The sequence below is a fragment of the Triticum urartu genome, chromosome 5 (genome assembly GCF_003073215.2).
Source record: "Triticum urartu cultivar G1812 chromosome 5, Tu2.1, whole genome shotgun sequence".
In the NCBI taxonomy this organism is placed as follows: Eukaryota; Viridiplantae; Streptophyta; class Magnoliopsida; order Poales; family Poaceae; genus Triticum; species Triticum urartu.
The window spans coordinates 606,712,064-606,855,672 of NC_053026.1; the positions used below are offsets into that span (position 1 = coordinate 606,712,064).

Here is a 143,609-nt window from a genome sequence, read left to right on the forward strand (position 1 = left end):
ACCGACACTCTGTGTGTATGTGTAATGTCCCGGGATCGTTCATCAAAGCATAACGGGTCTGTCACCACTTCATCTCGGAGGATGCAGGAACGCTAGTTTGCGGAGGAGTGGCTTTGCAATCGGTTTGGATCGTGAAGACGTACGACTGCTTCTCTATCGTTGTGTCCCGGAACGCATAATGTTCGACAGTCGCTGCTTGCGTAGGGTACGTAGAGCTAGAACACTTCCCATGTCTTCGTGTGCTGCACATAGATGTACAGCCACATGATACTTGCTCGGTGTTCGCGCCTGTTCAGGAAATGTTTTTTGAATTACTACGAAACCTCGACATCACTGGGCACATCAGAAGTAGACCATAGAACAGTGAAACATTCCTGGTGGGCGAGATTAGCACCCCAAAAGAACCCACAAATGGTCATATTCTGCCTGTCCTCATTGGTGCACAGCAAGGGTTGGCTAACACACACACATTTCCCTCTCTCACGAACAGGACCTGGCGAGGGCATTGGTGGCACCAATGTCAGGCACACGGTAGGCTTCTCAAACCCACGGGCCCGGTACAATGCAACCATCCCAAAGGCCCGCCCCCATTTGTGCGGAAAACTGAACCGGATGCGACAACCTTGGTATGTAACAGCGATGCATCACAAGAGAAGTCACGGTAAGCCTCCGCTGAGGATACCTAACGAGCTCCAGGTACATCTCTCTAGACCATGACATGACAATGTGGTCTCTCCTCCCTTCCCGAATAGCGCGGTTTCTTGTGAAGGCAGCCTACATTGATACCAGATAAGCGTTTATTGGGCCTTCATGGGTATGGCAGCAATCACACTCCAGAGCCCTCGGCCGTGCGAGTTCTCACTACATCTGAAGCCAGTCTGCATCGGTTTAGAGAGCGTGCACGCCCAGGGATGCTGATGAAAAAAACCACACCCGTTTCCGCGAAACCCATTCCCGCTGACTCCGAAAACCATCCACGACCGTGGGTATCTCCGTAGACGACCACCGGAGCGGCGCGGCTAGCCAGCCAGCCAATTGGAACTTCCCCCAACGAGAATGGGACAGCACCTTTCTGAGGGGCCGTTGGTCCAGGGTAAACGCGCCACAACAAGTGAACAGGCTCATCCACAAGAGTTCGCGGCTGGAAATCGAGGCACCAATGTTCATATGGGGTGAAATCCGAGGACCTTGTAGCTGGCAGAAATGCTCAGGCTCCAAAGCCGGTGTGCGCCAGCCCTGTGCAACCCAGACACTCGGCTTAGGATTGCCACAGCACCTCTGCCGCGAAGGAATGGACTACTGCGGGGTCAGCCGTCAAAGCATAAAGACAGCCTGAACGAACTCGACAGGGATCCCAACAGTCGAACGTGGTTCTCCGACCACATGTCTACCAGTACATGTAAGAGCCTAGCAGATATCCTCCGCCAAGCTACACATCACCAAGGCATGCGGCCGGCATAACCTTGCCAGGACAAGAGAGGACCTTGAAGCAAGAACCGCAACATGCCACCGCTTGAGCCTACCGGTTCCATGGCCTGAAGTAAAAGACGACGAACCCCCTGAACTCGATGAACAGTTCCGATCTGCCACTCTGTTGCGATGCTCCCGCCTGGCAAAAACCACTAAGAAATCCTCCGTACTATGAAGTCGTGTACTGACACCCGTGCTCCGGATCCACGCCAAAGCCTCGGCGGCAAGCGCCTGGAGAACGGAACTCCGGCGGGACATCATGCCGGGCTCCCCCAACATAAGCCACCGGATCGCATTGTTGCAGTCCAGTGCCTCTCACAGAACTCCGGCCATACGGACAGGCAGACCGACGAAACGCGACGCGGAGCTCTGAGGAACCGAGCTGCTCTCATGGGGCCGACGGGCATACAGGAGGGGGAGAGGGAGAGGTGAGGGCCAGCACCGCGGAGCAGTCACCACGGCCGATGACGGCAGGGGTGCGGGGGGATCCGGGTCGCCCCCTAGTAAGCGCCACAGCCCTCCGAGACGAAGCCTGCTCGTTGCCGGACCACACCCTCGGCTGGCGACCTGGTGCCGCGAGTATCCACCCGTCAGGAGACCTGGGCTCCGCGACCGCTTGCAGTCCTTGGATGTGTGGCCGGCGTGGTGGCCGGCATCTGGAGCAGACCATGTCGTTGGGCAGTCGTGAGCGGAAAGCCCTCTGCGAGGAGCAAAGCGACAATCGCACAAACATTCATCCATCTCCAAGAGGCGAGATCTCCTGCCAGCTGCGTTAGCTTGTTGTTGGTGTGTGGTCAGCGGCCAGATTCGAACGAATTTAATGCGGGGAGCTCTCTCAGCAGTATGCACACGGGCTAACGGCATATAGAGGAAGCGACGACAAAAGGCGTCCAAATGCCCTTCTTGAAAGTGTGGGGGCTGGAACCCAGCCCGCGCCTCCGGGGGCACGACACCATGTATGAAGGATCAGCGCCCACCGAACTGGCGCCAGACGGGATGGATGTCTACTACACAACCTTCTTCTTGTAGACGTTGTTGGGCCTCCAAGTGCAGAGGTTTGTAGGACAGTAGCAAATTTCCCTCAAGTGGATGACCTAAGGTTTATCAATCCGTAGGAGGCGTAGGATGAAGATGGTCTCTCTCAAGCAACCCTGCAACCAAATAACAAAGAGTCTCTTGTGTCCCCAACACACCCAAGACAATGGTAAATTGTATAGGTGCACTAGTTCGGCGAAGAGATGGTGATACAAGTGGTATATGGATAGTAGATAATAGTTTTTGTAATCTGAAAATATAAAAACAGCAAGGTAACTAATGATAAAAGTGAGCGTAAACGGTATTGCAATGCGTGGAAACAAGGCCTAGGGTTCATACTTTCACTAGTGCAAGTTCCTCAACAATAATAACATAATTGGATCACATAACTATCCCTCAACATGCAACAAAGAGTCACTCCAAAGTCACTAATAGCGGAGAACGAACGAAGAGATTATGGTAGGGTACGAAACCACCTCAAAGTTATTCTTTCCAATCAATCCGTTGGGCTATTCCTATAAGTGTCACAAACAGCCCTAGAGTTCGTACTAGAATAACACCTTAAGACAAATCAACCAAAACCCTAATGTCACTTAGATACTCCAATGTCACCTCAAGTATCCGTGGGTATGATTATACGATATGCATCACACAATCTCAGATTCATCTATTTCAACCAACACAAAGGACCTCAAAGAGTGCCCCAAAGTTCTACCGGAGAATCACGACGAAAACGTGTGCCAACCCCTATGCATAGGTTCATGGGCGGAACTCGCAAGTTGATCACCAAAACATACATCAAGTGAATCACGTGATATCCCATTGTCACCACAGATACTCACGGCAAGACATACATCAAGTGTTCTCAAATCTTTAAAGACTCAATCCGATAAGATAACTTCAAAGGGGAAACTCAATTCATTACAAGAGGGTAGAGGGGGAGGAGAAACATAAGATCCAACTATAATAGCAAAGCTCGCGATACATCAAGATCGTGCCAAATCAAGAACACGAGAGAGAGAGAGAGAGATCAAACACATAACTACTGGTACATACCCTCAGCCCCGAGGGAGAACTACTCCCTCCTCGTCATGGAGAGCACCGGGATGATGAATATGGCCACCGAAGAAGGATTGCCCCCTCCGGCAGGGTGCTGGAACGGGTCTAGATTGGTTTTCGATGGCTATGGAGGCTTCTCACGGCGGAACTCCCGATCTAATCTCGTTTTTGGAAGTTTTACGATACGTAGGTATCTATGGGTGCAGGGGGTACGTCGAGGAGCTACGGGGGCCCCATGAGGCAGGGGGCGCGCCCTAGGGGGGGCGCCCCCACCCTCGTGAGCACCTCCCGTATCTCCTGACGTGGAGTCCAAGTCTATCCGGTTGCTTTCGTTCCAAAAATAACTTCTCCAGTTGATTTTGTTCCGTTTCGACTCCGTTTGATATTCCTTTTCTTCGAAACACTGAAATAGGCATAAAACAACAAATCTGGGCTGGGCCTCCGGTTAATAGGTTAGTTCCAAAAATAATATAAAAGTGGAAAATAAAGCCCAATATTTCCCAAAACAGTAGATAATATAGCATGGAGCAATCAAAAATTATAGATACGTTGGAGAAGTATCAAGCATCCCCAAGCTTAATTCCTGCTCGTCCTCGAGTAGGTAAATGATAAAAAGATAATTTTTGATGTGGAATGCTAGTTGGCATAATTTCAATGTAACTCTTCTTACTTGTGATATGAATATTCAGATCCAAAAGATTCAAGACAAAAGTTCATGTTGACATAAAAATAATAATACTTCAAGCATACTAATAAAGCAATTATGTCTTCTCAAAATATCATGGCCAAAGAAAGCTATCCCTACAAAATCATATAGTCTGGTTATGCTCTATCTTCACCACACAAAATATTTAAATCATGCACAACCCCGATGACAAGCCAAGCAATTGTTTCATACTTTTAATGTTCTCAAACTTTTTCAATCTTCACGCAATACATGAGCGTGAGCCATGGACATAGCACTATAGGTGGAATAGAATGGTGGTTGTGGAGAAGACAAAAAGGGAGAAGATAGTCTCACATCGACTAGGCGTATCAACGGGCTATGGAGATGCCCATCAATAGATATCAATGTGAGTGAGTAGGGATTGCCATGCAACGGATGCACTAGAGCTATAAGTATATGAAAGCTCAACAAAAGAAACTGGTGGGTGTGCATCCAACTCCCTTGCTCACGAAGACCTAGGGCATTTTGAGGAAGCCCATCATTGGAATATACAAGCCAAGTTCTATAATGAAAGATTCCCACTAGTATATGAAAGTGACAACATAGGAGACTCTCTATCATGAAGATCATGGTGCTACTTTCAAGCACAAGTGTGGTAAAAGGATAGTAGCATTGTCCCTTCTCTCTTTTTCTCTCATTTTTTATTTTTTTTATTTGGGCCTTTTCTCTTTTTTTATGGCCTCTTTTCTTTCTCTTTTTTTATTTAGGCTTCTTTGGCCTATTTTATTTATTTATTTTTTGTGCGGAGTCTCATCCCGACTTGTGGGGGAATCATAGTCTCCATCATCCTTTCCTCACTGGGACAATGCTCTAATAATGATAATCATCACACTTTTATTTTCTTACAACTCAAGATTTACAACTCGATACTTAAGACAAGATATGACTCTATATGAATGCCTTCGGTGGTGTACCGGGATGTGCAATGATGCATGAGTGACATGTATGAAAGAATTATGAACGGTGGCTTTGCCACAAATACGATGTCAACTACATGATCATGCTAGCAATATGACAATGATGAATGTGTCATAATAAACTGGATGGTGGAAAGTTGCATGGCAATATATCTCAGAATGGCTATGGAAATGCCATAATAGGTAGGTATGGTGGCTGTTTTGAGGAAGGTAAATGGTGGGTTTATGGTACCGGCGAAAGTTGTGCGGTACTAGAGTGGCTAGCAATGGTGGAAGGGTGAGAGTGCGTATAATCCATGGACTCAACATTAGTCATAAAGAACTCACATACTTATTGCAAAAATCTATTAGTTATCGAAACAAAGTACTACGTGCTCCTAGGGGGATAGATTGGTAGGAAAAGACCATCGCTCGTCCCCAACCGCCACTCATAAGGAAGGCAATCAATAAATAAATCATGCTCCGACTTCATCACATAACGGTTCACCATACGTGCATGCTACGGGAATCACAAACTTCAACACAAGTATTTCTCAAATTCACAACTACTCAACTAGCATGACTCTAATATTACCATCCTCATATCTCAAAACAATCATCAAGTATCAAACTTCTCTTAGTATTCAACACACTCATAAGAGAATTTTATTATTAATCTTGTATACCTAGCATATTAGGATTTTAAGCAAATTACCATGCTATTTAAGACTCTCAAAATAATCTAAGTGAAGCATGAGAGTTCATCTATTTCTTAAAAATAAAACCAGCACCGTGCTCTAAAAGATATAAGTGAAGCACTAGAGCAACAACAAACTACTCCGAAGGATATAAGTGAAGATCAATGAGTAGTCGAATAATTATGCAACTATGTGAAGACTCTCTAACATTTAATAATTTCAGATCTTGGTATTTTATTCAAAAAGCAAGCAAAACAAAATAAAATGATATCTAAGAATAGCAAACATCATGTGAAGAAGCAAAAACTTAGGATCAACCGAAACTAACCGATAGTTGTTGAAGAAGAAAGGTGGGATGCCAACCGGGGCATCCCCAAGCTTAGACGCTTGAGACTTCTTGAAATATTATCTTGGGATGCCTTGGGCATCCCCAAGCTTGAGCTTTTGTGTCTCCTTAATTCCTCTCATATCATGGTCTCCCTAAATCTCAAAAGCTTCATCCACACAAAACTCAACAAGGACTCGTGAGATAAGTTAGTATAAACCATTGCAAAAACCTTATCATACTCTACTGTAGCAAATCACTAAAATTATTGTTCAACGTTGCATACTAAATGCCTCTGCATATTTAATAGTCCTATCCTCAAATAGAATCATTAAAGAAGCAAACATATGCAAACAATGCAAACATAACAGCAATCTGCCTAAACAGGATAGTCTGTAAGGAATGCAGCAACATCAATACTTACCTAGCTCCAAAAAATATGAAAGAAAATTCCCACTGTAGTAAATTTATCAGAGATTAATGTGCAAAAGGTTTCAACATTTTATCACATTCTGACTTTTCTAGGGAATTATTGCAACAGCGATAAACTTTCTGTTTTCAAACAGCGACATGTATACTTGTAACATAGGCATAGTAAAGGCTATCAATGCCACTTTTATTGAAATAAAAGATGCAAAAAATTGTTCTAAATAACAGAAAGAAAATCCTAACAAAATAAATTGACGCTCCAAGAAAAACACATATCATGTGGTGAATAAAAATATAGCTCCAAGTAAAGTTACCGATGAACGAAGACGAAAGAGGGGATGCGTTCCGGGGCATCCCCAAGCTTAGGCTCTTGGCTATCCTTTAATATTACCTTGGGGTGCCTTGGGCATCCCCAAGCTTAGGCTCTTGCCACTCCTTATTCCATAGTCCATCGAATCCTTACCCAAAACTTGAAAACTTCACAACACAAAACTTAACAGAAAACTTGTAAGCTCCGTTAGTATAAGAAAATAAATCACCACTTCAAGGTACTGTAATGAACTCATTATTCATTTATATTGGTGTTAAACCTACTTTATTCCAACTTCTCTATGGTTTATAAAATATTTTACTAGCCATAGATTCATCAAAATAAGTAAACAACACATGAAAAACAGAATCTGTCAAAAACAGAACAGTCTGTAGTAATCTGAATCAAACGTATACTTCTGGAACTCATAAAATTCTCAAATAAATTTCTGGACCTGAGGAATTTATCTATTAATCATCTGCAAAAATAATTAACTAAATATCACTCTCCAAATAAAAATGGCATCAATTCTCGTGAGCGCTAAAGTTTCTGTTTTTTACAGCATGATCAACAAGACTTCTCCCAAGTCTTCCCAAAGGTTCTACTTGGCACAAACACTAATTAAAATCATAAAAAACATCTAAACAGGGGCTAGATGAATTATTTATTACTAAAGAGGAACAAAAAGCAAGGAACAAGAATAAAATTGGGTTGCCTCCCAACAAGCGCTATCGTTTAACGCCCCTAGCTAGGCATGATGATTTCAATGATACTCACATAAAGGATAAGAATTGAAACATAAAGAGAGCATCGTGAATAATATTACTAGCACATTTAATTCTAACATAATTCCTATGCATAGGGATTTTGTGAGCAAACAACTTGTGGGAACAAGAATCAACTTGCATAGGAAGGTAGAACAAGGATAACTTGAAAATTTTAAGCACATAGAGAGGAAACTTGATATTATTGCAATTCCTACAAGCATATGTTCCTCCCTCATAATAATTTTCAGTAGTATCATGAATGAATTCAACAATATAACCAGCACATAAATCATTCTTTTCATGATCTACAAGCATAGAAATTTTATTACTCTCCACATAAGCAAAATTCTTCTCATTCGGGATAGTGGGAGTATCATAAGAGACTTGAATACTATAAATTGTTTCCACATTAAAAGAGTAATGTTCAGAAAAGGGGTAACCATAATCATGGCAAGTTTTATAAATATAATCAATACTTTTTATAGCATAAGTATCATCACAATAATCATCATAAGTAGGAGGCATGCTATCATCATTATAAATTTGCATATCAAAACTTGGGAGACTAAAAATATCATCTTCATTAAACGTAGCATCCCCAAGCTTGGGACAAACATTAATTTCAGAAAATATATTCTCAAATATGTCATCCTCATCAAACATAGCATCCCCAAGCTTGGGCCTTTTCGTATCATAAGCATAATCATTTTCATCATCAATAGTATGGATAGCACCAATAGTATAGCAATTATCATATTCTTCCAAGCAAGTGCCAAAAAGATTTTCAAGATCATAAGAAGTATCATTATCTTCCACAATTATATTTTCATGAGGCACAATAGCAATAGGAGCAGCATTATTTGGGGGAGATATCTTTTTACCTCTCTTTCTTTTTCTTTTCTTCTTCTTCACCACATCATGTGTGGGTTCAATCCTCTTTTTGGGGCTCCTTATTAATGAGATTGGTTGAATAGGAGGCTCCTCCTCGTTACCTGATTCATCATAAGAAATAATAGGAGGGTATAGGGAAGCCTCTTCCCTTTCATTAGTATTCTCTTCATCTTCTATTTGTTTTCTTTTCTTTATGTAGTTGGCAATATAAGGATTTTCAATACAATTCACCGCACAATACATATAAATTTCCTCTAGATCAAAACCAAGAAGTTTATAACGAGAAAATTCCGGAAGATAGTTAGTTATATGTTTCATTTCTTCATAGCCCATAAGCAAACTAAGTTCACTATAGTGTGCAAGGGAAATCAAGTCATCACAATTTTTGGACACGATTAGATCATGAAACAATTTGCATCGGATAACTAAATGACCACTTTCATTGCAAAGTCCACAAGTACGACCAAGAAAATTTAAATTTTCAGCACAATCATCTAGCCTTTCTTGCAACAATTTAGTTTCTAAGTACTTATGCCTCATGCAATATCTATCTTCCCTATTTGGTGTGTACTTACAAACCCAATGCACTCCACAAAAATTGACATGTTTATAGGAGACATTTTCATCATAACTAGTGCAATCATCATTAGTATCATGGATATTCAAAGAATTCGTACTAACAACACTGCAATCATGCTCATCATTCAAAGAATTAGTGCCAAACATTTTATAGATTTCTTCTTTAGCACTTGAGCAAAATTATCCTTTCCATCATACTCACGAAAGATATTAAAAAGGTGAAGCGTATGAGACAAACTCAATTCCATCTTTTTGTTAGTTTTCTTTTATAAACTAAACTAGTGATAAAACAAGAAACTAAAAGACTCGATTGCAAGATCTAAAGATATACCTTCAAGCGCTAACCTCCCCGGCAACGGTGCCAGAAAAGAGCTTGATGTCTACTACACAACCTTCTTCTTGTAGACGTTGTTGGGCCTCCAAGTGCAGAGGTTTGTAGGACAGTAGCAAATTTCCCTCAAGTGGATGACCTAAGGTTTATCAATCCGTAGGAGGCGTAGGATGAAGATGGTCTCTCTCAAGCAACCCTGCAACCAAATAACAAAGAGTCTCTTGTGTCCCCAACACACCCAATACAATGGTAAATTGTATAGGTGCACTAGTTCGGTGAAGAGATGGTGATACAAGTGGTATATGGATAGTAGATAATAGTATTTGTAATCTGAATATATAAAAACAGCAAGGTAACTAATGATAAAAGTGAGCGTAAATGGTATTGCAATGCGTGGAAATAAGGCCTAGGGTTCATACTTTCACTAGTGCAAGTTCCCTCAACAATACTAACATAATTGGATCACATAACTATCCCTCAACATGCAACAAAGAGTCACTCCAAAGTCACTAATAGCGGAGAACGAACGAAGAGATTATGGTAGGGTACAAAACCACCTCAAAGTTATTCTTTCCAATCAATCCATTGGGCTATTCCTATAAGTGTCACAAACAGCCCTAGAGTTCGTACTAGAATAACACCTTAAGACACAAATCAACCAAAATCCTAATGTCACCTAGATACTCCATTGTCACCTCAAGTATCCGTGGGTATGATTATACGATAAGTGTCACACAATCTCAGATTCATCTATTCAACCAACACAAAGGACCTCAAAGAGTGCCCCAAAGTTCTACCGGAGAATCACGACGAAAACGTGTGCCAACCCCTATGCATAGGTTCATGGGCGGAACCCGCAAGTTGATCACCAAAACATACATCAAGTGAATCACATGATATCCCATTGTCACCACAGATACTCACGGCAAGACATACATCAAGTGTTCTCAAATCTTTAAAGACTCAATCCGATAAGATAACTTCAAAGGGGAAACTCAATTCATTACAAGAGGGTAGAGGGGGAGGAGAAACATAAGATCCAACTATAATAGCAAAGCTCGCGATACATCAAGATCGTGCCAAATCAAGAACACGAGAGAGAGAGAGATCAAACACATAGCTACTGGTACATACCCTCAGCCCCGAGGGAGAACTACTCCCTCCTCGTCATGGAGAGCACCGGGATGATGAAGATGGCCACCGGAGAAGGATTTCCCCCTCCGGCAGGGTGCCGGAACGGGTCTAGATGAAGGAAATATGCCCTAGAGGCAATAATAATTTTATTATTTTATTTCCTTAATCATGATAAATGTTTATTATTCATGCTAGAATTGTATTATCCGGAAACATAATACTTGTGTGAATACATAGACAAACTAAACGTCACTAGTATGCCTCTACTTGACTAGCTCATTAATCAAAGATGGTTATGTTTCCTAACCATAGACATGTGTTGTCATTTGATTAACGGGATCACATTATTAGGAGAATGATGTGATTGACATGACCCATTCCATTAGCTTAGCACCCGATCGTTTAGTATGTTGCTATTGCTTTCTTCATGACTTATACATGTTCCTATGACTATGAGATTATGCAACTCCCGTTTGCCGGAGGAACACTTTGTGTGCTACCAAACGTCACAATGTAACTGGGTGATTATAAAGGAGCTCCTACAGGTGTCTCCAAAGGTACATGTTGGGTTGGCGTATTTCGAGATTAGGATTTGTCACTCCGATTGTCGAAGAGGTATCTCTGGGCCCTCTCGGTAATGCACATCACATAAGCCTTGCAAGCATTTCAACTAATGAGTTAGTTGCGAGATGATGTATTACGAAACGAGTAAAGAGACTTGCCGGTAATGAGATTGAACTAGGTATTGAGATACCGACGATCGAATCTCGGGCAAGTAAAATACCGATGACAAAGGGAACAACGTATGTTGTTATGCGGTCTGACCGATAAAGATCTTCGTAGAATATGTAGGAGCCAATATGAGCATCCAGGTTCCGCTATTGGTTATTGACCGGAGACGTGTCTCGGTCATGTCTACATTGTTCTCGAACCCGTAGGGTCCGCACGCTTAAGGTTTCGATGACAGTTATATTATGAGTTTATGAGTTTTGATGTACCGAAGTTAGTTCGGAGTCCCGGATGTGATCACGGACATAACGAGGAGTCTCGAAATAGTCGAGACATAAAGATTGATATATTAGACGGCTATATTCGGACACCGGAAGTGTTCCGGGTGATTTCGGAGCAAACCGGAGAGCCGGAGGGTTACCGGAACCCTACCGGGAGAAGTAATGGGCCATATGGGCCTTAGTGGAGAGAGAGAGAGGGACAGCCAGGGTGGGCCGCGCGCCTCCTCCCACTGGTCCAAATTGGACTAGGAGAGGGGGGCGGCGCCCCCCTTTCCTTCTCCCTCCCCACTTCCTTCCCCCTCCTAGTAGGAGTCCTACTCCTACTAGGAGGAGGACTCCTCCTGGCGCGCCAATAGGGGCCGGCCGGCCTCCTCCCCTTGCTCCTTTATATACGGGGGCAGGGGGCACCCCTAGACACAAGTTGATCCACGTGATCATATTCTTAGCCGCGTGTGGTGCCCCCTTCCACCATAATCCTCGATAATATTGTAGCGGTGCTTAGGCGAAGCCCTGCGACGGTAGTACATCAAGATCGTCACCACGCCGTCGTGCTGACGGAACTCTACCCCGACACTTTGCTGGATCGGAGTCCGGGGATCGTCATCGAGCTGAACGTGTGCTAAAACTCGGAGGTGTCGTAGTTTCGGTGCTTGATCGGTCGGGCCGTGAAGATGTACGACTACATCAACCACGTTGTGCTAACGCTTCCGCTGTTGGTCTACAAGGGTACGTAGATCACACTCTCCCCTCTCGTTTCTATGCATCACCATGATCTTGCGTGTGCGTAGGAAAATTTTGAAATTACTACGTTCCCCAACAGTGGCATCCGAGCCTAGGTTTTATGTGTTGATGTTATATGCACGAGTAGAACACAAGTGAGTTGTGGGCGATATAAGTCATACTGCTTACCAGCATGTCATACTTTGGTTCGGCGGTATTGTTGGACGAAGCGGCCCAGACCGACATTACGCGTACGCTTACGCGAGACCGGTTCTCCCGACGTGCTTTGCACAAAGGTGGCTAACGGGTGACAGTTTCTCCAACTTTAGTTGAACCGAGTGTGGCTACGCCCGGTCCTTGAGAAGGTTAAAACAGCACCAACTTGACAAACTATCGTTGTGGTTTTGATGCGTAGGTAAGATTGGTTCTTGCTTAAGCCCGTAGCAGCCACGTAAAACTTGCAACAACAAAGTAGAGGACGTCTAACTTGTTTTTGCAGGGCATGTTGTGATGTGATATGGTCAAGACATGATGCTAAATTTTATTGTATGAGATGATCATGTTTTGTAACCAAGTTATCGGCAACTGGCAGGAGCCATATGGTTGTCGCTTTATTGTATGCAATGCAATTGCGCTGTAATGCTTTACTTTATCACTAAGCGGTAGCGATAGTCGTGGAAGCATAAGATTGGCGAGACGACAACGATGCTACGATGGTGATCAAGGTGTCGCGCCGGTGACGATGGTGATCACGACGGTGCTTCGAAGATGGAGATCACAAGCACAAGATGATGATGGCCATATCATATCACTTATATTGATTGCATGTGATGTTTATCTTTTATGCATCTTATCTTGCTTTGATTGACGGTAGCATTTTAAGATGATCTCTCACTAATTATCAAGAAGTGTTCTCCCTGAGTATGCACCGTTGCGAAAGTTCTTCGTGCTGAGACACCACGTGATGATCGGGTGTGATAGGCTCTACGTTCAAATACAACGGGTGCAAAACAGTTGCACACGCAGAATACTCAGGTTATACTTGACGAGACAAGCATATACAGATATGGCCTCGGAACACGGAGACTGAAAGGTCGAGCGTGAATCATATAGTAGATATGATCAACATAGCGATGTTCACCAATGAAACTACTCCATCTCACGTGATGATCGGACATGGTTTAGTTGATTTGGATCACGTAATCACTTAGAGGATTAGAGGGATGTATATCTAAGTGGGAGTTCTTCAGTAATATGATTAATTGAACCTAAATTTATCATGAACTTAGTACCTAATAGTATCTTGCTTGTTTATGTTTGATTGTAGATAGATGGCCCGTGCTGATGTTCCGTTGAATTTTAATGCGTTCCTTGAGAAAGAAAAGTTGAAAGATGATGGTAGCAATTACACGGACTGGGTCCGTAACTTGAGGATTATCCTCATTGCTGCACAAAAGAATTACATCCTGGAAGCACCGCTGGGTGCCAGGCCTGCTGCTAGAGCAACACCAGATGTTATGAACGTCTGGCAAAGCAAAGCTGATGACTACTCGATAGTTCAGTGTGCCATGCTTTACGGCTTAGAATCGGGACTTCAACGACGTTTTGAACGTCATGGAGCATATGAGATGTTCCAGGAGTTGAAGTTAATATTTCAAGCAAATGCCCGGATTGAGAGATATGAAGTCTCCAATAAGTTCTATAGCTGCAAGATGGAGGAGAACAGTTCTGTCAGTGAGCATATACTCAAAATGTCTGGGTATAATAATCACCTGATTCAATTGGGAGTTAATCTTCTAGATGATTGCGTCATTGACAGAATTCTCCAATCACTGCCACCAAGCTACAAGAGCTTCGTGATGAACTATAATATGCAAGGGATGAATAAGACTATTCCTGAGCTCTTCGCAATGCTGAAAGCTGCGGAGGTAGAAATCAAGAAGGAGCATCAAGTGTTGATGGTCAACAAGACCACTAGTTTCAAGAAAAAGGGCAAAGGAAAGAAGAAGGGGAACTTCAAAAGAACAACAAGCAAGTTGCTACTCAAGAGAAGAAACCCAAACCTGGACCTAAGCCTGAAACTGAGTGCTTCTACTGCAAGCAGACTGGTCACTGGAAGCAGAACTGCCCCAAGTATTTGGCGGATAAGAAGGATGGCAAGGTGAACAAAGGTATATGTGATATACATGTTATTGATGTGTACCTTACTAATGCTCGCAGTAGCACCTGGGTATTTGATACAGGTTCTGTTGCTAACATTTGCAACTCGAAACAGGGACTACGGATTAAGCGAAGATTGGCTAAGGACGAGGTGACGATGCGCGTGGGAAATGGTTCCAAAGTCGATGTGATCGCAGTCGGCACGCTACCTCTACATCTACCTTCGGGATTAGTATTAGACCTAAATAATTGTTATTTGGTGCCAGCGTTAAGCATGAACATTATATCTGGATCTTGTTTGATGCGAGACGGTTATTCATTTAAATCAGAGAATAATGGTTGTTCTATTTCTATGAGTAATATCTTTTATGGTCATGCACCCTTAAAGAGTGGTCTATTCTTATTAAATCTCGATAGTAGTGACACACATATTCATAATGTTGAAACCAAAAGATGCAGAGTTGATAATGATAGTGCAACTTATTTGTGGCACTGCCGTTTGGGTCATATCGGTGTAAAGCGCATGAAGAAACTCCATACTGATGGGCTTTTGGAACCACTTGATTATGAATCACTTGGTACTTGCGAACCGTGCCTTATGGGTAAGATGACAAAAACACCATTCTCTGGTACTATGGAGAGAGCAACAGATTTGTTGGAAATCATACATACAGATGTATGTGGTCCGATGAATGTTGAGGCTCGTGGCGGATATCGTTATTTTCTCACCTTCACAGATGACTTAAGCAGATATGGGTATATCTACTTAATGAAACATAAGTCTGAAACATTTGAAAAGTTCAAAGAATTTCAAAGTGAAGTTGAAAATCATCGTAACAAGAAAATAAAATTCCTGCGATCTGATCGTGGAGGAGAATATTTGAGTTACGAGTTTGGTGTACATTTGAAACAATGCGGAATAGTTTCGCAACTCACGCCACCCGGAACACCACAGCGTAATGGTGTGTCCGAACGTCGTAATCGTACTTTACTAGATATGGTGCGATCTATGATGTCTCTTACTGATTTACCGCTATCATTTTGGGGTTATGCTCTAGAGACGGCCGCATTCACGTTAAATAGGGCACCATCAAAATCCGTTGAGACGACGCCTTATGAACTATGGTTTGGCAAGAAACCAAAGTTGTCGTTTGTGAAATTTTGGGGTTGCGATGCTTATGTGAAAAAGCTTCAACCTGATAAGCTCGAACCCAAATCGGAGAAATGTGTCTTCATAGGATATCCAAAGGAAACTATTGGATACACCTTCTATCATAGATCCGAAGGAAAAAATTTTGTTGCTAAATTCGGAAACTTTCTAGAGAAGGAGTTTCTCTCGAAAGAAGTGAGTGGGAGGAAAGTAGAACTTGATGAGGTAACTGTACCTGCTCCATTATTGGAAAGTAGTACATCACAGAAACCAGTTTCTGTGACACCTACACCAATTAGTGAGGAAGCTAATGATGATGATCATGAAGCTTCAGAACAAGATACTACTGAACCTCGTAGATCAACCAGAGTAAGATCCGCACCAGAGTGGTATGGTAATCCTGTTCTGGAAGTCATGCTACAAGATCATGATGAACCTACAAACTATGGAGAAGCGATGGTGAGCCCAGATTCCGCAAAATGGCTTGAAGCCATGAAATCTGAGATGGGATCCATGTATGAGAACAAAGTATGGACTTTGGTTGACTTGCCCAATGATCGGCAAGCAATTGAGAATAAATGGATCTTTAAGAAGAAGACTGACACTGACGGTAATGTTACTGTCTACAAAGCTCGACTTGTCGCAAAAGGTTTTCGACAAGTTCAAGGGATTGACTACGATGAGACCTTCTCACCCGTAGCGATGCTTAAGTCTGTCTGAATCATGTTAGCAATTGCCGCATTTTATGATTATGAAATTTGGCAGATGGATGTCAAAACTGCATTCCTAAATGGATTTCTGCAAGAAGAGTTGTATATGATGCAACCGGAAGGTTTTGTCGATCCAAAGGGAGCTAACAAAGTGTGCAAGCTCCAGCGATCCATTTACGGACTGGTGCAAGCCTCTCGGAGTTGGAATAAACGCTTTGATAGTGTGATCAAAGCATTTGGTTTTGTATAGACTTTTGGAGAAGCCTGTATTTACAAGAAAGTGAGTGGGAGCTCTGTAGCATTTCTGATATTATATGTAGATGACATATTACTAATCGGAAATGATATAGAATTTCTGGATAGCATAAAGGGATACTTGAATAAGAGTTTTTCAATGAAAGACCTCGGTGAAGCTGCTTACATATTGGGCATTAAGATCTATAGAGACAGATCAAGACGCTTAATTCGACTTTCACAAAGCACATACCTTGACAAAGTTTTGAAAAAGTTCAAAATGGATCAAGCAAAGAAAGGATTCTTGCCTGTATTACAAGGTGTGAAATTGAGTAAGACTCAATGCCCGACCAATGCAGAAGATAGAGAGAAAATGAAAGATGTTCCCTATGCTTCAGCCATAGGCTCTATCATGTATGCAATGCTGTGTACCAGACCTGATGTGTGTCTTGCTATAAGTCTAGCAGGCAGGTACCAAAGTAATCCAGGAGTGGATCACTGGACAGCGGTCAAGAACATCCTGAAATACCTGAAAAGGACTAAGGATATGTTTCTCATATATGGAGGTGACAAAGAGCTCATCGTAAATGGTTACATTGATGCAAGCTTTGACACTGATTCGGACGATTCTAAATCGCAAACCGGATATGTGTTTACATTAAACGGTGGAGCTGTCAGTTGGTGCAGTTCTAAACAAAGCGTTGTGGCAGGATCTACATGTGAAGCGGAGTACATAGCTGCTTCGGAAGCAGCAAACGAAGGAGTCTGGATGAAGGAGTTCATATCCGATCTAGGAGTCATACCTGGTGCATCGGGTCCAATGAAAATCTTTTGTGACAATACTGGTGCAATTGCCTTGGCAAAGGAATCCAGATTTCACAAGAGAACCAAGCACATCAAGAGACGCTTCAATTCCATCCGGGATCTAGTCCAGATGGGAGACATAGAGATTTGCAAGATACATACGGATCTGAATGTAGCAGACCCGTTAACTAAGCCTCTTCCACGAGCAAAACATGATCAGCACCAAAGCTCCATGGGTGTTAGAATCATTACTGTGTAATCTAGATTATTGACTCTAGTGCAAGTGGGAGACTGAAGGAAATATGCCCTAGAGGCAATAATAATTTATTATTTATTTCCTTATATCATGATAAAAGTTTATTATTCATGCTAGAATTGTATTATCCGGAAACATAATACATGTGTGAATACATAGACAAACAGAGTGTCACTAGTATGCCTCTACTTGACTAGCTCGTTAATCAAAGATGGTTATGTTTCCTAACCATGAACAAAGAGTTGTTATTTGATTAACGGGATCACATCATTAGGTGAATGATTTGATTGACATGACCCATTCCATTAGCTTAGCACCCGATCGTTTAGTATGTTGCTATTGCTTTCTTCATGACTTATACATGTTCCTATGACTATGAGATTATGCAACTCCCGTTTTCCGGAGGAACACTTTGTGTGCTACCAAACGTCACAACGTAACTGGGTGATTATAAAGGAGCTCCACAGGTGTCTCCAAAGGTACATGTTGGGTTGGCGTATTTCGAGATTAGGATTTGTCACTCCGATTGTCGAAGAGGTATCTCTGGGCCCTCTCGGTAATGCACATCACATAAGCCTTGCAAGCATTTCAACTAATGAGTTAGTTGCGAGATGATGTATTACGAAATGAGTAAAGAGACTTGCCGGTAACGAGATTGAACTAGGTATTGAGATACCGACGATCGAATCTCGGGCAAGTAGAATACCGATGACAAAGGGAACAACGTATGTTGTTATGCGGTCTGACCGATAAAGATCTTCGTAGAATATGTAGGAGCCAATATGAGCATCCAGGTTCCGCTATTGGTTATTGACCGGAGACATGTCTCGGTCATGTCTACATTGTTCTCGAACCCGTAGGGTCCACACGCTTAAGGTTTCGATGACAGTTATATTATGAGTTTATGAGTTTTGATGTACCGAAGTTAGTTCGGAGTCCCGGATGTGATCACGGACATAACGAGGAGTCTCGAAATAGTCGAGACATAAATATTGATATATTAGACGGCTATATTCGGACACCGGAAGTGTTCCGGGTGATTTCGGAGAAAACCGAGAGCCGGAGGGTTACCGGAACCCTACCGGGAGAAGTAATGGGCCATATGGGCCTTAGTGGAGAGAGAGAGGGGCAGCTAGGGTGGGCCGCACGCCTCCTCCCCCCTGGTCCAAATTGGACTAGGAGAGGGGGGGGGGCGGCGCCCCCCTTTCCTTCTCCCTCCCCACTTCCTTCCCCCTCCTAGTAGGAGTCCTACTCCTACTAGGAGGAGGACTCCTCCTGGTGCGCCAATAGGGGCCGGCCGGCCTCCTCCCCTTGCTCCTTTATATACGGGGGCAGGGGGCACCCCTAGACACAAGTTGATCCACGTGATCATATTCTTAGCCGTGTGCGGTGCCCCCTTCCACCATAATCCTCGATAATATTGTAGCGGTGCTTAGGCGAAGCCCTGCGACGGTAGTACATCAAGATCGTCACCACGCCATCGTGCTGACGGAACTCTACCCCGACACTTTGCTGGATCGGAGTCCGGGGATCGTCATCGAGCTGAACGTGTGCTAAAACTCGGAGGTGCCGTAGTTTCGGTGCTTGATCGGTCGGGCCGTGAAGACGTACGACCACATCAACCGCGTTGTGCTAACGCTTCCGCTGTCGGTCTACAAGGCTAGGTAGATCACACTCTCCCCTCTCGTTGCTATGCATCACCATGATCTTGCGTGTGCGTAGGAAAATTTTGAAATTACTACGTTCCCCAACAGTAGATCGGTTTTCGGTGGCTACGGAGGCTTCTGGCAGCGGAACTCCCGATCTAATCTCGTTTTTGGAAGTTTTACAATACGTAGGTATATATGGGTGCAGGGGGTACGTCGGAGGAGCTACGGGGGCCCCACGAGGCAGGGGGGCGCGCCCTAGGGGGGCGCCCCCCACCCTCGTGAGCACCTCCCGTATCTCCTGACGTGGAGTCCAAGTCTATCCGGTGGCTTTCGTTCCAAAAATAACTTCTCCAATTGATTTCATTCCGTTTCGACTCCGTTTGATATTCCTTTTCTTCGAAACACTGAAATAGGCATAAAACAACAAATCTGAGCTGGGCCTCCGGTTAATAGGTTAGTCCCAAAAATAATATAAAAGTGGAAAATAAAGCCCAATATTGCCCAAAACAGTAGATAATATAGCATGGAGCAATCAAAAATTATAGATACGTTGGAGACGTATCAGGGGCCGGCGCCTCCGACCCCTCAGAGGACAACGAGATACCAAGCCCAGATACGACCGGACGCTCGCCAGAGAGGCGGAAGGAGGAGGTGACCGAGTGATACGTCTCCAACGTGTCTATAATTTTTTATTGCTCCATGCTATATTATCTACTGTTTTGGACATTATTGGGCTTTATTATCCACTTTTATATTATTTTTGGGACTAAAATATTAACCGGAAGCCCAGCCCAGAATTGTTGTTTTTTGTTGGTTTTAGGGTTTTGAAGAAAAGGAATATCAAACGAAGTCCAAACGAAATGAAACCTTCGGGAACATGATTTTCTCAACGAACAAGACCCGGGAGACTTGGACCCTACGTCAAGACACAAAAGAGGAGGCCACGAGGTAGGGGGCACGCCTACCCCCCAGGCGCGCCCTCCACCCTCGTGGGCCCCCTGTTGCTCCACCGACGTACTCCTTCCTCCTATATATACCTACGTACCCCAAATGATCAGATACGGAGCCAAAAACCTAATTTCACCGCCGCAACTTTCTGTATCCACGAGATCCCATCTTAGGGCCCGTTCCGGAGCTCCGTCGGAGGGGGCATCGATCATGGAGGGCTTCTACATCAACACCATAGCCTATCCGATGAAGTGTGAGTAGTTCACCTCAGACCTACGGGTCCATAGTTATTAGCTAGATGGCTTCTTCTCTCTTTTTGGATCTCAATACAATGTTCTCCCCCTCTCTTGTGGAGAACTATTCGATGTAATCTTCTTTTTGCGGTGTGTTTGTTGAGACCGATGAATTGTGGGTTTATGATCAAGTTTATCTATGAACAATATTTGAATCTCCTCTAAATTATTTTATGTATGATTGGTTATCTTTGCAAGTCTCTTCGAATTATCAGTTTGGTTTGGCCTACTAGATTGATCTTTCTTGCAATGGGAGAAGTGCTTAGCTTTGGGTTCAATCTTGCGGTGTCCTTTCCCAGTGACAGTAGGGGCAGCAAGTCACGTATTGTATTGTTGCCATCGAGGATAACAAGATGGCGTTTTCATCATATTGCATGTCTATCCTCTACATCATGTCATCTTGCTTAAGGCGTTACTCTGTTTTTAACTTAATACTCTAGATGCATGCTGGATAGCGGTCGATGAGTGGAGTAATAGTAGTAGATGCAGGCCGGAGTCGGTCTACTTGTCTCGGACGTGATGCCTATATACATGATCATACCTAGATATTCTCATAACTATGCTCAATTCTGTCAATTGCTCAATAGTAATTTGTTCACCCACTGTAGAATACTTAGGGCCAGTTCTTTTGGCGGCTTAACAAATAAGCCGCCTCCTCCCTAGCTTTTGTCATAAGCCCCCTCCCTTATTTATTGGGGCTTCTGAACTAGTTATGGGATTACTAATCTAGAAGCCTGCATGAATTTTGGGAGCGGCTTATTTTTTAAGCTGGGGAGAGGCAGCTTATTTTTTAAGCCGCCCAAAAGAACTGGCCCTTATGCTCTCGAGAGAAGCCACTAGTGAAACCTATGGCCCCCGGGTCTATCTTCATCATATTAATCTCATACTACTTAGTTATTTCCTTTGCTTTTTTACTTTGACTTTATTTTACTTTGCATCTTTATCCCAAAAATATCAAAAATATTATCTTATCATATCTATCAGATCTCACTCTCGTAAGTGGCCGTGTAGGGATTGACAACCCCTATTCGCGTTGGTTGCGAGGATTATTTGTTTTGTGCAGGTACGTGGGACTCGCGCGTAGCCTCCTACTGGATTGATACCTTGGTTCTCAAAAACTGAGGGAAATACTTACGCTACTTTGCTGCATCATCCCTTCCTCTTTGGGGAAAACCAACGCAGTGCTCAAGAGGTAGCGCCGAGCGTGGGCTGGAAGCCATGGGGAAGCAGAGCGGGAAGCACGGTGAGATGTGGGCATCGAGGACGGGGTGTCCAGCGACGGGAGGGGCGCAAAGTCGGAGCGGCCGACTGCGGGGAGGGTGGACGCTGCCGCCGGAGTGGCGAGCGGCGGGGAGGGAGGACGCCGCCGGAGAGGCGAGCGGCGGGGAGGGGGAGGGCTCAAACTCTCTCTCTCTCTCAAAGGTCCTAATAATGCATCCAACACTAAGTTATCGATGTTAACAAATGGAAGAGCCAAGTCATACAAATCCGAAGACGCATGACGGTAATATCACCCTTCCGCACATGCACAAACTGTCTAGTCACTTACACACACTTGCATACAAAAAAGTCGATTTGTTAAGGTTAACCTGTGTGTTGATTGTATGTTGAGCCCCACATCTCACAACACACTCTATTAAGCAAACCAAGAAAAATCTTTTATCTTTCCTACTTTTAAAGATTTGAAGTGGTGGTGAGTTCACCCATTACATGTCGGATCATTTGCACCTAATAAGAATCGCGTCTTATTTGCACCTGAATAAGAATCGAGCCATGGACTTCACCCGCAGGCCACACCGCCACAACCCCCCTCTTCCGGCCCATTCTTTGCCATCTATCCAACTTCTAAAGATTTGAGGTGGACGTGCTGCTCTCGATCGCTAGCAAAGGAGGTCGAGAGGCGTTGCACCATCGCCTCAAGGGATTTCTCCCCCACCCCCAAGGTGTGGATTGTTTCCCGTGAAAATGACGCGGACCGGGGAGGAAAACCCGTGGCGGGCGAGGGACCAAATGCGCCATGGGTTTTCCACGGGCTGGCATGTCTCATGGATTGGGTGACCTGGTCTTCGACGGGGATCCCTTAGTCAAACAAGGAAGCCCACGCTGAAGTAGCTCAGGCTCAAGTTCGCGATGCTTTGAATGTCACTAGCTCGGTGTTTGAGGAAAAATACCTTGGCTGCCGACCCCGAAGGGCCGTATGTCCAAGGGCAAGTTCCAAAATCTACAAGCAAGGTTGACAAAACGCCTCATCCAGTGGGGTGACGGTCTGCTAGCTCAACCGGGCCGCGAGGTGTTAATCAAATCAGTAGCACAGTCCTTACCTACTTATATTATGGGTGTTTTCAAACTCCCATATTCGGTTTGTGACGACCTTACAAGAATGGTGAGGAATTTTTATTGGGGATCAGCGGATGGTAAGCGTAAAGTGCATTGGAAAGGGTGGGATCATCTACTCCAACCCAAAGACAGAGGTGGTGTTGGCTTTCGGGATTTCCGGATGTTTAATCAAGCTTTGCTAGCTCGTCAAGCATGGCGATTACTAACAAAACCGGAGAGCATGTGTGCCCAGGTGCTTAAAGCGAAGTATTATCCTTATGGCAAGTTGGAGGATACGGTTTTCACAGGTAATGCATCCTCATCTTGGCAAGCTATCAGCCATGGTCTTGATATGTTGAAAAAAGGGTTGATATGGAGGGTGGGAAATGGAAGGAGCATCCGGATTTGGAGGGACAATTGGATACCAAGGCCGTTTTCGTACAAACCTATTTCCCTACAGGGCCGATGCCGCATTCGTTTTGTTTCTGACCTTCTTAATCCCAATGGGTCTTAGAAGGTAGATTTACTGCAGCAGCATTTTTTGAATGCAGATGTGATTGAGATAATGAAAATACGGGCGTCTCATAGGTTGGACGAGGACGTGATCACTTGGGGGCCGAGTAAAAATGGAATTTTTTCAGCCAAGTCAGCTTATCAGTTTGCTTTTCATGAAGTTCATGGTGCAAATTTGGCTTCTAGCAGTACTTCGAGCTCTGGGGGGAGAAGCTGCTGGAAACTTATTTGGAAGAGTAATGTGCCGCCGACGATCCGTAATTTTGCTTGGCGAATGGCGACGGATGCCCTCCCAACATGGAAGAACAAGAACAAAATTGGTTTGGAAACGATAAGTGGCTGCCCGGTGTGTGGAACGGAGGTAGAAGATAATTTCCACCCGTTCTTAAGGTGCCAACGAGGCAGGGATTTGTACAGAGAAATGTCTAAGGTATGGAAACTGCCAGCAATGGATTCCTTCGTGAACACTGGTAAGGAATGGCTCCTTCATGTGCTCGACCAGTTATGTGATATTGATCGTACTAAAGTGTTGCTCATCTTCTGGAGGAGTTGGTATGTGCATAATGAAATTGTACATCACAAGCCAGCGCTGGTCATGGAGTCCTTGGTGAGTTTTTTGAGGAGATATCTGGATGAATTAATTGACATCAAGTTAAATTCGGAGATGGATCCAACGAAAGGAGAGGGATATATATCTTTTGATCAGCATGTTGGGGCGGCGATCACACCACAACAAGCAATATCTCAAGCTAGATGGGTACCGCCTGCTAATGGCTGGATCAAATTGAATGCTGATGGCTCGTTTGTAGCAAGCGATGATGCTGGTGCTGGTATGATTCTTCGAGACAATGAGGGCAAGATCATCTTCTCGACATATAGATCATTATTTTCTTGCAGAGATCCACTAGAAGCTGAGCTATGTGGGATCATGGAAGGATTATCACTTGCCATACAAAGGTCTAATTTGCCTGTTGCAATTGAATCTGATTCAAGTATGGCAGTATCCTTGATATCTTCTATTACTTATGTACCCGTGCCTAAAACAAAGCTAGTGATAGTTTAGCTAGCTTTGCTCGAGTTGAGGGGCAAACTATGACTTGGCTAGGGTCTGGGCGAGAGGAAGTCTTGGGTATTGGGTATTTCCCTTGATGATTGTAAGGACATTGTCATTTGAGTAATACAAGTGTTCCCGCAAAAAAAGGAAGCCCACGCTGACTTTGTTGCTGTTTGATTTTTTTTTTAAGAACATGCTGCTTTTTTTTTGAGAAGGAAGAACATGCTGCTGTGATGATGATGAGTGATGTAAGCTCGAATCGGGCCTTCCTGTTAGCCTTCTGGGCCAGGCCGACACAAGCCTAGTAGGAGAATTGGAAATTGGGCCAGGATGGGCTTTGCGGAGAATTTCTAGCTGGTCCGACGCAACAGTACGGAAAGCGAATAAATGCCCTTCTCCTCCTGGCTCCGCACTTCCACCTCCGCTCCTCGCTTTATTCCACGGGGGCGCCGGAGAGGAGGCGGCGAGGCGAGGCGAGGCGGAAACCACCACACCCACACAGTGAAGAGACTCCGCCTCCGCCTCCACCTCCGCCTCCGCAGCCATGGCCTCCGCAGCCATGGCCGCCGCAGCCGTCGCCACCGCCGAGCCCAAGACCAAGTACGATCGCCAGCTCAGGTAACGCGTCGGCGCCCTCCTCCCCACCCTCGGCCGCATCTCCGCGTGACTGGCGGAATTATGCTCTCCTCTCGGGCCCGGTTTCCGTAGGGGCGGTGTGTGGTCTAGGGTTTTATGCTTCCGCTGTGATTCGGCCAGCGGGCGGCCTGAGCTGCCCGAGGGAAGCGGGTGCCCTGCTTCTAGATTCGAAGGCCGCGGGCCTTGCATTGCAGACGGGGTGGCTGTTGCTGTTCCGGATTTTGGAAGCGCTGCTTGGGTTCTGATTGGAGCGAGTGTTTGGCTGCTGGTTCAGACGGCACTACTTGTTATGTTTATGATGATGTTCAGAACTTCAGATGAGTCGTGCTTACATGGGTGGTTCGAGTTCCTGTGCATATGCTAGTACAATAACATGTTGACTGTCCACTACATTTGTAGCTCTTTTGAACTGCATCCTGGCAATTGCTTGTGACCCAGTTGCAGGCAAAGCTAAGGTGTTAAACTGTTAGTCTGAACATTGTCAGCACATCACAACTGTTAGTTCTAACCTGCCCCCTTGTTTAATCTGCACGGAATTTTGAAATCGAGCTATTTGGAACCAGCAATTCAGCTTATCCAAACCTAATTATCCATGACATCAGGATAGCAACAACATTTACTGATACAAATCTTTGGTGCTCATCAGTGCAAACCAAAACCATAATTCATGACAGTATTTAGTTGATAGATTTAATATGACCCACATTATATTGTATGGCCTTCTGCCCTTCACTTTTTCTCAATAATGTCTTACAATAGATGTTCATTATTATCTGCTCAAGTTTCTCCCTACAAAAGCTTATGATGAACGAACATGTACATATATTGAAAGCTACATGGTCTTGTAAATATGAAGTACAGGATATGGGGTGATCAAGGACAGGCTGCACTTGAGAAGGCTAGCATATGCTTGCTTAACTGTGGCCCTACCGGAACTGAAGCGCTGAAGAACCTTGTGCTTGGAGGAATAGGGAGTGTTACTGTTGTTGATGGCTCCAAAGTCGAACCGTCGGACCTGGGAAACAATTTTTTGTGTAATGCGAATATGCGATGCTGTTCCTTCTGTTCCTTAAATTCATTTCCATAAAAGTGATACTCCCTCCGTTCCTAAATATTTGTCTTTTTAGAGATTTCAAATGGACTACCACATACGGATGTATATAGACATATTTTAGAGTGTAGATTCACTCATTTTGCTTCGTATGTAGTCACTTGTTGAAATCTCTAGAAAGACAAATATTTAGGAACGGAGGGAGTAGAATTCATATTTACTGAGTGCTCTGTATTTCTGTTCAGTGGATGAAGAGTGCTTGGGTCATTCAAGAGCAAAATCTATCTGTTCTTTCTTACAAGAGCTCAATGATGCTGTGAAAGCCAAATATGTCGAGGAGTCTCCAGCGACAATGATAGATACAAATCCTTCCTTCTTTTCCCAGTTCACTGTTGTCATTGCTACACAGGTATGTGTTTTGATATACTCTTAACATAAGCTGCAAACACAGCGATTCATTTGCTGATGCTTTCTGTATAGTTTTAGCTGAATGAACACTTGTGTTTTTTTTAAGCCAAAAAATTGAAGTGATGAAAATCTTGGATTGTAGATTAGACGGTTTGTACGGTCAGGGTTATGCATGAGATGTATATAACTGAATAACCTATGTAGCTTATTTTCTATTACAAATAGTTGTACGGTGGGAAAGAAGTGAATACTTTTGTATATTTAATAGTAAAGCATTTTTAAGCTGGGAAATATATGGATCATGGTGGGTGACTACCTGAAATGCCTATTTCATATTAGAGAATTAGATGATTTGAGCCTGTGACCACAGATGTTAAGCAGTGTTTTCAACCTGCCATGGTAAAAGTTGCAACAAGTCTTTTGTTTTTTGAGGAAATAAATTGAAGTTAGATAAATAAATATATTTATCCTCTCACATTGAATCTCACATGTTTGGAAAGCAATGCTACATTTATTTGCAACTTGATTAAGAAAAAAAAGTTGGTCAAACAACCAAATATATATTTGGAAGCTGTTCGACCAAACAGGGTTACCATATTCCAGTGTCAGATAAGTGTCCGCTTAAGGTGAATTGGCATGACACTTTATCTAGTTATATGCAATATGTTACCATAATCCAGTGTCAGTCTGTCAGATAAGACTTAAAGTGACCGCTTAAGGCGAATTGGCATGACACTTTATCTACTTATGCAAATATGTGAGTGAACTTCTCATAACATAGTGGTCTCAAGAAAATTGTTACTAGTAAATCTCCCGACCCATATAGTTACTGGAATTTTCATTTGCGCCAAAATTTCATTGCACTATGCCCAATGCAAAATAAATAAATAAATAAATGCAGGCTTCTGAGTTAGCATTAAATTAACATTTCTCTTAATGTTCCCTTAAGGATCTACTAACTGCTGTGTGCATAAGAAAATATATGTTGTGATCCACATACTACATATTTGGCCGTGTTTGCAATTGATTATTTATTGAATAGACTGATGATTCAAATGTTTGGTATGTTGTTGTTAGTGGCAAACCTGTTTTCAGTTTACTTCTCCTGTACTTTTGTGAATGTAGATGGAAGAAGAGTTTCCTAGTTTGCCGTTGAAGTCTTTTAGCCAATTTCTAGCAAAACTCTATATGCAGTGTTCCACTCTCAAACTAACTCACTAATACCAAAGTTTTCACTACTGCAGCTTCCTGAGAGTTCTTTATTGAAATTAGATAGTATCTGCGGAAGCGCAAATATTGTTTTGGTTGCTGCGCGTTCATATGGTTTAACTGGCCTTGTCAGGGTCAGCATCAAGGTACTTAAGCAGGACTACTTCATACATGAGCCTTAGTTTGTATGACTTGTTAACGTTGTTTGGTAGTTAATTATGCTCTGGGAGTCTAACCATCTTGGGAGAGTCCTGGGCCAAATCATTTTGAGAAAGTTGACCTTTTTCCTTGTGATTTGTTATTATAGGAGCACTGTGTTATAGAATCAAAACCAGACCACTTCTTGGATGATTTACGATTGCACAATCCCTGGACTGAACTCAAGCAGTAAGAATGTATTCATATCTTGATTGTTCACAGAACAAGTTGCATGATAATTATTTCATTCTCAACGAAATATTTGCTGCCGACTTGCTATTGGCTTTCAGATTTGCAAAGTCAATTGATATATGCGACAAGGATGCTGTTGTGCACAAGCATACTCCATACATTGTTATCCTTGTGGGGCTTGCAGAAAAATGGGCAGATGCGCATGATGGGCAGTTACCTTCGACCAGGCAAGAGAAAAGGGAATTTAAGGTACATGTTTTTTGTTTTGTTTTGCTGGCCGAACAATTGAAAATATTTCTAGGAGTTTCTGATTATTGACAAAAGCTACTGTTTTTGGCAGGACCTAATTCGAGCCCATATGCTTAACGTAGATGAAGACAATTACAAAGAAGCAGTAGAATCTTCATACAAAGTCTCGGTAACTCCAGGAATCAGTGAGTTGATTTATATAATTGCTTTCGTGAATGTAACTTTAACATGATTCACAGCTTACTTTTCTTAGTACCATATGACAAAACTACTTGAATCACTGTGACGCTACCGAACTGTGGTCTACATATATAATTAGTGTGACCTATGTGCCCCCACAACCTGTTCATACTAAGCATTTACATACAGTTTGCATTCGGATTAGTAATGGTATAGGCCTCTTCCAGCCCATCGGTTGTGTTAAAGTATACTTGTGTATGGTTGATCTGTATAGGAATGTTATCACCCACTGAATATTGTTGTGATTCGGTTAGGATCTCCCTTGGTCTCCAAGGCTTGTAACCCTATATAATTTTAACATATTGGTTGGCGCCCTAGGTGTGGCGTTTTGGCCTAAACACAATCGTTTACTTGTTATCAATTTCCAAACCACGACTCTCCATTCGATCTCCACCACACCATCGCCATGTCCACCGCACCAGGGACCAGCCCTTCCCTTGCCACCCATACCCTCCCCGCCATGATCAACTCCACCATCCGCGCTCTCATCTCCGTCCCCATGCCCGCTTCTGCCTCACCGGCGGTGAACGTGGCTAGCGTTTGCACCCACGTGCTAGTCACCCTCGACCTCCACACCTCCAACTTCTCAAAGTCGTGAATGTTGATCCGTATTCTCCTCTGCAAGTATGCCTCCTTCCCCACGTCAACACCACCACCGTTGACGCTGACCGCACCCCAGATTGGACTCATGAGGACTACATTGTCAAATCATGGCTCTATGGCTGCATCTTCAATGAGATCCTCGACATCATCATGGCGGAGGACCAGACGACTCAAGAGGCATGGACGCTCATCACCAATCTCTTCCTTGACAACCAGATGACACGTGTCGTCTAACTCGAGGCGGAATTTTGCGGCCTTTTGCAAGGTGAGCTCCTTGTCACCGTGCACTGCCACCGCCTCAAGGCTCTCTGGACGCCCTCGGGGACGCCAGCACTCTCGTCTCGGATCAAACGCTCGTCCTCAACTGTCTCCGCGGCCCCAACACTCGCTTCTCTGACATCACCACCATCGTCACCATGCAAAACCCGCTCCTGTCCTTCGCGCATACGCGCTCCCTCACCTTGCGTGAGACCCAGCTCGCCAACTCCACAGAAACCAAACCGCTCTCTACGGCTGCGCCCCCTCCCATGGCTCCGGCAACTCTAGCAACAACCGCGGCTTGGACCACGGTGACGGGAACCGGAGTTACAACAACTACGATGGTGGTCACCATGGTGACAACCGCAACGGCGGCGGTAACTGGTGCAAGAAGAATGCTGGCAGCAACCAGCTCCGGCGGAGGAAGTTCCGGAGGCAACCGGAATGGCGATGACGATGGCAACACCTAATGTGGAGCTTCTCATACGGTCGGTCCATGGGTGTGTTTCAACCCATACACGGGCTAGGCCAAGCAACCTCAGGTGCCCCCGACGATGCGACCCAAGAGCGGGGTCGGCCTGCTTGGCCCCCGGCGCTGGCGATGCCCCTTGCCCAGGCGTTCACCTCGCTCGCTCCTCTGTATGGTCAAGCCCTTGGCACCAACCCGCCACCGACTCCCGGCTACAATGGCGCCTCAACTTGGGATTGCTCTGCTCTCATGGCAGCCCTAAGCAACGCAACCACTCCATCAACTGTCGGTGAGTGGGCCATGACCGCGGAGCCACTGCACACATGGCTTCTGACCTCAGTATGCTCCACAATCTTGTTCCTGCCTTTCCTTTCTCCCTTGTCACTGTGGGTAGGTTCCATGCCGCCCATCTCTCATATCGGCCATGCATCCATACCTACTTCCGCTCGCACTCTCTTTCTTAACAAAGTTTTTCTTGTTCCTTGTATTGGCAAAAATCATCTTTCTTTTCATCGTTCCACTATATTGTTCAATAGAGTTTGACCCCTTTGGCTTTTCTGTCAAGGACCTTCGCACCAAGGCCGTGATCCTTCACTGCAATAGTCATGCAGATCTCTACATCTTCCCATCTTCGATCATCAATCACCACGCCCATGGACTCCTCACCACCACCTCCACCGACCTTTGGCATCGTTGGTTAGGTCACCCGGGTCGTGACACTATGTCACAACTACATAAGCAGTCTTTTATTCCATGTAATGTAATAAAGTAGCCTCACATGTTTACCATGCTTGTCAACTTGGTAAACATGTGTGATTGCCTTTTGCTAGGTCTACATCAAAAAGTGTTAAACGTTTAAATTAGTGCATTGTGATCTTTAGACTTCTCTTATCTTAAGTAACCTCGATTTAAAATATTATCTCATTATTGTTGATGATTTTCCTGTTAGGGAAATATGCAACTTGATATTACTAGGAGGCCAAAGGCATCATATATACATGTACAAGAGAATGCCAAGAGGCTAGAATACAAAAGGCCAAAGGCCAACATCAATATAACTCTAACACCCCCCCTCAAACTCATGGTGGATCTACAACACTGAGTTTAGAGAGGTGAAATCCATGCTGCGCTCTAGTCTGGGCCTTCGTGAAGAAGTCTGCTAGCTGTAACTCGGAAGGCACATGCTGAAGACCAATAACATGATCCTGCACAGCAGCGCGCACATAAAAGGCATCAACACCGATATGCTTGGTAAGCTCATGCTTTACCGGGTCCCGCGCAATACTGATAGCACCTGTACTGTCTGACAAGAGGGTGGTAGGTGTAGTAACAGAAACACCAAAATCCTCCAGTAACCATCGTAACCAAGTCACCTCTGTCGTCAGAAGAGCCATAGCTCGCAACTCGGCCTCTGCACTCGAATGAGAAACTGCAGTTTGTTTCTTCGTCTTCCAGGCAATAAGAGAACCACCAAGAAAAACACAGTAAGCAGAAAGTGAAATACGGTCCGAAGGATCACTAGCCCACGTAGCATCCAAATAGGCCCGGGGCTGTAACGAGCTGGAACGGGGGAAAAAGAGACGACGAGAGATCGTGCCACGAAGATAGCGTAGAACACGAAGAAGGTGACTATAGTGAACTGAAGTGGGAGCAGAAACAAACTGACTCAGAATATGGACAGGATACGAGATATCCGGACATGTGACAACAAGATAGACAAGACTCCCAACAAGATGACGATAACGCGTCGGATTGGACAAGGGCTCCCCATCAGAAGCACGAAGGTGAAGATTGAGCTCCATGGGAGTCTCAACAGTGCGCTCATCACTAAGAGCCGCACGAGTAAGAAGATCTTGGATATACTTTTCTTGGGAAATATAAAAGCCATCAGAGGTGGATGAAACCTCAATCCCAAGAAAGTAACGAAGAGGACCAAGATCAGACATAAGGAACTGCTCACTGAGGCGGGCCTTGACAAAGGCAATGTACTCAGAATCGTCGCCAGTGATGATCATGTCATCAACATATAGAAGAAGAAGAGTCCTACCACGAGCAGAAAGGTGGACAAACAACGCTGGATCATGAGCACTGGGCAAAAAACCAGCGGCAGTCACCACAGAGGCGAAGCGCTCAAACCAAGCACAGGGGGCTTGCTTAAGGCCATAAAGAGAGCGGCGAAGACGACAAACCATGCCATCAGGAACAAAATACCCAGGTGGCGGCTGCATATAAACCTCCTCACGCAACTCACCATTTAGAAAGGCATTCTTCACATCAAGCTGAGACACAAACCAATGGCGAACAGAGGCCACGGCAAGAAGTGTACGGACAGTGGTCATATGGGCCACGGGAGCAAAAGTCTCATCATAATCGTGACCGTGCTCTTGCTGAAAGCCACGAGCCACAAGGCGAGCTTTATAACGCTCAAGAGAACCATCAGAGCGGGTCTTTATCTTATAGACCCACTTACAAGTGATGGGACGAACACCAGGAGGAAGAGAAACCAGATCCCACGTGCCGGTGCGCTCAAGAGCAACAATCTCCTCTGCCATCGCAAACTGCCATTCAGGATGCACAATAGCATCTCGATAAGAAGTCGGCTCAAGAACAGTCGAAAGACCATAGCGAGAAGGAGAATATCGGTCAGGGGGTGGACAAGGACGAGAACGAAGACCATAAGTCGGCTGAGAGGAGGAAGACGACACACCAGAAGTAGAGGGCACATCAGTAGACTCATCCACAATACGTGGACGTCGAGTATAATGAAAAGGAAAGGAGGGAAGAGGTGGAATCACTGAAGACGGAGACGGGGAATGTATCGTCGAAGGTGGAGAAGGGGAAGGTATCGGTGATGAAGGTGGAGAAGGTGAAGGTATTGATGATGAAGGTGAAGAGTCATCTGACGAGAAGAAATCATAGGAGAGGACGGTGTCGAATCTGGAACCACGGGACGAGGAGTAGGAATACTGGGCACAGAGGGAGGTGTATCCGGAAACGTAAGAAAAGAGATATCCTTTGTGGAAAAGGTCGGGGAGGATGGACGCAGGTAGAAGGGACGAGACTCATCAAAGGTCACATCCCGAGAAATACGCATCCGACGACCGATGGGATCCCAACACCGATAGCCCTTATGCTCATCACTGTATCCGAGAAATACACACTCAACGGACTGAGCGGTCAGTTTGGTGCGTTCACGAGGGGCAAGTAAAACATAGCAAAGACAACCAAACAAGCGAAGCGCCGAATAATCAGGAGAGCGACCAAAAAGACACTCGAGAGGAATGCCACCCTGTAGAGCAACAGATGGCTGAATGTTAATAAGATACGTGGAAGCGGTAACAGCCTCAGCCCAGAAGTGAGGCGGAAGAGAGGCGGCGATCATCATCGCACACGCTGTCTCAAGAAGGTGACGATGCTTGCGCTCAGCCACACCATTCTGAGCATGAGCACCAGGGCAAGAGAACTGAGGAAGAGTACCTTGCTCAGCAAGGAATCCTCGCAGCGCATGGGAGATATACTCACCAGCTGAATCTGCGCGAAAAACACGAATAGGGGTGGAAAACTGGGTTTGAACCATGACAACAATTTTTTTGTATATAGATAAGACCTCACTACGAGAAGACATGAAATAGATCCAAGTGTACCGCGAAAAATCATCTATAAAGATAATATAGTAGCGGTGACCCCCTTTTGAAGCAAAGGGAGCCGGACCCCAAACATCAAAGTGAACGAGGTCAAAAGGGCGCTCCGACACCGACTCACTGTGAGGATAGGGTAGCTGAATCTGCTTACCTAGCCTACAACCCAGACAATCCAACGAAGCGTTACCGGAGACAGACCCCAGAACATCGCGATGAACCAAAGACGAGAGGCGAGAACCACATAAATGGCCAAGACGATGATGCCACTGCTGAAAAGAGCTGGTAGATGCAGCAACTGGGGCTACGAGACTGGCAGCGGGGGCAGCGGAAGGAAGACGTAGCCAGTCAAGCTCCCAGAGACCATCAGAGCGTCGAGGGCCAGCACCAAGTAGAGCGCCCGTGCGACGATCCTGGACGGAACACAAATCAAAGTCGAGGATGACCCTACAATTAGAGTCAACAATCTGACCACCAGATATGAGCTGCATGGTAAGTCGAGGAACATGAGCGACAGAGGGAACATGAAATGAAGAAGTGCTAAGAGTGCCTCGACTAGCTACAGGGAGGGGAGTGCCATCAGCCGTAAGAACACGAACAAGATACTCAACAGGTCGAACAGAGGTCAAAGTGGAAGAATCATAGGTCATATGAAAAGATGCTCCAGTATCAAGAATCCATGGGGATGTACCTGAATGAGTAGAAGGTGGTTTCTCAGTGCCAGAAGAGTCAGTCACAGAACCTGCAGAACTTGTCGGTGAAGAATCCCAAGTAGCAAGCAGAGACTGCAACTGCGCAATCTCACGAGGAGACAGGGACATGGCGGAAGTGGTCGAGGTAGAGCTGTATGTGGAAGCCACTGGGGGAGCCGACATGGAGCGATCACTGTCGTGCGCGGAAGCGGCGAGAGTCGACGCAGAGCGATCACCGCCGCGCGCGGAAGCTGCGATAGGAGTCGATGTAGAGCGGTCACCGCCGCGCGCCGAAGCCGCGAGACGAGTCGACGTAGAGCGGTCACCGCCGCATGCGAAAACCGCGATAGGAGTCGACGAAGAGCAGTCACCGCCACACGCGGAAGCCGCGAGACGAGTCGACGAAGAGCGGTCACCGCCGCGAGCGGAAGCCGCGAGACGAGTCGATGTAGAGCGGTCACCGCCGCACGCGGAAGCCGCGATAGAAGTCGACGAAGAGCGACCAACACAACCAGCAGAAGACGCCATAGGTGACAACGTCACAGATGGACGAGCACCAAGTACCGATCGACGATGTATGTGCGAGACGGGGTCAATATAGGGAACACTGTCGAAAATCACCGAATAGGGAGGGCAAAAGACCAGTCCACACGAGAGCATTTTTTTTCTCTTCTTTTCTTTTCTTTTTTTTAGGGACAAGCAGCACAACTCTCAGTCGACAACCGAAAGAAGTAAGCCGAACAGGATAGGCCAATCACGGCCTCACGGCGGCCCACCAGCAGCCCAAATCAAGCTGATCGATCTCAGTCACGGGCGTGGAGGTACGCACGCAGATTGGTCACCCGAGACCAATGCAGTCCACGCACTTGGCGAGCGGAAGAGATGTCGGGGATCAGATGGAGAGGCAGGGCGGCTCGATCCGGCAGGGGGTAGCAGGTCCAGCCGGAGACTAGGCGGCATCAAGCGAAGACCTGCAGGACGGATGGCCAAATCCTCACGCGGCTGCAGCGGGCCTTTACGGGATAGGAGCAGCCGAACGAAGGAATCGGGGCAGATCGGGAGTCCCCTGGCGGCAACTGGATCGAGACGGGCCACAGGGAAGGGGTGAGCGACGCCGAAAGCAACGACGAGCGCGAGATGGATGGAAAGCACCAGTTGCTTGTGCGAAAAAAAACCTAGAGCTCTAATACCATGTTAGGGAAATATGCAACTTGATATTACTAGGAGGCCAAAGGCATCATATATACATGTACAAGAGAATGCCAAGAGGCTAGAATACAAAAGGCCAAAGGCCAACATCAATATAACTCTAACATTTCCCACTACATGTGGACGTTTCCTTTATGTTGAAAATCCGTCGCCGCTGCCTATGCTCGTACACAAACGCGTCGTTGTCGCCATGCCGGCCGATAACGTGACCGAGTTTCTCAACTCCATGATCACTTCTTTGTTCACCTCCCATGGCATTCAATTTCGCCTTTCATGCCATACACCTCCGCGTAGAACAGCAAGCCCGAACGAGCCATCCGCACACTTAACGTCACACACACACACACACACACACACTTCTCTTTCAGTCATCCCTGCCACCCTTGTATTGTGTCGAAGCCTTGGCAACAACCACTCACCTCGTCAACATCCGTCCCTCCCAACCAATCGAGTTCGCCATGCCCTACATTCGTCTATACAACACCCTGCCCAACTACGGTGCCCTACATGTCTTTCGCTGCTTATGCTACACAAACTAATCCGCCATCGCCAAACATAAATCGCACCTCGCTCTTTTGCTTGCGTTTTCTTGGCTACCCTAGTAACCACAAAGGATACCATTGCCTTGATCCTGAAACACGCCAGGTCATCATCTCCCGCCATGTCGTCTTTGACAAAACCATGTTTCCCTTCTCACACTCACTTGACCGGCCACCTAACACCCTCGCCGCGCTCGATTTCCTCATCGACCTCGCTGCAACGCAAGACCTGCTAGCACCCACTCTGCCTGTTATGCATAGGCATCCGCCACCCGCTATGCATGGCGGCCCTTGCCTTCGCTCGCGTCGTCACCGCAGACGCCACACAGCCTTGTTGGGCCTCACTCTGCCCCATCGTATCCCATTCCTTCTCCCGGTCCTTCGACCCCTCCAGGATTGCCAATCACCCCCGTCTCGCCTACAACACCGAACTCCCCTCCTTTCAGTTCAAGTGAACCATTGCCACCAGTCGTTATTCATCGGCCACCCTCTCCCTCTAATACTCGGACCATGGCCACTTCTGCAAAAAAGGCCCCTTCTAGCCCGTCGATCATTTGAACCTAATGGCCTCCCATTCCACTCCCTCTATTCCTAAAACACACCGGGGTGCTCTGAATGACCCATATTGGCACCATGCCATGCACGATGAGTTTCAGGCCCTTGTTACCGACGAGACATGGTTACTTGTTCCACGTCCTCCTTGTGCTCATATTGTTTCATGGAACTGGATCTTCAAGCACAAATTCCACTTCAATGGCAGCCTTGCTGGCTACAAGGCTAGGTGGGTGGTGCGCGGCTATTCTCAACAGCCGGGCATCAATTTCAACGTGACGTTCAGTCATGGCGTTAAGCCAGCCACGATATGCATCATCTTCAGCCTCGCGGTCTCGCGGGCATGGCTGATCCACCAGCTCGACGTCAAGAATGCCTTCCTACATGGCAATCTTGACGAGGAGGTCGACTCTCAGTAGTCGCCTGGTTTTGTCGACGTTTGGTGCCCCGACTACGCCGCCTGCACAAGTCGCTCTATGGGCTTAAGCAAGCGCCACACACATGGTACCATCGGTTTGCCCTCTTAGCACACAACCTCGGTTTTGTTGCATCAAAATCGGATGTCTCCTTGTTCATATACAAGCGTGGCCAAGACCTTGCCTACAAGCTCTTGTACGTGGATGATATTATCATCACCACCTCCAATGCGTGTGGCGCTCATAAGATCACAATGCACTCATTGAAACGGTTTGACACTTTTTGAAGTTGACCCAGCAAAAGACAAGCGCATGTGTTTACCAAGTTGACAAGTGTGGCAAACATGCGAGGCTGCTTTATTACTTGGAATAAATGACTGCTTATGTAGTTGTCACGTAGCGTCACGACCCGGTTAACCTAACCGACGATGCCAAAATTCGGTGGAGGTGGTGGTGAGGAGTATATGGGCGTGTTGATGACCGAAGACGTAGAGATCTCCATAACTATTGCGGCGAAGGATCACAACCTTGGTGTGAAGGTCCTTGATAGAAAAACCAAAAGGGTCAAACTTTATTGAACAAAGGTTATGAAGAGTGAAACGATGAATAGAAAGAAGATTTTTAACAATATGAGGAACAAGTAAAACTTTGTTAAGTAAGAGAGTGGAGCGGAAGTAGATATGGATGCATGGCCAGTATGAGAGATGGGCAGCGTGGAACTGATGGCCATGATGAAGGAAGGAGGGAGAGGCGGGAACAAAATTGTGGAGCATATACCGGGGTAGGAGGCCATGTGTGAAGTGGCTTCGTTGTCCATGACCCACTCATCGACGGTTGATGGAGTGGCCACATTGTTCAGGGCCGCCATGAGCGTGGAGCAGTTCCAAGTCGAGGCGCCATTGTAGCTAGGAGTCAATGGCTGGTTGGTGCCAAAGGCTTGACCATGCAGAGGGGCGAGCGAGGTGAACGCCTAGGCACAGGGGGCATCGCCGGGGCCGTGGGCCAAGCAGGCCAAGTCGCATCGCTGGGGGCGCCTGAGGCTCCTGGGCTTGGCCCGTGTATGGGTTGAAACACACCCATCGACCGACCATAGGAGCGCTGCGGCGGGTGTTGTCATCGCCGCCGCTGTTTCGGTTGCCGTCGGAACTTCCTCCGTTGGAGCTGCTGTCGGCGTTCTTCTTGCGCCAATTACTGCCGCCGTTGCGGTTGCCACCATGGTGACCACCGCCGTAGTTGTTGCCGCTCCGGTTCCCGTCGCCACGCTTCAGGACGCGGTTGTTGCTGGAGTTGCCGGAGTCGTAGGAGGGGGCGCCGCCGTAGAGAGTGGTTTGGTTTCCCACCGCCTTGGAGTTGGTGAGCTGGTTCTCACGTAAGGTGAGGAGGGAGTGCACATGCGCGAAGGACGGGAGCGGGTTTTGCATTGTGACGATGGTGGTGATGTAGGGTTGAGGCCGCATAGATAGTTGAGGACGAGCGTCTGATCCGAGACGAGAGTGCGGACGTAGCCGAGGGCATCCCGAGAGAGCCTTGAGGCGGTGGCAGTACGCGGTGACAGAGAGGTAACCTTGCACAAGCCCGCGAAATTCCCCCTCGAGGTAGACGACACATGTCATCTGGTTGTTGAGGAAGAGGTTGGTGATGAGCATCCACGCCTCTTGAGCCGTCTGGTCCTCAACCATGATGATGTCGAGGATCTCATCGGAGATGGAGCTATAGAGCCATGACCAGATGATGTAGTCCTTGCGAGTCCAATTTAGGGTTTGGTCGGCCTCGATGGCGGTGGTGTTGATGTGGGGAAGGTCATACTTGTCAAGGAGAACACGGATCAACATCCGCCACTTTGAGAAGTTGGAGGTGTGGAGGTCGAGGGTGATAGGCACGTGGGTGGGACACTAGCCACATTCGCCGCTGGTGAGGCAGAATCGGGCATGGGGGGCGGAGATGAGTGCGCTGGTGGTGGAGTTGATCGTGGCGGGGAGGGTAGGGGTGGCGAAGGAAGGGTTGGTCCCTGACGCGATGGATATGCCGGCGGCGTGGTGGAGATTGAAGGGAGGATCATGGTTTGGAAACTAATATCAAGTAAACGATTGTGTTTAGGCCAAAATACCACACCTAGGGGCGCCATCGTATTAACATTGTATAGGGTTACAAGCCTTGGAGACCAAGGGACATCCTAACCAAGTCACAAAATATTCGGTAGGTGATAACATTCCTATACAAAACTATACTTTAACAGTGTCACATAATTACTTAATCATAACATGAAATGGTTTGTGGATTTACCTAGTTATCTACTTCAGGCCTTCTTAAAGCAAAGCAGTGGGAGATGTGCCCACATCGGTTTCTTTTGAAGAATAAGAACTTATCTGCTTCAGGCTTTGTTCTAGATATTGTGTGATTGCTTGGTATTAGTGATTTGAGATGGTTGGTCGAAGGTAACCTGCTTTGTTATAGTGTATTTGAGTACTATCTGACTGTCCTGTAAAAATTAACAATATTGTCACCTGGTGTTTCTTGTCAGTTTGAACTGTATATGAATACCGACTCACTTGCTGTTCTCTATCCTGTCTGTACAAAGGCGTGGGTGTCAACTGTATATGAACACCGACTCACTTGGCTGTTCTCTATCCTGTCAGTACCCATCTGATGGTAGCACGCTAGATGTCACTTAAATAATGTTAGTCATGTGCCATCTGAAATGATTTATTACATTAATTGTTGGAAAAAAACTGTCTTCATGATTTACTCTGAATAGTATTATTTCCGGATGATATGTGTTCTGTTATTTATTTGATACAGGAAACACAGCTATGCAGAATTGAAAATTCTGACCCATGACCGTTTCTGCTAGGTAATGAAATCCGTCAGATAATTGATGATAACTCCTCTGAAGTCAATTCTTCTTCTTCAGATTTTTGGGTTTTAGTGTCTGCTTTGAAGGTATCTTCATTATGATTTGCAGCATAGTAGATATGATAGGCCGTGCTACTTTAATACTCTGTTATATGAAATAGCAGCCGTTCTTGATACTCCTTGATGTTGTTGACACAAGTTCAGAGAACTGTTTTTTTTGTGTGTGTGTGTGTGTGTGTGTGTGTGAACTGTAAGAGTTCAGAGAACTGTTTTTTTTGTGTGTGTGTGTGTGAAGTGTAAGCATCAGATGACAGGTAGTTTATAACTTGTTTTTTATTGGGTAAAGCCAAGCTAAAGCCATGTATGAGTTGTGTTATACTGAGAGGACTCATTTAGTAGAGCAATAAGCCTATATGCGTGAAATGTGGGGAGCTGTTTAAAAAATTGAATGTGAAGTGATGAACTATTCACATACTACTGTTACCTGCTGAATCATTTCACGCATCTTTCATTTCTCTTTCTTACCATGGTTTCCATTTCTTAAGTTGCATTGCCTTCTTTCCATTTTACAGGAATTTATCCCAAATGAGGGCAATGGTGAGCTACCTCTCGAGGGAACAATACCTGATATGACATCACTTACCGAGTCAGTTTCTTGCGACACTATCATCCCTCAGGTTCAAGTTTGTTGGCATGACTGTTTCTTTTATTGCATGAATTTTATTAAGTATTTGCTTTCTGACCAATGCAGGTATTATGTAAGCCTACAAAAGATTTACCAAGCTAAAGCTGAATCCGATTGTCTTGCCATGGAGCATCGTGTGAAGAGTATTTTGAAGCGAATTGGTAGAGATCCTGAATCTATTTCAAGAGCATATATCAAAACATTTTGCAAAAACACTAGAAAACTCAAAGTAAGATGCTTTCTTCAGGGGCATATATATTCGCAACTTCTTTTTAGTGATTGCTATCAGTATATCTTATTGCATGATTCCCGTATGATTGTGATAGATAATTCAGTTTGGTGATGGATAAACCTTATTTTAATTTATTTTCCATGCAAATGATGTGTCAATTACTGCTCACTCATTTGAGAGTAAAATGCACAAGACATTTAAGTCTTTTATTGGCAATGCAACTCTTCTGATTTAAATTTCTTGTTGCAAGTGCTGACTGTCGGCAAGTTTTAATCAGTTTAGATTGGTGCATACTAAATACATGAATGTTGTAGAAGATGCTCAAAAAGCCAACCATTCTTATGGGGCTCTGTTATTTATCTTGATATTGCTTGCTACTGGTTTTATCTTAAATGTTGGTTTGCAAATTTTTAGAGTTTGCTGGTATGCAATTCTTTGTAGCTCAAGTATGAAAGTTGTTTTTCTGAAATTCTGCTAATTCTTTCGGGTTTCTTTGAGCCACCTGACAGCGGATGTGCTCGTGTCCACCTAATAAAGGGAAATCTTAGTGAGATGACTTCGAGGCTAGCCTTGTAAGGATAGTTTTTCATTTCGGAAGAGACAATACAACCTGTCATCTGCACTTACATATTAGCCAACTCAAATGCCAATATCCATTTCTGAGCCTGGGCTCATATGCACCAGGTGAACAGAGGTAATCCCGTTTCGTAGCTGTACATGTAGACGAAAAATCTGTCCAGCCTATTCGGATCCGTGAGGCTTCGCCTAAACACCCAAGTCATGCTCTTTCAGTTTTGCTTATTTGAGTGATCATGTAAGTTTTTAATAATAAATTTGCAGCTTACTGCATATGTGGGGGACTTTTTGTGATGATATTTCAATATGGTTTCTTTGGCAGAAGAATCTGCTCTTTCCCCTCGTGTCTTTTGCGTTAACTATATGTGCTCATTGTTGAGTGGTTTCTGTTCTCTAGGTCTGTAGATACCGCAGTATGGAGGAGGAGTTTAGCTCTCCAGTCCTATCTGAAGTTCAAAAGTACTTCGCCGACGAAGACAGTTGGTCAGCATCTATTACTCTTATGTCCCCGTTTCATCTCTTCATATGTAATAAACACAGGAAATTATTATACATGTTCCACATTCCATGCTATTTATTACTCCATATTCTGTAACATTGTTAGTGTAGCGACCTGACCCGAATGGATCACGTCTACTGTGCTATGGTGTCATCCCTAGATCAGTAATGCTGACACCACACAGTACATCGAGGTTTTATAGCAGAGTTGCAATCACACACTTATTACATCGATGGCTCAAAAAGAATTACAATGAATATGGCTTAAGGCCATATAATAAAGATAACAGCGGAAGACTTGGAAGATAAATGGGTCCATCAACTCCAGCGGCATCACTGAGTATAGAACCACGACCTAAAATGCAATTTTTTGAAAACGCGCATTTTTCCCTATCCAAATAAAATGCAAATAAACACCGGAAAGCAAAATTGATCTATTTATTATATCTTCATTTTTCCTAAATTTGGGAAAGTCATATTATTCCCTCTCTCATATATTTTGACACCGGAAAAATTATTGAAGATAAAATAAATAAATCAAATGATCCTATTTTCAAAATTCGAGAGAACTCTCAAATATGAAAATAACGAAATCTCCAACTCTCTCCGAGGGTCCTTGAGTTGCGTGAAATTTCTAGGATCAACCAAAATGCAAGAAAATATGATATGCATATGATCTAGTGTATAACATTCCAAATTGAAAATTTGGGGATGTTACAAACCTACCCCCCTTAAGATGAATCTCGCCCTCGAGATTTGGGTTGGCTAGAAAATAGGTGAGGGTGGTCTTTGAGCAAATCTTCTTCTCTCTCCCAGGTGGCTTCATCTTCTGAGTGGTGGTTCCACTGAACTTTGCAAAACTTGATAACCTTGCTGCGAGTAACTCTACTGGCAACATCGAGAATCTTGACTGGCTTCTCCTCATATATTAGGTCATCCTTTAACTGAATCGCTTCTAATGGCACTGTATCTCTTAGCGGTACCTCCGCCATCTCGGCGTGACATTTCTTCAGCTGAGAAACATGGAATACATCATGAACTCCTGACAGTCCTTCTGGTAGTTCCAACTTATAAGCGACTTCTCCCATACATTTCACGATCTTAAACGGTCCAACGAAACGCGGTGCTAACTTTCCCTTAACTCCAAAGCGCTTAACTCCTCGAAGTGGGGATACTCGAAGGTAAATTCTGTCTCCGGTTTCGTAAACTGTCTCCTTGCGTTTAGAATCTGCATAGCTCTTCTGCCTGGACTGGGCTACCTTGAGCCTATCGCGAATCAACTTAACCTTCTGTTCAGACTCCTTAATCAAATCTGGTCCAAAGAATTGACGGTCTCCAATTCGTTCCATGATAACGGTGTCCTGCACCTCCTTCCGTATAAAGCTTCAAAAGGGGCCATCTTCAAACTGGTTTGGTAACTGTTGTTATAAGAAAACTTCGCATACGGTAAGTTTTCGTCCCAACTTGATCCATAATCTAGTGCACAAGCTCTCAGCATATCTTCCAAAATCTGATTGACTCTCTCGGTCTGTCCATCTGTTTGCGGATGAAAAGCTGTGCTGAACTCTAGTCTGGTTCCTAAAGTTTCATGCAACTGATTCCAAAACTTTGTGGTAAATTGGGTTCCTCTATCTGATACGATACTCCTCGGAACTCCATGCAAACAAACGATTCTAGTCATGTATATCTTTGCCAACTTAGCACTGGTGTAAGTGGTCTTAACTGGAATGAAATGTGCTACCTTCGTCAAACGATCAACTACTACCCATACTGAGTCATATCCGGCCTTTGTCCTGGGTAGTCCTGTGATAAAATCCATGCCTATCTTATCCCACTTCCATTCGGGTATCGGCAGTGGTTGTAACAATCCTGCTGGCTTTTGATGCTCTGCCTTTACTCTCTGACATACATCACAAACTGCTACATGTGCTGCAATATCCTTCTTCATTCCGGTCCACCAGAATGTTTCCTTTAAATCCAAATACATCTTGGTATTCCCTGGGTGAATCGAATATGGTGAATCATGTGCCTCCTGCAAAATCAACTTCCTGATCTCCGGGTCATTGGGCACATAAACACGGTCCTCAAACCATAAGGTATCGTGCTCATCCTCACGAAATCCCTTTGCTTTTCCTTTGCTAAGTTTCTCCTTTATAGCAGCAATCTCCTTGTCAGATTTCTGAGCCTCTCTGATCTTATCCATCAATGTTGACTGAATCTCCAATGTAGCTACCTTCGTTTTCTGCTAATTCCTTTGGTATTTTCCCCGTCACTAGGGTATTGACATGGCTCTTACGGCTCAATGCGTCAGCTACTACATTAGCCTTTCCGGGATGGTAATGCAATCTCATGTCATAATCCTTGATGAGCTCCAACCATCTCCTCTGTCGGAGGTTCAACTCCTTCTGAGTGAAAATGTACTTCAAACTCTTATGATCCGTGTACACCTCACAATGATTTCCAATGAGGAAATGTCTCCACGTCTTCAATGCATGCACTACGGCTGCTAACTCCAAATCATGCGTGGCATAATTCAACTCATGAGGCTTCAGTTGTCGTGATGCATACGAAACAACTCTCCCTTCCTGCATAAGCACTGCTCCAAGTCCTCGACGTGAAGCGTCGCAATACACCTCATAATCCTTGGTCTGATCTGGCAAAATCAATACCGGTGAGGTAATCAAACGTTTCTTTAACTCCTGGAAACTAACCTCACACTCCTCAGTCCATTTGAACTTAGTATCCTTCTTCAACAACTTCGTCATAGGCTTCGCAATTTTTGAGAAATTCTCAATAAATCTCCGGTAGTATCCTGCGAGTCCAAGAAAACTCCGGATCTCTCCAACTGTTGTTGGTGCTTCCCATTCAGTTACGGTCTCAACTTTGGTGGGGTCAACTGCTATACCTTCTTCGGATATAACGTGTCCGAGGAATCCAACTTCCTTCAACCAAAACTCACATTTGCTGAATTTGGCATATAACTGATGTTTCCTTAATTTCTCCAAAACCAAACGCAAATGTTCCTTATGCTCCTCTTCATTCTTTGAATAAACTAGGATGTCATCAATGAACACTACGACGAACTTATCCAAAAACTCCATAAACACTTTGTTCATCAGGTTCATAAAATAGGCAGGTGCGTTAATCAATCCAAATGACATAACGGTATACTCATACAGTCCATATCTTGTGGTGAATGCTGTCTTAGGTATGTCCTGCTCTTGAATCTTCAACTGATAGTACCGTGATCGCAAATCGATCTTGGAAAACACTTTAGTTCCTTGCAATCGATCAAACAGATCATTAATCATTGGCAGTGGGTACTTGTTCTTGATGGTTACTTCATTCAATCCCCGATAATCTACAACCATCCTTAATGATCCATCCTTCTTTTCCACTAGAAGTACGGGTGATCCCCAAGGTGAAGAACTTGGGCGAATGTAACCTTTATCCAATAACTCCTTAATCTGATTCTTAATTTCCACCAAATCCTTTACTGGCATCCGGTACGGTCGCTTCGATATTGGGCCTGTACCTGGCAATAACTCAATCAAAAACTCAATGTCTCTATCCGGTGGCATGCCTGGTAATTCCTCAGGAAATACATCAGGAAAATCCTTTACCACTGGTACTTCCTCCTGCACAACTCCTGATAAGCAATTCACTTGTGTCCTGTTTGGCACATGCCGGGATACATACTTGATCCTTCTTCCTTCTGGTGTGGTAAGCAAAATTGTCTTACTGGCGCAATCGATGTTTCCTCCATACATCGACAGCCAATCCATACCAAGAATCACATCCAGACCTTGGGATTCCAGAATAATTAAATCCGTTGGGAATACATGCCTTCCTATACTCAATGGTACTTGAAAACATCCTTGTCTGGCCATGTATTCTGCTCCTGGCGAGCTTACTAGCATAGGTGTTTTAAGAATCCTAGTGGGCAGGCTATACTTTTCCACAAATCCCCTTGATATGTATGAATGCGATGCACCAGTATCAAAAAGAACGAGTGCAGTAAATGACTTAACCAAAAACTTACCGATTACTACATCGGGCTGATCTTCAATCTCCTCCACATTAACGTGGTTCACCTGTCCCCTATTGAAAGGGTTCGGCTTCTTCCCAGAGCTTCCATTGCCATTTCCATTCTGGCCTTCAGGACATTCATTGGCATAATGTCCGGTCTTCGAACACTTGAAACAGGTGACTTGACTCAGGTCTCTCTTGGTTGGGGTTGATGGGGTTGTTCGGTTCTGGCCGTTGCTTACTCCATTCCCATTACCATTCTTGTGCCCATTATGGTTGTGCGAGCTACCTCCTCCATGGGTGTGCTGAAACTTAAATCCCGGTTTAGGGGTAAAACGGGGCTTCTGCTGGGCTCCAGAGTTATACTTCCCCTGTCCATACTTCCTCTTACGGTTCTCAATCTGCTGTTGCTTCCCTTCAATCATGATGGCACGATCTACCAACTCCTGGTAGTTGTTGAAACTTGCTACCATCAACTGCATGCTTAGTTCATCATTCAATCCTTCCAGAAACTTCTCCTGCTTGGCTGCATCCGTAGCAACGTCATCTGGGGCATAACGGGCTAGCTTACTAAACTCTTCCACATACTGGCCAACAGTCCTTCCTCCTTGGCGTAAGTTGCGAAACTCACGCTTCTTTATGGCCATAGCTCCTGCTGAAACATGGGCAGTGCGGAAAGCTTGCTGAAACTGATCCCATGTGACAGTGTCAACTGGGTAAGTGGCTGTGAAATTCTCCCACCATGCTGCCGCGGGTCCGTCAAGCTGGTGTGCGGCAAACTTCACTTTCTCACCATCCGTGCATCCTGCAGTGGTCAACTCCCTTCCTATCTTGCGGAGCCAATCGTCTGCTACTATCGGCTCGGTGCTACTAGAAAACACTGGCGGATTCAGCCTAAGGAAACGGGCTAAGTGGTCAACAGGTGGTGGTGGTGGTGGGTTGTTGTTGTTGTTCTGCTGATTCTGAACTAACATCTGCATCAATTGATTCTGCTGCTGGATCAACTGAGTGAGCTTCGGTGGAAATCCATTGTCACGTCTCGGAGGCATCTGAGGGTTTAGAAAAGACGAGAATTAAGAATAGAGGGGGTCTAAAGGGAAAACACTACCCATATGCACATGAGGCAAAAGCACACAATTCACTTCAATCAATCAAACAAGGGCTTACAAACGGTCTAACTATCGCAAAAGTGCTCGACTATAATGTGTTTACATGGGGGAATACTACTACTATCTGGTGGTCATCTAGAAATTTGAACCGGTGGAAGACTCCATGATATCTACTCCAGCTTCGTCGTCAAAGTCGGGTTCACTTGGATCCGAATCGGTGTCGTCGATGATGATGTAGTTGTCCGGACATGCGACGTACTCGTCTTCCTCCTGGGATGCTAACTTGCTCTTGAGTTCTTCAATCTCCTGCTTAAGATCGCAATTGTGCCTTGCTAGAGCTACGATCTCGTCCATGTAGTCCTTGCGTGTAGACTTTAGTTCTCCTTCTAGCTCGATGATCCTTGCCTTCGCATTCTTCAACTCTATCATGTCATTTCACATCTGGTTCTCGTGGCGTCGAATGTGCTGGTTTAACTCCTGGATGAAAGATGCAATGGATCTATCCTTCTTGGTGCTGACTAACTCCCATTGTTCATCACAGCGTCCGCAAATCTGGTAGATAGTGTCCTTGAGGTCTTCTTGATAAACTTCTCCAATGCGTCCTATGGTGATATGAGCTGCCATGCTCCTTCCTAGACTCCAGGTTGGTGCATTGAAAACACTATCTATGGGCTTCGTGATTGGCGCGAATGTTCTTCCCGGAACGTGAGCTTGAATCTTCCAGCGCTCCTCTTCAGGCAGAGTGGCGTTGAAGGTTCCCGTGAAGCTTGGTAATCCAATGTTCAGGTACTTGGTGACTTCCTTCGGGTGAAATCCAAAAGGTGTGCCTTCATCCGGTTGAGCGTACTTAATCTTCGCGTGCGTCATCCTAATAGAGTAGAAAAGATGAGGAGTTAGAAAATGAGAAGAGAAGGGTGATCTATGGCTTTAACTTAGTGGTCGTGTCCTACAGTCAGCGTGTGCTCTGATACCATCTCTGTAGCGACCTGACCCGAATGGATCACGTCTACTGTGCTATGGTGTCATCCCTCGATCAGTAATGCTGACACCACACAGTACATCGAGGGTTTTATAGCAGAGTTGCAATCACACACTTATTACATCGATGGCTCAAAAAGAATTACAATGAATATGGCTTAAGGCCATATAATAAAGATAACAGCGGAAGACTTGGAAGATAAATGGGTCCATCAACTCCAGCGGCATCACTGAGTATAGAACCACGACCTAAAATGCAATTTTTTGAAAACGCGCATTTTTCCCTATCCAAATAAAATGCAAATAAACACCGGAAAGCAAAATTGATCTATTTATTATATCTTCATTTTTCCTAAATTTTGGGAAAGTCATATTATTCCCTCTCTCATATATTTTGACACCGGAAAAATTATTGAAGATAAAATAAATAAATCAAATGATCCTATTTTCAAAATTCGAGAGAACTCTCAAATATGAAAATAACGAAATCTCCAACTCTCTCCGAGGGTCCTTGAGTTGCGTGAAATTTCTAGGATCAACCAAAATGCAAGAAAATATGATATGCATATGATCTAGTGTATAACATTCCAAATTGAAAATTTGGGATGTTACAGTTAGTTATCTTTTTGACAAATAATATGTCAATCTAGAACTAGCCAATTCATAATGCTGTAGAATTAGCATTTTTTTCAAGGCAATAAAGTATTTTTTTGTGGAGCTACTGTAATACGCGGACCTTGTGTTTATCTAGCGTAGCGGCATGAGTTTATTTCTTGTTAAAAGTAAATGTTCTTTCAGCACGCCATATTGCAAAATGCATTGCAAGTTTTGTGCACACATGGGTATATGTCTCATGATCATGCGCTTTGAATTGTGTGTGACTTTATGTTGGAGTTGTTAGCCTCTGGTTTATTTGCATTCCTTTTGTATTTTCTAAATCAGTTAGCTTCTCTAATAACAAGCAATTTTATTGATGCAGCTACGCAATGAACTTCTATGTTCTGCTACGTGCTGTTGACCGGGTTGCTGCCAGCTATAGCAGATTACCTGGAATATTCGACAGGTACATGAGAAAAATGTGCATTCACTTATGGTGATAATTATGATATCGTGCTTTTAATGTTGATCCTGTTTTTATAATACTGATAAAGCATTGGGTCCACTAGTGAGATTGTTGAGGATGTTCCTAGGCTGAAGGCGGCTGCTGTCTCGGTGCTGAGTGACATGGGTTTGAAGGGAGCATCCTTGTCTGAAGACCTGGTTACTGAAGTGTGCCGGTTTGCGGGTGCAGAGATTCACCCTGTCGCTGCCTTTATTGGCGGAGTGGCCTCCCAGGAAGTAATCAAGGTAGGGTATCCTTTCTTTGCTGAAATTTATCAACCAGGAGCATGTTGGTAGTATCTTGTGTGTGCCCGCGTGTTCCTTACTAATCGTGCTGTATCCACACCCCTTCTCCAGCTGGTGACCAAGCAGTTTGTGCCGCTGAATGGGACATTCATATTCAACGGAATCGATCTCAAATCTCAAGTCTTGGCCTTGTAACATGGCTTGTTATCTTCTAGAGCATTTTGGAACTGTCATCCAATTGGTTACACTTGAGTAGAACTGGAAGATTCTGCGTCACGGCCTTGGTGCAGTGAGATCATTCTGTCCATTTACTGGGATTTGGACTGGACTAAATTCCGTGCTGAGGTAGTGGTTTATGTGCTGGTTGGGAATCAGCTCGATATGAGTTTATGAAGCCATTTCCCCTCTCTTGTGCTGGTATGAACACCTCTACCGACCTGTTGGCAGTGGAATGTGAATTGGTGCCTATGTGAAGACTACCATGTCTTCGCGGCGAAGCAAATCTTGCTTACATCTTTGTGCCCAACATATACTTTGAAATAGTTTATTGTAAACAAAGCTTACGGTTGAGGCAGAGTCTGTTGATGATGAAACTGGCTAGTGCGTCACACTGGCATTGCGATTGATGACGCATGTTTCTTGTTGGGCAATGCAGTGTTGGACAAGGAAACAGTCCGCCTATCGACGGCCTAAAGCAAGATGCAGGTTACAGTCTGCCTACCGGCGACCAAGCATGCAGATTGCAGTGCACAAGTAGCACAAAGCAAATGTATTATGTGCACAAGTAGCACAGAGCAAATGGATTACGAGCTGCTTCAGTCGTTTAGTTACGTTACGTCTGCCTATTCATTCAGTTGTTTGGTTACTTTTTCATGGTGCAGTTGTTTAATTAGTACTCCCTCCGTCCGGAAATACTTGTCATCAAAATGGATAAAAAGGGATGTATCTAGACGTATTTTAGTTCTAGATACATCTCTTTTTATCCATTTTGATGACAAGTATTTTCGTATCCATTTTAATGACAAGTATTTTCGGACAGAGGGAGTACCAGTACTAGTACTTGGTAAAGGCATTTGCGCTGGGCTCGGTAGAGCACGTAAGCACCGACGTCGCCTCGCATGCATCTAGACTACAGGAGTATCTATTGGTCTACGTGCAGCCTCTGTCAGCACATGGGCAGATAGTGTTGCAATATGACAGTTAATTAAGCTCACTGTTTTACCCGAGTAATGCCTCCGGCAGTAACGTAATGCTGTACTCTCGATTGACCGATGGTGGCACCGCCGTGCCGCGTAATTTGGCCACTGCATGCAGAGTTTGTATCCTAGCACTCTGCCGTGTCCGTGTGCTCCTGAAATAAAGTGTGTGTACCCGCAAAAAAAGGAGTGTCCTTAGCGTATTCTCTATACCCTACCCTGGGAGCGAGCACAAGGTTTGCACACGCTTCTTAATTAGTCGGTGCAAGTTAAATCAAGCGAGCTTCTCTGTGAGTCTTGTTGGCTAAGACACTCTTGCTTGATGACCAATCTAAGCACCTCCAATCCAATCATGTGCTCAGGAGACTCGAAATAGTACAATGGTTGCGTGAGACGAGCGGAAATTGCCTGGCGCGCCGCTCTCGATCGCGAGTCAGTATGTGCAACAGCGTCGCAATTTCTTGCAGGGGACGACCATGAAGCGGTCCGCCGCCGGCCTATCGAAACCAAAAACTGGAAGCAGGACGCATGCATGTTAGTCACCAAGCACTAGCTACGAAGCAAGATGCATTCGGTTTGGGATTTTGTAGTGGATCTACAGCATGTGCGCAAGCTAACGTAACCGATTACGTGCTGCTTCGGTTGTCTAGTCTAATCACTCGTTCTTCGTGGACGAACTTGTTTAATCAGTGGTACTTGGGGGAGAGAAGCCAGGCATGTGTAGCGAGGAGAGGTTCCATATCCATGGGAGGGAGCGCGTATGCACCGACGTCGATCGCCGCACACGGCGCACCGCCCTGGCCAGAAGCGATGTATCTGTCGATGTACTTCTAATTCTAGATAGTCTCTGTCAACAGATGGGCAGTGAACGGACGGTGTTTCCGCAGCGGCCAATAAAAAAAAGAGAATTCTAGTTAACGGTTCCAATTTATTTTGAATTTTGCAGCTTGTGAATAGAAATCCACTTTTTCTTTTTTTTCATCTCAATAGAAAGAAATGGGAAGTTTTATTGTAAGAGACAGCTATGTCCAGATGTTCTCGGAGCAATTGTCGGCATGGGATGTTATGGATTCATCGTCCACTGATCGATGATGACACCGGCCGTACTCTGCCGTCTCTCCCAATAAATAATTGTAGTAGTAGTAGTAGTATTACCATCCCGTGTGACTAGAAAGTGTAATTTCACACTTCCCCTGTAAAGATACTTGTCGTCTAACCAATCCAAAACGTTAAACCTGGATATATATGCATGGGTCAGGACTCTGCGTCTATGACCAGTTTGGATGCATGCATGCCCAGGACGTCGGCATGTCGACATTAGCTTTTACGCGGCCAATGACAAGCTTAACCGCGTCAACTGTCCAGACTCAGGCATATAGTTTGAATAGAGACGTCATTCATGTAATTATTGGATCATGCACAACGAAACTTGTCCGAACCTGTCTAGCATATATCTATCCAAGAAGTAAGTAAAGTGTTCTCACTGCACACACTTGGGACACAAAATCAGTGGCGGCGCCAGCGCGAAAATGATGTACACAGGACGTCATCTTGCATTCATGCATGATGCAACGTAGCTAGTACTGCTTTTATTTTCTCTGTTGCAAACGTTCTTTGACGCGACAACTGTGCATGTTTTTTCTTAAAAATTACGTTTAGACGTATCATATTTTTATAGATGGCAGAAATAAATTACAAGAAGATTACACTCATTGCGAATAATAAGTGTAGTGCAAACTCCACACCAAGGCCCCCGAAGAGGCGAAGACAAGCCACCACAAACATTACAACCACAACACATGATGCCTACCCTATACCGAAAGACAAAGCCACGTCTCTACCAAGACCGGACGCCACGAAGACAACACACCACCAAGACTTTCCTAATCAACGCACCGTTCACCCATGAATGCCTAAAAGAAGATAGCGAGTAGGTGGCGGGACTTGGTTGGTCTTAAGCAAGGCATCATCTTGGGACACCAATGATGGGCGTACATGGCGCCCCTAAAGCTTCATCTAGGGCAGCAACGAGGACCGAAGGACCGCAAAAGGACCTTCCCACCGAGTCTCCATTAACAATGTTCCCAACAAAGGTACAACGTCAAGAACGTCATCATCGCTGATTCAAAAGCGAACCTAGGCTTTCGCCTGGAGACAACAACCACCAACACCAATGCGAGGGGGGGAGATGCCGACACCACCTCGGTGACGCCTCCAAAGAAGGGAAAGACACCCACGGGCGCCGGCACCGCCGGAACCGACCAAAGAGGGGGAGAACCTTCGCCCGTAACATCGCACATCTCCAACCCCGCCCATTGGATTGGGGCAACACCGTCCAAGTTGGATCAAATCGATGCCACCGCAGCACCTCGTCGTTGTAGCAGAACGCCGCGGTCCATCACCAATCCGCACAACAAGAGGACGCAGACCAACTCCCACCTCCAGCACAACCGAGAGCCCGCAGACACGAGCCATCAATCTCCAGCCGCACCTTCCCGGCCACCGCCACCGCCGGCGGCTGTCGCGCAACCTCCAGGCAGACAACCACACCACTATCCAGTGTATATGTACGTACGTAGCACCAGGGCGTCCGCACCAACACGACGGGGCCGTATGTGTACATAATGAGTCAATGCCGTGGCCGCTGCCGACGAGCTAAAACGGAACCACCGCGGCCAGCCGGGAAGTTTCATTGAATCATTGCTAAAGAGATTCATGACATCATTGCATTCGCAGGAGCTGCCGGGATGGTCGAATTAACAAAAATCGTTTTCTTAATTTCGAGTGACCAACGAATGAACGACGATCCAGACCGAGCAAAATTTCCAATAACCGAAACTCTAACAAGCTAGCTATAGCTATGAATTCGTAATACAAGATCGACCAACGAACCTATATATGTACACGTCCATTCACGCATTAGGAAACAAAACAAAGCGTATCTGCTTTCCAGCCTAGACGAACAGCTCGAGCAAGACCGGGGGCTGGTCGGCGGCGGCATGATGCCCCGCCACATCCTGATCCGGCAGCAGCGCGACCCCGCGATCGTCGGCGCCGCGCGGTGCCATCTGCTCACGGTGCCGCCTCATGTGCCCCCCGAGCGCCTGGCCCGTCTCGAAGCCGAGTCCGCAGATGTGGCACTCGTGTTGTTTCTCCTCACGCCTTTTCCGTTCCTTGATGGCTCTGGCGACGCCGACGCCGAGCTCCAGCCCGTGGCGGCCGCGGAGGTGGCTGGTCCGGTGCCCGCCCAACGCCTGGAACGACGGGAAGGCCCGCCCGCAAGTCTTGCACACGAACTCCCCCTCCCCCGACGTCGCCACCACGGCACCCCGCTTGCGCTTGGCCTGCGCACCGGCACCCGAATCGGCCGACGTTACGGAAGACGTCGAGGAGTCCGGGCTCAGCGACAACGCCAACGACACGGTTGGCTCCTCCTCCCTCCCGCGCTTCATCCCAGCTCCCATGGATTCACTTGTGGATTTTGATCCCTCGATTTCCCGTCCTTCGTAGGCTTCCACAGCTTAGCTTGGTGTCGTGCGAGAGATGCCCCCGCAAAGAAAGAAGAAGAAGCGAGGAGAAGGAATGTTGATCGGCCGGGGCGGCGTAGTTATATATAGGTTTACGACGCGGTAGCTTGGGTGCCAAGTTGGTGGGGTCTGGCAGACGAACCGCCATTTTGTTTGCTTCGGCTGAGAAGCAACCGAGATACATCATCAATCTACTCCACACTAAGTAAACTAGTACTAGGATGTTAGTATTTGTGATGACACCGCACGGCGTAATTTAGAACTTACCGAGTGCGCAGCTTGGATTCCATATTAAGTAAGTAAACCAAATGCTCCATCACCCGTATGCCCCTTAAAAACAAGTGCTTGTAATTACCTTGCCGCGTGAGTACATGGTTTGCATACAACTTGCCTGTAAAAATACCCAATATCTAATCAGTCCAAAACTGCTAGTTCAGATACATACATGCATGCATTGTGAAGACTCGCCCGTAGCGAATCAATCTGTGGTTGAGATGGTTAGGTGGACAGTGGTATCCCCAACCCATCAAGGTTCAAATCCTGGTGCTCGCATTATTCTTGGATTTATTTCAGGATTTCCGGTGATGCGTTTTCAGTGGGAGGAGATGTTCCCGTCGACGACGAGTTGCCTACGGTGACTTCGTAAATCTCAAGATGATGTGCCGGCTCAATCTTTCGGAGGTGCTCATAGGGATAGGGTGTGCGTGTGTGCGTTCATAGGGATGAGTATATGAGCGCTTGTGTATGTACCGATGCTCAAAAAAAGAAGACCATCATCGTTAGTTTTTTTTTCTTCTTCAAAAAACGTCAACATGTGGTGTCAGTTTTCAGAAAACACTGACCGCTCAGTAAGTGCATATTGGCACAGTTTCTGATGGATGATGCCCACTGTAAGTGTTGACCTGGCAAACAAAGCATGACGCTGTTGACCTGTCCGTTAAACTAAAAGAAGGGGTCACCGGTCAACGTCTCATGCGCCTCATGACACGGCATGGGTGCTACTGCCACCGGGCAAAGGAGAGGGAGGCGAGGCAGGTCAACGGTGAGCAGCACCGCTCCAGCTCCGGCGAGCATCGGGGCACCAGATCCCGCCTGAATCCATGGTGCGCCGCCGGCGGCCGCTTCATCTTCCCAGACCGCCGCCGGGATCTGGCAAAGCCAGACAACCGCTGCTCAACCGCCGGTGCCAGAAGCTTCGCCTACAACCATGGTGAGCAGGAGGAAGCGACCGACATCGTGGGCGTGAAGCAGGCGACTGATCTGGAGGCACAGAGGAGGGCAGAGCGAGTCGTGCTCGGGCGGACAAGCGTGCGCGGAAGGAACAGGTGGAAGCCCAGATCGAGTTGGGACTAGCGTCAACATGGGACGATGAAGATCCTAGCTGGCTCGACGCCTTTACGTCGTCGGACTACGCCACCGAGGAGGACGAGGAGTAATTTATTTTAGCATCGTTTTATCTATTTTTATTTAGCATCGTATGAACTGGCTTTTGGTTCGGGGAACTATGCTATGAAATTTGAACTATGTCTTGTTTCATATATTTTTTCTATGTGTTGTTCAAAAAAGTTTCAAGCGCCGGCTGACCGCGCGCTGGATTTTACCGTGCCTGGTGAAGCGCTATAGCGGCGCGCTAAATTCTGCAGCTCCTAATAAAGCAACCACCCACCTACGTGCAGTAAAACGCTAGTTCCGGGCTGCAAATTTTTTTTTAGCGCGCTGTTGAAGATGCTCTTACTGGCAGTGAAATGTGAATTGATGCCCATGTGACAAATACAAGTCTTGTTGGCTAAGAAAATCTTGATGAACAGCTACTGCACCTCCGATTGTATCATGTGCATCGAAGCATCACTGTGCCCAACACACAGTCCGTCAATGGGACTGAGAGGAAATTGCCTAGCACGTCGCTTTCGCAATGTGCAGTGCACCTGACGATGTCTGCATGTAGTATGTGCAACAGCGTCGCGGTTTCTTGCAGGGTTACGTTGACGTGGACCAGGAAGCGGTCAGCCTCGCGGAAGCAGCACCAGGAAGATTCTGGTTGGGTTTTTGTGATGGATCGGCGTTGCGTGGGCACAAGATAACGAAACCGACTATGGCGCTGCTTTCGTTCAATCACTTTTTGTTAGCGGAGTGGTGTAAGTACATACTCCCGCCGTCACAAAATAAATGTCTCAAGTTTGTACAAAGTTGTATTAAAGTTGACACACTTATTTTAAGACGGAACGAGTACTATTTAGTGTACTTGGAAAAGTTCCCTTTCCCAGAGAGCGAGAGCAAGTAATCACCGACGTACGTCGCCGCACATGCATGATGCACACGCCACATAGGACATAGAGCTTTGTATCTGCCCGTCTATTTGGCTAGTCCGTTGTGAGGCTGTCCTTAGTGGGCAATATCATAAGTTAGCATCATATGCATATGGTAGTATGTCATGACTACAAGTACTACACCGGGCTCAAGTACCAGTGAAGCAGCTGAAGCAGGCCAGTCCAAGAGGAAGAAACAGCCCAATCTCCACTTCCACCTTGAGACCCAGGACATGTAATATAGGGCCGTGCGGCCAACGTGTGGGGGGTATCGATGAACTATTGGATGTATCGCTTTCCCCCTTCCCATTCTCCTCCTCTGAACCTTAGTTGGTATCCATGAGCTATTGGATGTATCACTTTCCCCTTCTCCTCCTCTGACCCTAGTTCTTCCTCGTCCCTACCCCAATTCCTCTGATCTACCCCAGATCCTTCCTTTGTATCGGAACGTTGTACTAGATTGAGAAGAGGAACGCAGCATATGGTATCAAATTTGCCGGATTACCTCGAAAAACCCACACCCACATACACCACGCGTCAGCAGCTGCAATCCTTGGATATGGAGTAGAAGGTGGAGGAGTTGGCGGCGGTGCTCAAGTCGATTAATCTTGCTTATCCTTATCAATTAACTAGTGGGAACTATATAAAGTTCAGTTATAAGTTGGTGGCTAAGGAGTGATAAAATGCAACTCGTAACTAATTTGGAAATAGAGGAGGAAACCTTTGATGGGACTAAGAAACCTACCATACCCAAATTCTCTTTCGTAACAACTAGATAGCATGTTCTCTTGATGTGTTTTGACTTGGGTCTCCTCCTACCTTGGTAAGCGAGACCCCATCTAACTACTTTACGTTTCATCATATCACAATTGCGGGGAGGAGCAACGACTTTAAAGAGCTCAGAAGGTGGTTCAGAGAAAGAAGAGTTTTCGTGATTGGATAAATCAAATGCATTGGATATTCCGTGGTACAAGAATAGAATTGTGCAACCTTCATGTATGATTTTCATCGACAAACTTCTACCATGCTAACCTCAACACCGTACTTGCGGCCATCAAGGTTTCGAAGCTTCAAAAACTTGTTGTGGTGCCAAGGGCGACAGAGATGTTTTCCCGATAGTCAGAGATGTTTTCAAGGGAATCTGCAACTTGCCATCAGTTGGCCCATGCTTAACGTACAGCCACAGTATACCATTCGTCATGTTTGCTTATTCTCACCATTATTTAACATCAGTACAGACGCAAACGGTCATACATACCTGCATACACTCATCCCTACGAACGCACACACGCACACACGCATACTCTATCCGTATGAGCACCTTCAAGAGACTGAGTCGGCATGTCATCTTGAAATTTACGAAATCGCCGTAGGAGCCTAGTCGTCGACGGAAACGTCTCCTTCCACTGAAAGCGCATCGCCGGAAATCCTGAAATAAATCCAAAAATAATGCGAGCATCAGGACTTGAACTTTAGTGGGCTGGAGATATCATTGTCTCTAACCATCCAACCATGGGTTGGTTCGCTTGCTTACTTTCATTTGGCCAGCTGCATGCGAAACATGCATGCCCACTAATGTATACATGTACGTACACGTCCACACCAACACGATACGGCCATATGCAGGTACGTAATCAGTCAATGCCGTGGCCATTACGTACGACATGTACTAGGAGTCTAGGAAGCAGCAGCTGATATAGCTCGCCGCTCTCTCGATCGATCTAAAATCTATAGTAAAACTTAACCACCCTGCCGGCCGGGGAGTTTGCATTCGCAGGAGCGGGATGGTCGAATGAACAAAATTATTATCTTTAGCTTTTTTTTTTAAAACGTGGTCCCTTAGAGATCGATTCTTTGTTTCGAGTGACCAATGAATGAACGATGCAGACCAAGCAAAATTCCAATAACCGAAACTCTAACAAGCTAGTACTAGCTATGAATTAGTAATTACAAGATCGGCCAATAACCTATATGAGTATTTACAGAGTCAATTACACTGGTGGTGCTAGAACTTGGCGTAAACAGTCACTTTAGTGCTAGAACTTGCGGCATACATTAAAATGGTGCAAAAACTTGGCTTGAGCGTGCAAATACGGTGCAAATCTCGTTTGTATACTCCGGCGAAGCTGACGAGGCATGACAGCATGGCATAGGGCCTGCTGTTAGTGACTATGGTGAAGATTGGGCGTGTGGTGTTCTCTTTAAAAAAAACTCAATTTTTTTATTTTTTCTCACGTAAAGGCCCCTGTGAGGTGTACAACAACTGCATGTATGGCATTGGGTGGTCCCACCTGTCAGCCCACATCACAAATTTTATTAAAACAACATAAAAACATTAAAGCTTGCACAATTTTATATACAACATGAATATTTTATTAAAAGAACTTGTACATTTTTTAACTGATATGATAATTTTTAAATACACATATTTCCTAAAATTACTTTTATATTTTATTTAATATGAAAAAACTTTTTAATTATACAATTAATTCGTAATTTAATTTCATTGATTTTTAAAAATTAATAGATGAGCAATGTTTTAGTCTAATATATTTATTTATATGTATATTATTTATAATTACAATTTACATTTCTTTACAACTTTCGGAAAGTGAAAAAAAAACATAAACTGTAGCCCAGGAGCACGTTCTGTTATAGACATAGTCTGTAGCAATTATATTTACACATGTGAGTACATAGTTGGAGTGGCACGCCCCCCTAATTGTTTTAGTTGGGTAGCCGGCTTGAAACACCATGCGCGTAACCCTTTTTATGATTAAGATTCTATCGTTATATAACTTAATTCAAATATATAAAACGTATGCCCCTATGTCGTGATGTGAGCTCTTGACTGATGGTTAGCTGCGCGTTATGTTTAGACTGAGGTTACTGGTACGAATCCCTCGGCTGCATATTTTTCATTCTAATAAAATTTGTGATGTTTTGCTGACAAGTGGGACCCACCGGATGCAATACATCTGACAGGGGCCTTTTGTGAGAAAAAAATAATAAAAAACCGAGATTTTTTTGGAAGTCACTGACAGCGGGCCCTATGCCACGCTGTCATGCCTTGTCAGCATCGCAGCTGTATGCAAACGAGATTTGCACCGTATTTGCACGTTCGAGCCAAGTTTTTGCACCACTTTAATGTATGCTGCAAGTTTTAGCACTAAAGTAACCGTTTGCGACAAGTTCTAGCACCACCGGTGTAATTGACTCGTATTTACATGTCTATTCACGCACGCATTATATAAGGAAAGAAAACGTATGTATCTTCCTTCTTTCCAGCTCTGCCTAGACAAACAGCTCGAGCAAGACCGGCGGCTGGTCGTCGGCGGCCGAGGTCTGGTGCCCCGCCTCCTGATCCGGCAGCACCGCAACCCTCCGGTCGTTTGCGCCGCTAAGTGCCATCTCCTCGCGGTGCCGCCTCATGTGTCCCCCCAGCGCCTGGCCCATCTCAAACCCGAGCCCGCAGATGTGGCATTCGTGCCGCTGCTTCTTCCGTTCCTTGATTGCCCTGGCGACGCCGACGCCGAGCTCCAGCCCGTGGCCGCCGCGGAGATGGCTGGTCCGGTGCCCGCCCAGCGCGTGGAACGATGCGAAGGCCCGGCCGCATGTCTTGCACACGAACTCCCCCTCTCCCGACGTCGCCACCACGGCGCCCTTCCTGCGCTTGGCCAGCGCACCGCCGCCCGAGTCGGAAGACGCCGAGTCTGTGCTGAGGGACAGCGCTAGCGACACGGTTGGCTCCTCCTCCCTCGCATGCTTCATCCCAGCTCCCATGGAGTCGTTTGTGGACTTTGATCCCTCGATTTCCCGTCCTTCTTAGGCTCCCACAGCTAAACTTGCTGTCCTGTGAGAGAAGACGCGAGAAGGAATGTTGATCGGCGGGGCGGCCTAGTTATATATATAGGTTTACGGCGCGGTAGCTTGGGTGCTTGGCATGCTTGGAATTACACCTTGCCGCGTGAGTACATGGTTTGCGTACTTGCCTGGAAAAACTACTCAATATCTAATCAGTCCGAAACTGCTAGCTTCAGAGGGTGTTTGTTTCCAGAGACTTATTGGTCTAGGGACTTAAATAAGTCCTTATAAGTCCCATCTAAACCAAACAGGAGGGACTTATAGGGACTTAAAGTGGGCATTTGGGACTTATGGGATAAGACTCTCAAGGAAGGACTTATAGTTGTAATATGGCCTTATAGAGACTTATAAGTCTCGAGAACCAAACATATAGGGACTTTTTAGAAACTTGGGACTTATAAGTTGAGATTAAAAAAAGTCCTACGACTTGCCTCAGATATATATACATGCATGCATGGTGAAGACTTGGTCGTTAACCTGAAGGTTCGTTCGATGCCCAGGACATGGACTTCATGCCTCTCCAATTGATTGGCTTCAGTTTGAATAGGAATAACCGTGTCAATTATTGCACCTTGTCTTTATCCAAACCTGCATAATGCATGGACGAAACTTGTGCGAATCAGCTGGCCAGTACTATCCAATAACCAACTTGGAGCAACGTCGCTTGGGACATGAGGTAAGCCAGATTAGCACATGTAGGTCAGGTGACGCGCCCGTACTGCATGCAAGGGGCCGGCTTCCAGAGCGAAGAAACAAAAGCTAAACCCTTGGACAGATCGGTCAGCATCATTTTGGTCTGGGTTTGGAGGCCATCTTGGGGTCACGATTGCATAAGCACGTACCGTTTACATCCATCAATGGATCCTTCCCGGCCATAAGCATCGTACCGTTTACACGTTGGAAGCTCGGCGGTGGTCAAATGCGTGCGTGCTTAACTGCCACTAGAACTACCGCTTGGCGAGCTGCGAAATACGAGTGTTACGCGTCCACACGTGACACGGCCGATGGGTGCTTAAGCGCGCGACTTCCAGAGAACAAGTAAACACAAACCACCACATGGTCACGATTGCATACCACGCGATGCGTGCATGCGCGACTACATGTGGGAGCTCGATCGACCCAGCACATATGAATCCACACAAACCTGTCTTTGGTCATTGGTCAACTCTTAACCGCCACGAGTCAACAACCCTATCGTCTAGAAAGCAAGTGGATACCTCTAAGAAAAATGTATGAATACCTCTACCGCTCACACTTGCTGGCAGTAGGTGACAAACGCAAGTCTTGTTGGCCAAGACAATCTTGCTTGATGACCGATTAATCTACTTAAGCACCTCAGATTCGATCATGCGCGTCGATCGAAGCATCTCTGTCGCCCACACACACTTAAAAAGTTAAAATATCTTCTTAATCTTGATCGAAGCTTATGCTTTGGAGACGGAGTCCGTCAATGGAACGAGAGGAAATTGCCTAGCACGTCACTCTCGAGATGTGTAATGCACCTAACCTGACGGTGTATGTGCAACAACGTCGCAGTTTCTTGCGGGGCTGCACCAGGGAGCAGTCTGCGTATGGCCGACCAACCTTGCAGAAGTAGCACTGGGATTTGGGTTGGGATTTTGTAATGGATCTGCATGCATGTGCACAAAGCTACACGAGACTGATTAGGTGCTGCTTTGGACGTTTAATCACTTTTTCTTAAGGAAAACTCTTCGGGACGGCACGCCGGCCGAATTTTCGGCCGGTCTGGAGGGCCACGTCAACGGAAACACCCCCCACACAAGACGTGTGTAGGTGGGCCTCACACAACTGCCCCGAATCTTATTCTTATCCTTTCTTCTACCTTCAGCCCCATCTCTCTCCGCGCCGTGCTTCTTCTTCCTTTCCGCCGCGCTGCCTTCGGCCGGTGGGTGCTGCCGTCCGTGTGCTCCGCCGAGCTGGGGGACTGCCCGACTACTCGCCGAGTTAGGGGACTGCCTGACTACTACCGACCGGCGCCCGCTGTCATGAAAAAGGGTTGCAGCAAATTACATCGCCGGTCGTATCAAAGAATGAAGACGGTTGCAGCAAAACATCGTCAGAGTCGTCATCTGTCGCAGTTAAGACACGAAGCTTGAAGCTTTTTTTAATACCGGTTGTAGCTTTTGTAACCGCTGGTTGCAACTTTTTGTTCTCATCCATGGCTTTCGGCTCTATGGTTGAAGCTTTTTTTTATCGCCGGATGAAGCTTTTTTCATCGCGATATGAAGCTTTTTTGGTCACTGGTTGCTACTTTCCGGCCGGCGGGTAAGCTGCTATAGTCAATTGGTCTTTCATCTTTTTTGCTACCATCGTTTTCGCGTTTGCTGGAAGCATCACATTTTTTTGCTACCACCGTTGTTATTGGATGTGAACCACGGGGCGTCGTCGCCATTGATTCTGCAGGGGCGAGGGAGAGGTGAGGGGATGGGCAGCATAGGTGGGCAGCGGAGCTGCAACCAACAGCTCAAAAGGCGACGGGCGACAGCGGCGATGGGCGACGGCGAGGCAATTCGGCGGGAGGCGACCGGCGAAGACGCGGGAGGCGACCGGCTTCGAGGTTCGTCGTTTGCTCGTTTACGGCGAGCGCCGGCGGCGCCGCTGCTCTGTTTCCCGCGGGCCTCGTCAGATTTGGTTTTGGAAAAAAAAACAGAAGCCCCAATCCAACGGCAACACTTGTCGCATCGGGTGGCTGGGGCTAGACCGGCGGAACTGTTCAGCCGCCTATCACTGCCCTTTTTTTAATGGTGTGTGGTGTAATTAGTACTTGGAAAAGGTTCTTTTCTTCATGGAGGGAGAGCACGTAAGCACCGACGTACGTCGCGGTACATGCACGACGCACACCTCTCAGATAGGACCTGAAGCTTTGTATCTACCCGTCTACTTGGCTACTCAGCTGATGGACAGATAGTAAATGGATTTCGATGACACCGTACATACAGTACCGCGTAACTTACCCAGTAAACTGAGTGCTGCACCAAATAGTATTGTATACCGTGTGAGTGCTACTCTGCGCACTAGCTTCTCCACCAGTAATGGTACTTATCCAGTGAATCCAAAACCGTTAGATTTACACATATGCACGGGTCAAGTCGCTTCGTCTTTGATCAGATTGGATGCCGAGGGCACGGACATGACCGGCAGATTCATCTTTTCGATGCCAGTTTGGACACTAGTGTCCACTATCCATACTTGAGAGATAGTTGGACAGAGATATACTTCTTGTACTTATCCGATCATACATGAAATTTGTCCGAACCTGCAGTCCAGCATATATCTAAGAATTAACTAACTAGTAGTACACGCGTTGTCACTGCTCACTTGGGGCACAAGTAGACTACTCGGAACATGTACTCCAGGTCAGATGCAGTGAACGAAACTGAAGTGGAAGGTCCATCAGCATCTGGTTCTGGCCCCAGTCAAGGCGTAAGCAAATAGCTCAATAATCTACTCCCTCCATTTCATAATATAAAAACGTTTTTAATATGAAATATTTTTAATACTGCGTTTTTGACACCACATTAGTGTCAAAAAGCACAGAAAGAGTAATTGCTTGTGGGCGTTGCATGGGCATGGAGGTCAGAGAAGTCCTATTGGCCGGCACCGCTAGGGTATACCTCGCCTCCATGCATGTTTTAACAGGCACAGATGGGAAGTTTGTAATATGTGTGTGTCCGAACGAACAGTAAACGTGTTCAAACAAGCGGCCTTCGATCGTGCTAACTAGTCAGTATCAGCTATGGAAATATAGGTGACCCGTGTGGCGCAGCAAATGGAACACTGCCGGCCTGGAGCATCGATACGCCACATACACCGATCATATTCGTCGAACCGCAATCTGATGATTGATCGATAAGAACATTTTGAGATCAAATTGTTGAATGAAGAAACGGATTTTCCTCGGGACCGTCTATGCATCAATTAACTGAAAAAAACTGCATCAGTCACTTTGATCCAGGGCCCTTAAATCTTCATCCAACGGTCGAGAACATATCACATCACTGTTCATCTTCTACCTCCGGCCATTCTTCCTCCCTGCCCCGCCCTCCCCTCTACCTCCCCCACCGCCATGTTGGCCGCCGCCCCGGCCATCCCTCTAAGCTCCACCTCACCCAAAAACAATTCCGACGATCCCCTGCACCCCACCCCCTAAGATAGATAATGGGGTCATGGCTCCGCCCTAAGATAGATAGTGGGGTTCTCTTCTCCGGCGAGGTCCGGCGTGAAGGAACGAAGGAACGAAGGAAAGAGGTGACTGGCGCGAGGAAGAATTTCAGGTACCTGACGAATAGCAAAACAGATTTTCCTCTGAGTCGCCAACGAAATTGATGAATCCCGTCCAAAGGCGTATATGGTTCAAAAACTGAAAGATCCATAGCAAAATTCACCAATGTTCAAAAACGCTAACAATCTCTACCTGTGCGTAGTATATACTCTCTCAGTTCCTAAATATAAGACTTTTTAGGGATTTCAAATGCGGATTACATACGAAGCGAAATGTGTGAATCTACACTCTAAAATACATCCACATACATATATAGCATGTATTAAAATCTCTACAAAGTCTTATATTTATTTAGAAACGGAGGGACCAGTATAGTATGAATTTCGTGTTTACAAGATCGAACAGCGAACCTGTATATCTCATTCGAATCAAACACATTTACAAGTGCACCACGCATCAATGAAGAAACGAAAACGTATCGTCTTCCTTCTTTCCAGCAAGCTACCTAGACAAACAGCTTGAGCAAGACAGGCGGCTGGTTGGCAGTGGCCTGCTGCCCCGTCACCACCTGACCCGGCAGTAGCGCGACGCTGCGCCACACCCACTGGTCGTCGTCGTCGCCGCCGCCGCGCAGAGCCATCTCCTCGCGGTGACGCCTCATGTGTCCCCCGAGCGCCTGGCCCGTCTCGAACCCCATGCCGCAGATACTGCACTCGTGCTGCTTGTTCTCCCGTCTTCTCCGTTCTCTGATGGCCCTGGCGATGCCGACGCCGAGCTCCAGCTCGTGGCGGCCCCGAAGGTGGCTCGTCCGGTGCCCGCCGAGCGCCTGGAAGGACGCGAAGGCACGGCCGCACGTATTGCACACGAACTCCCCCTCACCCGAAGTCGCCACCATGGCGCCCCTCTCGCGTCGCCGTGCTTTCTTTGCCGGTGACCCGGCCGAGTCCGCTGACGTTGTGGACGACGTTGATGAGTCCGTGGTCAGTGCCAGCGCCAGAGACAATACCTCCTTGTTCCTCGTGCGCTTCATCCCCGCTCCCATGGTGTTTGATCCTCCGATTTCTTGTCCTTTGTATAGACTTCGCTAGCTTGGTTGTGGAGTTGATATGGCATATGGGTGGCTCACGTTATATAGGTACGTGGGTGTGGAGTTGCTAGGGGCTGGCAAACTAAACGCATCTAGCTTGCTGCAACTGGAAAGCTACCAAATAAAATAGTGTATAACAATGTATTCTACTCCTAAAGTAAACTATAGTACGTACTACTCGCTGATGATGGTACCGCACCGCGTAATTTATATACCGAGTGTGCAGCTTGGATCCTATCTCAACTAAACAAATAAGGTCTCAACCGTGTCCCCCTAAAAAGGTTACTAGTTACATAAGTATGTACCTTGCCGCGTGAGTACAATGTTTAGTTTGCGCACTTGCCAGTAATAAAGATACTAATCAGTTCAAAACTTTTAGATTCAGATATGTACGGGGAAGGATGTTCTCTTGGTCTTTTTCACCAAAGTTGGATGCCAATATATGGACATGTCGACAACTTAACTAAGTAACCGTGTTATGAGAGGCAATCAGGCAAGCACAACCGTATCAACACGGCCGAGAGACTCGAGAGATATAGTCCAAAGAGACATCGTCTTCCTGTACTTTCTTTATAGTTCACATCGTGCCCCGAGACATAGACGAAATTTGTCCGAACCAGCGTTCCAGTATCTAAGAAGGAGCAACAACACTTGGGACACACGTAAACTAGCACATAGAATCAGTACGTACAAACATTTTTTCTCCATTGTAACCCCCCGCTCCCTTCTCCTCCTTCCACCCCGCTGCCGCCGGAGGAAGCCGCCGGGTAAATCCAGATCGGTGGACGGCGGTGACGAGCTCTCGTCCTCTTCCGTTGAGGGACCTCCGGCCTAGCGCAAGGTGCGGCCCTAGATGGCATTGCGTTTGGCGGAGATTGGAATCGGGACGGCGGTTCCGGGACTTTTCGGTGGTGGCTTCGCTGCTGTGAGGGCTGGCCAGCGGCAACCTATGGATCTAAGCAGCGGCGGCCGCGGCGACATGTACAACGGTGGTTGAAGAATCAAAACAGAGATGTCATCCATGGCGGCGGCGGTCACTTGTAGTTCAACTCTTCCCTGATTTGAAACAGAACACTACAAATCAGGATAGTGTGTGGCCATGGGTGTAGTTCGACAACTGAAAGGATTCATTTTCCCAAGCTTGTCATCGGCTAATGGAAAGGACGGCATGGGCCTGCTGGAGGGGCCCTTGACATGGGTTTCGGCAGTGCTTGGCAGTCGCGTCGTCGCCTGTCAGCAAGCTCATATGAGCACAGCTTTGGTCGCGTTGATCAACCGTGCGCGTGAGCAATGGTTGGGAAGCCCAACAATCAGGCTGAAGACATTATGAGATGTTATGTTCCATTGTCCTCGTGCACGAGATGCATATTCGTTGCCAAGTGGTCTGGGCGGCATTATCAAAGACAAAAGGAATGAAGGTGGTGGTCAAACGGATGCGACAAAACATCATGCCTGCATTTTGAGGTGCTAATTCAGTACCAGGACTTGAGTTTCAGGGTGAAAACCCTTGGTGTGACCTTCGTTGGTCATACCTGGCAATAACGGTGTTTCGACATCGTTACCTTGTTAAAGACATTGCATGTAATTTTGCCTAGTTCTACTCACAGGGTGAAAACTCAGGATTTAGTCTTTGATTGAATCCGGAAACGGTGACATTTGTGTGTCCTTATCTTCCTGAAGACGTTGCTTTTGGAGAACCTTCTCGCAGCCTGTGTGTTGTCACGGAAGTGGTTGATGTTACTGTTGGTTACTGCATGCCTTAGATCTTAGTTTTTTCTTTTTTTTTTCTTTCTTCATTTGTTCTTGTTTTATTTTTTGGCTGTGTGCATCCTCGATGCCTCGACTTGATTGCGGCATTGTGTTGTTGCAGAGGTCGGGTGTACTTGATATCGTTTTGATATTAATATATTACTCCCTCCGTTCTAAAATAGATGACCCAACTTTATACTAACTCTAGTACAAATTTAGTATAAAGTTGAGTCATCTATTTTGAAACAGAAGGAGTACCTTTTATCGAAAAAATACAATGGTGACGCCACCGCGCGCTCGTGGATCTAATTTATTCGCACTTGCTAGCTAGTTGAAGTGGTAGTAGTTAACACGGCAAGTTTTGCTGCGAGGGGGCTGCGCGGGCGCGCGACCGGCTTCCAAAAGCACTGGGCAACAAGTAAACCAAAATCAAATCCTCAGGCTGATTATCGGTCAGCATTTCTCAGCTTGCAGCCTTGAGATCACGTTTAGGTAGACCGTCCTAGTACTACCTTACAATGAACCCATACATCCATTTCATGGCGTATGTTTGGGTGGGAGACACGGCATGCATGCATGAAAGTATACTTATGCGATGCGTGAAAATTGCCTTTGGTCAATGCTTAACCGCCACTAGAACTACTAACTGGCTAGCGACGAATCAAAGTCACCTGAGAGTCTGTTTCTTAGGAAGAGCTTCCTCACATTAATTTTCATGGTCAGCTTGATCGCTCTACGACAGGCCAACAACTTCGCTAGCTCCGGACCGGTAACTAGAGGGGAAAAAATGGCAAGCTCCCTCCAAGAAGCTTCCATGGTGGTCCCCGAGAACCACACCTCCGCTGCCTTAGACATTGCTCCATTGCCGTTAGCTTTCACCCAGGCGGTGGCCAGTGCTGAATCGTTGACGTGCATGCTATCTACTCCGTATTATGGTTTGCCGGCCAGTGCTGAATCGTTGACATGCATGCTATCTCCTCCGTATTATGGTTTGCCGTTGTCAAGCCTACCCACCAGCCTTGAATTAAGCATCATGTGGCGCATCTAACACTTACTCACGCTTTGTGAAGAAAGAATAAAGCTGAATTTATCTAGGGGACATGCTCTAGGTCTAGGGTGTGTTTCATACACAGGTGTGACTGAGGTTTCTCGATGAGTCGATGTAAATCCTTACATACTCGAAAGGAGATTATATCATGCATAGATGCTTCCTAAAATTATATCATTCATCCCTTGTCTCTCTGCTCCGGGCACCATGTTCACGCCTACTTGCGTTCGTGTCATGTGTTGTATCCCTATGTACTCATTCTATTCATTCTATCAATGAAAAGATACACAAGCTTTGCGTATTCGCGAAAAAATTATATCATGCATAGAGGAACCTTACAAATAAGCTCTAGCAAATTGCAGGGTTGATGATGGTTATTGATCACAACTGAAAGTACTCCTAAGTAGAAATCCCACACAAGAGGCTCCACATCTAGTACAAGAAAGTCACCATCACTCCATATTACTAGGTCCCACGCCAGGTCGCAAAAGGTTGAAAAATCCAAGAAAACTACTCTCCACGATGTTCCCAACACTTCCGAGTTCCAGCCATTCGATCATGCGCACGAAACGAACGCTCCGCGCAACCTCGAGTCCGGCACTAACACGGTGCTGGGCAAGAATAACAATGATACTCGGAGTACTGCATAAATGACAACCATTTTTTGTGTGTGCAGCCTCTAGCTCTCGGAGCCGCAACTACTCTTACGTAAGCACATACGGCTCATGGGTGCGTTGTGAATGCACTTTATGTGGGAGAGCATTTGCATTTGGTGGTTCAGTCAATGCTTAACCCCCATAACGACATTGTTAATTGATCTGAAGAGATGTGGACGGGTCTGAAAAGCGAGAATAAAGAAACTGAGTCAAGCTACGAGGGCTGGACCAGAACAAGCTTGCATTGCCAAATGGTCAAGTACGCGTGCACCGGACGTGGTGAAGGAGAGACGTGGACGATGCACTGGGGCGAATGGAACAACTAGGCGAGCTAGCACGCCACGGACAAGCGGTAAGTCCATTTTTGAAGGGAAACGTTTTTAACTAATCAATAAGATTTTTTAACATATACGAATCATAAAGATCAATTTATCCCCTAACTTCAATATTGGTGATAACATAAACCTCAAACTCTCGATCCAGTTTAAACTACCCGCTTGACCCTGCTAGAAACTGGTTTTAACATACGTGGCATAATTTGACAAAGTTAACTACCTTGTCAACATTGCGAATTGCCTTCCGCTTCCTTCTAATCCAACTTCAATGAGGTCACGACTGTGGAGGTGGTGGCGACCAGCTTGGACCCCAAACCCAGAGCTCGAGGAGGAGGACGACAAGCTGATGGAGGACAACATCATCCTCTCCACTCCATCAAGACTTACCGCGGGGAATAACGGGCCACCAAGGAGAGGCGCACGATGAAGGAGTCTGAGGTCTCATATAGCATGGAACAACTAGCTACCGATGAGCGTCGCACATTCATGGGGATCCAAGGTTGCCTATCGTCACAAGCTCCTCTATCCCGAGCACTGCATTGCCTACGACGATGAGTAGAAAAACTTGCAGGACGACATTGTCGTCGATGAGGAGGATGTTGCGGCAGTAGGGGGAACGCAACAACGACAACGAAGAGTTACCAAAGATGGGGGACAACGTCCAACGACATCATCATCATATCCATTGACTCTGACATTGAGGCATAGGTTATGGTAAGCTAAGCTAAGCTTCTTTGTTTATACTTAGCAAGTGTTATATTTTATTTGTGTTTTATATAGGAGATCTTTAATTTGAGCTATGTTGAGTAGCTCAATTTATGGTAATTAATCGTTTGTGTTAGCTGTGTCGCATAATGAGTAGTTCAATTTAAGAAGTTGTGAGCTTCGGTTAATGCAACAATGGAGTTAATTATAAAGTTTACATTAATGATCAAGTGGAATGTTCATATGGATGCATAAAGCGGGAGGAAGTGAATTCAAGTGTCTTTACATGATTCTTTTTTGGCGATCAATTAGAAACCACCCTCTCATTACCCGGTGTTTTGGGGATTTAAGTTTTGGGTTGGCTTTCTGGGGTTTGGCCTTTGTGGTTCGATTAAAGATGCTCTTAAAGAAAACTTTAGTTCGAAGGTGGTATGGCCGGTGCGGCCTAGTTATATATAGATTGTGTGTGTGTACCGACCACGCGTTTGCTTGGTGGAGCTTAATTTCATTGCGTGGGTGGCAAGTTGGTGAGGCTGGCAAACTAACCGCCATTTCCTTTGCTGCCGCTGAAAAGTCAGGATGGAAATGGGCCGGGTCGGCCCGCCGGGTCGCTGACCCGGCCCGAAAAGTCGAGGCCAATGGGCCGTGTGGATCGGCCTCGAACCATAGTTGGGTCAGTGGAGCCGGCACCGACTGACCCAATGGGTCAGCAGGGTCGACCCACCTCCAAGGCGTGAGTTAGCAGCTAGTTACTCGGGCATGTGTGTTGTTGCAGTGGAGTCGTTAGTTAGTGCCCGCGTGCGTAGCTAGCTAATTCCTTTGAATGTGTAACGTGCATGCATGTAGGATCTGCTGGCAAGCCCGCGTCGTGCATGCGGACATGGCCGGGCCGGGCGGATCACAGTGCGCGCAGCAGGCGCGTGTGAGCACGGCCTTGCGTATGCATGCACCCGTAGCTTCAACATATCTGATTGCCTTTTTTTTAATTGACATATCTGATTTATTTATTTATAGTAAAAACTGACATATCTGATTATCTGTGATACAAGATAAGAAGCAGAATTTGGGCCGACCCAAGATACCCATTGGGCCAGCAAGGCCACTGGTTTTTTGAAAATGGGTCGACCGGCCTCATAAATTGGCCTTGAGACCATGAGGGCCAGGTCCAAGGCCAGGGCCGGGTCGGCCCGTTCCCATCCTGACTGAAAAGCAAGCTGTAATACAGCAATCTCCTCCACACCAAGTAAGGCCCCTCCCAATGCTTCACCTTGCTAAGCCTTCCACGTAGCTAAAAAATCTGATCTGGCAAGTTATTTAAGAGGAGAGAGATGAGTGTGGTGACTCCAGAAAGAAACAATGCTAAGTACGTGAACCTAGACAAGACATTTAAAGGAAGGAAGCCCATCAATACATGAAGAGCTTTACTTGCTAAATCATTAAATGAAGCAAGCTTAGCAACCATAAGCTAAGCACCTATACATAGGAGAGTATAGTTGCTAAGCTATTTAATGTGCTTAGCACCTCATCTAAGCACCCATGCATGCATTTGGAGCAGCCTAAGGCCCTGTTTGGTTCGGCTGTGGATTTCTATAAGCAGCTGTGAAAAATCTGCTGTGGAAAAACAGTTGTGGAAAATCTGATGTGAAAAAGATGTAGGTCATTTGGCAAACCAGCTGATACAGCTTTTTCAGATTTTGGCCCGTAGCGGAATCAGATTTTGGAAAGCACGTCCTGAGCTGCTTCTGCTTTTGGTTTAGATTTTGGCAGCGGATTTCTAAAACCGGATTCTGTTGGGTTCGTCCTTTGATTCAAATTCTGCTGCACGGTAATGAAATCCGTCGATAAAAACTGAACCAAACAGAGCCTAAACCATGTACGTACATAGTCGTATTGAATTGAACTATTGATGATGACATGACACCGCACCGCCTAATTTACTTGCCGAGTGCGCAGTTTGGATCATATCGTAAGTGGAGTATAAACTAAGTGGTCGCTCACCGTGTGCTCCTAAAATCTACCAGTAATTACCTTGCCGCGTGAGTACATGCATGTTTTGCGTACTTGCCTGTGAAAATACTGGGTATCTTCTAATCAATCCAAAACTGCTAGGTTCGGATATGCATGCATGGTGAAGACTTGGTCGTCAACCTGCAGGTTCGATGCCCAGTTCATGGACGGGGGCTGCAAGATTAGTTGCTCCTAATTAATTGGTTGACTTCTGTTTGGACAGGCACCACCGTGTCAACTGTCGAGACTCGCGGCAGACGTCGCCTCCGCAGTTTTTCTTTATCCAAACCTGCCTATGGCACGGACCAAACTTGTCCGAGCCAGCAGGCCAGTACTCCTAGAAGTAGGTCTACAGCTGGAGGACGCCCCGGGCACACCCCTGGACAATGCTAAACGGCCCCTCAAAAGTCCTGTTGGACAACTATACTCCTCATATCAAAACCCTTAAATCCATACAAATTCGTGTACATGGATCATTTAGCACAAATTTATCACCAATTCAACAACTCGACAATTGAAATGATCCACAATTCAAACATGTCAAAATGAAATTCAACGTCCGGTCCACGTCCAGCCAACATGATGAATCACTCACGCGGGGCGGTCGGCTGCAGCGGAGGGGACACATCCACATCGACGTCCATGACCACCTTTGGCCACAACTTCCTTCACCGCCGCTTCCCTCTTGCGCTGGCGGGCACGCCGCTCCCTCCGGGCCTCATTTTGCACCGTACAACTGACCGCCACGAATCGAACAAAAAAGGACTCAACCGAGGCATGATCCATGCCATTATTGTGGGACGGGATACTCGGCGACGACATCTTCCATGACGGATGAGGGCGGCACAGATAGGGGAGCAAGGGAGGAGCACAACAACGGTTCGTACGTGGGTAATGGAGGGCGTGCGAGGGAGGAAGGTGGTCGATTTGGTGGCTTGCTTTGATAAAATTTGGGATGGGCCCAGTTTGTCTAATCCAACGTGGCGGACACGTCGGCGTCCTAAATATAATGGATGCTAGTTAGCCCGAATAAATAGAGTCGGTTTGTGAGAGCTGGCTGAATCACGATTTTGTACCCGGTCACTGACCAGGCCGACTAATCCTCCGTACAGAGGCCCTTTGAGGAGCCCACCTGTAAGGGCATCTCCAGCCGTTGGCCCCCCAGGAGGGGCAAAAAATCGCTCCCTGGGGGCGCACCGGCGCTAAACCGCGCACTGGGGGCGTGATGCCCCCCAGTCGCGGCCCCCCACGGGTTTTTAAAATGTTCAAATTCGGCGCAAACACAACGCAAACACAGGCGAGTTCGTTCAAATTTAAACATATTTTACAAAAAAAAAGAAAAAAAACTACCGCGGGCTACCCCCGCCGTCTCCCTCGCCGCCCGCCTCGCCGCCCGCCCACGCGGTTCTACATGCCGAGGAGGCTGTAGAACCGCGTGTAGTCACCGCCGTCGTCGTCGTCGTCGCCCCCGCCTACGCCTCCGCCGACCCTGCTGCATCCCTCCCCCGGTTGGCGCGGCGGGTTGGACGGTCCGGGGGCATCGTCGTCGTCGCTATCGAGGACGATGACACCGTCCCCGTCCTCGCGCCCACGTTTGCGGGCGGCGATCTCCTCCAGGGCCCGGCGCTGCCGGACCATCTCCTCGCGCACGTAGTCGTCGCGCGACCACCACATGGCGTCCTCGTTGGAGAAGCCGCGCCGGGTTATCTCCTCGTACTCCGAGGGGAGGCTGGACTCCACCTTGGGCTCGACGAGGGCGCCGGAACTGCGGGTACGCGCGCTGACAGGCGTGTCCTGGGGCTCCGGCTTGACGGGGCGGAGGTGGAGGCAGGGAGAGCCGCCGGAGCTGCGGGTACGCGCGCTGATAGGCGTGTCCTGGGGCTCCGGCTTGACGGGGCGGAGGTGGAGGCAGGGAGAGCCACCGGACGAGGAGGAGGACGCCCCGGTCTCCATGCGCCTCGGCGTCCAGGAGCTTCCCCGACGGCGTGAGAAGGCCGGGGGAGCGGGATACTCGAGGCGCGGCGTGTTGCCGCCCTCGATGTACTCGAGGACGGCCTCCAACGTGCGGCCGGGCACGCCCCACCACCGGCGCCGGCCATCGGAGTTGAGCCTGCCGGAGGGCACGACGCCGTTGGTGGCCTCGAGCTGCTCGGCGTGACGGCGGCGGAAGTAGGGCTCCCAGAGCGGGCTGTCGGGGACGTACCGTGGCCCCTCCCTCGCCGCCCGCGGCAGGGACGCGCGGATGCGTGCGATCTCCGCACGCCGCGTCGCCCCGGTGGGTGGTGGTGGCACCGGCACGCCGCCGGCGCTGATCCTCCAAGCCCCGGGCACCCGCATGTCCGGCGGGACCGGGTACTCGGCCTCGAAAAGGAGGCGAGCCTCGTCCTTGTGCAGATGACGGCGCCCGAATCCGTTCGCCGCCGCGTCGTCGCCTGAGAAACGCTCGGCCATGCTTTCTCAACTGGTGACGGCGAGAGGAGGAAAGGGGGAGAAATGAGCGCGTCATCGGTGGATGACCGGGGTGAGTCTCTCCGGCACGCTTGCAGTCGGCTTTTATAGGCGGAGGCGCCGCGTGGTAGGCTTGACCGGCGCGTTACGCGTGGCGGCCGAGGGACGCGCCGCCCAGCCTTCACTGCGCCGCCCGTGAGGCATCAATAGAGGCTGACCGGCGCGGCAGCGCGCGGCAGCTTTGGCATTGATTCGCCGCGGGAAATGAGGTGATGAGGATGACGAAGGGGCGAGAAGAGGGTAGAGTCGCTGACGCGGCGGGCCCGCGGCTCTTCGCGCCAAAAACGATTCGCCCGGCGCCCCTGAGCGACCCCCAGCGCGCCGGGTTCGGGTTGGATCCGCTGGCGCCAATTTTGGCCCGAGCCGGCGAAAACTGGGCTCTTGGGGGCGTGATTGGGCCGATTTTTTGACGCTGACGGACGAAAAAGACGCTTGGAGGGCCTTCTTGAGGGCGCGGCTGGAGATGCCCTAAGATGCTCTAACCAAGAGCAACGTCGCTCAAGACATTAAGTAGCTACAGTACTATACCTGCATGGTGACATCAGGGCAGATCTACAAATGCGTTCGGATCCAATAGTACGAGTGGTAGGTAATGCGCGGAGTTAATCCACCTCCCTCCGGTACTTTTACTCCGTGTATTAGATTTGTTCAAGTCAAACTTTGTAAAGTTCAACAATTTTTTTTAAAAATATATGAACATCTACAATACCAAATATATATAATCTGATACTACATTCCATCATGAATTTGATGATATTGATTTGATATTGCGAATGTTGATGCTTTCTGTTTATAAATTTAGTCAAACTAGAGATACCTTGTCTTTTGACTAAACTTATATGCAGACTAAAAAAGACTGGATGGAGTATTGCAAGAGGACTGCGTGGCCGGCTTCCACACCATTGAGCAAGTGAACTTAAACCAAATCCTCGGGCAGCAGATTAATCAACATTTGGTCTCAGTTTGGAGCTTTGAGGTTGAGGATCACGATTGCGTAAGCACGTATACCCTTACAACGAACGAATCCCATGCCTCGATCGATTGGTTACGTACGTCTGCAAGCGTGGTAAAGGGCATGTTTGAAGCTCGCAATTTGGTCAATGCATGCATGCTTAATGGCCACTAGCACTACCACTTGGCCAGCTGCATACACCAACCACTTAACCGCCACGAGTCAACAACCCCATGCATGTTCCCATCGTCTAGAAATCGAATACCTCGAAGAAAAGTGTATGAATACCTCTACCGTTCACACTTCCTGGCAGTGGAATGTGAGTTGGTGCCCAAGTGACAAATACAAGTCTTGTTGCCTAAGAAAATCTTGCTTGATGACCAATTAATCTAAGCACCTCAGATTTAATCGAATCATCTCTATACTATATGGCCAAAACACACTTAAAATAGTATTGAATCTTTGATCGAAGCTTATGCCTTCGAGACAGAGTCCATTAATGGGACGAGCTAGCGGAAATTGCCTAGCACATCGTTCTCACGCGGCGATGTGCAATGTGCAACAGCATCGCAATTTCTTGCAGGGGTTGACCAGGAACCGGTCTGCCGCTATCGGCAACCAACCTCGCAAGAAGTAGCACTAGGAATGAAAGATACATGGATCGACGTGCATGTGCACAAGCTAACGAAACCGATTGCGCGCTGCTTTAGTTTAATCACTTTTTGTCAGTGGAGTGACGGAGTACTGCTTGGAAATAGATCATTTTTCCTTGAAAGAGAGGGAGAACACGTAAGCACGGATGCACGTCGCCGCACATGCACGATGATGCACACCTCTACGTGTACAACATGAAGCTTCGAATCTGCCCGTCTACTTGGCTAGTCCCTACCGTGTGAGTGCAACTCTGCACCCTTGTCGACCAGTAAAGGTACTTATCCAATCAGTCCAAAACCGAGACTTAGATATGCACGGGTCAAGTCTCTTCGTCTTCGACCAACAGGTTTGGATGCCCCAGGACATGGACATGCCAACAGGTTCATCTTTGCGCTCCCAGTTTGGACAAGTTTAGCCGTGCCAACTAGTGTCCACTGTCCATACTCGAGAGAGACTTGGACAGAGACATGCATCCTTTTTGTACATATCCGATCACGCACCAAAATTGTCCGATCCTGAACTAGTAGTACACGCGTTCTCACTGCTCACCTGGGGCACAAGTAGATTACTCGTAACATATATGTACTCCAGGTGACATGCAGTGTTGCTGCCATGACATCACTAGTACTGCATGGGCTCATCTCAGGTTCAGCGTTCAATTTAAGTATTGTGGCGGCCGGGCTAGCTAGATTCCCGGCCCCAGCGTTCAATCTACCTCTCCCCAGTCATGTTGGTCGCCGTCCTGGCCATCCCTCTAGATTCTACCTCACCGCAAAACAACTGTAGTGATCCCCTGCAGCCCACCCTCGAAGATAGACAGTGGGGCCATGGCTCCGTCCTAAGATAGATAATGGGGTTCTCTTTTTCAACGAGGTCACTGACGTGAGGAAAAATTTCAGGTACCTGACAAATAGCAAAACACATTTTCCTCCAAGTCACCAATGAAATTGATGAATCCCGTCCAAAGGCTTATACGGTTCAAATAATGAAAGATCCTTAGAAAATTCATCAATCCTTCGGAAACGCTAACAATCTCTACTTGTGCATAGTATATACTCTCTCCGTTTTTAAATATAAGGCTCTTTAGAGATTACAAATGCGGACTATATATGAACCGGAATGAGTGAATCTACATACATCCATATGTAGCCCATATTAAAATCTTTAAAAGGTCAAAATCGAACAGTGAACCTATATCCCATTCCAATCAAACACATTTATAAGTGCTCCACGCATCATTAAAGAAACAAAAGCGTATCGTCTTTCTTCTTTCCAGCTAGCTACCTAGACGAACAGCTTGAGCAAGACGGGCGGCTGGTTGGCAGTGGCCTGGTGCCCCGTCACCACCTGACCCGGCTGTAGCGCGACGCCGCGCCACACCAACTGGTCGTCGTCGTCACCGCGGCCGCGCAGAGCCATCTCCTCGCGGTGACGCCTCATGTGACCCCCGAGCGCTTGGCCCATCTCGAACCCCATGCCGCAGATGCTGCACTCGTGCTGCTTGTTCTCCCGTCTTCTCCGCTCGCTGATGGCCCTGGCGATGCCGACGCCGAGGTCCAGCTCGTGGCGGCCCCGAAGGTGGCTCGTGCGGTGCCCGCCGAGCGCCTGGAACGAGGCGAAGGCTCGGCCGCACGTCTTGCACACGAACTCCCCCTCACCCGACGTCGCCAGCACGGCGCCCCTCGTGCGTCTCCGTGCTTTCTTGGCCGGTGACCCGGCTGAGTCAGCTGAAGTCGTGGACGACGTCGATGAGTCCGTGCTCAGTGCCAGCGCCAGCGACAATACCTCTTCGTTCCTTGCTCGCTTCATCCCCGCTCCCATGGAGTTTGATCCTCCAATTTCCTGTCCTTCGCAGACTTCGAGCTTGCTTGGTTGTCGTGTGAGTGAGAGAATGGAGAATGAAGGTGTTGATATGGCATATGGGTGGCTCACGTTATATGTAGGTAGGTGGGTGTGGAGTTGCTTGGGGCTGGCAAACTAAACGCATCTAGCTTGCTGCAACTGGAAAGCTACCAATTAAAATACAACAATGTATTCTACCTTAAGTAATCTATACGTACGTAGTACTACTTACTGATGATGGTACCGCACCGCGTAATTTATGTACCAGTGCGCAGCTTGGATCCTATCTCAATTAAGTAAACTAACAAGGTCTCAACCGTGTGTCCCTAAAGAGGTTACTAGTATAGTATACACCTTGCCGCGTGAGTACAATGTTTACTTTGCGCACTTGCCAGTAAAGAGTACTAATCAGTCCAAAACTGTTAGATTCATCTATGCATGGGTGAAGATGTACTGTTGGTCTTTTTCATCAGGTTGGATGCCAATATATGGACATGTCGATAACTGACTTAATAACTAAGTAATCTCCTTGTGAGAGGCAAGCACAACCGTGTCAACACGGTCAAGACTCGAGAGATATAGTCGGAAAGAGACATCGTCTTCGTGCTTCTCTTTATAATACACATGGTTCCCAGGACATAGGGAAACTTGTCCGAACCAGCGTTCCAGTATCTAAGAAGGAGCAACAACATTTGGGACACAAGTAGATGCATGGTGACATCACCGCGCTCTCATGAATCTAATCTATTCGGGCTTGCAAGGTGCAGCTAGTTGAAGTGGTAGTAGTAGTAATTAACGCGGCAAGTTGTGCTGCGAGGGGGATGCGCGGCCGTCTTCCAGAGCGCTCAACAATAAGTAAACTACTAGCCTAACCCGCGCGGTGGCACGCCGCGCTTGGTCATTACTTGCGAATGTATGTAGTCCATTGCATAATCGTCTATTTTTTAATTGAAGCAAGTCAAAACGGTATATAGAAACATTTGAGACACAAAAGATGCAAATTTATTAAAATCTTGCAAATGGATGGGTACAAAGAGAGCAATTAAAAGTGGCACATTCATCAAACAAACTAATTATTCAAACTATATACAGTCCATTCTACGTAGTGGACTATATATAGAGACACAAACACAACGTGTAAGTAAGTTAAAAGCAATCTCCGATGGATTACATCGTAAGTTAAAAGCAATCTCCGATAGATTACATCATCCTCGTATATCCTCCTGCAGGATTGGTGTCCGTGATAAAGTGGTACAGATATTTTGCAAATGCTTGTACACGTCCAACAGGAGGATGCGCGCCTGTGTACGTGATAACAGGATCATCGCTGTCTGGGCGCTGAGGGTACTACGTGTTTGTCTTAAAAGTGGTAATATATCAAACAAGTTGTTGCATATTTTTGCTAGGATTATTGTTTGTCTTGTAAGCTTGTTTTGCTGTGTAGCTACTTGCTGACGGGCCATATTGAACTGCCATTGCTTTGTTTGTGCTCTGCAAAAAGTTTTTTCCTTTGTAACTTCAAGAGCATAGTAATTATGATCATTGACGGAAATATTATAATCTGCACAAATACATTCTAAAGCCATTTCAGCCACTTTTTCTTTTACTCCATCTTCTGTATTTGCTGGTTCTCCTTCGTATGTTATGGATGATTCTCTGAAACTATCCTTTTGAAAATCTTCTAAAGCCATTTCAGCTGCTCTTTCTTTTGCTTCTTGTTAATCTTCTGTTTAGTCCACAGCTTACCACTTTTATTCCTAACCCACTGACTTGGAAAATCAAGGTATGTTAAAGACCTAGCAGACACATGCTTTTGGTGGCAGCAAACCATTCAGTAAGCATAGTTTTAGCAGCCGAAGGATCATCCAAAACATTTCCTAGGTTATCAGTCTCGGCAAATATGACCCTGTTCATATTAGGTATATGCACAACCAATCTCTCGACGGAAGGTTGATGACCATGAATATTATATGCAAACAGTCTCCAAAAAGCCTCACAAGCAGAAAGATACTAGCCATATGTTGAACAATTATAACAACACTACAACAAGTTACATAAATTTAACTAAATCTATCTGCGAACGTACATTTGATGTACTGGTCAATCTCGTTTCTGCCAGTAGGAGAAGGCACAGTAAAAACACTGCTAGGTTTATCTTGGGCGTAGAAACGCATATGAACCACATCATGACCCTTTGTAAGATATTTAAACAGGTATTTCAATAAATTTGTCCTGTTACACCACTCCACATTCATGAGGGCGTCAAACCTCTTCAACAATTTCATGTTGTATGGAACAACCCATTGATTTCCCAAATAAAGTAAGTCCTTCTGTCTGAGCACATAAAGCCCGTTATCAGAACGATGGTAAACCGGACAGCCAACACGATCAACCATTGTATCATCACTAAATGGCTTTGGAAAGCACTTGGAACAACAATCATTCTTCATGCAAGCACACTTATTATTGTACACCCATTGCATCAGATATGCCCCGATAAGATTCAGAATGAAGTTTATCTTGTTTATGGAAATGGTACTCCAACCGATCAGCCTCTACACAAGAATATGCATTAACGGCAATCTGCTAGCTCAAACAACTGCAACTTATATAAGGATTAATTTCACCTTCACGATAGTGAGCATAGTATTTGTAGTACTCCAACATAGTAATCTGACCACGGGTGACATCCCCATCCTCCAAATCACGGTCAACATTGTCGCTATCCAAGTGTCCACAGCTAACACAGTTGCATTGGGAAACAATCAAATGTTCATTACCATCAACATATCTAATACCACGATGATAACTCTTATCACAATATGGAAATAGTATAGGATATTGCAAAGCCATAAGATTGCAATTCAGTGAAGATACATGCTTCAATGAACCAGAACGTGTTTCTGCAACCACATCAAAATTTCTACATTCAGGCGTCAAGTCACCAACAATGAGCGCGGCAACCTCAGAAGCAGTAGGACCAGAAAAACGCGTACCATGAGCACCACCGTCATCACCAAAAAAACGAATGGACACCTTAGAAACACCAGGGGTGCAGACTCTATCGAGCAATTCTGAACGTGTCCACCAAACGATGATGTGTATTCGGCATATTTATCAGGGCGGCGACAATTTCAGGATAAAAAAAAGCCCCACATTTCCGGCAGCACAAATCCGGTCCACCATAATACGAACGCCCCCTAAAAGTAGCTGCAAAACAGAACACCGAGTCGGCAACACAAATGGAAAGCAGCACGGACACATAAACCATAAATTATATATACTCACCCTTAAGCAGTTGGATGTAATCTTTAGAAAACGGAGGTTGCATCCCACGTACTGGAAATAGAAAGAAAAAACATAAGACCACATGCATCAGCGTCCGGAGAAGAATAAGAACAACGACAAAAAAAAAAACACCTCTTTTCCGGCCCGACCAGTACGATCACACCAAAGTCCGCTTACGGCGAGCACACACAACACGAGAGTGCTCTGTAACAGGAGTAGGCATCACTCAAATGAAAAACACGTACGCAAATTAGAACCAATCCTAAAAGAACACCACAAAACCCAAGAGAAGCACATGCATATTTAGAAAATTGGACTTACCAAGAGAAGTAGGCCGACCAAAGGTACCGGCGGCACATAAGGGCACCACTCTTGGACGGCAAAGGGAAGTCATAGCACCAACCAAGGAGCCATAAAGATGAACACCAGCAGGAAAACCAGAAACACAAATACTCGATCCGTCAACCACTTCGACAGGCGAAGTGTCTGCAAGCAACCATTAGATGGACCACATTAGATCCTACCAATAAGCACAACACCAAACGGCTAGATGGAACAACACCACAGGCATGAAATAAGTAAACTAAGCAAGAAAGAAAGAAATAAAAAACAACTAGGTCGCACGCTGGCCGGCCAAACAGCCGGGACAGACCCAGCGACCGCTGAAGAAGAGCCCGCACTAACGGCAGACAACAATCAAACCAACAAGAAGAAACACAGCAAAGCAGCCAGAGGCACATACAGGCACTCCCATGCACGCAGCAAGAATCGAGAGCACTCACCAATGGTACAATCCACAGGCCGGTTCCCTAATGAAATCTCCCGACGGCGACTATCAACGTCCACATTAACATCTCGCCGCGAATCTAATCGGTGCACACCTACAGCATGAAGTAACCAATCAAGAAGACGGCAACCTAGACGAAGTAGCACAAAATCTGTACAGAGAAAACTGCAACGACAAAAAGGCAAAAAAGCTCTCCAGTCCGGGAAGAACGAAACGGCCGGTGAGCCCCGGACCGGACACGGCATCCCGAATCAGCCAGCCGGCCACGCGCACCAGCGTTTGCCGGCGACGGAAAATCCGGCGAAGAAAGACGGCCAGCAGCACGGCGGACACGGGCAATAACAGCGGCTCGAATACCAGGAGAGCGGCCCCGACGACGGCAGCCGGACCGAGCAGCAGCGGAAGCAACCATCACCGGAGAAACCGCACAGCTGATTAGAGAAGGAAAAGCGCAGGCAAGAGCACACGGAATGAGCGAGGGAGGCAGGGAAAGACCAGTATTTATAGGGAGCACCAGAAGGGAAGAAACCAAATTGAAAACGTCCAGGCAAACCGGCGAGAAAGGCCTAGAAAAACCTACCGAAGCCGGCAACCGCCGTCGATAGGAATCGAGAAAATGCAAGCGGCAACCGACAACAGATCAGCATACGTGGCAGGGAAACAAAAAGGGCAAACAGCGGCGCATGCAGAACTGCCCAAAACAGGACGTGACCAAATTGATCTCCACAAAGGCGGGACATGCACGCAATCAGAAACTGGAAGGGGCCACAGCATGCAACCAATCCACAACGACGGCGCATTATTTTACGATTTCCTACGGCAATCGCTCCGCGCACCCGGCCGCGCGCACCGCTGCATCCCCCACTATTACACGCGTCGGGCATCCATTGGGCGAATTTTTATGATAGGAAAAAGTCAAAAAAACCTGGTAAACTAAACCTGGCCAGGTTTAGTATATGTATAATAATCAAATCCCGAGGCAGATCGGTCGCATTTCTCATCTTGGAGTCTTGAGATCATGTTTAGGTAAAGCCTACTACTACACCTTACAATGAACCCATATACATCCATTCCATGGTGCATGTTTGCGTGGGAGACACGTCATGCATACGACCGGCCGAACGATGTTCTAGAACCTAAACAAAAGTTTACTGGCCCGTGCATGTTCTCACTAGCGCGTAGCTCACTCAAATTTGGGACACAGAAGCGAAATCAAACAGGCTAAACCACACTAGGTACATCGATCGTGACATCACGTATCGGCATGGCTCGTAAAACTGCTCCCCGCGCACTAGTCTAGCCAGATTAGATGCTAATAACGTGTTTCGTGGACGTTTTGGATATGCACCAGTAATCCAGAGGATTGAAACTTTGCGGGTTGTTGATGATCGTTATCTCTACTATTAATCTCTATTATTAAAGGAGGATCGAACATCGTGATGCTTCGACCTTCTTCGATGGTTCAACCTCGACTCCCTGCCTCGTTCGAGCCTCGCTCTCCTCGTACGTGAAAAAAGACCTCCTCGCACGAAAGAAAAAACAAAAGAAAATAAATCAACCCACGTACGCACGTCGTCTCACCTCCAGGCCCCCACTTCCCCTTCCTCAATTCCATCGCTCTCGATCTCGTGGCTCTATCCCCGTCGCTGACCTCCTCCTGCGTACAACAGCTTCAAGCTGCAGCACACTGCAACCATATCATCTCTAGATTCGAGCGGTGGATCGTGCCCTTGCCATATTGTTTCTTCTTCATCGCCCCCATGAGGAGCTCCACGCAGGGAGGTGATGAGCAGGAGTGACGCGTCTACGGCAACGATGAATGACAGCCCAGGTAACGCGATCTCCCTATCCTCACTCCACCTCATCTTCTCCCAGCAGCCGTTACTGCTGCACACCCACGTTATCCTCTCCCATGGCAGGGGCCGGCGAGTGGCAACAGACGGCGGGGTCTGGCTGGTGGCGCAACCCCATCTTCTTCCTATAGCCTCTACTGCCACACCCCCATGTTCTCCTCTCCCATGGCAGGGGCCGGCGAGTGGCGACAGATAGCAGGAGACTGGCTGGTGGCGCAACAGACGGCGGGACACCGGCATATGATGCAACGGATGGGGGGAGGCAGTGGGGCCGTGGGAGGAGCAGCTAGCTAGAGGAGGTAGCCAGTGGAAAACTGGCAAACCGCCAGCAGCATACAGGGGGCCAGCGTCTCTCACACCTCTCGCTTTCACCATCTGATTGGTACTCTTTTGGTAAATAATGACCCCATCGTGGATCCCTCTGTCCCATCCAATATTTTCAGAGTTTCATGTGGATCATATTTGCACTAGAGCAGTGGTTGTGTTAGAAAACCAAAATTTACTTGCCATGTTGCATTTGTGATCTAAATTAGTTTTCGAGAAGGTGAAATACTCGCATCCGTAGACCACAACAACATTTTTCGCATGTGTATTTCTTTAAAAATGCACTGCTTGGCGAATACTTTGTATATTTTGTGGAGTAATCTTCATTGGGAAAACAAATATGCACGATATAGACCTTGGGTCACCTGAAGCTATCAAAACACACATGAGTTTATTGGTTGTATTAAAATTTAATTCATATTTTCATCTATGTTCACCTGGTGGAGTACTACCAGGTTAATTTTTTGTCTCTCATTTTTTAAACATGAAGGTCCAACAACATGTAGGTGATTCTTTTGCCTTGCCTAAAGTTTTATGAAGGAAAGGAGGAACTCAGCTGAGATTCTATAGAGCTTGATAATGCATCAGAGTTCTGGGAGATGCGTATAAACATTATGCTCTAGCACATTATGATTGGAAAATGGAAAATGAATTTCGAGTTTGCAGTCATCCTATGTTGTTAATCCAGTCTTCTTATTTTCTGATGTTAGCCACTTTATCTTCACTTCTTTTTTCAGGAAAGTATGAAATCCATATCCAATTGATAGATATACTGGTGGTTCTTCATATTGCTACCTCGCCTTAATATTTATAAAAGGAAAAGGGGAACTATACTGTTTGATACTGCTATTGCTAAGATCCATGTATTGTAGTAGCTTCAGTGTTGCCGCCTCTTTTTCTGCTACATGTGTAAATGCAGAGAGTTCAGAATACAAGAGATGTTTTTTGAGAAAAAAAGTTCAAAGATCTTTGTTATTTGGGCTTCAAAATGTTTGAGAGAAAAATACCTTAGTTTAAATATGTATTAAATAATACACAACACTTCCAGTAATCTTCTAATTCAAGGACAATTGCAGAAGTTTGCTTGGTGAAGGTCTTGGATCACTTGGCATCACAGACTCAGAGAGCCCAAGGATCTTTAAAAGCAACCTGATTCATCTTTGAGGCACATAATTAAGATGTGTAAGGGTAATTTCTTAGTTTTCATATGATCGCGATGCAGAGGCTAGGAGCACTATCTCTTTCATTATCTACAAAAAAGGTACATATTATTCCATATCTTTTTATGTCATGTAGCTTTGGGTGTTTCCGGTTGATTTCTACTTTGTTATATGATCGTAAGTGATATTAAGCTACTAGAACTAGGGTCTGATAGCGTCTTTTGGTCAATGTTGTAGGTAGATCACAAGTATATGTATTGCTTCATTTAATTAAAACTGAGCAGGTCTCTGCCCTTTTCAAATAATAAATAAATAAATATTATTTCCTCATGTTTCGAATGTAGCTCCAAACTTTCTCTTTTTTGGTTTTCGAAGGACAAGACACATCTCAGATCAGTGAGTTGCTTTGCACAATTTATTTTATTGAACTATGCAGTTTGCAACTGGGGATCTTTGATTCCTCATCATTGTTCTAGAAATGGAAAATGATACATTAAAACTTTCAATTTCGTAATGCAATACAGCATATGTCCTACAAACTAGATTTTTTTTTGCCTCTGTCACATCCTGCATATTTATTTCAGGTTATGCTAGCTAGCATAAGTTGGAACACAAAAAAATGTGGATCAGTTTCAATCGTGCAGACATAGCCTATGCTTGATCAGCTCACCTTTGTCCAAACATAGGTATGCTCTTAACAAGATAAATTTGATCTTAATTTCTATTAATAAAGTTTCTTACTGTTCCCGACAATACAGTGAGAATAATTTTGCAAGAAGAGATGTCTGAAGCAAATAAAGTGCCTCAGAAGAAAAGTAACATCCCTTGCAAAATAGTAGGGACTGAGTTCTTCCATCTCATAATTCTGGGTTTTGCATAGTTAACTAATATAGTAATTTCCCTTGCTTTCTGCATAGTTAACTACAGCAGGGACGACACTGCCATCTAGGAGTATATGACCAAAACAAATTGGTGGTATAATCCCTTAGCATGTTGTACTTCTCCCCGTGAAAGGCTGTCCTGTATGTCAAAGTATGTGTATCTAGCATGATTGGTGTGATACGAATCTTGATAGTAGACCCACAAATTGGCCATGTTATATCTTTCTGATTATTTTGTTTTGTTTGCAAGGGAAAACTTATATTATGCAAATCTTGTTTGAAGAATGGGTGTGGCATAAAACATGTAATATGCTTGCTTTTTAGAAATCAAATGTATGCTAACTTGAACTCTACACTAGAGGGTACATACATAGCAAAGAAGATTCACGATCCTGGTTCTATGTAAATTGTTGTTATCTACGAGCGGCCAGAAAATGATGATGCAGTTACACCTGCCAGTAGAGGTGTCTCGCTATAATTAGGTATGCTAACTAGGGAAAACTATATAATTCTGTTTTACGTTGTTGTTTGAGTCTTCTATTTGTGTTCAAAGTGATAGCAGAGCTAAGGGCAAGCGAAAGGAAGAAGACAATGCCTTGTATTCTTGTGGGGGATCGGAATGTCACCAACGAAACGGTCATGCTTCATTAACACTGACGAGCATGACGATTGTTCGAGAAAGCAAGTAGTTGAAAATGGAATGTGGGGCGTGTGAGGTCTATCATTTAATTTAATTTAATTGCGAACATCAGTGGAGTGTCATGATGAAACAAATGGTGTGACTTGAAGTGCAAACTTAATTATTCCACATGTCGAGAAAATCAAAATTAGTGATCCACAACAACACATGGATATATATATAGCTAGCCCTACCCTTACTCTTTTATGGCCTAATTGATGGGGGTGAGCGTCGATGTGACATGGCATCTGGTGTTCACCTCATAAATGTGGAGGCTGCACAACCCCAACCTGATATAGGAGGAGACGATAACGAGTGGATGGTGCTAAGCGACCGTGACAAGAGGAGATGATGTCGGACAGAGGTGATCATGATGAAACGGTCATTGGCGGTAGCATGTAAAGAAGAAGACAGCAAGAGTGGATAGTATGTAAGGGGAGGGAGGCAGTGCGTGACTCAAGGACATGACGACGGATTCATCACATCTGCAGAAAGGAGAAGAAGTGGTTCGGTGTGCTCACATAGAGAAAAAGGTATATGTCTGTCCCGTGGCAACGCACGGGCACTCAACTAGTTTGGGTAATGGCTGAATGGAGAGTTGTCTTGTGTCCGGCGTGTTTGTCTGCTTCGGCTAGAGTTTTAGTTTGTAATGTCTTGTGGTGATTGCGCAGGATAGTTGAGCCGAATTTTTTAGTTGTTAACCTATGAATGATGATACATGAGGTAGGCCATTGTATGGGATCATCTTAGTTTATTTTTGCCCGAGGCTAGAACTAGTGGTTATATTATAAATTTTTGTTTTGCTGAGTTTTAGTTATGTCTCATTCACATGTATTACCGTCCGATTAGAAGGCACTGTGATTCGTGTTGTTTCTTGTTGATAGGTTTGTCCAGCGAAATGCATGTTTCATGATGATGTCAAGTGAATGAGACATAATTATGTCTTAGATAGTCCATTGTTTCCGGGGGAAACCTCGGATCTAGAGGAGGCTACTATTGACGGCGGCGCCCGTGGGCGTCATAGCCCTCGTTGGAGGCGTTGAGGGGCCTCGTGGATCGGATGATGGCAACATCTTCGTCGTCACCCCCATGGTGGCATCATCTTTGGAGACATTCATCGGATGGACGGACATATGGACGACTTGGTGGTTGGTCGTCGGTAGGTGGTGGAGCGGTGCTTCATCCTACACATCGATGGCAGTGGATCTCGGCGGCATGGCACAGTGGAGACTCAGCATCCGATGGGTGGCGATGGACTCGCGCAGGAGAATGACGCTGTCTGGCGTCATGGTGGCGTCGATGGCACAGAGGTCTGGCAAGGTCGATGCGTTAGTATCTAATCTAAGGATGGATAGACGGATGAAGGAGGTGACGGCCCTTGCAGCGTGCACATGTGATGCCCACTGAAAGTGTGCCGGACCGGTGTGTAACACAGTCCAAGTATTATGGCTTGGATGGGGCATCAGACATTAGATGTTAGGTGTTGGTGTGATGTCTGTTTGGTATTAGGCTCGGACATTCGGCACCCCTTCGTCGCGGGGATAGAAGTAGCGACCAATGTTGCCAAGATGGTGGCTTTAGGCTTATTGATGTATTACCTTGTAAGGGCTTTATGAATAATTAATAAAATGGTTGCATGCATCGGCCAGATGCAGACGTCGGGGGTACATCCTCCTTTTAAAAAAAAGATAGATTAGTTCTAGGTGCCCCCTATAAATTTCATGTTGCAAAAAAAATCAGAGTTTTTTTAGCTCATCATTTTTTCTGAAAACATGGATAATATTTTTGGTTAGGTCACATAATTCAAATTACTATATTTTTGTAAACGTGTTTTATGAATAATATTCTTTATATTCTTAGATATTTTGTAGAACTGTCGCTGGTTTTCAAATAATTATGTGATATTTTCTGGATCATAATATTAACATTGTGTGAATTATTGTCTTATAAGGCTAGTTTCTCAATGTAATAATAAAATCATAGGAACACCCCGTAATTGAAACCAAAATATATCATCCGGACTTTTTGTGAATTTAAGTCTCAAACTAGAGTATGCCAAAATAATATTCTAACATTTCAATCTCTTCATATTTTGCGAACTAGGCAACACATAACTGTTCATCTGTTATGGTTTGCCATTGTCAAGCCTACCGACCAGCCGTGAATTAAGCATCATGTGGCACATCTAACATTCACTCACGCTCTGTGAAGTAAGAATAAAGTGCAAAAGAGATATGCTCTTGCTCTAGGGTGTGTTTCATAGACACGCGTGAGTGACGTTTCTGGATGTAAATCCTTGCATGCTCAAAAAAGAGATTATACCATGCGTAGGGGAACCATACAATAAGCGCTGGCAAATGACAGGATTGATGGTGGTTATTTATCATGACTGAACATGGGCCGCCTTGGATTCTCCTTTCCGCCATAAAAGAGGAGGTGGCTCACTGGATCACCGAAGGCGCAAAAAAGTTGAAATCCATCATACCAGAGAGTAATTCACCAGTAACCGCGGGGTGTGTTGTAACACAAAAAACACAAAAAACTCTATTCTCCTTACTCATAATAGATAAGGTAAATCTTTTGCCCTCTGTTTAAAAAAATGTAAATAGAAATCCTACACGAGGCCCCACATCTAATATAAGAAAGTCACCCTCACCTCCATATATTATTAGGTGCCGCGCCAGGGTCGCAAAAAGGTTGAAAAATCCTAGACAACTACTCCCTTCATTTCTAAATATTAGTTTTTTTAACATTTCAAATAGACTACAATATACGAATGTATGTAGACATATTTTAGAGTGTAGATTCACTTATTTTGCTCTGTATGTAGTCACTTGTTAAAATCTCTAAAAAGACTTATTTTTGAGAATGGATGGAGTAGTAGATATCTATAACAGACTCTCCATAAAATTTCATGACTCTTCCAAGTTACAGGCTTACAGCCATCCGATCATCTTCTATATTTAAATAGCTAGCCTCCACTAACTATTTCTCTCAATATGCAAGCATGCCACATCATTGCACAACATGCATGAGAAAAGGCCCACCCCCACTATCATATGTCTCTCAACATGCAAGCATGCCACTTCATCATGACATGCATGAAAAAAAGACTTATCTCAACATGTAACATACATAAGGGTTTTCATTCTATTATGCTATATACATTTAATAAACATTTTACAACTATATAGTAATCAAGCACAATAAATTATACTATGTATTTTTATTGTTAGCTTTTTATATTATTACTTCAAATATTCATGTTTCATACAACGAGTCACATTGAAATATGTTGCAAAATATTCCCGCAACAACGTGCGGGGTATCATCTAGTTCGCACAAAACTCACGCTCCGCGCAACCTCGAGTGCGCTCCTAACATGAGGGGTGGAGCTGCACCAGAATAAGAAAGATACTGAATAAATGGTAACCTTTTTTTCTTTTTGCGGCCTGCCGCAACTACTCTTACGTAAGCGCATACGGCTGACGGCTGCGCAGCGAGTGCACTCCTACCGTTCATCATGTGTGAGAGCATTTGCATTTGGTGGTTCGGTCAATGCTTAACCGCCATAACCACATTGTTTAATTGGGCCGAAGAAATGTGGACGGGTCTGAAAAGCAAGAATAAAGAAACTGGGTCCTGCTACATTGCTATATGGAACAAAACTACGGGAGCTGGACCAGAACAAGCTTTGCGTTGCCGAATGGTCAAGTACGCGTGCACCGGACGGGGTGAAGGAGAGACGTGGGCCGTGCGCTGCGACGTATAGAAACAACTAGTGGCATAAATGATAAAAACCCTACAAACAACTAGGATGATCTAGCACGGCGCGCTAAGTCCATTTTTTCAGGAAAACGTCTTTAACTATCATAAACATTTTTTTGGAACATATCAGTATATCACTAATCATAAAGGTTGGGTAATTTACCCCCTAACTTCAATATCAGTAAGAACATAAAACCTCAAACTCTGGATGCCGTTTAAACTAACCCCTTCCCCGCAGAAAACGGTTTCCACGTACGTGGCATAATTTGCCTAAGTTAATTACCTTGTCAGCATCGTGACTCGCCTTCTGATTGCTTCTAATACAACTTCGATGAGGTCACGGTCGTGGAGGTGGTGGCGACCAGCTCGGACTCCAACCGAGAGCTCGAGGAGGAGGACGACAAGCTGATGGATGACAACATCATCCTCTCAACTCCATCGAGACTTACCGCGTGGAATGACGCACCACCGAGGAGCGGCGCACCATGGAGGAATATAAGGCCTCCTACAACATGGAACAACTCGTTGCCGAGGAGCCTTGCACATACATGGGGGTCCAAGGCTGTCACGAACTCCTCTATCGTAAGGGTGCACGACAACAAATGGAACAACCTGCAAGATGACATTGTCGTCGTCAAGAAGGAGGCCGCGACAGTAGTGGAGAAGCCAGCAACGATAACGAGGGGTTACCAAAGGCAGGGGCCAACATCAAATGATGTCATCGTCATATCCTCTGACTCTGACTCGAGGCATAGGGCTATGACGGAGAAGCTTATGCTATGCTAAGCTAAGTTTCTCTGTTTATACATAGCAAGTGTTATATATTTTTAGTCTTTTAGGAGACCTTCTACTACTTGATCTACATTAACCTAGCTCAAATTATGGTGATTAATTGTTTGTGTTAGCTATGTTGCTTAATGAGTAGCTCAAATTAAGAAGTTGTGAGCTTCGGTTAACGCGGTGATGAATTTAATTATAAAGTCTACATGAGTGATCAAGTGGAGTGTTCAGATGGATGCATAACATGGGTGGAACCGTGGAAGTGAATTCAAGAGTTTACATGCATGATTCATTTTTTGGCGATGGATTAGAAACCACCCTCTCATTACCTAGTCTTTTGGGGGATTTAAGTTTTGGGTTTGGGTTTTGGTAAAAACATCATGTAAGCATTGTATAAGACAGCAAAAGTACAACAAGTAATCTACCATAAAAAAAGTGTCCCCTTTATGGTCTCTTGAAGTTTAACCTCCTCATGAATAGATCATCCGGCCCACACCTACTCCAACAAGATTCATTCATAGTGCACCATGTTTCGGGACTGCAGCTAATAAACTAGGGGCACATACCGGGCAAGATAATAAATTGAGCGCTGCTACGCAGACGACGATGCACGGACGATTTGTGCATGACGCTGCACATCAGGTCGTCCATCCATATCATCGGAGTCCAGTGGACGGCTGGATGTGGCATCGTCCAACTGTCGTACGATCGATCCATCGTCTGCACAGCCTTTTCGTAATAAATTTACGATCGGATCAATTGCAAATGTGCGAATCAACCTGTCGTGGGATGCTTAGGAGGACAGTGGTATCGTCAGCCTCGCCGGGTTTCAAGTCCTGGTGCTCGCATTTATTATGAATTTATTTCAGGATTTCTGACGACATGTGTTCAGTGGGAGGAGACGTTATGTCAACTGCGATGCGACTATGATGACTTCGTCAAATCTCAAGATGATATGTCGACTCGGTCTCTCGAAAGTGCTCATATAGGGATAGTGTGTGCGTGTATACGTTTATAGGGGTGAATGTATGCACATATATATGAGCGCTTGCGCCTGTCTTGTGTTCAAAAGAAAAAAGAATGAATTGAGAATTTCAGTTGAAACAATGTAAACGAACGAATCCACTTATATAATCTCTGAAAAAGTCACACTTCTATATGTACACGTATAAAGTAATGAACCAACCAATAGTTAACACCTAACCACTACAAGTGTGCACGCATACGCATGCCGGAAACTCTGCACTAGAAGTCTAAAACTACTGAAATCGGTCTAGATAAAGAGCTCGAGCAGAACGGGCAGCGCCTGCGCCACCTCCTCGCGGTGCCGGCGCATGTGGCCGCCGAGCGCCTGCCCCGTCTCAAACCCATGGCCGCAGATGTGGCACCGGTGCGCCTGCTTCTGATCTGTAGCAGTAGCACTCTTGGGCTTGACGGAGCAGTACTGATCGCCGGTGGTGAGGGCGAGCGCGAGCCCGTGGCGGCCGCGCAGGTGGCTGGTCCGGTGGCCGCCGAGCGCCTGGAACGACGGGAACGAGCGGCCGCACGTCTTGCACACGAACTCATCCCCGCCGGCGCGGCGCATCTTCTTGCTGCGGTCAGCGACAGCGCCGAGGCAGAGCGAGAGGGCGAGGGTCACGGCATGCTGGTCGGCTGCCTCAGCTCTCTGCTGCTTCGTCATTGCGAGTCGAATAAGAGGGATCTGTGGGAAACGATCGACTACGTACTGGGGGCACACAGGATGGGTTCAAAGGAAACCTGAAGCTGTTGGATGCCTCTGGTGTCCGGTGTGCGCATGGTTGGTGTTTATATAGTGGAGTCTTGAGGGGGCAGGTCGCGTGTGCCCCACGTCGGGGTCGACGTCGCCACCGGCCGGCGACTCGGCTGTCCATATCGTTTCGCTTGGCTAGTCCTAGTAGCAGTAGGGGGAGCTGGGAGCGTTTAGGACGCGCAGTTTGACGTGTACGTACGTGTGCGCTGGCCTCATCCATCCATACGGCTGTTGGACGGAAGGGCCCACGAAACGGCATGGAAGAAGCTAGCAGCTCACGGCGTCATATATTACGAGTAGAAAATAGACGAAGCCCCCAACCGGCTAAGGTCAAGAGTCAAGAGTCAAGGGAGAAAGTCTCGCTCCCCAAGAATAAAAAGCGCTTCGCGAACAGACTGCAGACAAACAGACGGTGGGTCCAACCTTACCAGATTCGACTTACTTAACTTGGTTGATCAGTCGTGTTGTCCACTGACAGTGGCATGGCATGGTTCGTACGCAGGTTTGTTCGCCACACGCTCTCTCGGATACCTCCGAGAGCAAGTCCGGTCGCAAGGTTATGGAGCGGCAGCGAGCGCGTCTTAGACGAAATAATCGACACATAGGTACACAAAGTAAATGGACATAGATGTTAGAAATAAGAACAGTGATATTTGGAAACCGTGTGACAGATTGCAAAAGTACCAACTCATCTCCCACCTTGCGATCCCACGTCCTCCTGAATAGTCCGTCTCCTTCGATCCCGCGTCCTTCCCGATTTTCTGGGCTGCTCCTGATCCATGCACAAAAATAGGTAAAAGAAACGGCGACCTCCTACCCTTCGATCCCACGTCCACCCCATGTTTTTCCCTGGAAAGAGTAAAAATTAAAATAATGGATTGGCAGGGGATCGAACACACGACCCACATAGTAAATTTAGCTAGAGCATCCAGTTGGGCTACTCAGCTCTACTGATTACAAACAATTTACACACTAATTGTATCTTATGGAGACAAGATTGAACAAAAAAAGTCAGTAACTTAAAATTCAAACCGGCAGCCCCACTAGTTTGGGTATTAGGACTATGCACCCTAGTTCCATATATTTTTCTACATGTTTCACACCGGTTCACATAGTTCACAAACCCGAGCGTCCCTTTCCCTCCTTTTCAGATGCAAAATACCATGGTGCCTGCATCTTTATCATGTATGAGGTTCATCTTTTATCATGCTAATTACATAGAAGTTACCGAGGTATGTTTCTGGTCAAATATTACCGTGGTGTTTGTACTTAAGTTAATAGGTATGCGGTTCGTATATTACCATGCTATTTAGATACAAGTTTTCGTCGTATATTTTTCAACAACTCCTTCCCCCTCCCCACAGTAAAAAATGTTTTCGCAATGGTTGTACTTAAGTTATCAGGTATGGATTTGGTTTATTACCATACAGTTTACATAGAAATTATCGAGGATATGTTTTTCAACAACTTTTCTTCCTTGGTCAAATTTACCATGGCATTTGTACATACGTTATCAGGTATACGGTTCATATTTTACCGTGCTATTTTCGTACAAGTTACCGGGGGTATGGCTTTCAACAACTTTTCCCCCTTTGGTCAAATATACCTAGGTGTTTGTATGTAAGTTATTGTCCATGTTGTCCGTATATTAGCATGCTATTTTACATAAGTTAACAGGGGTATGTTTTTCAAATAACTTTGTTCGTTTGGTATCCAGTGGCATCTTGAACACCTGCAAGTGGAGCGCTGAATTTGTTTGAGCCGCATACAGATATGTGTACGATAGTGCCATTCCAGCAACAATGCTCAACTTCCCCGTCTGGGTATCATTGTACTTGAACAACCGCGTCTAGACTTGGGCAAGATGGTTCACCCATGGCCGCTCGCGAGCCCTCTAGCACTTCCGTCGTCAACCTTCCGTCGTCTCGAACCCTTCTCGGTGCATGTGGCTGCGACCATCCTCGAGCACCCCCGTCGCATCATGAGGGCGCGGATCCGGACGTACCGCAGTGGCTGTGGTGGATCTAGCCGCCGGCTGACCTGGATGCTCGATTTGGGGCCTCAGATAGGATGATAGGGTGAGGGAATAGGAGGTGGAGATGCTAGGGGTAGCGTCGGAGCACGGGGCAAGACGGTGAGGTCGCTGGCGTAAGCGATAGCTGTTGGTTTGGGATTGGGGAGTAAGTCGAAAGAGAGGATGAAGAAAGGGCGCGGCTGGGTTTCCCCCATGAATCGAGTGGGGGTGGAGGAGGCAGCGAACATCGTGTGGATCTAGCGATCGGGATCGAAGGGCAGTCAGGTCGTTTGGCAGTTTTGTCAAAACGATCTGGTGTGCCAAATAGATATTTCATAGAAGTTATTAGGGGATATGTTTTTCAACAAAATTTTACCTTCTTGGTTGAAGTTACCGTGATTTTTGTATGTAACTTATCGGGTATACGGTTTGTAAATTATCGTGTTATTTTCACATATGTTATCCGGTGGTTATATTTTTCAACAATTATTTACATCATTGGTTAAAGTTATCGGGGTATTTGTGTGCAAGTTATTGGGTATGCGGGACATATATTACCATACTATTTACACGTAAGTTAGCCGGGGCATGTACTTCAATAACTTTTTTCCCCGGATCAAAAAGATACCAAGGTGTTTGTATGTAAGTTATCGGGTATGCGATGTTTATATTACCAAATTATTTACACAAAATATCGGAGGCACATTTTTAACACCACTTTATTGGGTCAAAGTTTTCGATGTTTGTACATAATTTATCAAGTCTGTGAAGCATAAATTACCATGATATGAGCTTAAGTTAGAGAGGTTATTCCCCGCAAAAAAAAGTTAGCGAGGTTATGCTTTTCAGTAACTCTTTCCTGGAGTCAGTGTTACCACCAGACTGATGTGTAAGTTATCAGGTGTGCATTACGTACGTTACCACACTATTTATCCAAAAAATGACGGTGGATATGTTTTCAACAACTCTTTTTTCTGGGTCAAAATCGTCCAAAGTTATCAATGTTTGTACATAATTTATCAAGTCTGTGAGGCATAAAATTACCATGATATAGGCATAAGTTAGCGAGGTTATTCCCCGCAAAAATAAGTTAGCGAGTTATACTTTTCAGCAAGTCTTTCCTCAAGTCAAAGTTACCATGAAATTTGTGTGTAAGTTATCAGGTGTATGTGTATATATATTACCACACTATTTATTCAAAAAAATTGTTACCACAGTAATTGTCAACAGTTTTTTTCTAGAGGCCAAAATGATCCTCATTACCTACTGTTCTTTTTACCACCCACAAACTGCTCAACACAAGTATGGCAAAAAAAATCAGAGATACAAAAAAATTGGGCAAAACTAGGGATTGATCCCTGGTAGCCTGGGTTATGATTCATAGCACTAGCCACTTGGTAGTAGTTAGTTTAATGTTGTCATATCAGCGCGAGGTTTTTTATAGGCAGACAGGCATCAGGCTTTACTTGGTCTGTAGCCATGGCTGCTGCTCACGACGGAGCTTCACCCTGAATTACCAGGCTTTTCTTTGGCGTTTTGGGGGTGCGCGGGGGTGCGGATGAGCACATGCATGGTGCAGCGGGGCGCAGCCTTGCGTGCCTGCTGTGTGTGCACCGGCCGAGCACCCATGCTCGAGCTTAAGCTCATGCATGGCGGCATGCGCTCGGGTGCATACGACCAGGGTGAGCGGGAGGAGGAACGGCGGTTCTCACCACACTCGAATGCGAGATCGACTTGGACAGAGATAGACGAGGAAGCCGGTGAGGAGACACTGATTGCCGGAAACGGCTCCACCGAGGAGAAAACGACAATGGCGTGGTCAGTCCCAAGGTCCTGTGGACAAGTGTAACACCCTCGATGCGACTATAGCTCCCACGTGTCGAGGCACGACTTAGAGACATAATCACATTGAAGACATATGTCGCAAGTTAGGCAATCTTCACAACATCCCATGTAATATGATAATAAAAAGGGAGATAACATAGTTGGCTTACACTCGCCACGTCAATCAAGTACATAAATAACATTACATCACCCAAACACTCATGGCCCGACTACGGCGCCAAAATAAAAGAGAACCCAACATGCGACACGGTCCCAATCACCCCCAACTGGGCACCACTACTGATCATCGGGAAAGGAAACATAGTATCGTTGAGAGTCTTCGTCGAACTCCCACTTGAGCTCATACGCGTCTCCTGGAGCGGAATCATCAGGCCCTGCATCTGGTGTAATAGTAATCTGTGAGCCACGGGGACTCAGCAATCTCGCACCCTCGCGATCAAGACTATTCAAGCTTATAGGAATGGCAAGGTAAAATATGAGTGGAGCTGCAGCAAGCGACTAGCAAGTATGGTGGCTAACTTATTCGCAAAAGAGAGCGAGAAGAGGAGGCAAAGCACGAGCGAGAAACTAGAGAACAACCTGCGCAAACATTACTCCAACACCGTGTCCACTTCCCGGACTCCGCCGAGAAGAGGCCATCACGGTAACACACTCAGTTGATTCATTTTAATTAATTAAGGTTCAAGTTATCTACAACCGGACATTAACAAATTCCCATCTGCCCATAACCGCGGGCACGGCTTTCAAAAGTTCAATCCCTGCAGGGGAGTCCCAACTTAGCCCATGACAAGCTCTCACGGTCAACGAAGGAATAGACCTCCTCCCAAGACGTTCCGATCAGACTCGGTATCTCGGTTACTCAAGACAACTCCGACAATGGTAAAACAAGTCCAGCAACACCGCCCGCTGTGCCGACAAATCCCGATAGGAGCTGCACATATCTCGTTCTCAGGGCACACTCAGATGAGCGCTCCATACAACTAAAACCAAACCTCGAGTTTCCCCGAGGGGGCGCTGCACAGGACTCTAGTTTGGACCAACACTCAGAGGAGCACTGGCCCGGGGGGGTTTAAATAAGATGACCCGCGGGCTCCGGAAACCCGAGGGAAAAAGAGGCTAGGTGGCAAATGGTAAGACCAAGGTTGGGCATTGCTGGAAAAGCTTTAATCAAGGCGAACTATCAAGGGGTTCCCATTATAACCCAACCGCGTAAGGAACGCAAAATTCGGGAACATAACACCGATATGACGGAAACTAGGGCGGCAAGAGTGGAACAAAACACTAGGCGAGAGGCCGAGCCTTCCACCCTTTACCAAGTATATAGATGCATTAAGATAGCAAGATAATATAATGATATCCCAACATGTAAATAAAAGATGTTCCAACAAGGAACGGCCTCTGATCTTCACCTGCAACTAGCAACGCTATAAGAGGGGCTGAGCAAAGCGGTAACATAGCCAATCAACGGTTTGCTAGGACAATGGTGGGTTAGAGGTTTGACATGGCAATTTAGGAGGCTTGCAAGCAAGTGGTAGGCATCGTAGTAATGGCATAGAAAAAGAGCGAGCAAACTAGCATAGCAAAGATAGTAGTGATTTCGAGGGTATGATCATCTTGCCTGCACAGTTGTCAGAGTTGACTGGATCCTCAAGAGCAAACTCAACGGGCTCCTCGTTAGCGAACTCGTCTCCCGGCTCTACCCAAACAAGACAAACAAGCAACAAGGACACAATCAACCACGTGCAAACTCAAACAACACGATGCAAAGATGATATGCTATGCGGGATGCGATGCGGGATGCAAAATGCAAGATATGGCAGGAAATGCATGAACCTGGCCTCAACTTGGAAATCCAAGTATGCCACTGGAAAGATGAGATGAAATCGCTTGAAAACGATATAAAGAACGCCGGAATCGGAGTCACGGTTTGGAAATGGCAAGTGATTCAAAAATGACACCGGTCTGCGATTGACAGCAAGTAGGCATCTAAATGCAACGAGATGAACATGCTACAGCACCCAAACATGACAACAAAATACATGGCAGGGATGCCCAAAAGATGCTTAACAAAATCTAGCACTGAGCTACGGCCAATTCATCCATTAATAGGTTCAAACAAGCATGGCAAAAATGCAAATGGTAAAACAGATCTCAGACTTAGTGAAATTAACACTTGTCTGGAATTTCAGATCATATAGCCCTCTTCGGAGCAACAAAATAACATGCTACAGGATCTGAACATGATAAAGAAAGACATGGCATGGAGCTACTCAACAAGCTTAACAAAAGTCCCTTAGTGACCTTGAGACAAAAGGGATCACAAAATATACTAACAAGCACACGAACATAGCAAAAACATAATCAGTTTCAGACTTGGTGAAAACTGGGACATGCTGAAACATAACTCACGAAGGCATGTTCACGAGCTCAATGCACTCACCACGGTGCAAGTCATGGTAAGACAAGCATACACCCATAAAGAAGGTACAAAATACAAGCTATACATGGCAAGAACAATGGCATAGCATGCACGGATCAACTACAATGACATCGGCAAAATCGCAAACGAGTTGGCGATCTTCCCAGATTCGCAACGAAGCAAAAGTAGAGCTCGATTGACTCAAGCTAGGGTGCTCCATAATTGCAAGTAAAGACATGGATGGATAGAGCATAACAAGATTAACAAAACTCCTTTAATGATTATCCTCAAAAGAGGCACGGATCACTAGGAAACAGCAAGAACATATGGCATCATGAACTAAATAATCCCAGACTTAGTGAAAACTACTAAGTCCCGGAAAACAGATTTACCGGGTGCCTCACTTTGCAAGCTTGCACAAGTCACCACACACATCCTAAAAATGCATGGGTTGCACCTCTGGAAAGATAACAAGATGCTTAACAAAACATATGAGGACTCACAGGCATATCATGCACACAATAATCATGGCAAAAATGACAAAAGTCTAAGATGAACTAGCAGATCTGACAATTTACTCACGAAGCCTCCTTCTAACAGCATTTCGGGCATCAAGATGCACTCAAATGAAAATGATGCAATGGAATGAAATGATGTACTCATCGAGACAAACATATGGATATACTATATCTCCAAATCGGAGCTACGGATGCGGAGATATCACAGGTCAAAGTATGCATAAAAATTAGGGTTCGGGGGACAAAAGTCAACCGGGGGATCCTCAGATCCAGATCTGGACGGCGCGGAAATCGAGGTCGTCGGATTTCCTGTTCACCGCCGGAGAAGTGGAGGCGGCCGGCGAGGTCGGGGTGGGATCCGGCCGGAGAAGTGGAGGCGGTGGCCGGAGCTCGGGGAACGAGGCGGCGGCGGCGGCCGGTGGCGGCGAGGGGCGGCCGCGGTGGTGCGGTGCGGCGGCGCCGGCCACCGGAGATGGCGCACGGCGGCGGGGCGGCCGGGCTCGATGAAGACGGCGGCGGCTCGCGGTAGGAGGCGGCGCAGGCGGCTCGGGCCCTCGGGGGCTCTCCCCGGGCCGAGCGGGCCGCGGCGGGAGGCAGACGGCGGCGGCCACGTGGCGGCGAGCCACTGGCTGCGGGCGGCGGCGGGAGAGATCCGGACGTTGTCCGGCTCGTCCGGACACGTCCGGTGCGGCGAGGAGAGGATTTTTTTTAGGGTTTGAGGAGGGGGATCTGCGAATTTTTTGGAGGGGGGTGTATATATAGGCATAGGGGGAGCTAGGAGAGTCCAAATGAGGTGCGGTTTTCGGCCACGCGATCGTGATCGAACGATCTAGATGATGGAGCAGAGTTTGGTGGGTTTTGGGCCAAATTGGAGGGGCGTTGGGCTGCAACAAACACGAGGCCTTTTCGGTCCCTCGGTTAACCGTTGGAGTATCAAACGAAGTCCAAATGATACGAAACTTGACAGGCGGTCTACCGGTAGTAAACCAAGGCCTCTTGGCAAGTCTTGGTCCAATCCGGAAATGTTTAACCCCACACACGAAAGAAAGTTAGAAATGACCACCGGAGGAGAACGAAGCGCCGGAATGCAAAACAGACAACGGGGAAAATGCTCGAATGCATGAGACGAACACGTATGCAAATGCAATGCACATGATGACATGATATGAGATGCATGGCAACGAGAACAACACACGGAGACAAACACCCGAACCCGAGGAAATAAATACAACTTAACGCCGGAAATGGTAAGAGTTGGAGTACAAATAGGGAAAGTTACATCCGGGGTGTTACAACAGGCTGTTGCGCAGGAGGACGACGGACGTCGCAGCGGAGCTTCCCGTTGACGAGGTGGAGGACGAAAAGGACCACAACGGCGAAGCGAAATTAGCCCCGCGGGTCAAAGCCCAGGCCAATCAAGCCCGCAGTCGAGCAACTGCCCCCGCGCATATCGCCAGTAGTCGCACGATCCCGATCGAAGCACCCCGAGGTCGTGTGGTAGTTTTGCAATCTGCCACATAATTGCCATATACATATTTCGTAGAAATAATAGGCCTAGCCCATAAATAATTTATGAAATTTCAAACTAGGCACATGCATAATGGCAAGTGATGGTTTTAAAGTTTAATAAGACCCCGAAAGATGAGAAACTATGAGACCTCTTTATAATGGGTTCACTACACCACAGTTAGTTACATGTGAAGGAGAGAAACGGAAGACATGCAATTGCTTGCTCGCCTGACCGGGCTCGGTGGACAAATTAGGTTTTTGAGAAGCGTTGTACGCGACTGCTCAAGTTCGTCATCGTGGGTCGTCTTCCATTTAAGTCAGGTGGTGCTACTCATCGTCGTCTTCAACGCCATCAGCAACAGATCGTCGCCAACATCGTCATGAAAAATGTCGCTCGTGCAGCATCTAACGAACAGTACGTCCATCGTGATCTGTTCATGTCCCTACCTGTAGTTGTAGTTACATGTGTGATACTGTTATGCTGGTTTTCCTATTCATTTAGTATGCTAGATTGTTGCATGCTATTTTTTATACTAGTCATGAATTAGTTTCTAGAATTAATCATAAATTCGCCTAATTTTTCAGCAATTCAAAAACCTAATTGTCTGCAAATTCCTGGGTTAACTATGACTGGATTCGATGATGCACTAAGGCCTGACAATTTTACCGGTGCGCACTTTAAGAGGTGGCAATTGAAATCGACACTCTGGCTTGCTGCTATGAAAGTTTTCCACGTTGGTGCTGGTATGCCAGATGGAACATCCGAACAAGATCAGAGAATGTTTCAGGAAGCCAATACTATGTTTGTGGGATGCATTCTGAATGTTCTTATTGACCGTCACTGCGATGCGTATATGCATATACAAGATGGAAAGACACTGTGGGACGCGTTGAATGCTAAATTGGGTGCAACAGATGCAGGCAGTGAACTGTACATCATGGAGAGTTTTCACGACAACAAGATGGTGAATAACTATTCTGTGGTTGAACAAGCTCATGAGATACAATGCATTGTGAAGGACGGGAACTCCAAGTGTGTTCTACTCGATAAATTCGTTGGTTGGGTGCATGATTGCAAATTTGCCTCATTCATGGAGGAATTCCGCCACTACTCTGAAACATAAGAGACATTGGATATAAGTTGAAAAATCTGATTGCATATCTTGATGTCGAAGAGAAGCTCGGGTTAAATACACTGCTGAGAAAGGAGGCGTGGTTCAGCCTACCGTCAATATGGTGCAGAGGTACCTACAGAATAAGAACAAAGGGAAGAACAAGTAGGTTTTCAATAAGCCTGTCAAGACTACTACCTTCAAGAAGAAGACGAAGCTGAATAAGGCTAAGCTAGAGTGTGACGCATGTGAAAAGCCCAAACACTTTTCCAAGAAATGCCCAGAACATGCAGACCCATAGGGAAAACGAGCTCCAAGACCGTCAACATGGTGATCGGTAGCAATACCGATGGGTAGGGTAATTTACCTATTGTTCTTTTAGTATTTCAACCATCTTCTTATTCGGGTGCTAACGTTCATATGTGTGTGCTGACATATCTTTATTCACTTCTTATCAGGTTGCATAGGATTCTTCGGTCATAATGGGGAATGGGTCACATGCTTCTCTTTGTGGCATTGGCACAGTGGATCTAAAGTTTACTTCAGAGAAAATCATAAAGTAATTGTATCAAGATATGGACAATTTAGCACGAGTCTTTCACCAAACACTTGCCGGGCGTGGTGACCCCCATGGACGGCATCCGCAGGCGGATAGAACCTGCGCGGTGGACAGACGTGAGGTATACAATGACGGCAGCGGGGAGGGAGCAAAGCGGATGCAGAGGAAGGGAATGGGATGGACACGCGGGTCCGAGTGTTGTTTTGGGTGGGTTGGATGTGTCCGGATCCTATGTGGCGGAGGTCTGGCTCCTGCAAAGCCCCCTAGTTTGCTTCTGGTTTGCGGAAAAACAGACAGGCGAACTGGTAAACTTGGTTTGAGGGTCCGGACAACTTGATTTAGACGTTTGCGGGTGATTTAAGGGTCTGCTTTGAAGATGTTCTCAATAATAAGAAGCGAGAGGACAACAAGAAGCACCGTAATGGTTGTTGCGATGAGAAGAAAGAGGAATCCCATATCTCTCCAAACATGCCTTTTCCCTGCTTTATATATAAAGCAGCACATTGAAGTACAAAGCTGGTCGATACAATGTGTTGAGGAACGCCTCTTACAGAACATATCTACAAATATAACAGGAAGCAAAGAACTATCCTAACACGTTGCCGAGGCCCGACCAAATATGCCTAAGCTCCACGACAGAGCCCCAGGACGGTGTGGACGTCAAGCGTCACCGCTGCCGAGCGCAACCAGAAATACAACTAGGTTTTCACTCGGAGCTTTGGTACAAGGATGAGTTTGACGACGAGGTCTTCAGGAACAAAGCGGCGTCAACGGGCGTCGCGGGCGCTGGTGCCAAAGTGCAAAGCTTTCCCTCAGAAACTTGCCTGCACCACCAGGAGGCCCCCTGAACACCACTACGATGAAGGCCAACCTAGTCACACCAGATTTGGGCATCATCACTTCTAAAGAAAGAGGACACGCCAGAACCTCCGCTACTACACCCCTGGTCTCCCTCACAACTAAGGCCTTGTACAATGGGAGGTGCTTAGAGACATGCTTAGAAAAATAAACCGGGTTTTTCTGAAGCACCGGTGTCTATTTCTACAGGAGAGACGCTTAGTTAAGCGTCTATTCTGTACAAATAGGCACTGGTGCTTAAAGAAAGCCTGATTTATTTCTCTAAGCACCTCCCCTAACCATCTCCCGTTGTACAAGGCCTAAGAGGTGAAGCCACCACCGATCTGGTGGGCGGGGGGGGGATTAGAGGAAGGGGAGACCTCCGGTGGCATAGGTTTGGCCCTCCTAGTCGCTCCCGCGCGGGAGCAACGTGGAAGGGGGTGTGTTTTTTTTTCTTGTTTGCTTTCCCCTTATGACCTTCAAGAGGAATCCCTTATGCTTAAGGTAGCTGGCGGATTCAACTGCGGTATCTGGCAGCAAAAAGGTATGATGGGAGATAAGGCTTCCGGATGATGAGTAAATGGCCATTAAAAATAAATTATGGTTTTCCTATTTCATATATGACCATCAAACTACTTTCTCCGTCTCAAAATGTAAGATCATTTTTTACACTATGATAGTGTCAAAAATGGTTTTACATTTTGGGACGAAGGACAGAGGGACTACTATTTATAAGTCACTCGTTAATGTAAGCCAGTAAATGAATCTGCTAATCACTGTATAAGATTGTAAAAAACATTTATATTTCTTGAAGTTTATCCTCATCGTGAATAGATCATTCCACACCACTCCAACAAGATTCATTCATACTGCATCCCGTTTCAGCACGACCATGTGGCCCTGTGGGCGCGCGATACAACATAAACGAACGAACTAATGTATATAATCACCGAAGAAGTCATCATACTTATATGCATATATACACATATAAAGGAATGAAGGAACCAATAATCAACACCTACGGCTACGAGTGTGCACGCATATGCATGTCAGGAACTCTGCACTAGAACTACTGAGATGAGTCTAGACAAAGAGCTCGAGCAGAACGGGCGGCGCCTGCGCCGCCTCGTCACGGTGCCGGCGCATGTGGCCGCCGAGCGCCTGCCCCGTCTCGAACCCTTGGCCGCAGATGTGGCACCGGTGCTCAGACTTGTGATCGGCTGTACTCTTGGGCTTGACGGAGTAGTAGTGATCGCCGGTGGTGAGGGCGAGCGCGAGCCCGTGGCGGCCGCGGAGGTGGCTGGTCCGGTGGCCGCCGAGCGCCTGGAACGACGGGAACGAGCGGCCGCACGTCTTGCACACGAACTGATCCCCACCGGCTGCGGCGGCAGCGCGGCGCATCTTCTTGTTGAGGCCGGCGACGGCGCCGAGGGAGAGCGAGAGGGAGAGTGACACGGCCTGGTGTGCTGCAGCTCGCTGGTGCTTCGTCATGGACGTGCGTACAAGTGAAGAACAGGGAACCTGTGGAGCTGAGGAAACTGTAGCCTGTGGGATGCGATCGACCACTGGAAGCGGGAAGGAGCTAGCTAGGCACGACTGGGTTTAGATTTCAGAAGGTTGTTGAGTTGTGGAGCATGTCTGCTTGGTTGGGCATTTATATACGGGAGGGAGGAGGGAGGGGCAGGCAGACGAGTAGCTGGGTCGGTCGCTAGCAGCCCAGGTGGTCTCACGTGCACGATCCGTCAGGGTTCCGGTGTTGGCGTCGCGATCGGCGGGCGACTCGGCTATCTATACGGAGTACTCCCTCGGTTTGAAAATAATTGTCATCAAAATAAATATATTTAGAACTAAAATACATTTAAATATATCCTTTTTTATTCATCTTGATAACATGTATTTTCGGACGAAGGAAGTACGTGCGTGTGCGCTGCGCTGGCTTCATTAATTCATTCATACCGCCGGCGGCCCGCGAAACGGCACGGAAGCTAAGCTCACGGTGACGGTGTCATTTAAAAAAAAAACAGACGAAGCTCACAAGAAGGGTCCACCAAAGTTAAAAAAACAGATGAAGCTTCTTGTCGAGGCCGGCGCCTGTGTGTGAATGGATGAGTGGATCAAGCGCTGGTTTAGGGAATACGCGTCCATCTCACAGGTCAAGAGTCAAGAGAGAAAGTCTTGGTCCCGAAGAATAAAAAGCGCTTGGCGAACCAGACTCTATCCAGACAAACAAACGGTGGGTCCAAGCTTACCAGATTCGGCTTACTTAACATGGTTGGTCCGTCGGTCGTCTTCTCCAAGTATACAATGGCTTCGCTCGTACTCACAGAGAGCTGCCCATTCATTCCAGGAACGCGCGAGCGCGTGTGCCACGCTGTCTGGAGGATTTCATTATTAGTACACTCGTATAAGAAATTTTTAGGATGGGTATACCACTGTTAGAAAAAAGGCCTATAGTCCCAGTTCGTAAGGGCCTTTAGTCCCGGTTCCGGAACCGAGACTAAAGTGTCGGTACTAATACCTCCCCCCTTTAGTTCCGGTTCAATCCAGAACCGGGACTAAAGGCCCTCCACGTGGGCAGTGCGCAGAGCCCAGTCAGGAGACCCTTTGGTCCCGATTGGTGGCACCAACCGGAACCAATAGGCATCCACGCGTCAGCACTTCTGTGGCTGGGGTTTTTGTTTTTTTTAAAAGGGAGGGGGGTTGGGGGTTTTCGGGGGTTAATTTAGGTGTTTCATATATTGTGTTAGCTAGTTATAATTAATAGAGAAAAGTGTCCTCTGTTATGTCCGTGCTTGGTCGACGCTACGTACTATACATACGTATATAGAGAGGACTAGACACGCTAGCTAGTTAGTAAGCAAACGAAGGAAAAAGAAGATCGTCATGAACATATATGCATATATACAGAGAGAAGTGATATCGAGCACCTCTCCTTCTCCGAGAGATTGGTCGAACAACAAGTTCTCGTATATCTATCTGACACTACCAGCTACATATATACAATAATTATCTCTTACAAATATAATCATACGGACTCAGGGTCCACATAGAATTCTCCGTCTTCAGGGATCACGTGGTCAATGAAGAATGCCGCCAATTCCTCTTGAATTGCTCGCATGAGAGCTGGTGCTAGGAGTTCATCCCGCTTCCGAAACATCTAATTTGAAGAAGGAGGTCAATACATATATATATATATATATATATATATATATATAAATGAATGAATGAAACTCAACACAAATGATGGTAATAAAATAAAATTGTGAATGTTGTTATTTACATACTTCATATTGTTCGTTAGAGTACCCGCCCCGCTCACAGGTCGTGTGGCGGATGGACTCGCAGATGTAGTATCCACAGAAATCATTCCCTTGTTCCTGCCACAACCACTTTACAAGAAATAGAGGTCAATCAAACTGATAAGCAAGAATGCTAAATGTTATTGATGAAATTAGCGCTTGAATCATTAGGAGATGCGCGGAACATGCTACTATAGTACTTACTTTCGGGTGTCTAAATTCCAGCTCCTTCGGCAGTCCCGGAACTGTTTTGGTGAATTTTCTCCAAACCCTGCCGGACAAAGAAAACAATTACTTGATATCAGGAAATGAATAAAGTTGCTGATATGGTGGATAATGATCGATTTAACTTACTTCTTGAGGATTTCAGTCATGTCCGCATACTCCTTGGGATCTTTTCGTTTAGAGTCCAAGACGGTTACTACTCCCTGCTCAAGCTTAATCTCTAGAAGAATATAGTGGAAACTGCACATACATGCATAACTCATGAATTACATTACTATAACCTTGACTAATATATAAGGAAAACCGAATACGCACAAGACAGTAACACTCACCTGAAGTTGTAAGGAAAGAGTATTATATCTTTGTTTTGATTTATTACGAACGATCGTAGCAAGTTGGCCTCGGTAGCTGCGGCATGAAGTTTAACCTGAGTTGCATCTATGAGATATGTGTTAATGAACCCAATATCACCGACTTGTCTTTTCTTCAATTCGGCGATCTTCAATCTGCATAATATAGTGAGGATGATTATAAATACATGCAATGAAAGAGCTAAGCTATATAGAGAAACTTAATGACAGAAGTAGTACTACTTACAGACAGTAGTAGGCGACCGTTGTTTTATCGAGGGCCAATTGATTGAAAAACTGAAAGAACTCAAATGGAACAGGAAACAGATTAATTCCAACGAGGTCATGCTCCTTTTTACATTTCACATACAAAGTACTCCTCCCCCCAGAGTCTCTGCAGATTTTCAAGTACCAATCATGCAATCTTCGCATCATCGTTGATAGAGATCTTTCATCTTTGACGAGAGGCTTCCCGTACTCGTATCTTTGTATTTGCACCTCCATGAGTTCATAATGTACTTCGTCGGGCAGGTAATCTGCAAGATTGCTATAACCGGGCACCATCCTCGGATCATTATCGACGTTGTGGCTAGGCACCTTGAGCGGGGGGCACGATTGCTTCGCTTGTTCGCCGAGCTGGGCAATTTGTTTCCCAGCTCGTCGTTCTTTCAGCCTTTGATCACTGACAGTACTTCCCGACCGCTCCGCTTCGGCAAATTCCTTTCCAATAATGCGGTCATAGTTTCCTCTCGGCGGATCAGACTTCGGTGGTTTTGTCAGGGAAGCCAGAGTGCGCTTCACTTTCACCCGATCTACCTTCTCCTCCGGAGGTGGATGTTTCTTTGCTTTCACCCCTTCAAAGAAGTTCCTCACTTCTTCTCGCGCGATCTCGGCGTTCTCCTCCAGGGTCCTCTCATATGGTAACTTCTCTGGAGTCTTCAGAGAAGGACCGAATCTGTATGTCCTCCCGCCTCTGGTTGTACTGCTAGACGCCGACCGAGCAGACGGAGCGGTTGTCTTCTTTACTTGCTTAAGCGGCGGAGGAGAAGGACTACGACGCGCCGGAGCAGCTGGAGCGGCGGCAGGTCTCTTTCGCCCTTGCTGACGAGGCGGAGAAGGAGAAGGCTGGCTGCTCGGGCGCGTCGGCGCAGGCGGACAAGGAGGCGGAGTGCCGCCACGCGCCGAAGAAGGAGCCGGCCGAGGGCCCTGATCGTCACTCGCCGGAGGAGGAGGCAGTGGAGGCGGAGTGCCCTGACTCGCCGGAGGAGGAGGAGGCGGTGGCGTCCAGTTCGGAAGGTTGATGAGCTCCTTCCGCCATAGGCATGGAGTCTTCAGAGCAGACCCCAGCCGAGTCTCCCCTTCACCGGTAGGGTGGTCAAGCTGGAGGTCCTCAAATCCCTCCATTATCTCATCCACCATCACCCTAGCATATCCTTCTGGAATCGGCCGGCAGTGAAAAGTTGCGCCGGGTTCAGTAGGATAAACAGAGCCAACAGCCGCCTTGACCTTCAAATTCATCCATTGCGTCATAAGGTGGCAATTTTGAGACTCCGTTATAGCATCCACGGGATAGCTGGCAGGAGCCGTCAAGGCATGCTCCAGCTGAAGCAGCTCGGTGGAAGCCACGTTGCTTCTGCGCTGAGATGGCGGGGTAGCTTCGGGGGAGGCTTCGGCAGTACGTTTGCTGCGATTTGCTTCTCGTTCCTCTATCGCGTCTACCCTTACTTGCAGCGCCTGTATTTGGGTCTGCTGCACTTTTTTCCTCCTCTCATGGGATTTGTAACCGCCTGCGTCCGGAAACCCAACCTTCCACGGAATGGAGCCTGGCGTGCCTCGTGTCCGTCCAGGGTGCTCAGGATTCCCGAGGGCCATTGTGAGCTCGTCGTTCTCTCTGTCTGGAAAGAACGTCCCTTCCTGCGCTGCTTCGATATACTGCTTAAGCTTACTGACTGGTATGTCCATTTGATCGTTCGTCCAAATGCACTTCCCTGTTACAGGGTCCAGTGTTCCGCCAGCCCCGAAGAACCAAGTCCGGCAACGGTCTGGCCAGTTCCTGACCCGGTACAGCCGCTAATTCGGCATTTGGTACTGTCACCATTTCTCGAAAGGGAAAAAACTTTGTCTCTGGTTCGATCCCTTTATGAACCAGATCATTCTCAGTCTTGGACCACTTAGGCCGGGCTACGAGGTAGCCACCTGACCCCGTGCGATGGTGAAGCTTCTTCTTCGCAGCATTTTGCTTGTTTGTCGCCGACATCTTCTTACTCTTTTCTGATGTCTTGTGGGCCACAAATGCGGGCCAGTGATCTCTGATCTTCTCATATCTGCCCTTGAATTCTGGTGTCTCATTATTTTCGACAAACTTATTCAGCTCTTTTCTTTCACCTCCTGAATAGTTCTACCATCCTCTTCAGAGCAAAAGACTTGATTAATTTCTCTTTAACTGGGTTCTCTGGATTATCCTCAGGCGGTAGGGTGAAATTTGACTTCAGCTCAGTCCAAAGATCATTTTTCTGCATATCATTGACATAAGACACCTCAGGGTCTTCTGTAGAAAGGAATAGAGGAGAAGAAGAGAAAAATAGAATATATATTCTATTTTTCTCTTCTTCTCCTCTATTCCTTTCTTCTTCTCCTCTTCTTTTTCTTCTTTTTTCTTCTTCTTATTTATTTCTCCTCTTCTTTTCATCTCCTCTTCTTCTTTCTTTCCTCTTCTTATTTTCTTCTTTCCTATCCTTCTTTTTCTAAAATTGTAACTTTTGCATATATAAAACTCTTCTAAAATTGTAACTTTCTATATAAAACTTTTCTATCGGGAGGGGGAGAAGATCGAAGAAAAAAAAGAAGAAAAAAAAGAGGAGAAGAAGAAAGGAATAGAGGAGAAGAAGAAAAACTTCTTCTCCTCTATTCCTTTCTTCTTCTCCTCTTCCTTTTCTTCCTCTCCTCGTCTTCTCCTTCTTCCTCTCCACTAACATAAAATGCACTAACCTAAAATGCAACAAACATAAAATGCACTAAATCGATCAACTAACCTAAAATCAGTGATAAAATGCACTAACCTAAAATCGATATCTACTAACAACTTAAAAAATTAGTACATATATGAAAAAATGCATATATGAAAAAAAACATCATCATATCATCAACAGAAAAAAAACATCATCATATCATCAACAGAAAAAAACATCATCATATCATCAACATCATCATATCATCAACATCATCATATCATCAACCTAAAATCAGTGATAAAAAGGGCGCCGGCGGCCGAACCAAAAGTGGCGGCGTGTGGTCGGGGCGACGGCGACGGCGACGGGGTTGGGGAAGGGGCGGCGCGCGCGGCGACGGCGACGGGGTCAGGGAAGGGGCGGCGCGCGGCGGGCGCGGGGCGGGGCGGGCTCGGGGACAGGGCGGGGCGACGACGGGCTCGGGGACGGGGCGGGGCGACGGCGCGGGGCGACGACGGGCTCGGGGACGGGGCGGGGCGACGGCGGCGGGCGCGGGGCGACGGTGACGGCGACGGGGTCAGGGAAGGGGCGGCGCGGGGCGACGACGGGCTCGGGGCGGCGCGCGGCGAGCGCGGGGCGACGACGGGCTTGGGGCGGCGACGACGACGACGAACGGCCTGGGGGCGAATGGGAGCGGTTGGCCAAAATTTCACAAGTGTTGGCTTATATAGCCAGAGCAATGGTCCCGGTTCGTGACACAACCGGGACTAATGCCCCTCTTTGGTTCCCGGTTGGTGCCACGAACCGGGACCAAAGGCCAATTTTCAGCAGCCGAAAGGGCGGGAAGCGGCGGCCTTTGGTCCCGGTTGGTGGCACCAACCGGGACTAAAGGGTGGCATTGGTCCCGGTTGATGCCACGAACCGGACCAATGCCCCCTTTAGTCCCGGTTGGTGCTACCAACCGGGACCAATGCCCTTGTGCTGCCCGCGCCCAAAAGTTTAGTCCCACATCGCTAGCTGAAGGGCGCCGGCACTTTTATAAGCGCGTGCCTCCCATCGAGCTCCTCTCTAATGCAGGCTTCGGGCCTAAACTTGCTACTGCCTGTGGGCCTATTGGGCCTTCTGCGGGCCTGAATCCTGGCCCATGTAGGGTTTCTAGTCGTATTCAGGCCGTGGAGGCCCAGTAGGAGGCATTTTTTTGTTTTTTCTTTTTTATTTCTACATTTTTTGGTTTTTTATTTTTTTTATTTCTACTTACAACTAAATACTTACAGTTTTTTAGTGATTTCTTTTTCTTTAGGTCACAAAAATTATAAACTTTCTGTTAGTGCCATTAGTTTAAATTTTGAATAGTTTAAATTTGAATTTTTAAAATTTGTGTGAATCACTAGTTTATGAATAACTTTACTATAAAAATAGAATTTTTTTTCTATTATTTTTTATTTATACTTACAACTAAATACTTATATTTTTAGTGATTTCTTTTTGCTTTTAGGTCACAAAAATTATAAACTTTCTGTTAGTGCCATTAGTTTTAAATTTTGATAGTTTAAATTGAATTTTTAAAAATTTGTGTGAATCACTAGTTTATGAATAACTTTACTATAAAAATAGAATTTTTTTTCTATTTATTTTTTATTTATAACTTACAACTAAATACTTATAGTTTTTTAGTGATTTCTTTTTGATTTTAGGTCACAAAAATTATAAACTTTCTGTTAGTGCCATTACTTTTAAATTTTGAATAGTTTAAATTTGAATTTTTAAAAATTTGTGTGAATCACTAGTTTATGAATAACTTTACTATAAAAATAGAATTTTTTTTCTTCTTTGCTATTTATTTTTTATTTATACTTACAATTAAATACTTATAGTTTGATTTTAGGTCACAAAAATTAAATACTATAAAAATTCTTTTTGCTATTGAAGAATATTATAGTTTTATTTTAGTTGATCATAACATAATATTTTAATTGATTGTTTTTATTTTCATAAAAGTTTTGTAGTTTATTCTGTTTTCTATTAATTCATTCTTTGAGCTAAATGACTCTGAAATTGGAAAGCATTTCAAAATGAACTCTCAAAAGGTTGAAAGTTGGCATGGTATCATCATTTCACCCACATAGCATGTTCCAAAAAGTAGAGAGGGTTACGACAAAAACTTGATGCATTTCGTGTACAAAATGGACAATCACTTTCGAAGTATCAAAGTTTCGAACCATAAGACATGAAAGCATTTCAAATGAACTCTGAAAAAGTTGAAAGTTGGGATGGTATCATAATTTCACCCACATAGCATGTGCATGTACAAAACGGACAATGGTAGCATGTTCGTCTGTTACAAATTTGGCATGGTATCATCATAATAGTTGCGGGAGAAAGTCTTCACTTTTTCTTCGCTTGTGTCATTTGCTTATTGCGCCGTAACCATGGATAATCTTCATTGTTTATCAGGATGCTTGGGTCAGCCTTGACATTGAAGGGAGGAATTTCATGAAAACTTTTCATAATCTTCAGACATGTCTGTCTTGCCGTCCACTCCCAGGATGTCCCTTTTTCCTGAAAAACTATGTGGCGCTTTGGCTCATCGTATGATATGTCATCTAAACAATGCGTGCATGCGTGGTATCCTTTGTTTGTCTGTCCTGAAAGGTTACTGAGAGCGGGCCAATCGTTGATGGTCACGAATAGCAACTCCTTAAGGTTAAATTCCTCCTATCTGTTCTCATCCCACGTACGTACACCGTTTCCATTCCACAGCTGTAAAAGTTCTTCAACTAATGGCCTTAGGTACACATCAATTTCGTTGCCGGGTTGCTTAGGGCCTTGGATGAGAACTGGCATCATAATGAACTTCCGCTTCATGCACATCCAAGGAGGAAGGTTATACATACATAGAGTCACGGGCCAGGTGCTGTGATTGCTGCTCTGCTCCCCGAAAGAATTAATGCCATCCGCGCTTAAAGCAAACCATACATTCCTTGGGTCTTTTGCAAATTCATCCCAGTACTTTCTCTCGATTTTTCTCCACTGCGACCCGTCAGCGGGTGCTCTCAACTTCTCATCTTTCTTCCGGTTCTCACTGTGCCATCGCATCAACTTGGCATGCTCTTCGTTTCTGAACAGACGTTTCAACCGTGATATTATTGGAGCATACCACATCACCTTCGCAGGAACCCTCTTCCCGAGGGGCTCGCCGTCAACATCACCAGGGTCATCTCGTCTGATCTTATACCGCAACGCACCGCATACCGGGCATGCGTTCAGATCCTTGTATGCACCGCAGTAGAGGATGCAGTCATTAGGGCATGCATGTATCTTCTCTACCTCCAATCCTAGAGGGCATACGACCTTCTTTGCTGCGTATGTACTGTCGGGCAATTCGTTATCCTTTGGAAGCTTCTTCTTCAATATTTTCAGTAGCTTCTCAAATCCTTTGTCAGCCACAGCATTCTCTGCCTTCCACTGCAGCAATTCCAGTACGGTACCGAGCTTTGTGTTGCCATCTTCACAATTGGGGTATAACCCTTTTTTGTGATCCTCTAACATGCGATCGAACTTCAGCTTCTCGTTTTGACTAATCCATTGCGTCCTTGCATCGACAATGACCCGGCGGAGATCATCATCATCGGGCACATCGTCTGGTTCCTCTTGATCTTCAGCAGCTTCACCCGTGGCAGCATCATTGGGCACATCGTCTGATTCCTCTTAATCTTCACCAGCTCCCCCCGTTGCAGCATCACCGTATTCATGGGGCACATAGTTGTCATCGTACTCTTCTTCTTCGCCATCTTCCATCATAACCCCTATTTCTCCGTGCCTCGTCCAAACATTATAGTGTGGCATGAAACCCTTGTAAAGCAGGTGGGAGTGAAGGATTTTCCGGTTAGAGTAAGACCTTGTATTCCCACATTCAGTGCATGGACAACACATAAAACCATTCTGCTTGTTTGCCTCAGCCGCATCGAGAAACTCATGCACGCCCTTAATGTACTCGCGGGTGTGTCTGTCACCGTACATCCATTGCCGGTTCATCTACGTGCATTATATATAATTAAGTGTCCAAATTAATAGAAGTTCATCATCACATTAAAACCAAAGTGCATACATAGTTCTCATCTAACAACATATAGCTCTCCAGAGCATCTAATTAATTAAACCATACATTGAAACTATGTAAAACATTTCAATGCGAAAACAAATGCGATCATAATCGCAACCAAGGTAACAATTGATCCAACAGCATAATGATACCAAGCCTCGGTATGAATGGCATATTTTCTAATCTTTCTAATCTTCAAGCGCATTGCATCCATCTTGATCTTGTGATCATCGACGACATCCGCAACATGCAACTCCAATATCATCTTCTCCTCCTCAATTTTTTTATTTTTTCCTTCAACAAATTGTTTTCTTCTTCAACTAAATTTAACTTCTCGACAATAGGGTCGGTTGGCATTTCCGATTCACATACATCCTAGATAAATAAAATCTATGTCACATTGGTCGGCATAATTTTCATAAACAATAAATGAACCAATAGTTATAAAGATAATATACATACCAAATCCGAATTATAGACAGGACGAGGGCCGACGGGGGCGGATACCAAAACCATCGCACTATATAAGATGCAATTATAAATGTAAGAAAATGATACAAGTATCTATCTAAACATACAAGTAAGAATATTTTTTCTTTCAGAAAGAAGATAAGAATAAGAGGCTCACCACGGTCGTGTCGGTGATGAGATCGGCGCGGGTGATCGACGGCGGTGAAGACGGGGACGGGGCGTGACGGACCGCTAAATCTAGACAAATCTCAAGGAAAATGGAGCTTGGAGGTCGAGCTTCGAGAGGAGAAAGCTTAAGTAGTGTGGCTCGGGCATTCCATCGAACACCTCATGTGCATAGGAGGTGAGCTAGAGCACCACAAAGCCCTCTCCCCCTCGACCAGAAAAAACAGAGCACTGTGCTCTGCTCTTGCGCGAGGGGGTATATATAGGCACCTCACTGGTTCCGGTTGGTGGCATGAACCGGGACTAAAGGGGAGCCTTTGGTCCCGGTTCAAGCCACCAACCGGGACCAATGGTGATGGGTCAGGAGCGAGGCCCATTGGTCCCGGTTCGTCCCACCAACCGGGACCAAAAGGTCCAAACGAACCGGGACTAATGGCCCACATGGCCCGGCCGCCCCCCTGGGCTTGGGCATTGGTCCCGGTTCTACACTGAACCGGGACTAATGAGCTGAGCCGGCCTGGACCATAGCCCTGTTTTCTACTAGTGTACGTACATGCCATCAATACCATATTCATCGTCCACTCAAATTATACTGGTAGGACGCGACGCTCCCCAGCCAACTTGCATAGTAGCAACATGTGCCGGAAATTACGACGACCGATCTGCATAGCCCGCTTGCCGGTCATTGACGTACGTCGGCTAGCTGAGTTACACGTAAGTGCCTGGCACACGTACGACGACCCGCAGGAAGAGTGTGCTATTCTCTCGGAATGTACTGCTCGTTCGACGTGCTAGCACGCCTGTTTTTCCCTTTGAAGTTGCTCGATAGTTGACATGAACTCATGATCCCTCTATACTCTTGACGCCCAACCAAGCCTGCGAGGAAATTTTTTGGCCCGTTTGATTGGTTGGGCCGCATTTAAATGTTGGCCTGCACGAAACTTAAAACACTCCCAAGTAGGCAAGTTAGAAACGGTCGAATCGGCAGTTTTTCAGCGAGCAAGGCTGGGTCGAACCACCTCAAGCTCGCGTGGTGGATCCTCTTGCACAAGAGGATGCGGCCGGCCTAGTATACACCATGTACTTTGCTTCTTCTTCCACCTTCACTAACCTTATTCCCTAATCTTCTTTATTGCATCCCTTCTAATTTACACAGCGGTGCTTTGATTCGAGGTAAGCTTCACACGAAAAAGATGCACATCAATATTATAGTTTTATTTTTTTGTGATCAGTTTGTAGTTTTGTCGACTGTGAGTGTTCAATCTTGTGTTCATGTTTGAAGCTATTTTGGACGAATTTTATCAAATTCGTCACACACAGTCAACCATTTGGACGTCGGCGGCTGCGTTGACGAGCGCTTCGGTGCCATTCAGCCCCTGCTCGTCCTCCAGCGTCATGGACACCATGGTGCGGGCTACCTCTTGGTCTCCGCCGTTTCTCGATAGATCTTGTCGTGCTTGATGACGAGGTTGATGAGCGACACGATGACGTCGAAGAGAAGCCCCATGAGGAACGCCAGCGACCACTCAAATAGATCTCGCCTGCGGTGAAACGTTTTTGCCGTAGTGGAGATTGAATCCGAACGACGCGCATCTTCGCCTGCTGCCTGTTCGCTTCGTCTTCCTCTGTTGCTTCACCTCCCGTCGCAGCCTGTTTGCCTCCTTCTCCTGTGCCTATATAAGAGAGGTTGCTCCTCTACAGAGAGGCACATCAGAAAGACCATCTCTCTCTCACCACCAAGTTCCTGAGCACAGCGCTGCTGCTACATTCTTCCCTATCCCGGGTTGCAGCGTGCACGGCAGGTCGGGACAATAGGCCTCCGAAACAGCACCTGTTTGAATGCTGTACGGGAGAAGGGTGATAAGGTTTTTGGGAGCGCTCCGCGCGACTACTGACTTCTTCGTCACAGACGCCCCGAACTCCGACAACTACTTCCCCGACGACGACTACTTCCCTGACGTCAACAACTTTCTCGATGACATGGCTGGCGAGGAAACCTACCCCAAGTCCAGTGCTTCTCCGGCTGCTGTCACATACGTGTTCTTCCTCTTTCTGTTAGAGATCCAGCCACAGTTCCTTGTTCTAGCATCTGTCCTAGATATGTTAAGTTCTACTTCATATATGCAGCGTGCTTTACTGTCTACTCTAGATATGTTTGGTTATAGTTCATATTTGCAGATGCTATTCACCTTCTCTCTGTCAGATTGCATGAGTTGCTTTATCTCTGCTATACTAGTCATGCTTTATTTAGTATTTCCGTTAACAAAATTATTCGGTAAATTGCTCATATTTCCAACAGTGGTCGTGGTTGCCGCTGACGCCTCCATGCCGGAGCGTGGCGACAAGGAGGCCATCGGCCGCCACGGCCTTGGGGTTCTTGCAACCGCAGCCGAGCGTGAACCCGATGCCGCTGAACCGCTTTCTCGCCACCACCGTCCACCGCAATTGCCATGGCACTGTGTAACTCTGTGTGTTATGTGTAGCTATTAACTAAGTGTGTTCAGTGTATGCATGCAAACAACGTACACTAGTATGAGCACATCTAATGTGATCAACCAAACACAATGCGTAGAGGCGTTGCTATGATGCAGAGAGAGGGGATGCATGCAACCAATCAACTTGCGAATGATGATTTTTTGCCTGCATATGCTCAACCAGGTCCAGCTGGAACAAGTATGCCAAGAGGCAAAAAACAATGCAGGTAACCAAACGCATCCTAGTCGACTCCTTCATGATGCTTTCGTCTTTTTCTTGATGGATGAGGATTGTGCTGCGTGTACACCATCGACGTCTTGACTTATGGTTATTACAAACACAGGGTGTGAAAATCATCATAAGCATGCTAACTTCATTAAATTTATGTATATTCATCTTTATATACTAATTAAAATAAAGTAGGATTACCAGTCGGCATGAGTGGTGAGCTATCTAACCTAAGATGCCATGCCTGAGAAGGTACCTTAGTCTCGGTCCAGCTTAGTCTGAAAACATTATGGTCAGACTACATCTATTAGAGTGCGACGATGAAATAACCACCAAGGTTTATGGTTTTTTTTTTCATGGCTCAATGCAATTTTTTATTATTTTAGAACTATGTTGTAAATGTTCACTATGAATTGTTGAAATTGTGTCAATGTATTATCAAATGCACGCACTTTGTGAGATGAATGTTTATGTATGAGTATGAGTTGCCGTATTTTTTACATGGTAATATGTGTCTCATTAATAAAATAAAGATTCACTTATAAGCCACGTAAACATCGACATTACAGGACTAAAAAGATAGGATAATCCTATGCAAAAACCAGCACTTGTCCCTCTACACTAAGAAAAAGAAGACAAATCACCTCTTAACCTGAACTCGACGCGGCTCCATCGCTGATCAACAGCTTTACGGACCTCCAAAGTAGTTTGCCTGAAGTAAAACCATTGCCGTTGAAAGAATTAGACCGGGGCAACGTGTCCCCGGACACACGATCGAACTTCAGAACTGACACCCCCGCACGACTACGATATCGAAGGAGGAAACCAAAACAGTCAACCTTCAACCACAGACTCAGCACAAGATGCACCATCTTCCAGCTGTCACTTGCGTAGACAACCGTCTGCGCGTACTTCTAAATGACAAAACCCCTCCTGCTCCACCATGGCGCCGGAGAAAAAGCCACGGCAACGAAAACGGAGCAGAAGGAGAGACACCTGATGAAGTCGCCGCTGCCGCCTCGCCGGCACCATCCATGAACCCTAACACCAACGATCTAAAGGATCGACAAACACAAGGTGCCATCAACTCCGAGGAGCCGCCATGAAGGGTACCACCGGTATGGGAGTGAAGTTGAGGCAGATTTATTCGTCCGGAAGTTTATATCCTTCTCATGAATAGATCATTCCACACCACGCCAGCACGATTCATTCATAGTGCACCCCGTTTCAGCACCGTAAGAGCATATACCGGGCTGGATTATGATTGAGTCAACTGAGGAATAGTTCATTTTGAAATAACATAAACGAACGAATCCATGTATATAATCTCTGAAGAAGCTGCAATTCTATATGTACACGTATAAAAAGGAATGAACCAATTCTACTACGACTACGAGTGCGCACGCATACGCATACCGGGAACTTAACTCTGCTCTAGAACTACTGAAATCAGGCTAGACAAACAGCTCGAGCAGGACGGGCGCCGCCTCCTCACGGTGCCGGCGCATGTGGCCGCCAAGCGCCTGCCCCATCTCGAACCCTTGGCCGCAGATGTGGCACCGGTGCTCAGGCTTCTGATCCGTACTCTTGGGCTTGACGGAGTAGTAGTGATCGCCGGCGGTGAGGGCGAGCGTGAGCCCGTGGCGGTCCCGCAGGTGGCTGGTCCGGTGGCCGCCGAGCGCCTGGAACGACGGGAACGAGCGGCCGCACGTCTTGCACAGGAACTGATCCCCACCGGCTGCGGCGGCGGCGCGGCGCATCTTCTTGTTGAGGCCGGCGACGGCGCCGAGGGAGAGCGAGAGGGAGAGGGACACGGCCTGGTCCGCTGCTGCTCTCTGGTGCTTGGTCATGGACGGACGAACGGTGAATCTGTGATGGGAGGACTAACTAAGCAACTAGTGAGAAGTGAGATCCTGAGAAGTTGAAGTTTGCTGGATCGTGGCAGAAGGATTGGATGGGATTCAGAGGAAAGCCAAAGCTGTGGATTGGTGTCTATCGGGTGTGTGCATGGTTGGTGTTTATATAGTGGAGTGTGGAGGGGCGGTAAGACGAGTACTCGTCGTAGATCAGCACGGTCGCTAGCTCACCTGTGCCCCACGTCGGGGCTGACATCGCGATCTTGCCGGCGGGCGACTCGGCCGTCTCTATCGCTTCACTGGGCTTGGGCTAGAGGAGGAGCGGGGACGCGGTTGGTTAGATTGACGGGCCGTGTGCGCTGCCCTGGCTTCATCCGGACCGCTCCGCGAAACGGCACGGAAGCTAGCAGCTCACTCACTCACCAATAATCCTACACTTACGGGGCATTGGACACGGGAAAGAGGTTACGTGCTAACGTGCCTACTCTTCATTAATCTCTTTCATCTTGAATTTCGTTGAGGGTCCTATTACTAACCAACCACAGATTTGCACTTTCATCCGTAACTCTTTTCGTATCAAAACAGTCCGTAAGTATAGCATTTTCCCTCACTCACGGTGTCATCGGTTAAAAAATGGAGGAAGCCGAGAAGAAGAAGGGTCCACCAACCGGCCAGTGACGTATTCCGTTGCGCTTGTGTCTGTGTGCGGTCGGTGTGGATCGAGCTCTGGTTTGGTTTGGGGAAGCACCCACTTCGCAGGTCAAGGATCAAGAGTCAAGAGTCAGGAGTCAAGTCTTGCTCCCGAAGAATATCGTTCGTACTACTACTACTACTCCTGGATCGTGCTCAAGGCTCCCGTCGACTACTGTCCATTCGTTCCAGTAACGTGCGAACGCATAGTCTGGCTCTGGCATGGACAAATTTCTCGGATACACACACGTACATATGGTCTGTCGTTGTCGCTGTTTGATTTAATTAACATCAGGCTAATGAACGTTGGGCCTAATCTCGGACTAGAACACCAATGTTATGCGGAAGCGTACAAACTTACAGGTGCCCATGGCTGCACCTTGTGATCTCCAGCAACAGGAGATTCTCGTGGAAGAAAAGCAAGAGCAGGGAGACGCCTAGGGCAGCACAAAGCCGCCGGCACAGCCCCTGCGGTGGCCGGCGGTGGAGATGGCCTTCTGATCTCCTTGGGCACCCTTTTAGAATCAGCTGTTAGGAGTTTGTTGGAGTTCATCACATTTATGCGTGTGTGTTATTGCCCAAGGGGCCTCACCTCCTCTTTTTGTACTTGGTGTTAAGGAAACATGAACTAAAAACAAAAGTTACCTTTTTTCGTGTACCTTCGATCGTAGCACAAACGTGGGAGAAGAGCTTCCCCTTTTCTCTCGGTCAGTTATGACCTGAGATCAAATTCCAACAGTCGCAAGTCTCAACATGTCCTAGTTTGTATGCAGAAACCAAGTCTGAGGCCGCTCCGTCTCGGCTGTCTGTGAGTGATCGACGTACGTTGGCCAAACCCGACCCCCTGATTTTCACCCAGTTAAACATTGTCATCTCACCTCGTAAGCCTTCTTCGCACGTAAGCCTTCGTAGGTGTAGCAAATCTCATGTGCTACGTCAAGTGTCTCGCACACGTACGACGATCCGGAGAAACCATGTCCTATTTTTTGAATGAAATATATAAATAGTGTTGCTAAATCTCAGTTGACTAAGACTTGGCTATGTCTTGATCAATGAAATATATATATTTGGTTCTTCAAGTCTCAAAACAGAATAAGCTTGGTCCAAAACCAGATTTTAAGCACGTTGACCGTGTTTGACTAATAAATAATAAATTAAAAAACAAAACAATACAAAAAAACTGAAATTGTGTGGCAACAAAGAAGTTTGCGTGCTATAGGTGCGTGAAAATTTATGTGGTGTTTCAACTTCGAGTAGCTCAAGGCAAAAAAAAAAACAAATTTTGGCACACAAAAAAAAGCCAAAATTTGTGTGTTTGGCTAGAACTCCTCGGATGTTATTTCACAACAACAATTTACGCGCACCTAGTGCACCCAACCATATTGGTTGTCACGAAATTTCAGATTTTTTTGAATTTTTGTTTTCTATTTTTTTCATTTACTGTTCATCGGTCAAACCCTGTTCTTTTTTTTGCGGCAAAGAGGAGTTTTATTCCATAATTATAGGATTACAATCTACTGGCAAGAGATCCTCGATACATGGAGGGCCTCTCTAAAGCCAAACAGCAGTACACGATTCTGTACGGCTGTTATTAGCCAGACAATCTGCTATCCTATTTTGACCCCTATAAATCTTCTGGGGAATAAACTCCCTCTCCTCCATCGGGGCCTTGATCTCAGCTACCAAGTGCCCATAAGCTGAACGTGAGAGATTTTCATTTGATAAGATGGACAGAGCCTCAATTGAATCTGACTGGACGATCACTTGCAGTTTTGTGTGTTGGAGAGCTAAAGTCATGCCTTGCATAAGCGCATGGATCTCAGCTTCAAGAGCATCATTGCATCTGAATAAAACCCTATAAGCAGCAAAGATGACCGAACCGTCATGACGTCGTAGCACCATACCAGTCGCATCCGAGCCATCATGAACAGAAAAGGAACCATCCACCGAGAGCGCCGCCTGGCCCACTGGAGGAGGAGGCCATGGCACACACTGGCCGCTACCCATAGGTTCCGGAGTCCGGACCTCCAATAGGGTCATTTTACCTTTGATAATTTCTTCAGTGCTATATCTCCGAGAAAGATCTAAGGACTTTAGATAACACACTTATTTCCAATAGAGGAACTACCTTGCCATCTGCTATATCTGACCTGAGACTCCAAATACGCCAAATAAGCAAAATAACCATGTCACGAACTTGATCAGAACATCCAGATAAAACATGTAACAGCCACTCCTCGCCATTGTCTATCAGTTGGTCTGTCGCCGGTAGCGGCCAGAACTCACGCATAGCCTCCCAAAGGGCCCTTGCATGGCCGCATGTAATTAAAGTATGGAAGGAACTCTCCACCTCAAGGCCACACACAGGACATGTTCCACGATTTGAGAGATGTCTAGTCACTTTGCATTCATTTGTTGCTAAGGCCCCGGCCGTAACCTTCCAGGCAGTGACCCGCATCTTGAGCGGAACTTTCGCTCGCCAGATACATGACCATAGAGAACGCTCACCACCCGGGCAGGTACTGGATGCACCACCTGCAAAATTATCCTCGTGTTCATGTGTAGCCAGCCGGTAAGCACTCTTCACACTAAATCTCCCATTCTTTTCAGGGGCCCAGGCAAGGAAATCATGACGATTCCTAGGTGAAGTCCGAATTTTCAAAATATGATGTATGTCCATAGGCCAAAAATGCTCCTCAAGTCGCTCCATATTCCATGCACCATTATTATCAAGAAAATCAGAAACACGATTAAACCTACAGTTTCTCTTAGGCGTAACCGGCCGGTAATCATGGCCACGCGGAATCCATGGATCACGCCATGCTTTAACCGCAGCACCGTCACCCACTCTCCATATAATACCCTTCTTAACCAGATTCAGGCCATAAACAATACCTTTCCATACTACCGATGCCGATGAGTTCGCCGGAAACACAGTATCAAGAATATTACCGTTCGGATAATACTTGGCCTTTAGAAGGCGGGCACACAAACTATCAGGGGAATCAATTAAGCGCCAAGCCTGTTTAGCCAACATAGCTTGGTTAAATGCTCTCATGTCTCTGAACCCCATGCCGCCTTTTGATTTCGGCAGAGTCATTTTGTCCCACTTTAACCACGACATCTTCTTCTTGCCATTCTCAACACCCCACCAATATTGACGCATCAGTCGGGTTAGCTCGTTACATACTGACGCCGGTAATCGAAAAACACTCATGACATAACTGGGTATAGCTTGCGCCACTGAGTTAATCAAAATCTCCTTATTACCAGAAGACATATATTGTTCACTCCAATCCACCAACCTCTTCCTCATATTAGACTAAAGCGTCTCAAATCTCCGTTTATGCATTCTTCCTTCTGGAACCGGCAAGCTTAGATATTTTGGCTCAAATACTTCTGTCGTTATTTCCAACAATCTCTTTACTTCCTCCGTGACCGTCGATGCACAATTATCAGAAAACAGGATGGAACACTTCGATGGATTAATAAGTTGTCCAGTAGAAGCTGCATAAGTGCTCAACAAACCTTTGACAATCGTTGCCTGTTGTACGGAAGCCTTAAAGAATAACAAGGAATCATCTGCAAACAACAAATGTGAAATAACCGACGCCCTTCGACAGATCTGGATTCCTTCGAACCCACCCTCCAGTTTTGCTCTGGTGATCAGGGCAGATAAAGCATCAGCAACAAACAAGAACAAAAAAGGTGATAGAGGATCACCTTGATGGAGCCCACGAGTCTGTCTGAAGGACTCCAATAACTTCCCATTAAACTTGACCGAATATTTCACCGATGTGACACAAGCTATTATACGCGTAATCCATGATGCAGAGAAACCCCACTTGGCTAAGGCTTTTTCCAAAAAATCCCAATCAACACGATCATAAGCTTTTGATAAGTCTAACTTGTATGCACAATAAGCGGGATCATTATTCTTTAGAGACTGAATAAAATTGATGCACTCGAAAGCAATAATAGAATTATCGGAGATAAGACGCCCTGTAACAAAGGCACTCTAATTTTCTGAAATAAGCTCCACAAGAAAGGGTCGCAATCGGTTCACCATGCACTTCGGCACAATCTTATAAACCACATTGCAAAGACTTATTGGTCTAAAATCCTTAAGTTCCTTGGGGTGTGGAACCTTTGGGATTAAGACAATAGCGGTGTCATTTACGCCCTCCGGCATAATTCCAGTCACAAAAAAAAAATCCAAAACAGCGGCAATAATTTCAGATTTAAGGACTGCCCAGTTGCGCTGATAAAACCATGCAGGGAACCCGTCCGTACCTGATGCCTTAAGAGGACCTATTTGAAATAGTGCATCAGAGACCTCCTTTTCAGAAAAAGGAGCACACAAGGCAGTATTCATCTCCTCGGTCACCTTGGGAGTAATACTGTCCAATAACACCTGAGGATTTAAAGTTGGATCCTTAGTGTAAACTTCCTTAAAATACGAGCATGCCATGCGCTCCATATCAGAAGGACCATCACTCCAAGTCCCATCATTCTTGCGTAGACGCTGGATATAATTGTGTCGCGCTCTCCAAACCACTCGGTGATGGAGGTAGCTAGTATTCCGCTCGCCTTCCTTCAACCAAGTGATGCGTGACCGTTGTAGCCATAGCATTTCCTCACGATAGAGTAGTTCATCCAGTTCACTCATTTTTTGCCGGATAGCAGCACGGTTCGCGTTGTCCGTTTGCAAGTCTGCTAATTCCCCACGAAGCCGCTCAATGTCCCGTGTAACATGACCAAAGTTGGCCTTGCTCCACTCCCGTAGGCTTCTCATCATCACTTTAAGAGAGTCTGCAACCGAGCCCAAATTTCCATCCGGCCGCCTCCTCGCCCAAGTACTAGTCACCACATCCTGCAAAGAAGGATCACGTTCCCATATTATTTCATAGCGAGGCGATGAACGCCGTCTCGTATCCCCATCCTCAGGAGCCAGCTGAACCACGACAGGGCAGTGGTCAGAACATGACGACGCACGATGCAGTACCCTGGACACCGGAAACAGGTCACGCCAAGCCTCGTCGGCGCATGCACGATCCAATCGAACACGTACATTACGATCCCCTTGCTGGCCATTATCATATGTGAAAGGCAGTCCTGAAAAACCCAAATCTTCTAGCTCACACACTAACAAGCAGTCCCGGAACGCTGTCATTTGTCTTTCAGCTCTCAAACTCCTCGACAGATGCTCATGCTGCCAAAGCGCCTCGTTAAAATCTCCACAAACCAGCCAGGGAACCTACGAGACTGCTCGAAGCCTTGATAGATGATCCCACATCAAGTGGCGATTCTCCACCCGGGGCTGGCCGTAGACGAAGGTTGCTCGCCACCTTGTACCATTACTGTCATCATCCACTAACACATCAATGTAGCGTGCGCAGGAGTCAAGCACCGTGACCTGGAGTGACTCATCCCAGAATAAAGCCAACCGACCTCTCAGGCCATCACTGCCCACGCCACAGAAACCTCTCATCCCTAGTCTCCACTTCAACTTCTCAACTTTCTCAGATGCTTGTCGTGTCTCACAGAGGAAGACAAGCTTGGGGGAATTGGCTTTTGAGAGGGCCAAGACCTTGCGAACTGTCCGGCGGTTCCCCCCACCCCGGCAGTTCCAAAACATGAGATTCATTGATCCCGGCGCGGCTCCTCGCGAGAGCCCGCCAATTTATTATCACTTAACTCAACGTCTGCATCCACCTTTGCACGCTTTCCAGAGAAACTAGATGACAGAGAGTGCCCCGCAGATAGGCCATCCTCCTTTCCGTCAGTAATAGCTAAGATCCCCAGGGCTGATGTGTTGCTTGGAGGCACCTCAACGCCCAAGTTCAGCCTTTTCCTGGAGCTTATATCGACGTCCATAATTTCATGATTATATTTGTTTGGGCTAGCAGCTGTATTAGCTGAGTCTGGATCAACCGGAGCAGTACCATTACCATCAGACTTGTGAGCATCCTTCCCTTGAGGACGACTCATCTTGCTGCCCCCATTATCTCCCCACTGATTTTGAATATATTCAGATCTTGGATGGTTTGGCGGGTCAGCGTACAACCAATCACCAGACTTCATGTTCTTATCATCATGTACTCCGGTTCCGCACTCCTTCAAGTCATGACCCACTAAGCCACAAACCTTACAAAAACGTGCAAGCTTTTCATAGCGAACAAGGAATATCTGGCGCTTCCCAGCTCGCACAATACTGACAAACTTAGTCAAAGGCAATCTAACATCATGGCGCACACGCACTCTGACATAGTCTCCTTTAGTGTTGCCGTTTAACCTCATGTCCAGAATTTTCCCTGCACTTCTCAGCAATCCTTCAATCACCTCATGTTCAACGTGCTCAAAATCTGGTTTTGGATCAAACGTATGCCGTTTTGAGACTTGAATGATCAAATGTATACCAAAAAATCTTAAGGGAGAAAGTCTATACTTTTGAGGAACTTGAGGAAAAATACTTTTCTCTCTTTTTATGTTAGCAGAAGAAACGAAGCAAAACATCCAGGAAACTTGTTCACAGTGCTCAGGTCAGGAATAGCCAAATTACAGGAGTATCAAACATCCAGAAATAAAAGGCAAAACACAACGTGCCCTGTTTTCTGTGTGTACGTGGTACTCGATCGACGTGTTGGCGTTATCACGCTCCATTGTTTTGTGTCTGCTGGACAAGTCGGCATGAAGGCATCCCTCTATCTAGTCGACTCCTTGGTGATAAGGATGGATGAGGATGCCTGCTGTGTTTTCTCTTTCAACGTATCACGTATGAACATACGGAGTAGCCCATAGTGTGTCAATCGTCACTTCAAATTATCTCTGACTCACCCACGATGTACTAGGACGCGTCAATCACCAGCCAAAGAACTTTCTTTGTACTAGCTCCGTAGCAGCTAGCAGGCAACACGTGTCGGCCGTGTGTCAGTGATCGGACGTACGTCGGCTGAACTACATGCAATTATATCTAGCACACGTACGTACGACGACGATCTGGACAAAAACGTGTGCTCTTTTCTGTGTACGTACGCAGTACTCGATGGACGCGTCGGCAGCACACCTGTTTCGAAGTTGCTCGGCAGTCGACATCAACTCAAGGCATCCCTCTAGACTCTAGTCGACTCCTCCGTGATGTTCCCGTCCTTTCCTGGAGAGTGGAGGTTGGCTGCTGCGTTTACACTATCGACGTCATGACTAGGGTTTTGACAATATATCCTAGAAGTCCAGCTGTTAACTGAACTTCGAAGCGACTACCATAAAAAAAATGTGAGCACTAGTGTTTTCTTGTACTTTTGACAATCCTAATGTGAGTACTGATAAGTAAAAGTTCAAAAAAACACGCTAACATTTTGAAGTGACACTAACATCATCCTTAGTTGAGTATTCTCTTTGTTTTAAAATAACCACTGAAAAAGGATTTTCTAATTAAGGTAAAACTTCAAGTTTGACCAAGTCTATAGAAAGAATATATCAACATCTACAAAATCGAATTTACTTCAGTTCATTATGCAATGTATTTTTATATTATATTAGTTGATATTGTAGATTTTTGTGATTTTTTCTATATATTTGATCAAACTTTAAAAATATGATTTGGAAAAATTCTAGGACTTCAACTATTTTGAAACGGGGTAGATAGTTATAGCGGTTCGGTCAAAAATTCCACAGTTTCTTCTCGCAAAAAAAAATCCACAGTTTCGGTTTCTTCTTTGCTTCTTGGTAGTCGACACTTGGCAATATACTCATATGTTGTGAACTTACGACACCTGTTTAGCATAGTTCTAAAAGCCAGACCAAATAGATGATCCAGCCAAGAAACCGTAAATCGAAGACCTGATACAAACTAAACTGAGAGAACATGTTGTGATGTTAATTGATTACATTCAAGTATATATTTGATCTAAGCTCAAGTACTCTAATAAGTTAATTAAATATTATGATGATTTTTCTAATTCGCAAAGAACAAATTATGAATTTTTGTTTGTGTTAACCAGTTGTGAAATCTTGAACTCCCAGCTGCTTTGGTTAGGCTGCAAGTCATTTTTTCAACCCATGTTGTTTAGAATCAGATCACGGATGATGGCGAATATAAGTGGCGGGTCCTAAAACTCAACCCAAGTAAGGCAGTAGTGACCCTTAAAAAAAATAGAAGACAATAGTTTTCACACAAAAAAAGCTAAGTAGTTATCCGGTATATACTGTCAATGTTCTTTTTTATGATCTTAATTTCGGTAACCGTAGCTCGTGTTGTATCAATCGATGCAACGGTTTGGGGTTTATCTTCTTTCAGACCGTGTTGCATCAATTTACGCAACGACTGAGAGTTTGTCTTTCTTTTCTAGAAACAGATTGCATTGCAGCATTTTACAAATTGAGGTTCTGAAGTGGACTGGGGGTGAACAGCAACCATATTCATGGAACAACATGTACAAGTGCATACGAGATCCACAAACCTCCAGTCGATCGGTTAAAAAATGTGCCAATCCAAAGCAAAATTCCAAGAACAGAAACGCCAACCGGCAAAACGTACTCTATCGAACCGTAAATTTGTAATTACAATGCCCAACAATTAACCTACATCTCATAATATCATCCTAATCAAAGACATTTACAAGTGATTTCCTCCATCAAGAAATTGTATAACTACTAGCAGATCCAGCTAGCTACCTAGACGAACAGCTCGAGCAAGACGGGCGGCTCGTAATTGGCGGCGGCCTGGTGCGCCACCGCCTCCTGATCCGGCAGCCCGACGCCGCGCCACACCCACTGATCGCCGTCGTCGCCGCCGCGCAGCGCCATCTCCTCCCGGTGCCGGCGCATGTGTCCGCCCAGCGCCTGGCCCATCTCGAAGCCGAGGCCGCAGATGTGGCACTCGTGCTGCTTCTCCTCTTGCTTCTTCCGCTCCTTGATGGCCCTGGCGACGCCGACGCCGAGCTCCAGCCCGTGGCGGCCGCGCAGGTGGCTGGTCCGGTGCCCGCCCAGCGCCTGGAACGTGGCGAAGGCGCGGCTGCAGGTCTTGCAGACGAACTCCCCCTCCCCCGACGTGGCCACCACTCTGCCCCGCCGCGCCCTCTTCCTGGCCGGCGCCGCCCCGGCCGAGTCAGCCGACGTGGTGGACGACGCCGCCGAGTCCGTGGTGAGCGCCAGCGCCAGCGACACCGGCTCCTCCTCCCTCGCGCGCTTCACCGCCGCTCCCATCGCTATGGTGTCTTTTGTTGTACTTTCTCTGCTCTTCTTGATCCGTCTGTGTGGCATGGAAAGAAGATGAATGAGTTGATGGAGCGGCGGCGCGGTTTTATATATAGGTTGTGTCGCGACGGGTCGAGGCGGTGGCGGTGGAGGTGGCGTGCCGCCTGCGTAGTGGTGCGGGGGAGCTAACGTGGTTGTCAAGTCGGCGGGGTGGTGGCCGACCTCGGGTGGCTAACCAATCGCTGCAAGCCACCGCGCCGCTCACGACGTGGATGGGTGTCACGCCAGCGATCGGATATACTCGAGCACAGCCGACTCGAGCGTGTGGTGCGCGGCGAGGCGCGTGGCCGGCGGCGCGCGGTAGCTTAGCCGCGCGGGCAACGGGAGCGACCTACCTTAGCCGCGTGGGCGGATTCGGCGGTTGTTGATTAATCGGAATGAAATATCAGTACTAGTAGAATAGTCCAGGCTGCGCGCGCGCGCGTTTCGACTGGAGGCTCACTGGATCGAGCTGGGGCCTGGGAGTCGACGCTCTGGAATGTTCTCGAGTTTCTTTCTGGCCAAGGTCGACGGCCGGGATATTTTCCGGCCAGACGTGTGTGGAAAAGAACTTTGCTGAGTCGACAAAGACGTGCGCGAGCTGGCATGACGTGCGGGGTGATTTGACGACTAGACGGTGACTTGCTCTCGCTTCTTCTTCGACGCTGGATGTGGAGCTGCCGCTATTGTCGCCGTTCAAAGTACACCCAGCCTGCCAACCGTGAACAGTTAATTGAAAGTGCAGTGGGGGTTATAAAAGTTTCAGCCAATTAAAGGTGTGTGGCGAAAAGATCTCCCAAAAAATGTACTTGGGGACTAAGTTCCAGCCAATTAAGGTTGGAGTGGATATCAGGTGATTCGCCTAAAACCCTTTTAGGTGGACCGACGTTGAACCAGAAATTATTCCCCTACAAGAACTTTCGCCTGTTCTTTAAAAAAAAAAAAACTTCCGCCACCTTGGGAAAATAGTTTTATTAGGAATTCCATTAGGAACAAGTATGCATGTAATCTCATTTGTATAAGAACACATGCGACAGATATCCTAATCTGGTTTATGAAAGATTGAAACATGGTTTTGTAGTTCTACGAAAACAAAGATATGCTTATTCCTAAATTTGCTAAGCTAACCAAACTACACTTTTGTAAGTTATTATAACCCAGAAAATGTTTATACAAAACGGATTTTGTATTAGTTACGTATTGTGGCATGGGTGAGGCTCCGAGACAAAGCTCTACGTTGTTGTTGGCTCCGGGTGAAAATCCTACTCCGTTTTCTCGGGTAATGGAGAAGCTTCGGTTGGGCCAACCTACCACCATTGTTCTCATGCTCAATGGCGGCGCCGTGTCATGTCATCATCCTCTTGGGGGCATCGCCCTAGAGCTCTGGTACCCTCTGGGTGCAGCTTGCCGGCAACTTCGGCTATGTTTTGAGCCTGGTGCCTAGCTTCCACAACTCTAGCATGGGAGTGGTCTCAGTTATCACCGCCCGTCATTTTCGGTCCTCGCTATCCCTTGGCTGGATTGATGTTCCATGGCCAGAGTGAGAGGGCAGACGACCATCTTCGACGATAGCTTGATGTGTTGAATGCAACAAAAAGACCATCGAATTTTCAATGAGGCACGGTTCCGTTCCTGCTTGATAGTCTCGTTATCTTGTTTGTTAGTAGGTGTGATGTCTCATATATTAAGTTTAGTTTTAAGTTGGTGGCGTTTAATACTCGCTCCGATGTCACTTTTTTTACATGCATGTATGAGGGTGTCCCGACCATTTTATACTGTTTGGGTAGTTCTCGGGCTTTATGATAAAACAATACGGAAGCCTATTTCAAATAAATGTAAAACTGTACTACTTGGTCCTTAGCAGCTTTGCCTTCCCTCACATTCTCTTCAGAAAAACTTTGCCTATTAGAGCAACTCTAGCAGCGTCGCTGTATTGACACTCTCAAGCTTCATATGCGTATGAACTTACAGAGGTTATCAAGGTGATGTATGAACTCAGAGTCTCCATATTTGTTGTCTTTATAATCATGAGGCCCACTTGACAATGAAACATACGTCCTCCCTAATCTCGCTGCCATCCTACGTTAGGTGGGGGAGCAAGTGAAGTTTCTTTCATGTGCAGTTGCCATATAGAGTGCACCTCGAAAGGCAGCTTGAAACAGTAAATGTCGAGGCTGCGAGGATAGATATGACAAGGTTAGTTTTTTTTTGTGTGTGGTCAAAAAGACAGTATTAACCGTTATTATGATCACTTCTTAGACGACGGGCACTCTCGATCCATCTGGTGTGTATGGGAGGGCACAGCCAGCTTCACGCGGTTTCGCGACGGCTCGATCCAGCCCGTTCGGGAGAGACGTGCGTAGCTGGGGCGACGCGGCGGTGCCTGGTCCGTGCGAAAAAGCCGTCCGGGGACGTGACAAAAATGGGCATAACCAATGAACCACAGGATTACTCCTGTACACAGCTCTGTTCCACACCTGCATTCGCCGCGTCGAAGGGCCCAAGTTTTCTTGGCTGCTCCCAACTGCATAAATATGCACAGTTCACTGCACACGCCCCTGTCTTTTCCCTCCGGAGCAAGCAAGCTAGCTCAGCTGGCGGGGCTGCTCGCAAGCAGTCCCGGCCGGTCCACCTACGCGGGCGCGCGAGCTTGTCAACTGCAATCTACTCGTTTTCATTTTATTTGTCATTCGTGTTTTCCAGTGGTGCACTTTTGGGTTTTCTAATACTAATCTGCAAGCAAGCGAGCCGGCGTTGATCTGCTCTTGCACCCGACGAGATGATGGGACGGTGTATGCTGACCAGTCACCAGAGGCAAAGGGGTCTGCATGTGCATGCAACATGCATATGGTCCCTCGTAGTATCATCAGTCGTGTCTGATCCCAGGTCCGCCAAGTTGTTGTTTGCCATTAGTACGTACAAAAAAAGGTCCGCCAACTCGATCCACACCACACCACATGGTCGCTTGTGTTTACTCGTTCCGGATCGCGGGCGGAGCTCGATCCGATCGGCACATATGTCAACGGAGGACCAAGTTTCATCACAGGAGAAACATAAAATAAAACGGCAGACGCGTCAACTACTCCAACAAGTAGCGTAGCAAGTGCGTGCAATATTTTGGATAAGCGGTGATGTCATGATTTTGTGGTGGTGTAGCGTGTACGTATGGCATTTGCCTTCATACGTCCCGTGTGAGCACCGAGGACGTGCCTCTGGGATTACTGTATTGTATTCCCAAATCTTTACAGTCGTGTCGTTGAATTAGCCTATTCTTTTTCTCTTACTTTGTTCCTTTCCAACCGTTGGATTTCGATCGAGCAACTGCCCCACCTTCTTCCTTCTTGCCCTGCCCGACAACCACACCTCCTATGCTGCCCAACCCTCCAACCCAAGCATACTGGTTGGCCTGAACCGTTGGCGGCTAGCGACACTGTCGGGCCGCCAAGTCGCCCCTACCATCGTGCCGCCGCCGAGCCAATCATACTTCTATGCGCCCCCTCCCTTCTTCTCCAGCGTGGATGGTCCGTCGTCCCGCACCTGCACTCGCATTCAGAGTTGTCAACCTCCGCCATGCTGCGATGCCATGGCCAGTCGCGTTGTCGCCAGCTCCGACTTGTTCCTAGCGAGCCTTGGCTGTGGCATTCCCATATCCGGCTCAGCAACGCCTCTTCTCTCGCTTCTATCTAAAGTCGACATATTCTACTTTTGTTTTTGTGCACCGAGGATTAGCACATTCGAACAAAATAACTATGTTCTACTCACTTTACATCAAAACATGACATTGTAGTTATCTCCAAAGTCTAATCAATATACATTTTGATAATGTTTATGAAAATAGATGTTAATATCTATAACGAGAAATATCTATATATCGTACGAAAGTATTTCTATGATGTGCATCAGATAAAACACAACTAAAACGAATGCTCCAAGTTCACAAGACATTACACGTTGTTGTAGAGACAGAGATGAATGGGGGTAGGAAGGGAAGAGAAAGAAATGGAGGACCTCAGTGACAAGGTGGCAATGACGACATCCAGGTGCCTAGCTAGAGGGCGATGGTTAACACACTCTCTGCTAGACTAGTGAAACGACTAGAGTTTGTTTCGCATGGATGTGGAATTATTTTCTATTAACAAAACAGATTTGTACCCAATTTCATTAACGAAACCGAACTATGTTATGGCCACCAAGACAGAAAAAAGAAGAGCAGCTCTAGCAGAATTGCAGGAAGTGCTCAAACACAAGAGCAAAGTTCTCAGGAGCATGCACTATTACCACAAAAGATTACAAGCACATGAGCAATGCTAAATGCACGGATTATTTTTAAAAAGTATTACAGAGTGGCTTACCTTGCTGATTTTGATTGGGTAGCAATAAACTGACGGGCCCACCCCCACTGAAAATCAAGGGGCAGAGAAGATTAGTTTTTGGAAACAGGTCCATGATGCTCCGTAAATCGTCCGTGTCTGTAGGATTTTCGCAAGCACATAGCGTCTCCAGCATTGCAGGGGAACACGGCAGGTAGAGGACCGCAGAGCAAGGAAAGACGTCGTGGATGAACATTTCATCCATCGATATGCCGTCCCAACGGTGCCCATCCTTTGCTCGATCAAACACCTCGGCCAATCGTCAATGTAATTTATCCCCGCAAAAAACATCATCAATGTAATTTCCTTTTGATCGGTAATGACGCCAGTCCGTATTGAGGTTAGTCCTAGTTTCAGAAAAACGACACGCCCACCCGCGTATACGATTGTAAAAACATTGACGATCGATCGAGACACGTGGTGCATGTACCTCCACGGAGAAATTCCATAGCTACATAGGAGTATATGTGGTGCAGCAATTTAGGTGAACGCGGCAAGACATTTTCGGGCTAGAGAAGAGGAGCAGAGCGAAAAATCGGAAATGTGGAGTCGTGCGACTTCTTGTGGCGCAAGACTCGTCGTGGACTAGCCTATCAAATCAGTGCAACAACCTACTACTGTTTGGGTCCCACGGCAACGGACAAGGCTTGTTAACACCGCGAGCCAAAAATTAAATAAGCTTCCGTCCCATTTCGCGGGCCCTTCCGTCCAACCGCGTTCAGGCTACCTGGGGAGCAAGCTTGAGCGATCATTCTAACTGACGCGAGCGAACACACAAGATTCTGCCTTTTCAGACCTGCGCTTCAGCCGAGCCGACGCCGATCGCGACTTGGCTCCAAGTCCAGACGTCAACAACGACGTGGCGTACCCGGCTGCTATCACCTGCGACCAGTACCCCATCATCATCACTAGTATAAAAGGCCAACAATCCACGGAACCCAACAACATCCACAACCAATTCCGAGCTCTTCCGAGTCCCAGAATCCACATCTCATCTCCTCCATCAGTTCCGCAGATCGCACGAACTCTCGTTGAGCAGCTCATACCGGACTAGCTAGCTAGCCGCGCGCTCATGGTTTTGTCTATGAAGCACTGCAGAGATCAGGCCCAGGAGGTGCCCTTGTCCCTCTCGCTCTCCCTCGGCGCCATGGCCGACCGCACCAAGAAGCAGCGCCGCGGCGCAGACGGCGAGTTCGTCTGCAGGACGTGCAGCCGCGCCTTCCCGTCGTTCCAGGCGCTGGGCGGGCACCGGACAAGTCACCTGCGCGGCCGCCACGGGCTCGCGCTCGGCCTTGCCGCCGGGATCGATGAGCCGTCGTTGACCAAGAAGACGGTGGACCAGAAGCAGGCGCACCAGTGCCACGTCTGCGGGCTTGAGTTCGAGATGGGCCAGGCGCTCGGCGGCCACATGCGCCGGCACCGCGAGCAGGAGTCCGCCACCACGGCGCAGGCACCGCCCGTTCTGCTCCAGCTCTTCGTCTAGCACCGCACTCATTTCTCTCAAGTTCAATACACTAGCTAGGCATATCTAGTTCTAGTCCAGATTTACAGGTTGATCTATGTGCGCGGTTTGGTTTGTACATTTGCTGCACACTAGTTGGCCTTGATCGTTGTCCGATCGCTCATTTTATTAGGGAGTACATATTTTAGGACTCATGCATTCGTTCATTACTCATATTATCTATTGGTGCCTTCTTGATTCGTACATTTATTTTGTTCTACTCGAATCGACTACGAGTTTGAGTTAATCGGCCTAATGAAGACCTCCCTAACACGGATTTTCTTTTCTTGAAAAGGAGCCAAGCCGTGATCTCGGCATATGCATCAATTGACACACACAACTATTTCAGAAGTGAATCTAAAAAGTTATATGGAGAGGTGAGTTTGTGGTGAGAGGTGGAACTGGCGGGCCGATTGTCACATCGTAGATTTGGAGTGTAGATGATGCGGTGATTATGTGTAGCGAGAGCTCTGTGGTGGGGACACCTGATATTTGGAGCATTGGTATTCATGTTGAGAGGCATAGTACGTCGTATGTACACATAACGAAGCAAGCAAGAATTTATGTTCAGATATGCCTGGGAGAGCATGCATGATGTTGATTTAATAGCGTGCTTAGGTCTAACGAGCGAAAGGAGTTGAATCACTGGCTCACTTGTCGGCGCCAACATTTGTATGAGAGAGGATGGATGAGACGCGATCACCAACTCCCATTTGGAGGTACTGCAGGGTCAATTCGCTGGGCACATTTGTCGGCGCCATCATTTGTTTGAGAGAGGATGGAGGGCGTGCAATCATCTGTTGGAAATATTAGCATTTTTCCGATTAGACTTATCCACGAGTAAACAATAAGCATGGCATAAAAGATATGCATCTCATAGCGATACCTAAGCATACTAGCACGTACAGAACATAGAATCGAACCGTCTATGAGCAGCACATATACGGCTAGCATAAGTACGAGTAAACGAGGGATGAACAGATCATACCCTCCAGTTGGCCAGGCCAACGCGGCGGCGGCAGCAACAGCCTCGGCGTCGTCCGTGGCCTTCTTCTTGGAGGTTGCGTCGTCGGCTATGGTGTCGATGCAGGGGAAGTAGTGCAAGCAGAGGCGGACGAAGTTGGGGACGGATCGGGAGCAGTCGCGTCGAGACGCTCCCCAAAAACCTTATTGCCGTTCTCCCGGGCAGGATCTCGAACGACAGGATTCCGGAGGCACCTGCTCTCCCGACCAACCGTGCACGCGGTCGTCGGGATGGGATCGTCGGAAGCAGCACAGAGAGAGGAACAATAGCTGGCGGCTATGGTTGTACGAGAGGGAATGAGTGAACTGAGTTAGGGTTCACTCCACTGGCCAGTGCCTTCTTATATAGGTATAGGCCGTCAGGTAGATGGGCCTAGGCCAGGCCCACGATCGAGCCCGCGAACAGCCCACGGTCCAACGTCTCAGACAATGACGCTTCCGTAAGCGACTCGTTAATTAATTAACAATTAATCAACCATTCCTGAGCGGCAAAAATAAGCTTCGGCTCGGCTCATTCCCGCAACCCGCGGCGCGCACGCGTGTCGTGACGAGGCATGGCGTGGCGAGGCGGGCGGCGGAGGAGGAGGAGCGCGCGTGTACAGCTCATATTCCCAAGCTCCCAATAGCAAGTGGTAGAGCAGCCCTTATAAAGAGGTCTCACTCTTCTTACTGTGGCAGTATGGGACTAAACTTCCCACACTTCCCACCACTTGCCGTACACATGCATGGGCCTTAGAGATTAACCAGGGATTAGTGTCTTATATGGGCCTAAGCCCATCCATAATCCAACAATCCCCCACCAGATCTCGAGGCACATAAGTTTTTTCAACTGTTCCAAACAATGTTTGATATAACAGAATTTTCAGTGGAGACTGTTAAGTTGAACTTCCACCTAGAGCAACAGGATTAGACTTCTTCACAACTGAACAATGGACTATGCCTTGAATTGTCAGTTTGGCGTGCAGAAGTTTCGCCTATTGTCAGCTGATACATAGCTGCCGAAGGCTAAACCCCACAGGTGGAGCCTATTAGTCATACTCCGTACCTTCTCATGAGCTTACTAGAGATTACCCAATCTCATAGACTGTGACCAGCAGTCGGGCTCACATAGGTGTGTTCCTTCAAAGAATGCTCTGTAGGTTAGCATCTTGCTTACATAAGCTTTGGAACACATTAAGACAAAAGTTAGCCTGCCTTACAGAATTGAGAGTATTACTGCATCTCCAACGGAGTGGGTTTATTAAGGATACTCTCCTCAGTTGGCCGCTGGATTGTTTTCCCAGGTCCTAATTCATGGGATCTCCGATCGCATAGGTTGGGTTACCCCCATGGCAACTTACGTGGGTCTTATACCTATCTCCCTCGATGCATTTTCTATCACAATCCGTGATAGCCCTTTCGTAAAAGGGTCAGCCAGATTCTTAGCCGTCTGGATATAATCCAACGCTATTACTCTGAAGTTTCTTGATTTTCTGACATATTTCAATCTTCTTCTTATGTGCTTTGTGGATTTCATGTTGTCCTTTGAACTCTTAGCCTTGTCAATCACTGTTTGATTGTCACAGTTCATAAGGACAACCGGCACTGGTTTATCAACCACTGGCAAATCCATCAAAAGCTCTCGAAGCCATTCTGCTTCGACGCATGATGTGTCAAATGCTGTGAGTTCTGCTTCCATAGTCGATCTGTTTAAGATCGTCTGCTTGCAAGACTTCCAGGAAACAACACCACCACCAAGTGTGAAGACATGTCCACTTGTGGCTTTCATCTCATCAGCATCAGATATCCAATTCGAATCACTATACCCCTCAAGTACCGTCGGGTACCCAGAATAGTGAATTCCATAGTTCGAAGTACCTTGCAAATAACGCATCACTCGCTCTACATCATGCCAATGCACAGCTCCCGAATTGGAAACAAACCGGCTCAGTTTGCACACAACAAATGAGATGTCAGGACGAGTAGCACATGCTAGGTACATCAGTGAACCAACCACTTGAGAATATCTCAATTGATCTACAGCCGTGCCTTCGAACTTTCGAATCCGCACGCTAGGATCATATGGTGTTGCAGAAGGTTGCAGTCCGGATATCCAAAACGGCTCAAAATCTTCTCAACATAGTGGGATTGCAAAAGTGTAATTCCACCCTCAGAATTTCTCAGTAGCTTGATGTTCAGGATAACATCAGCCACATCCAGGTCCTTCATCTCAAAGTTGTGAGATAGAAAAGACTTGACCTCCTCAATGACCTTGAGGTGAGTCCCAAATATCAGTATGTCATCGACATACAGACACAGTATAACTCCTTCGCCCCCACCATAGCGATAGTATACACATTTGTCAGCTTCGTTCACAACAAAGCCAACAGATGTCAGAGTAGTGTTGAACTTCTCATGCCATTGCTTAGGCGCTTGTTTCAGGCCATACAAAGATTTCACTAGCTTACACACCTTTCCTTCCTGACCATTTACTACAAAGCCATCCGGCTGTTGCATGTAAATTTCCTCGTCTAGCTCTCCATTAAGGAAAGTCGTCTTAACATCCATCTGATGAACGAGAAGACCATGCGAGGCAGCCAAAGCGAGTAACACTCGAACGGTTGTCAATCTAGCCACAGGTGAATAAGTGTCAAAGAAATTCTCTTCTTCTTTCTGGGTATAATCCTTGGCCACAAGCCTAGCCTTGTACTTCTCAACAGTACCATCGGGCCTAAACTTCCTTTTGAACACCCACTTACATCCTAATGGTCGACAACCATAAGGGCGATCAGTGATCTCCTATGTCCCGTTAGCCAAGATGGAATCCATCTCACTACGGACCACATCCTTCCAGTAGTCAGCATCCGGAGATGCATAAGCTTCTGAAATGGAGCTAGGAGTATCATCATCCACGAGGTATACGAGGAAATCATCACCAAAGGACTTTGCAGTTCTCTATCTCTTGCTCCTAACAGGAACTTTCTTGTCATCCTCCGTGGAACTCTCGTCACTTTTATGTTCATAGTATTCCATCGGAATAGCAGGTTCAGGAGTCTCATCAGATTCCAGTCTAGAAACGCTTTGCATATCTCTCATGGGGAAAATATCCTCAAAGAATGTAGCATCCCTAGACTCTATAATTGTACCGACCTTCTGGTCAGGTACCTCAGATTTCACCACTAGAAATCTATAGCCAACGCTATGCTTGGCATAGCCAAGAAAAACATAGTCCACGGTCTTTGGTCCCAACTTGCGCTTTTTGATTATCGGCACATTGACTTTCGCCAAACAGCCCCAAGTGCGCAAGTAAGAGAGTGTAGTTCTTTTCTTTTCCCATTGCTCATAGGGAGTAGTTTCATTATCCTTTGTGGGAACTTTATTCAGGACATGACAAGATGTCAATACAGCCTCCCCCCACCATGCCTTGGATAAACTCGATGTATCTAACATGGCGTTAGCCAAATCAGTTAGAGTTTGGTTTTTCCGTTCGGCAACCCCGTTTGACTGGGGTGAGTAGGGAGGCGTCCTCTCATGAATAATACCATGTTCTGCACAGAATAAATCAAACTCATTAGAAAAGTACTCTCCACCACGATCAGACCGGACTCGTTTTATTTTCTTCTCAAGTTGGTTCTCATTTTCAGCCTTATAGACTTTAAAGTAGTGTAGAGCCTCATCCTTAGTATTTAACAAATACACATAGCAGAATCTAGTGGAATCATCAATTAGAGTCATGAAGTATTTCTTTCCACCTTTAGTCAACACACCATTCATCTCACAGAGATCTGAATGTATGAGCTCTAGAGGTGCCAGGTGTCTCTCCTTCGCAGGCTTGTGAGGCTTACGAGGTTGCTTAGCTTGCACACACGCATGACACTTAGAGCCTTTGGCTAAAGTGAAACTCGGGATTAAATCCATCTTAGCTAGCCGCGTCATACAACCGAAATTTATGTGACAAAGACGTGAATGCCAAACCTCGAATTCGTTCACATTAGAATGAATTTGGTTCACGACTTTATTACAGAAATCCTCCAGGGAAAGGCGGAACAAACCACCACAATCATATCCTTTTCCAACAAATAGTCCATACCGAGATACAACTACTTTGTTAGACTCAAATACTAACTTAAACCCTTCTTTACATAGAAGGGAGCCACTAACGATATTCTTCTTTATGGCGGGGACATGCTGCACGTTCTTCAGTTACACGATCTTTCCCGAAATAAACTTCAGATCTACCGTGCCAACACCATGAACAGAAGCATGCGAGCCATTCCCCATCAGGGCGGAACAATCTCGTGCGACCTGGTAAGAAGAAAATAAAGACACATCAGCACACACATGAATATTGGCCCCAGTGTCAATCCACCAATCGGTGGACTGGCAGACTGAAAGTATGGTAAACAGATTACCATACCCAGATGCCGCATCATTGTTGCTCAGAGTGACATTCACAGACTTGGAGTCCTGTGCTGGCTTCTTATACTTGTTTGGGCACTTGTTTGCCCAATGTTCATCTGAACCACAAGTAAAGCAGCCATCTCTCTTTTTGTCTTTCTTCTTACCCTTCTTCTTAAAGGTAGTATTCTGCTGGACAGAGTTCTTTCCTTTGAACTTGTGGAAGTTCTTCTGCACCACATTGGCACTAGAAGAACCCTCTGCCCCTTTCACGTGCAAGTCCTTTGCTCTCGAGTTCTGCTCAACACTGAGATGAGCAATGACATCCTCAACAGAGAATTCACGTATCAAGTGCTTGAGAGAAATAGCAAAGTTCCTCCAACTAGGAGGGAGTTTTGCAATAATGCAACCCGCGACAAACTTGTCTGGTAACTCACACTTCAGGAGCTCTAGCTCCTTAGTGATACGTCTCTGTCGTATCTATACTTTTTGATTGTTCCATGCCAATATTATTCAACTTTCATATATATTTTGGCAACTTTTTATACTATTTTTGGGACTAACATATTGATCCAGTGCCCAGTGCCAGTTCCTGTTTGTTGCATGTTTTTTGTTTCGCAGAATATCCATATCAAACGGAGTCCAAACGGAATAAAAACTGACGGAGATTTTTTTTGGAATATATATGATTTTTGGGAAGAAGAATCCACGCGAGACGATGCTCGAGGGGCCCACGAGGTAGGGGGCGCGCCCCAGGGTGTCAGGCGTGCCCCTGACCCTCGTGGCCACCCCGTAAGGCGGTTGGTGCCCTTCTTTTGCCGCAAGAAATTTAATTTCTGGATAGAGATCGTGTCAAAATTTCAGCCCAATCGGAGTTACGGATCTCCGGGAATATAAGAAACGGTGAAAGGGAAGAATCTGAGAACGCAGAAACACAGAGGAAACATCTCGGAGGGGCTCTCGCCCCTCCCGTACCATGGAGGCCATGGACCAGAGAGGAAACCCTTCTCCCATCTAGGGAGGAGGTCAAGGAAGAAGAAGAAGGAGGGGGGCTCTCTCCCCCTCGCTTCCGGTGGCACCGGAGTACTACCGGGGGCCATCATCATCACCGCGATCTACACCAACACTTCTGCCATCTTCACCAACATCTCCATCACCTCCCCCCCTCTATTTACAGTGGTCCACTCTCCCGCAACCCGTTGTACCCTCTACTTGAACATGGTGCTTTATGCTTCATATTATTATCCAATGATGTGTTGCCATCCTATGATGTCTGAGTAGATTTTCGTTGTCCTATCGGTGGTTGATGAATTGCTATGATTGATTTAATTTGCTTATGGTTATGTTGCTGTACTTTGGTGCCCATCATATGATTGTGCGCATGTATCACACCATAGGGTTAGTTGTATGTTGATAGGACTATGTATTGGAGGGCAAGAGTGACAGAAGCTTCAACCTAGCATAGAAATTGATGCATACGGGATTGAAGGGGGACCAATATATCTTAATGCTATGGTTGGGTTTTACCTTAATGAACATTAGTAGTTGCGGATGCTTGCTAATAGTTCCAATCATAAGTGCATAGAATTCCAAGTCAGGGATGACATGCTAGCAGTGGCCCCTCCCACATAATACTTGATATCGGTCTAGTAAAGTAGTCAATTGCTTAGGGGCAATTTCGCAACTCCTACCACCACTTTTCCACACTCGCTATATTTACTTTATCGTTTCTTTATTATCTTGCAAACCTATCCAACAACACCTACAAAGTACTTCTAGTTTCATACTTGTTCTAGGTAAAGCGAACGTCAAGCGTGCGTAGAGTTGTATCGGTGGTCGATAGAACTTGAGGGGATATTTATTCTACCTTTAGCTCCTCGTTGGGTTCGACACTCTTACTTATCGAAAACTATTGCGATCCCCTATACTTGTGGATTATCACTTAGCAATGCACTGTATCTCATGAGCCTGGTCCAATACAGAACGGTTATCAACCATCCTGTAATCATGGAACTGCTCCATGGCATATAGCTCACTGCCAGCATCAGTTGCGCCGAATTTGACTTTGAGTGCATCCCACAAGTTTTTGGCAACACCCATATGAATATAGGTGTCAACCAACTTGTCTCCAATCACACTCAGAACTGCTCCCAAAAATATTATGGTTGCCTCCCTAAA

General features: G+C 46.4%; 11 protein-coding genes and 1 long non-coding RNA gene across 21 annotated transcripts; 3 read left to right on the forward strand and 9 right to left on the reverse strand.

Annotated features, from left to right (window-relative positions):
- Positions 1-24,859: 24,859 nt before the first annotated feature.
- Positions 24,860-49,960, forward strand: LOC125511166 (NEDD8-activating enzyme E1 regulatory subunit AXR1-like). 4 transcript variants are annotated; one of them, XM_048676464.1, is made up of 14 exons: positions 24,876-25,086; positions 25,966-26,138; positions 26,401-26,564; positions 27,808-27,918; positions 28,080-28,159; positions 28,261-28,411; positions 28,503-28,596; positions 39,879-39,967; positions 40,453-40,526; positions 40,632-40,794; positions 41,771-41,856; positions 48,967-49,050; positions 49,139-49,334; positions 49,446-49,960. In XM_048676464.1, exons 1-14 carry the CDS (start codon positions 25,013-25,015, stop codon positions 49,527-49,529), a joined length of 1,623 nt encoding a protein of 540 aa, XP_048532421.1. In that variant the 5' UTR covers positions 24,876-25,012; the 3' UTR covers positions 49,530-49,960. The 4 variants fall into 4 exon arrangements, with proteins under 4 accessions (XP_048532424.1, XP_048532421.1, XP_048532422.1 ...); XM_048676465.1 differs by having other exon boundaries at positions 49,154-49,334; XM_048676466.1 differs by having other exon boundaries at positions 49,178-49,334.
- Positions 49,961-53,414: 3,454 nt separating this feature from the next.
- LOC125506277 (zinc finger protein ZAT12-like) lies at positions 53,415-54,089 on the reverse strand. The gene has a single exon (XM_048671129.1). It carries the CDS (start codon positions 53,992-53,994, stop codon positions 53,485-53,487), a length of 510 nt encoding a protein of 169 aa, XP_048527086.1. The 5' UTR covers positions 53,995-54,089; the 3' UTR covers positions 53,415-53,484.
- Positions 54,090-59,478: 5,389 nt separating this feature from the next.
- LOC125506278 (zinc finger protein ZAT12-like) lies at positions 59,479-60,399 on the reverse strand. Its single transcript, XM_048671130.1, has one exon. It carries the CDS (start codon positions 60,144-60,146, stop codon positions 59,658-59,660), a length of 489 nt encoding a protein of 162 aa, XP_048527087.1. The 5' UTR covers positions 60,147-60,399; the 3' UTR covers positions 59,479-59,657.
- A 1,603-nt stretch (positions 60,400-62,002) lies between these two features.
- On the forward strand, positions 62,003-63,034 carry LOC125506279. Of its 3 annotated transcripts, XR_007282616.1 has the most exons (3): positions 62,010-62,325; positions 62,432-62,513; positions 62,652-63,034. It is a non-coding gene; the product is annotated as an uncharacterized LOC125506279 (long non-coding RNA). The 3 variants fall into 3 exon arrangements; XR_007282615.1 differs by having other exon boundaries at positions 62,003-62,513; XR_007282614.1 differs by lacking the exon at positions 62,432-62,513 and having other exon boundaries at positions 62,003-62,325.
- Positions 63,035-64,930: 1,896 nt separating this feature from the next.
- On the reverse strand, positions 64,931-65,577 carry LOC125506280 (zinc finger protein ZAT12-like). The gene has a single exon (XM_048671131.1). It carries the CDS (start codon positions 65,510-65,512, stop codon positions 64,976-64,978), a length of 537 nt encoding a protein of 178 aa, XP_048527088.1. The 5' UTR covers positions 65,513-65,577; the 3' UTR covers positions 64,931-64,975.
- Positions 65,578-77,365: 11,788 nt separating this feature from the next.
- Positions 77,366-78,119, reverse strand: LOC125506281 (zinc finger protein ZAT12-like). The gene has a single exon (XM_048671132.1). The coding sequence runs from the start codon at positions 77,990-77,992 to the stop codon at positions 77,456-77,458; it is 537 nt and encodes a 178-aa protein (XP_048527089.1). The 5' UTR covers positions 77,993-78,119; the 3' UTR covers positions 77,366-77,455.
- A 1,373-nt stretch (positions 78,120-79,492) lies between these two features.
- LOC125511167 lies at positions 79,493-82,550 on the reverse strand. Of its 5 annotated transcripts, none has more exons than XR_007284921.1 (6): positions 82,084-82,550; positions 81,623-81,787; positions 81,451-81,505; positions 81,302-81,352; positions 81,010-81,223; positions 79,493-80,916 (listed from the first exon to the last, which is right to left on the reverse strand). XR_007284921.1 is itself a non-coding variant. In XM_048676468.1 (4 exons), the coding sequence occupies exons 1-4, from the start codon at positions 82,331-82,333 to the stop codon at positions 81,075-81,077; spliced, it is 615 nt and encodes a 204-aa protein (XP_048532425.1). In that variant the 5' UTR covers positions 82,334-82,550; the 3' UTR covers positions 80,923-81,074. The 5 variants fall into 5 exon arrangements, 1 of the variants encoding a protein (XP_048532425.1); XR_007284919.1 differs by having other exon boundaries at positions 81,434-81,505; XR_007284922.1 differs by having other exon boundaries at positions 81,451-81,526.
- A 10,092-nt stretch (positions 82,551-92,642) lies between these two features.
- LOC125506282 (zinc finger protein ZAT7-like) lies at positions 92,643-93,309 on the reverse strand. The gene has a single exon (XM_048671133.1). The coding sequence runs from the start codon at positions 93,212-93,214 to the stop codon at positions 92,807-92,809; it is 408 nt and encodes a 135-aa protein (XP_048527090.1). The 5' UTR covers positions 93,215-93,309; the 3' UTR covers positions 92,643-92,806.
- Positions 93,310-104,966: 11,657 nt separating this feature from the next.
- LOC125506283 (zinc finger protein ZAT12-like) lies at positions 104,967-105,727 on the reverse strand. Its single transcript, XM_048671134.1, has one exon. It carries the CDS (start codon positions 105,606-105,608, stop codon positions 105,201-105,203), a length of 408 nt encoding a protein of 135 aa, XP_048527091.1. The 5' UTR covers positions 105,609-105,727; the 3' UTR covers positions 104,967-105,200.
- Positions 105,728-119,665: 13,938 nt separating this feature from the next.
- Positions 119,666-120,385, reverse strand: LOC125506284 (zinc finger protein ZAT8-like). The gene has a single exon (XM_048671135.1). It carries the CDS (start codon positions 120,228-120,230, stop codon positions 119,835-119,837), a length of 396 nt encoding a protein of 131 aa, XP_048527092.1. The 5' UTR covers positions 120,231-120,385; the 3' UTR covers positions 119,666-119,834.
- A 9,047-nt stretch (positions 120,386-129,432) lies between these two features.
- On the reverse strand, positions 129,433-130,382 carry LOC125506285 (zinc finger protein ZAT12-like). Its single transcript, XM_048671136.1, has one exon. It carries the CDS (start codon positions 130,185-130,187, stop codon positions 129,600-129,602), a length of 588 nt encoding a protein of 195 aa, XP_048527093.1. The 5' UTR covers positions 130,188-130,382; the 3' UTR covers positions 129,433-129,599.
- A 5,097-nt stretch (positions 130,383-135,479) lies between these two features.
- On the forward strand, positions 135,480-136,235 carry LOC125506286 (zinc finger protein ZAT8-like). The gene has a single exon (XM_048671137.1). The coding sequence runs from the start codon at positions 135,603-135,605 to the stop codon at positions 136,011-136,013; it is 411 nt and encodes a 136-aa protein (XP_048527094.1). The 5' UTR covers positions 135,480-135,602; the 3' UTR covers positions 136,014-136,235.
- The last annotated feature ends 7,374 nt before the right edge of the window (positions 136,236-143,609 follow it).

Excerpts from the sequence above, each read along its gene's own strand:
- LOC125511166 (XM_048676464.1), top strand. The coding sequence starts at position 25,013 with ATGGCCTCCGCAGCCATGGCCGCCGCAGCCGTCGCCACCGCCGAGCCC. Across the intron at positions 25,087-25,965 it reads AAGTACGATCGCCAGCTCAG|GATATGGGGTGATCAAGGAC; the intron begins GTAACGCGTCGG and ends TATGAAGTACAG. Across the intron at positions 27,919-28,079 it reads TTGTCAGGGTCAGCATCAAG|GAGCACTGTGTTATAGAATC; the intron begins GTACTTAAGCAG and ends TTGTTATTATAG.
- LOC125506277 (XM_048671129.1), bottom strand. The coding sequence starts at position 53,994 with ATGGGAGCTGGGATGAAGCGCGGGAGGGAGGAGGAGCCAACCGTGTCG.
- LOC125506278 (XM_048671130.1), bottom strand. The coding sequence starts at position 60,146 with ATGGGAGCTGGGATGAAGCATGCGAGGGAGGAGGAGCCAACCGTGTCG.
- LOC125506280 (XM_048671131.1), bottom strand. The coding sequence starts at position 65,512 with ATGGGAGCGGGGATGAAGCGCACGAGGAACAAGGAGGTATTGTCTCTG.
- LOC125506281 (XM_048671132.1), bottom strand. The coding sequence starts at position 77,992 with ATGGGAGCGGGGATGAAGCGAGCAAGGAACGAAGAGGTATTGTCGCTG.
- LOC125511167 (XM_048676468.1), bottom strand. The coding sequence starts at position 82,333 with ATGCCGTGTCCGGTCCGGGGCTCACCGGCCGTTTCGTTCTTCCCGGAC. Across the intron at positions 81,353-81,622 it reads TGGTCGGCCTACTTCTCTTG|TACGTGGGATGCAACCTCCG; the intron begins GTAAGTCCAATT and ends TTCTATTTCCAG. Across the intron at positions 81,224-81,301 it reads TTACATCCAACTGCTTAAGG|CTACTTTTAGGGGGCGTTCG; the intron begins GTGAGTATATAT and ends TCTGTTTTGCAG.
- LOC125506282 (XM_048671133.1), bottom strand. The coding sequence starts at position 93,214 with ATGACGAAGCAGCAGAGAGCTGAGGCAGCCGACCAGCATGCCGTGACC.
- LOC125506283 (XM_048671134.1), bottom strand. The coding sequence starts at position 105,608 with ATGACGAAGCACCAGCGAGCTGCAGCACACCAGGCCGTGTCACTCTCC.
- LOC125506284 (XM_048671135.1), bottom strand. The coding sequence starts at position 120,230 with ATGACCAAGCACCAGAGAGCAGCAGCGGACCAGGCCGTGTCCCTCTCC.
- LOC125506285 (XM_048671136.1), bottom strand. The coding sequence starts at position 130,187 with ATGCCACACAGACGGATCAAGAAGAGCAGAGAAAGTACAACAAAAGAC.
- LOC125506286 (XM_048671137.1), top strand. The coding sequence starts at position 135,603 with ATGGTTTTGTCTATGAAGCACTGCAGAGATCAGGCCCAGGAGGTGCCC.